A 144,179-nucleotide genomic window follows, 5' to 3' on the forward strand; every position below is an offset into this window, starting at 1 on the left:
TTGGCATTTTCTAAAGAACGAGTTGCCGCGAAGTTACCGCGAATTTTGAATATTTTCTATTTTGCCACCCGCGAATTTTCAACTTTTTTGCCGCGAATTATCACTGTCTCTAATCATTTCCTTAACCCATTCCCGGCGGCTCAAACCGTATTTAATAGTTTAATCGTTCAAAATATCAAGTTTAATTGTTAAGTTGTAATCCAAGTTCAGATGTCAGGTGATGCCATACGGCATCACCCGCCGGAAATGGGTTGATGGGGCTGACATGGATGATTTTATTTCACGTATGCGCTAGAATTCATGTTGTAAATCATCGACAACTATCACTGCAAATATTAATGCAAAATTTTTCATTGATGATATTTTTTACAAGTGTGCATAGCGAATCATATTGTTTAATGTGAATTATTAGTGCATCGAGTATTTCCTATTACCTTTTTTAATTTCACCCGTCTGATACTTCTGAATAATAAATTCTCTAATAAGGACTCGACGATTTCGTTCAGTGTAACGACGTTTGACGTTACGTTCCCAAGCAGATCAACTCTATACATAACCTGTAAAAATCCAGCGATGCCAGCGACATTACTTATCTAGGGACTAAATAATCTTATGGTTAAACACGTCGTAGGACGCAAGTAACGACACAGAGAACAGACATTCATGTTCATATAAAGAAATTTGAAAATCGTGTGTAAAAATTTGAATCAAAATACGTTAATACACTAACGACATCTGTCTTGTGGTGCCCCAGTTGAACTGCATAAATATTGCAGTATCGATATTTTATCGATATTAGTGCTTGATTTGTAAATGACGAGAGCGCCACATAGCGGGAGCATTACTTCTTACTGGTAAAAGACGGTTGCAAATTTTTACACATCTTTTGAAAATAAGATGAACGTCTGTTCTCTGTGGTAACGACGTGAACCAGTGAGCCGCTTCATTTTAATTTCGATTGAGCTGGAATTTTGCACAGGGTTTTTTTTTCGGACGGGTAAACATTTATAGTTTTTTTGAAATTGGAGATGAACACTTTGGTTGGCACTCTAATCTACACGAAGCATAAAGCTCAAGTCCTCAAAAGATTGGTCAACCATGTCATTATTTCAATAAACCTGGAAGGTTTGAGTGAATTGCTCGGGAGTATTACCGACTATTGCTGCTGACTCTTTTGAAGGCATGTTAGTCTCAATTTTCCCGTTGCGTCCGGTTGTTGAATAAAAAACCATTTTTCGCATCTACAGCTGTTTTAATTTTCGAAAACAACGTAAGAAGAATTCGAAAGCGGCGTCGGAATTGGTCATCGGTAGAGTGTTTCCGAAAAAAAACATTGTTAAAACGCTGGATGGCAACTTCCTCTGCATAGCAGTCAATATTTTACCGTTTTCCAGGCTGAGAGCCACCCCGAATCTTTCCAAATATCCTTTTCATACTCGCGTATAAAAACATTTGTTCCACGAAATCATTTTCTTCGTCACTAGAATCAATCAAATACTCGAGAACAATTTCCGCGTTTTTTGGCTGCAAATTTGCAAATATTAATAGCAAATTGTTGGAATCGAGGCAGCACAAAGTACAAAATACAATTAATGACAGTTCGCCAATTTTGAGTATAATAGTTATTGGAGGCAACGTTGCGGAACGTGCCACGGTCTAACGCAATTACTTTAATTAAACTTACAAGGATAAAAAATCTATGCACGCACAAACGAAGAAACCTGCAACAGAATTGTGTTATCGATAATTTGGGAAAACGGAAACAAAGTTAAAACAGAGTTGCGTGAAATAAAGAGGACATTTTATGAAGCAGAAAGAACGCAGATCATTCGAGAAACAATAAACGGACAGATAAATTGGTTAGGCGTGGTACACAAATTACGTAACGCTAAAAATTAGACCCCCTCCCCCCTATGTAACGATAAGTAACGTTCGGTATGACTCCCCCCTAAAATTACGTAACGCTGAACGTTCTGACCCCCCTCCGAAATTTTTAATTTCGAGCCAATATCACAATTACGTAACTGTCTCTACTACCACCCCTCCCCCCTACGTAATAATAAGTAACGCAGTCTCAACCCCCCCCCCCCTTCATGCGTTACGTAATTTGTGTACGACGCCTTATTACTAGATGCGCAGAATTTCTGGGAAATACGACACACAAACATTTTGCTAACGCTAGCTAGTGACGGTCTTTAGGAATTGACAACTGCCGGCGGTAAAAAGAAATAGATGAATCGGTAATTCCCAATAGCAACGACCGGTGCGAACATCGGTTGCTATCCAAAATAGCAACGGCCAGCGTTGTGAAAATAGCAACTCCAATGGCAACTCACCGGTGCGCTTGCTCTTAAAGTGAAGGAACCATGTTGCCCTTAACCGCCACCATTTACCCACCCACAGCCACAGCATCATAACCAAATTACTGTTGAACTATACACGGTAAGAGTCGAAAACCCATTAATGGGTACTTTTTCAACCATTTCGCCAAAAAGTTAGCCAACCCATTTAGTGGGTAAACTCGATTTACCCATAAACGGGTAAACCGATTAAACGTCAAAAACTGGGTACAAAATCACTCATTTTGAGAAATGAATTTTCTCTAGGAAATGGGTGAAATTTTACCCATTATTGAATAAACGGAATTTTTGTGATTATCACTCAAAAAATGAAAAGAAATTAAAGTGAAATCAATTATTTTTAATCATTTGCAAAAATGAATCTTATTGACGAATACAGGAGTATTTTATCTGCTATCATCAATTGTCAGAATCACTATTCTCTGCAACAAAGCCAATACCAGACGGAGAGTGAACATTCTAGACCTAATATGAAAAAAATTTCACATTGTAAAATTCAATACTTGATATAACATACTGTTTACCTTGCAACTTCTTAAACGACGCAGTATCGAATCTTTTATAGTCCTTCCATGGCAATTGTTGACAAATAATAAACAAAACAGATCGTAGAAGTAACGCGTGCGAACAAATCGACAAAGCAAACTAAAACGATGCTTGAAGTATTTTTTCACCCATTAATGGGTAAACAATTTACAATTTACCCATTTCACATTTTTAAATTTACCCATTCTTTTGACAGCCGCATATGACAGAAAAAAATGGGTACAACAATACCCATTAATGGGTTTTCGACTCTTACCGTGTACATGTGTATTTATCATATTTACTTTTACGTTTAATACTCCGTTCACACTACACCGCATATTACCTGATATAAGGCGATTCGTGCTATCGAAACCATATCACCATCCATATTACCTGATATCCCATACAATCGAGCTGTCAACGGATATCACCTCGGCTACATGCTATCGCGGATATCATGTTCGAAAACCAGCTTCATTCTTGACTAAGTGGCAACAATAAATTATAAGTCAGAAAAAGACCACGTGGTCATTTCGTCACGATTAAATATACAAATTATTTTATCAATTACTAAGTCAACTGATTCAACTTAACACAGCTTTGGTAAAAACTGGAATGTTGTATTGCTTCCAGGAAATAAAGTAACATCTATCACTTTGCAACTTCCATCCTACGAGCGAGTTGGTAACCTACAAAATTGATTGGAGAAAGAATTAATATTCTTTGCAGCAAAAAAACCGATATGAGGAAAAATAGGGTATACTCACCCAATATTTTAGTTAATCTGAACTTTGCAGATTTCTCCATAATAATAATCAGCCGCAAAACCTGCTCCTTTAATTTCTACACCGAAACACGAAAAAAACCGTTATTGAAGCACTCGTTATTTTGACAGTACAGTTTTTCGGAATCTCGGTAACAGTTGTTTTTGTTCGACGAAATCTCAGTTAAATTATGTCAGGGTTCCGAGATTCAGTATTTTAGTTTACTGAACTCGGTTTGGTTTTATGAATTTTTTCAGTAAAAAAATTTACGGTATTCCGGTAAACACTTACAGTTTCCGATTTCTCAGTAATTTTCTTACTGAACAACGGTACACTAAAATGTTTTTCAGGTAGTTCGGTATTTTACTTTACTGAGAGAACATTACGCAGTTAAGTGTGTACAATCGCGATATCACCTCGGCTACATGCTATCGCGGATATCATGTTCGAAAACCAATAAAATCCAGATTTGTAGCAGTTGGCAACACGGCCCAAAGATATTTGACGCAACCCTACAAATTTCGAAGTTCGCGTTGCATGCGAAAAACAAGGAAGGAAATATTTTTGCTCTTGTCATTTTCCCAGCAAAATTCTTCGAAAACTACAGCCAATCATTTTCAATTTTCACTTCCAATGATCGCAGCACTCTTTCAGATACACTAGATTTTCGTCCTAGTAACGTGCTGTTATACTCAGATGAAATAGATCGCGCGCATCGTTCACGGTTACGGAATAAAATTTGACGACAAATCCAACCAAATGATCTTCACTTCAAAGCGAAAAAGGAAAACAAACAGTCCACTCAAATAAAATGAACCTCACCGAAACACGTTTTCACTGACTGACCGACGCCTTGACAATCTTCGTTAACTGATAAACTGATTTTGTTGTCTTGCTTCCATCGCATGAAATATAATGAGGTGTTTTGACAGTTCACTTCCATGCAAAAAGCGGGAAGGGAGAACTCTGAAAGGATTGTAAAAAACAACACTTATGAATGCTTTTTTTTTCACTTTCACTCAAGAGTGTCAACAAATATCAACCCTGCATCCCGCACATTTTGACAATTGCATATGAGAGTTCGCGTTTGCGCGAGCCCACTAGCTGACATCTCTACTCTAATTGTGTTGCTCTTGTTGTCTTGTTTTTGCTTGGACCTGTTTTTGTTTTCTTCTCTTTTCAATTACCTAAGCAAATGTCAAATCATATCAGGTCACTGAAGTGTGAACGCTCGAAGTGATATCCGATATCATCTGGCGATATCAGGTGATACCCGGCGTAGTCTGAACAAGGCATTACGTATGTCTTATGTATGTGGTTCACCCATAACCAACTGTCATTGTAGCGATTTCTAGGCGATTTTTATTCTTCATTCAAAAATCGAAAGGCAATAATATAAAATTTTAAAAAATCACGTTTTGCTCTGAAAATTATACTCTTTTGGCTGATATATATTGCGCACTACCCACCAAAATGGACTGCACAGTTTGAATTCGTTTTCGCGACGGTACTACACCGTTCCCGGAGTCACAAGGTAACAAGTGTAACACGAGTGTAGCTAGACCGCAAAAACGAATTAACTATCACCCACCATACTTTTTGACAGCTTGCTTTCATTCGTGTGCGGTAGTGCTGCCAAAATACATTGTTAGAAAAAAAATTATAAAAATATTGGAAATTTAAAAAAATCTTGTTTGTGGTTGTAATAATTTATTCATGTACGGACATCTAATAAGTGTTACGCAATACATTCGATAAATTCCACTCTTGATTGAACATTGAAAAAAAATAGTTAGAGTTTGAATCAATTAGATTCCGAAGGAAGTATATTAGTGTTACTCAATCTTTTCTGGCAACAACAAGCACAGATTCAAACTATGCTTGAAGAAGTGAGCTGAAAATTCAGTCGTCAAAGTAATAAGCAATAAAAATCCGAAATCCGTGAATTGCTAAACAACACAATTACGATTGCTCAAAATTTCTACATTAAAAAACCCTTCTTATTGCGATTATATCGATAAGGGCTGAAAAACTATCGATTTATCAAAATATTTACTGCTTACACAGTGCCCCCACAGTTATGGGTCAGCTACAATTATGGGTCACTTTTACGCAAATATTCTCACGAAACAGAATAATTTTTATTAGTAGTGGTACTTTTGTAACTCATTTGTTACCTCATTTATACGATTAAAATGATTTAAAATTGAAAATGTCACTTAAAACTATAATTCTGCTCGGTGCAATAAGTGAAGTGACCCATAATTGTGGTAATGTTACATTTTACGGTGCACAATAGGGGGTTTCAATTTGAAATAATACCTGCTTTTTCTTATACTAATCGATAACCGACCTTTCAGTAGGCATTACGTAATTTGTCTTAGACCTCTACGAGTTTTCTTTGATTTTAAAATTGAAAAATTATATTTGTTTTAAATTTTCACTAACTGGCAAGTAGTGCACACTAGAGACTGTGTTATAAAGAGATACGCAAAGAGAAAAGCAGTAAATATGGCAACCCTTTGCTAATATTTTATTTTAAACAATTCTGGCAACCACATTTATTTTCGCATGACTTTTCATACGCACTAGAAAGTGTAATGAAATTTCGAAACTTTGTAAGGATATATTACTGAGTTTCAATGCTTGTTCATACATTTTTAATAATTTCCAATGCATCACTCATAACATGAGCATGACGAACACATTTTTCGTTGGAACCATAATTGCACGTGATTCACAGAATTTAAACTGATCGCAACACATATTCTGTACGAAAAGTAACACGCATAAGTTTGTTTACTTTGCACACTTGGAGCCTCGATTTGACGGTTCACTTGGAGTTTTCGACCTCACTCTTTGCGTATCTGTTCATAACACCGTCTGTAGTGCACACATTGCTGTTGCTGGCTTTTGGGGAATATAACCCTGATAGTAAGCAAAGTGACATTCCTGCTGCTGGCTTGTGGAAAATATAACCCTGGTTTACGTGTCATTACAGGGATGCCAGATGTTAAGACATGTCCTAATATTGAAAACATTTGAGCGCGTGTGAATAAGTGGAAGCCTAATAATCGGTTGATTAACCGCACTCGATTTAATGTGTCACTGGAAGTTTGTAAACATTCAAAGGATTTCACAGATTTCCTATGTAAAAAGACATTGTTTTGTGGAGTGTGAAGATATTTGAAAAATGACCTGGCCTCCCTGTCTCATGATTTATTGACGGTAGGGTATGTCTTAAAACCACTGACAGTTGTTAAAATTCGAAATCGATTTTTTCAATAGTTTTGCTGTTTAAATTAAAAAAAAATCAGTAGAATATATATTTCTTTTGACATTCCTTATCAAAAGAAAATATAATATACATACCCCTAAAACACCCTATTAGGGGGTTTCAATTTGAAAAAATACCTGCTTTTTCTAATACTAATCGATAACCGACCTTTCAGTAGGCATTACGTAATTTGTCTTAGACCTCTACGAGTTTTCTTTGATTTTAAAATTGAAAAATTATATTTGTTTTAAATTTTCACTAACTGGCAAGTAGTGCACAGAGTGACATTGCTGTTGCTGGCTTTTGGGGAATATAACCCTGATAGTAAGCAAAGTGACATTTCTGCTGCTGGCTTGTGGAAAATATAACGCTGGTTTACGTGTCATTACAAGGATGCCAGATGTTAAGACATGTCCTAATATTGAAAACATTTGAGCGCGTGTGAATAAGTGGAAGCCACTCGATTTAATGTGTCACTGGAAGTTTGTAAACTTTCAATGGGGACCGTGTTAACAGATTTCCTATGTATAAAGACTTTGTTTTGTGGAGTGTGAAGATATTTGAAAAATGACCTGGCCTCCCTGTATCATGATTTCTTGACGGTAGGGTATGTCTTAAAACCACTTACAGTTGTTAAAATTCGCAATCGATTTTTTCAATGGTTTTGCTGTTTTAATTAAAAAAAGTCAGTAGAATATATATTTTATTTGACATTCCTCATCAAAAGAAAATATAATATACATACCCCTAAAACACCCTATTGTGGGTCAGTCCATATTTTGGCAATTTTTATTACTTTTACATGATAATGCATCAAGACTGAAAAAATAACTTGTTAGCAAGTTTTTACAGCAATTTAGTAACTTGCGTTATGTTTTTTGACGAATTTATAGACTGAATCCGGACTACTTCGTGATTAGGGTGAATCTTACAATGACTACAAAACTCAAAAAAGACAAACAAAAAAGTTTTCAATCACAAATTCAAATCCTCAAAAACGATATTTGTATTTGTATGTGTGAGGTACAGAAGGGGGCCAAGGGCCAGGTCACTGGTGTTAGAAGGCACCATTCATGCTATACCAGTGATAAGAGGATTGACATCACAGCCTCAGTAACCATCTGGTCAATTAATTTCTGTGTAATTAACTAAAATAACCCTGGGCAAGTTGCAAAAATACTGTCTTGTTAGGGTAGCATCTTGGCAAGACCCCTGAGTTATAACTAGTCAATTAACTGCTAAAGGATAAGGAAAGGCAAGGATTTCTGAAGGTTAATAAGTGTTTGTAAGTGTGAGTGCGTGTGCATCAAAATCGTTTAAAATCTGTCCACGTGGTATGTGTATATGTGGATGGCCCCCTATGAAACTCGGAATAAAATCGTGAAAGTTTAAAAAAATAACAAAAAGGGAAAGAGAAAAAGATGTATATATGAACGATGTAGTCGATAAAGAAACCACGTACACGTTTACTAAATAATACTACATACAACAACACAACTTTGCACATGGAATTAACGGTAAAAAGTGAAGAATTTAATTTCACGTTTAACTACAGTCCATCCATGAATGCAAAAGCATTATTTTTTTTAATCTAATAAGTAACGAAGAATCATGTGGGACTGAATGCAATCATGGATATAGACAAGAAAAGAGCTTGCACTAAGTGGTCTGGTTCACGTGTGAGAAAAATTCTTTAGTGTTAATTGATATTGTTAAGAAACTTTCTCACATAGGAGATTGCCGAGATCAGAGTAGGAAAGACTACAACATAGGTATCTGACTCTCATCATCTCCCTTAGCTCCCATCCGCCACCTGGGAGCACGCGCCCTTGGGCTGTCATAACTCTCATACAATAGTTTTGTGGCTCCATCTTAGGATTCCGTAAAGCTATAAGAACCCGAGATAGGAGCTCAACCACCAAGCCCAGGGCAAATTCAAATCCTAAATAACGGTGGAACAATATATTTGTCATCCAAATACTTTAATAAAAGCAAAATTGTTCTAGCTTTGTACATGGTAAACCCAAAACTTTGAATTTCAGTCGCTTTACATTGTATATTCGAGAATTTATAGTTTCGCCCTTTACTAAGCAACTTTTTCGATCTCCTCGAAAGTATCGCCCTTAACTATGCACCTCATTTTGATTTGCTCGACAGTATCGCCCTTTACTATACGCCGTGTTTACGTTATTGTATCGGAATACGCCCTTTGCTTTTAATGTTTATTTTGTTGACATTTTTGATAGACCATTTTACAAGACGTTTCTGAACTCAATTCATGAATAAAATTTTGACAGAAAGCTCGGAACCGCTGACATAACGCACGTAAAAGCAACATTTTAACTGGTGGTTCACAAACCCTTTTTATAGTCTACAGAATAATGATGAAAGCACAGACTAACAGACATAACACCTCGAACAAATCTTCAATAAAATCATCGTTCGGATGATTCCATTACTTTATGTTAGTAACATTAGCACCATCTGCTGCCGTGTTCGCGCTGCGTCGTGTATTTCGACATCAGCGCTAGCGTTACTGCATGTGTCAAATAGGGAACTACAAAATATGTATGGGATTGCATGACAGCGCCCCAGACGGTGTTGTCGCGCGATGACCATTATCAGATTGGAAATTTGAAATGATCGTTTTTTGTGGCGATGGAGCTAGGTTCCAGTGTTACGTCTGTTATTTTGTGATGAAAGTATATAAAATAAACATAAACATAAAATTTAACACCTTCACGGTTTTTGTGATGCACTTTATTATTCCCCAGGACTTCCACCGTCACCATCAGTTATATTAGCCGAATAAAAAAGTTAGTTAACATTGCGCTCTAAGAACAGATCTGGCACCTCTGATAAGTGAAACCAAGAGTGGCTATATATAACTAGAGTGGCGCCGTGTCATCCAAAGTAACGCTGGTAACACTGAACATCCTTTCTCTTTTCCCCACACGTGTTTAATAGGTTGTTTGCTCAATTGGAATGACACTGACAGATAATTTTTATTCCAATTTTGACAGTGTCGCCACTATAGTTATATATAGGCACCAGGGGGCTCTTGTGGCTGTCAAACTCCATACATTTTCCATCTACCACTCATTGATTCTGGTACCAGCGTTTCTGGTACCCACTTTTTGGTTGGTTTGCCCTAAAACAAGTGAAATAGACTAAACGTCACATTTTTTCGGTAGACTTATTCTCGAGTAAATGTCGTTTTAGATGGAAAAAACAAGAGCTCAACATTTGTTTTCAGTACAATGAAACTTTAAATGAATAAGATATGTTTTGTAAGTATTTGAAATTTGAAAATATTACCGCCGTGATGAATATATGATTGGTAGGTGAAATGTTGACGTTTATAGGCCCCTGATAGGCACTCTAGTGAAACCTAGTTGCCAAATCAGCGGTTTTTTCATCGCTTATCTCTCCCTCTGAGGATCTCTAGTCTAGAGTGCCTATACATAACTAGAGTGGCGCCGTGTCATCCAAAGTAACGCTGGTAACACTGGTAACACTGAACATTCTTTCTCTTTTCCCCACACGTGTTTAATAGGTTGTTTGCTCAATTGGAATGACACTGACAGATAATTTTTATTCCAATTTTGACAGTGTCGCCACTATAGTTATATATAGGCACTCTAGTGAAACCTAGTTGCCAAATCAGCGGTTTTTTAATCGCTTATCTCTCCCTCTGAGGATCTCTAGTCTAGAGTGCCTATACATAACTAGAGTGGCGCCGTGTCATCCAAAGTAACGCTGGTAACACTGGTAACACTGAACATCCTTACTCTTTTCCCCACACGTGTTTAATAGGTTGTTTGCTCAATTGGAATGACACTGACAGATAATTTTTATTCCAATTTTGACAGTGTCGCCACTATAGTTATATATAGGCACTCTACTCTAGCTTAGATTATTGAAACATAGATATCCAACTCAACCAACAATACGGGCAACAAAAATGTGGCGCCCCTCCGAGTATGATGGCGGTTGGGTGAACTACATTTAATGAGCACACACAGAAAAATATTAAGGTAATTGCTATCTTTTTAGGCTTGGTCAGATTTGTTGGGTGTTTTTAACAGACTAATCTATATGGTCTAGATAATAACAATGATTTATTACAACAGGACTATAATAAATGTCAATGTATGAGATGACCATGATATGAATTATTTATTCTGAAGATAGTATGACTAATCGTTCATAGTCGTTTCAACAATATGTTTTTAAGCATAACCAAAGATGACTAGTACACAATACGTTACTCTTGCAGTATGCAGCGGACACGAGTTTCGTTGCGCGTGAACGAAAATTGAACTAATTTGTATACTGTTAATTTGGTGATGACAAGGTGGTGAAAGGTGAAGCATGTTTTTCAATATCATTGTATGGTCCTGTCATCTAATTTTCAATATCCTTATACGGTATTGCTACCTTGTTTTCGTTTTCATCTGGCGGATTGAGCATGATAAATTGATTTTGCTAATAATCACAGTTTTAAGGTCATCAGATGGCACCGTTATAAAGGTGTTGCGAGCAAAATGTATGAAGTCAGGTATCTTGCTCTAGTCATCATTAGCATAACTCATTTGTTGTTTGTACCAATTTTAATAGTCGATTGAGAACCACTATACAGCTTTAATCCCTTTGCGGAGCTGATTGGGTTAATAATTCTGCCTCAGCCGTCAAATAATGCTGTAGAATGTTCTCCTATTCGGTTTGTAGCTTCCGTTGCAGATTATTGTTTGTGATCTCATTCATTATCAATTACATTATTCCTTGCTTGAATTTTCAAATCGATTTATTAATATTTGCAAAGAACTGAGAAAATCAAATTTGGAAATTTTCACTCATCCTTTTAAGTTCTATTTAAAAACGATGCAATATATATGTTGGTGAATACCGCTAAACGCTATTTTTAACTAAGGTTTTACATTACTGCGTTGAAAATCGTTGTTATATACGTCTCCTAATATCCTCAAAATTAACCTACAACGAGTAGCAAAGCATAGCATAACTTATTTCGTCAATATTCACGAACGTCAAGTACAACATAAACAATGTTAAAATAATTTAAGTGAAAGGGAAGCTCTTTTTTCTTTTTGTCACCTCCGAAAATTCGATGAGAGTATCTATGATATTTTTACATTTTGTAATAAATACATTTTGTAATAAATTGAAATTACAAATCATCTAGATTATATTGTAAAGTCGAGTGAAAACCGCCGTACAAATCTGATTGAAAGTAACATGATATTTTTCTGGGTGTGAGAATCTGGTCAAGCTCACCACTGAAAGGTGGTAGGAGTACCATAATATTTTTCCGAGTGGATATGATTTAGTTCACCCAACGGCCTACAGATGGCAAGTTTATTGTGTTGCCTTGAGATTATATGCAGCGAAGCCCAACTTGGATATCTATGTCTCTTTAGTCTATGACTCTAGTCTATACTCTTTCTGAACTGTCAATAATGAGAATGAGAAAAGGGTGAGAATTGTGAACAGCGTTGCCAGGTATCCAGATTTAGCTGGATTATCGAGATTTTTGAACATGTATCCAGGTAGACAGATTTGATGTCCAATTATCCAGGTTTTTCATGAACGATCCAGATTTTATTTTCTCCGTTCCGCAAAAAGGTCATCACTTCAAATTTGGCGCGAAATTTTGCAATTTTGTCACCTCAAATTTTACGTTCCCCAATACTTTTATCCGAAGAATTCTCGCCAAACATGTGAAAAGGGCCCATGTGCATATGTAAACGAGCCAAATTTTCTCGTTTTTTGATTAATACAAGTGAAATCTGCCCTTATCAATAAGCTTTATTGATAAAAGAATTTACTCTTAATCAAACTATCTTATTTGTACGGGTAGATTAAGCTTGAATTTATTAAAAAACGTGAAATTGTGGCTTGTTTACATTTGGCACATGGGCCCTTTTCACATGTTTGGCGAGAATTCACCTTTCATCTCACGAAATGACTTCCAGATTTTTTTCTTTGCCTTTTTCAGATTTAAAAAAAATGACCTGGCAACGCTGATTGTAAGGGCACAATCCTTCTCATTTTTCCCACACGAAATTCAAGACAAATAGTAATACCGTCAGCAAGAGTTTAAAATATGTGCTACAATAACTGCATGGCACAGAACAATTTTTAAAATAAAGATTCATAGTTATTACAACAATGTTCCACTGTGTTTTTGTCGTCAAGAACAGCAGTTGAGTTAAAAAGCAGTTTAAAAAATTGGTCCAGTGCATCCCGTAGAAAACGTAACCAAAAACTTTCTGACCATTATTTGTCGTTCTTACTATTGGATAATGGAATCTAGTTTGAGCAGGATTTTGAATATGAATCGACAGCAGCTCAATGGACAGTTGTATAAATATACAAATGTCGTAAAAGGCACATATTTGAAATATAACATTTCGAACAAATTTTAAAAATTACTTGTGTTATAGGATGGCAATATCGCTGGTTTGTGGTGGATGCGCAAGCAGGACTTCTTAGCTACTATTTGTGCGAACAATCAAACGACGATACCAACCCTCACATCATTGGTAACTCGCCCAGAGGTCAAGTACATCTTTCTGGAGCAGTGATCTGTCCCAGCGATGAGGACTCGAAAACGTTTACCGTGAATTGTGCGTCAGGGGATATGCTGAAGTTACGTGCCGGTGATGCTCGCGCCAGACAGGAATGGGTTGACGGTTTGCGAGCTATTGCAGAAAGTCATTCGAACTCGACAACGTCACTTGCGCCAAGAGATCAGCTTGCGGCGCATGATGCATTTGGAGCAGCTAGACAGCAAATGCAGCAAACTGAACTTAGTAACGCGGCACTTGCCAGAGCAATTGAAAGTATTTCTAATCCATTATCTCCAACTGATCCGGATTTACTAATGCTAAAAGCTCTTTCTGCTGCTAGTACGCATTGCTTGCTGCAGTGCTTAGGACTTTTGCAAAGATATAATGAATTCTCCGATACACGAAATGAATAGAACTTCTAACAGGATACAGTTCATCATATCTTCATTGACAATAGGAGATGTTTTGTGATTTATAAATATCATTTGACTATAATTATGTTGATTAGATAATAAAGCCACCTCTAAAGATTATCGAATAAGCCATGGTGATTGATGAGATAACGGGGCGGATTACGAAAGCTTCGACGAGCAACTCGTCTCATTTAAAATGCATGGTCAAGTCAAATCGCCTCGTCTCCTGTATTAAGGCCAACAAATGATACTAATTTTGAGTGGTCTTTATGTCCAAGGTTATCTTATAGCGATTTTCTTTATTTCACTGGGTCAGTGCTAACTCACGCAGGAGTAAAAAAATGATATTGCGATTTACGACGCAACCAAGAAAAAAATGCGAGATAGTTGTTTTACGCAGTGCTTCAGAGGTGCTGTCAGATTAATACCGGATCAAAACCAAGCGAATAATGAAGGGTTTTGATAGCAGTCAGGTTGGCTGCAGGTCAAAACTAGAGCTCTGGGGATAAAGAAATTCGCAAAAGTAAACGATGTGAAGGGGGCAAGAAGGTAAATAACACCGAGATATAAAAAGACTTATTTCCAATAAAAATGTGTAAGTATGCAAATGAATGATGAAAAATAACACAATAAGCGCACTATTTTAAAATTAGCAAAACAGGCAGAAATGAAGCTTATATGCTGTCGGAAGAATTGTAATGTTAACAACGGTTTGAATCTTCTCATTTTCCCCTTTAAATTTTGAACATTTTTGAGGGTGGGAGGAGATGTCTGACATGAAATCAAATAAATTGTAATGGTCTTACTTTAGAAAGGTCATTTAACAGAAATTGAAAATCAGACAATTTATAACACTCTGATTTTCATTTCAAAACATTGATATAAAAATGTCTACCTTTTATTCTTTTTTTCTTTCTTGTGTTTTTTCGTCTTCCGATGAACTTTATGTTTTTTCTTTTTACCTTTGCTGACTGAAGAACTTCTTTTTTCTACCCATTTTTCAACAAAATCACGTTCTCTGGCTGCTGGCTCCAAAAAAGTTGTATTGGTTTCTGAAGTCAACAAAGCTGTTTGTGTGTGCGAAATTGTACTAGGCAGCTTTGGACCGTAATATTCATTTGTAATCTCTGTGTCTTCTAAATGAGACGATTCAGGACATTGTGTTGATTTCCCATCATTAGGTTGTGCTGGTGAAACAATATCAAGTATACTTTTAAAAATACCGCGCGGGGGAGAATTGTTTCGAAGAATATTAATTTCGCTGGCTGGTTTTATGGCTACAAGACTTTCAATCAATTGAAGTTTCTCACTTGCGGTTAGTGATGATGACTCTGATTTTTGCACTGACTGTTTTGAATTGGCTTCTTTAAAGTCATCTTCATCGCTGCTGTAGAAAATTGATTTAAAAAGATCCTTCTTTTCTTCGGGTTTTTTGTTGACACTTTCTAATACCCTTAGCTCCAATTCTGATCGTTGTGCAGGTTTTTTATTGACCGATAAACGTAATTCGGTGAATTTTCGTTCTTGCGGAGAATTAAAGCTACTCGAAGGAGTAACGCTTTCTAAAGTTTTTGATTCCGCTGACACTCGTACCGGTACTGATTTCACTGTTTTCGCAGAACTTGATGGAATAATCACTGGGGTTACAAAATTGGTTTTATTATTTGTGGGTGTCTCAAGATAGTCAAAAACGGAAAACTTGGTTTTCGGTTTTTCGATTTCCATGTCCAACGTACCACCAAACGGTTCCGGAACATTAAAGCGCTTACACAGGTCCTTATGTGGCTTCCACATGGATTTAGATCGCTTCATTTTCACATCACGATTTACTGAATGTTCGATTTCTTTTTCTGCTATTATACTCGACTCGGTTATAAAACGATCGGACATAAGGCCATCCAACGGCCGATACATACGCTGAGCTTGCATAAATTCTTTAAATTCACGTTCTCTATCCCATTCAGACATACCGAGCGGCTGCAGCGAAACCAGGAATTCGTGGTTATTTTTATGTTGCACTGTTGATTTATATGAAATAAATTTCTCATATCGCTCTTGTTTGTCAGGGTCAGCTATGAATGGTTTGAAGCCATCTCTAGTAGATCCAAGATTTGACATTTCTACTTTCAAATCAAATTTTAGGGGGTCTGTGTTAATTTTTTTAACTTGTTCAGATAAACTGACTTCGCTAGACGTTTCTGCAATTGAAGCTGTGTCAGTTTTTCTTTCAATCACGTGAGCTGTTGGCTTTCTATAAGTCATTGATTCCAAACTTTGAGTTTCTCCTAGAACATGACTTCGTTCTAGTGGAGTCAACTCATGCCGACCAAGTCCTTGAAATACATATTGTTTTTTCTCATTTAACTTAGCAAGATTTTCATTCAACGGCTCAAATCTGCTAAGCCTCTGTCCCCAGTTTCGCGGGATAAAATTTTCCGGAAGAACTACCCGATACACTCTTTTGGATTGTTTATAAATTATTCTTTTTGGGCAGAAACCTTCCAAACATTCAAAGTTGGAATCCAATTTTAACGCAGGTACTTTTTTTAATTCGTGTTCTAATGAAAAATCGTATTTAGACATATCATCTTTTGCATAAATATCTTCATCATCATCTTCTAAAGCTCCAACACCAAAGGCTTGACCACGAATGGAAAGCTTCTTGTTATTCCTGCCAACGACCTCCAACGTATCGACTAGGTTGAATTTAATTGCATTTTGGCGTTGTAGTCCAGAATATCCAAGACCGAAACTGTTATCTTTAATCGCGGCTACAAGAGGATCAAAATCGTCCGGAGCAAACGTGATTTCATAGTCAGAAAAATCACTGTCTGAATCTGTTGTGCTATCACAGTTACCACCTGGCTTCGGGAGTGCACATCCGTAGATTTTCATCACGTACTCTTCCTTTTTGTTTCGCTCATTTATTTTCTTTTTTTCTGTCCGTGTTTGACGATCACCAATCCCTTGTCCCTCACGCCATCCCATTTTCTTTAATATACAAATAGCTGTTTTCTCTTTCGCCGGTTTCAGTAGCGATCGTAGAACCGGTTGTCCAGCAATCGGACCATTCCAATTGATTTGAGCCAAAGAGCGTTTCACCCCTTTACTGGAATGTGCAAAGTCCTCTTTTGCCTGAACTCTTTGAGGTGCTATACCAAATTCACCTAAATCTTCCTCATCCATAAAATCCATTGGTTTTTGTATCTTGAAGGAACTTTTGTCCCCACGTGAACTTTTGAATTCTGTTGGTTTCCATCCCTCTTCTGAACCAACAGTATTCCAATATCCGGCAGAGAAACCGCCGGTGAAAGCGCCATGAAAACGTCGTTTACCGTTAACATCCAATACAATTTGGTCTTCAACAGAGACTGGTTTTTTTGCAGGTATTTCATCTATAAATATTTTTTAAGATTCTCATGCAGTTCAATATATACATATATTTATACAAACCTTCTCCATACAACGGCAATGGAGTCCCATACTTGCACAAGTTTTCTTCGTCGTCTTCCATAGCGAAAATAGCAAGTTAGAGCACAGCAAAGTTATCAAAATTACATTTACAAAATAGAACAATACAATCGTTTAAATAAAGTTAAAATATGACTTGGAATTTAATATTGTATTTGGCAAGATATGTAATAGCATTGAGAATAATATTAAGAAAAATAAGAAGAAACGTACGCAGTTAAGCATCAATTGACAAATAACTTCTGCAAAGCTGAAAGCAGAGATGCCAGATGTTTTTGAAAATTGTCTGCGACTGCTCGAAAAACCGGAAAAATCTGCTTGAAATCTGACAAAAACCTATACGAGATACTCACGCCCGTGAAAAAAAAACTTAAAATTAGTGCAGATTTGTCTGCAAAACGCAGATTTTTGAAGTCCTTGTGCAGATATTTGCAGTTTTTCCACGGTTTCTGCAGATTTTTGTCAAAGTCTCCTTAAATTTGCACAGATTTTCTTAAAATGTGTGCAGATTTTTACAGGCCTGCGCGAGCGAAATTTTTTCGGATCACGGATAGATTTTTTTCAGCTTTCGAGCACATTTTTCCGGTTTTTCGAGCAGTTGCAGACATTTTTCAAATATATCTGGCATTTCTGGCCTATACACCAGACAGACGCCTAGACACTCATCACGCTCGTAAATAATAACTCATGAACTGAGCAACTCTGACTCAGTTTAGAATAGTCAGCCTATACACCAGAGAGACGCCGAGACACTCACCGTTAAGGCAACTGTCAACATCAAAACGGATAACGGCAATGCAAAATTATACAACTCGCCCGTTTTGATGTTGACAGTTGCCTTCACGGTGAGTGTCACGGCGTCTCTCTGGTGTATAGGCTGACTAGTTTAGAATAGTTAGCCTATACACCAGAGAGACGCCGAGACACTCACCGTTAAGGCAACTGTCAACATCAAAACGGGCGATCTGTATAATTTTGCATTGTCGTTATCCGTTTTGATGTTGACAGTTGCCTTAACGGTGGGTGTCTTGTCATTTCTCTAATATATAGGTTCCCTATTTTTGATTTTGAGTAACTTTGACTCACTTTTTGGGTTCTCTTCATATAACTTCTTTCTGAGTAACGTCGCATATAACGACGTCCATTTTGAAAGGTGATTATGATGTGCTTCAGTTTGTGACATATGTTTTTCAATTGTGTGCGCCTCAGAAGGCATTATAACTGTTTACATTTATTACAAGGTAATTATTGATGAATATATGGTGTCGTTTGTTGGTCGTGGCGGTTCTCTAGCCAGTAATGAAACTGTACTGTACCTAAAAAATGAGTTATGTCGTACTCAAATTTTGAGTTATAATGACTCATTTTTAAAGACGCCTAGTATTACTCAGTTTTGAGTATTTGTGGAGTTACTCAATTTTAGAGTTGTTCCACTTTTTACGAAAATGCGTCAAATGTTACTCATTTTAGAGTTATTATTTACGAGCGTGATCGTTAAGGCAACTGTCAACATCAAACCGGGTGAGCTGTATAATTTTGCATTGCCGTGGCGTCCCCGAATGACTCTCATGTCGTTTTCGTTTTTGCGGTGTAGCTACACTCGGACCACACTTTTGACACCGTAAATGTTTTAATGACGTTGACTAACGTCTATATCGAAGTTGGGCACCTGAATTTGAAAATTTAGTAACCCAACCAGGAAAAAGTGTCAGGTTTTGAGCGCTTATTTTTCAGTCATTTATAATCAGGTTTCCGAGGTTTTGGCATCAATCGATCAGAAATTCTTTTACGGTTAAATTTATGTAACAAAAACAAACTATTGTTTGAGATACACTATTGAAAAATTGGTAATTAATATCGATTGTCTAAATCATACCGCGCAGCAAAACACTACCTCTCTTCCCAAGCACAGTCGACACTAACGGATACAATCGATCTGATTTTGTTGCTATTGTTGTTGTCACTTTCTGTTTCCGATGCTTATTAACGTTCCTTGTCATTTCATTATCTACTTGGCCTCTCCTTCTTTCTAACTAACTGACGAAGCCTTGGTATAAAAGGTACCGTTCGAACATTTCACCCCATCAGTTCACTTTACTAGCAGCAGGCAGCAGCAGCCAAAATGTTGAACTCAAAAACAAAAGTGACGGGTGCGGAGGGGTTACCAAATCCCTTCGCACGAGGTGGCATCCAGCGGTCTCATGGCGGAGACGGATGCGGCGAAGTCTGGAGGTGGAAAAACGGCGAATCCGTCGGTGTCCACACCAGACATCTCGGTAGACGGTCCCTTGCCAGTCAAGGCCGTCGAAAGGTGTCGCCAGCATACCGCTTTTCGCCAGCATACCGTGCTGCCAGTATTGTGATAGATATTTACAATTAACAAAGAAGTATACTTAGAGGTGTATACTTTTACTGGGTCATTACAACTCTTACCCCTTAAATGTACAAATGATTTTTAAAAGTGATCTTAAATTTTTACAATAAGAAAATATTTTAAATAATATTTATGATTAAACATTTCATTGTTTTCTTTGATAGTAAACAAAATTCCTATTTTCGCCTTCCTCAATCGATTCGATCTCCTTAAGGTAGGAGTTTTTATTTCTGCTGCTTCATCTCGATCGCCATCCAATGATCCAGAAAATCTCCGGCATTTGATGACTGGTTCCTCAAATCCTCGACAATTTTCTTCTTGCTTAGCTTGGCTTAGCTTGACTGACTGCACATATCAATGGTTGCACTCCGTGATTGATCCGAATCAGTAAAATTGCACAGTGAATCAACTGAATGGGGTTGGGAGTGACCGACCATTCTCATTGTACATGTTTGAGTGATTCAATACTTTAAAGGATCAATAACGACGCCGGCCACGTCCTTGCAATCAGGTGGGAAGAGAGAAGGGATGTTATTGTGACCCTTGCTATTTGGAGACCGTGTTTACCTCTGCATCTCCACAAAGGTCACAGGAAGGAGGTTTTTGTTAGTAGGGGAGGGCTCGTTGGATCAGGATTCACTTTGATAAGTGATGCGATCATATATGTTACTCCTACCCGTCTCTATTTAGCTATTTTCAGTTTATTCTAAATTTAGCCGACTGACTAGAAGAGCACAATTAGCTTATTTATATTTTGTACCGGTTTAGACCAAGAGACAATGCTGCGCGCGAAGTTAGCTTATTACGAAGGCGAACGAAGTATCTTTAATGCCAAACATCGGGAATATTCAGGAGCGGAGCGCGCGTAAACCATCCATCGTGTTTAAACATTTGTTTATGTTCAATCCCGTATACTCTTGAGAACGCACTTCGGAAGACACGATTCTTTGATAGGTATACATTGCGTAGTTGTTAGATCAATCACGATAATTATCAATCGAACTCGATTAGCGACACGCTTATATAAAAACAACGAGCAGGCAATCTTCGGTTGGCCGGTCATACCAAGACTGAGCTTATCCCGCATAACTATTCTGCGATGGAGAGAATGGTTTGTGTAATTATGTCTCCGTGGCAAGTAATGGAATCGAATGATGATTCGCGCGAGGCTCGCGTATTACGAACACCAACGGTGTGTATCTTCCTTATCAACCCCTTATCCTATGCGAATGAGGCGCGCGAAAATAATTAACTATACGAAGTATCAACGTATTAAATTAAAGGTTTATTACCAATCTCAAATACCTGCAAGAAGGAAGCGCACTTCAGTAGAGGTAAACATCGCGTATATATTATAGCGAATATTTTAAATGTGTTTTTGATGAACGATGCTATAGTTACTGAACGAACGAAACTTACTCTGAGTCGCAACGTGCTGAAATAGAACCAACAGGCAGGAAGTCACAAACACACCGAAAATCTCGGGCCGTAGACATGTTTACTTCGGAGCATTATAAACGACATCTCTATTCCCTTTTACCGACGCAGACGCGCACGGAGTTTCGCGGTGATTATTCTCGAATGATTAAGCTAAAATACCTACTGAGTATAAAACCTGGCAAAGTTTCATGCATTCATAGCTCAAAAATTCAAAAAAATGCAAATATGCATATCGAACAAGACAGACTTAGAACAAGTTGATTTATAAAATGCCAAAACAATCGCAATCAAGAGTTAGTTGTCTTGCCGACCGACAAGATATCAACGAGATTGAATAAAATTGTTTCAACATTTATTCAACAGCTCGAAAAATCATAAAACAAGTACATTAAACTAAGCAAATTGTACGTAACCGTCTGGTCATAACGCGAATGATAAATTTTTAAATTGTAATGTTTCCAATTCCATCAAAGTCAGCGTGTTTAAAAATTGAAAAACATCCCACGTATTAAGGCAATCGGGGCAAGCTGCAGAAAAAAAAAAACAAAACTCAATTCTTGAAAACTCGCTTGGAAGCAACAAAATTTATTTAAAAACTAAAGAAGTCATTAAAAAGTTAAAAGCATAATATTACCGTGCATAGTGAGTCCGACCCATTCGCACCCCCACCAAAACTATAATATTAGGCGGAAATGGTAGCTAAAGATGTATAGTTTCATAACAATTAATGAATTCAACAACTTTGTTCTGAAAAACTTCGGGAGAGCATCCAAACATATTCTGTAAGTTCGAAGAGATCAAACTAATGTTGTATGACTCCAAGATATCCGTGGCTTGCTTCTCGGAAACATGGCTCAATGGTTCCATTCCTGATGGTGCCATTAGTGTTCCTGGCTACCGTCTCGTACGTAACGATCGGGCGTACAAAAGGGGTGGTGGAATTGCTATCTATATTCGTGAAGGAATCTTTTTCAAAACTGTCTACTCAACGACCGTGACCGCCTCGACAACATGCAAAACAGAATGTCTGGCTGTGGAGCTCAACATCAGTGGCACTATTGTGTTGGTAACCGCGATCTATAATCCTCCGGACAACGATGCATCAACCTTCGTGCAAAGTGAATTGGCTACCTTTCTATCGACTTATGAACATTGTGTGCTTATCGGAGATCTCAACACAGACTGGTTACGTAGAAGCACTAAAAAAGAACGCTTAGAGCAAGTCTTTACAACGTACAGCATGACCAGGGACTGAGCCTACTTATTTTTATGACGATGGCTGCTCTCGACTGGACTTGCTTGTCACAAACAAACCGGACATGGCTATCGCCTTTTACAGGTATCTGTTCCTGGCATGTCTAAACACGACCTCATTTTCTGCTCGTTAAGCATTGATACTTGTGCTGATGTACAATTTCATGCTGATACTTACCGCGACTACGTCAATTTTGATCCAATTTCACTGCGAGATAGTATCAATAGTGTTCCTTGGAATGTTTTCCGCGATATAGATGACGTTAATGAACTCACTGAATTTTTCAATGATAAAAGATAAAATACAATGATAAAATTATGGCAGTTCACGACTCATGTATTCCTTTACGAACTGTAAAACGTCGCCAGCATTACAGCACCTGGTTCAATAGCGATATACGCAAAGCTATCATAGAGAGAGACATGGCGTTCAGGGACTGGAGGAACGCTACCATAGAAAACAAGGATCAGAAGAAACAAGTTTATACGCAACTGAGAAACAGGACAAATACTCTTGTTCGACGTCTCAAGTCGGAACACATCGAGAGAAATTTTACGGTTATTGGCTCAACTACGAATTTATGGAAGATGGTGAGAGGTCTGGGAGTTGGTAAACCTAAGGATCTAGAAGAATGTCCCTTCGATCTAAATTTAATAAATCAACATTTTGCTAGTCACTTCACTATCGACAACAACGTCAATAGTTATGAACACCATGGGAGACAGCATGTTGGTAGTTTCTTTTTTCGGCAAATTGAAGCGTATGAGGTGATTAATGCGTTCGCTGAAATCAAGTCAAATGCAATTGATCCTGACAAGATCCCCACTAAATTTCTTAAGATAATTTTCCCACTCATCATCGATTATATTGTGCAACTCTTCAACAAGATTATTGTGGCATCGACTTTTCCGGAGGTCTGGAAGTGCGCTAAAATAATTCCTTTGCGAAAGAAGAAATGTTTGAACTCTATAGAGAACCTTCGACCTATCAGTTTGCTCAGTGTCTTGTCTAAGGTTTTGGAAAAAGTGTTGAAGAAACAAATCAGTAGCTTTCTCTCATCGATGAGTCTACTAAACGAGAACCAAGCAGGTTTTCGACACGGTCACAGTGTAAAAACTGCGTTGATTCGTGTCTATGACGATATTGCTGTACTGGTTGACAAAAAAGATAAGGTGGCTCTACTGTTGATTGATTTCAGCAAGGCGTTTGACACGATATCTCATCGACGTCTCTTGCATAAGCTTCGTGTACGCTTCTGCTTCTCGTCATCTGCTGTCAGTCTCATTGAGTCGTATTTGACTGGTAGAACTCAAGTGGTATATTGTAAAGATGTATCGTCAGCAGCAGTCTACGTCACCTCTGGTGTCCCGCAAGGCTCAGTACTTGGCTGGGCCCTAGGTTCGTGGTTTCTACATATATCGATGACCTACCCGGAATACTAAGACATTGTAGCGTTCAAATGTTCGCAGATGACGTGCAACTCTACTGCTCCCACCCTGACGCTTCAACTGCAGTGGCTCGTCTAAATGAAGATCTTCAAAGAGTAGTAGATTGGGCCTCAAGAAATGCGCTACGGATAAACCACACAAAAACCAAAGCTATTCTCTTCGGAACCAATCAGTATCTAAATCCAGCTCTCCCACCTCTTGCCATTGAAGGAAATCACATCCAGTTCGTAGATCACGTGAACAACTTGGGCATTATCTTCCAAAATAACCTCAGCTGGGATAAAGCTATATCCACTCAATGCGGTAAAGTATATGCTGGCCTTCGCACTTTACGCGCAACTACGTCAGATCTACCTCAGCACATTAAACTCCAGTTGTTCAAATCCTTGATATTGCCGCACTTCATCTTTGGTGACGTCATCCACCTTGGAATAAGCATGGCTATGATGTCGAAATTGGAAGTTGCCATAAATGATTGTTGCCGCTACGTGTATAATCTTAATCGCTTCACATCGGTCCGGTATCTTCAAAGAAATCTTCTCGGATGTCCCTTCCGTCGTTTTTATGAGATGAGAGCATGTCTGCAGTTGTGGAGAATTTTCCATCGAAATGAACCCTTAAGTCTTATCCAGAAGATAAGGCTGCTCCAAGGACGTCGTTCTTTCAACTTTGTGGTTCCATCACATCGTTCCTCTTTGTATGGCAAATCATTTTTTGTGAGAGGAGTGGTTTATTGGAACGCGCAACCCATGGAGCTTAAACGAATACAGTCGGAAACATTGTACAAAAAAGCTGCACTAGATTACTTCAATAGAGAATAGAATATTAACGTTTAGAATGAGCATTGTTTGCCAGAATTTATGTACCTGCATTGTAAATATCTATAATGGCACAAAAAAGACATTGTCTTACGTCATGTGAAATAAATGAATAATAATAATAATAATAATAATAATATAGTCCCGTATCGTAATGAGCAATGATATGAAATTATACATTGAATGAAATTTTTCTCGGCTTGCTCAAAATACTAACGGGACCGACTCGCCATGCGCTCAGAACATATATAACAAACACTCAGTGGTGGGCACCATTCCGCTAATTCGCTAATTAGCGACGCTAAAATTCAGTTAGCGATTTAGCAATTTCGCTAATTTTTGAGCTGGTTAGCGAAACTGTTAACGTCGTTAAAATTTTGGCCTTCGAAACGCTAATCGCTAATTCGCTAAATTTTGTAGAGAAACGACAATAGAAATATTTAGAAAAACTGAATTGCTGATGGCGTACGTAAATTGATTCGAAAGGTGAACATACCCAAGTAACCATAAGCATTAGAAGAAAAGCATTTTATTAGCACTAATTCAGCCTTGTTAATGCTAAATAGCTTTTTATCATGTTTTTCAATGTTTAGGGCATCATGCTAAACTAGCATTACTGAGAGCAAAATATGCACTTAAAGGGCTACCGTAACTGCTACGATGTAGTGTTTTGAATGCATATAGAAGACACATTACATTTTTTCGTAAGTGCCAATAACGAGCGATATCGAGTGGTCAATTAAAAATAGACGGAACATGGATACTCCACGTAAATGAAAAAAAAACTAAAGGAGTGGGAATTTTCGACGCAAAGTTCGGGTATATGAAAGCATGAAATTTTCCGAAATACCCAATACAAAACAATTACAAACTAGTAGGTTGGATCCAGGATCTACATCTCCTAGGTTCGTGGTTTCTGAACCATCGATATCAGAATATTATGAAAAGTCCCTGTTGAATTGTTTTCTTAACTCACATGTCAGAAAAGAGAAATCTCATGGGTGTTCCAAATCAGCTTTAGTGATGCATATCAAGGGTTGCCACCTGCAGCACTTTATCAGCTCGCTATTTCGCCTTTTTAACATTATATCAGATATATACAAGCATTTAGGTCAGAGTAAGCTCTTACCCAGAATTCTGTAATCAAATAAAGTATTGTTGTAGGGCAATGATTTAGTGCTTACTGGTTACTTGGGTACTTTACTGCGAAAGTCACTTTTGTCAGTTTTTTTACCCTAGAATGGAGTTCCAGTTATCGTACAAGCCACAGGAGCATTTTGAAGAACAAGCACAAGGTCTAGATTAAATTTTCGGCACACCAAGAACTTTGGTAAATTGCAATGCGCTTGAAATTATGACAACTATGGTTCTACTTTTGCGATTCAGATAATAATTGAATTTTTATGAAAACATTCCTGAGAGTATCTATTTTCAATGCAAGCTAAATAACTTTTGTTATACTTGTTTTTACAAAATCAAATATGAATATTGTTTCGTGAACCTACTACTGTAAATACTTAGCTTCAAAAAGTAATTGTTATCGTTTGTTTAACCAAAAAAGATCAAAGTGGTCAAAATCTTACAAAACACGAGCAATAAATATAGCGATAAGACTATTTACATATTAAAAAGTTAGCGATTAGCGTTTAGCGATTATCGAGCTAAATTTTCCGGTTAGCGGCTTAGCGATTAGCGTCGCTAAATTTTCGATTAGCGGTGCCCACCACTGCAAACACTCAAATAGCAATCTAAAGTAAATGGCGTTATTTGATATTATATAACAAAATAAACTATTCAATTTGCGTACTACACTTAAGCGATGTAAGTTAAATTCTGACGTAGTTCAAAACCGCAAACGAACAATTCCAGTGGAAGAGTATTCCACCAAAGTAGCGAATTTAACAAAAAATGTCGCACAAACCTACCGCTATAGGAATCGCGCATAACCGGTATTACACCCAGGGTTGCCACATTTATATCTGTATTTTTCATTGGAAAAATCTGACAATCTGTATTGCTAGGAAAAAAATCTGTAAATAAAATCTGTATCAGAAGCTTGTTGAGACATGATATTTTCATTCATTTTTGTTCCTATTTGATGTTAATATATTTTACTACTGAAAAACTCTTGCTTAAAATTAGTTACTTTTTTATTCAAAGTTCAAAATCTGGATATCAAAAAAAAAAATTGTTATTTTTAATTATTTAATTCGACACTTTTATTTTAAAACCTTGCTTCAATCAAAAATTTCCACTGATTGAACATTCATTGCTTGTGATGTTTATACATGTTTTTGTTGATCTTATCTTTTAATCTGCTTGTTACGGTTATTTTTGAAGCTCCTCCCTGTAAATTTACATAACTCTTCGCTTTCAAAACGGCATCCATTGATTTCGGAGATAATCGATTCCTGAATTTTGTCTTATTCGCGTTATACAGAGAAAAAATTCGCTCCACGCATGCTGACGAATGAGGAATGATTAAAAAGTTCGAAATAAAACTTCGTAACATTGGATATGCAAAATTTCCGTTTCGTTTTCGAACATTGAGACACAACGACCAAGTAAGTTTTTTCTCATCTGATTCACACAGTAGCTTGGTTTTCAGTTCTCGAAACTCATTTTCCAATAGTTGCCTATTCTCTTGACCGAGGAAATTAGGAAACTGACGTACTACGTCATTTAAGTCGGGTAATTGCAAGAACGTCTCTGGATTAAGTGAAGCAGCTGTTTTTAAAACTGGATCATTGAAATCGAATCCTTTGAGTATTTGTTTGGCTAGCTCTCCGTAGAACTCACGACAAATCAGTTTAAATTTTCCTTGTAATTCATCTGTAAGTTCACTGTGCGCATGTTCAGCGTCCACGCCCACATAAACCTGTTTGGGCTGCATTAGAAACTTTTCGAAATCATTCGGAATAGCTTCACCTTTTGCAACAAAATTTGTAAATTCTTTCGTACAGAAATTTGTCAAAATAATCAGTAGCAACGTTTTCATTTCTGTGTAGATTTCGCAGAAATGTGAGCTTTCCGATTGAAAATTTCTGTTCACTTTATTAATAAGTGGAAGCACGTAACTAAGAAATAGAAGTATCGGTTTTGTCATTGCGTCACTTAGATGATTGTAAATACGACAAGCTGTCGGGTTCCGGTCGTGGTTTGATTGAAAAGCGAAAAATAATTTTAACTCGGAGTACAACTCTAGGTTTCGGAGAACAACGCTCTCCAGTGATAACCACCGCGTGGCAGATGGATGTAAAATCTTCTTTGGTTTCAAATCGACTATTTCTTGAATACGTTTAAATTCCATATCACGTTTAGGACTACCGGAAATATAGTTATAGACATCTCGCATTAGATATTCGATATATGCTGGCAACTTTTCACATGCATTACTAGCGCATAGTGCTAGTGAATGGCATGTACATTTTATGCAGATCAAACCAGGACAGTCTTTTTCGAACAATCGCATTACAGAGTTGTGCTTTCCTACCATAACCGATGCTCCATCGGATCCTATTCCTTTTAGTCGCTTCTTATAATCGATATCATTGGTTTCGAATTCAGCCACAATCGCCTCGAAGATTGTTTTATGATCTGCTGATTCAACCTCTATCGCCTTGAAGAACAAGTCCTGCACTTGAAACTCTGTCTCGTCCATCATTCTTACCACAATAGCAAGCGTTTTGGTGTTAGTTTTATCAGTGGATTCATCGATTATAAGGGAAAAATTTTGTGTACGCATTCTTTCAATAAGCTCCTCAGAATGTGCAGCTGCCAATACACCTTCTATCATTGCTGATGTTTTGGTTCTACCCAATCGCAATTGGGGTAATACTTTTGGATCTTCAGTTGCTAAATCACGGATAACACTAGCTAAAGAATCAACCGCTGAAAACCCAATGTTATGCTCAAGGGCCCAGGCACAAATTTTAAGATCAGCTAAATATACTTTATCCATTAAAGTGCTATCGGTAATTTTTATTAGTTTGTCCGGAGTACCAGCAACTTGGGATGCAGACGAGAGATGGCGTTTCGATAACAGATGTGTTGTAAGGTTGGATTTTCCGCCTCTTGCAACATTAAGTTTTGACAAATAAATCCGGCAAAAGGTGAAATACGGATCATTGTGGTATTTTTCAAAGCATGATAATTCAGGAGTGTCCAACCATTTGATCGAAAATTTCTGACGAGTTTTATTCTGTTCTTTATGGGTTCCGGAAGTTTTATTTTCCCTCGAGGTGTCAACACACAGTGCACCTGACCCAGCAGAGTTGTCCATGTTTCCGTGTTCTACAGCAAAGTTTTCGCAACCATGTGCATCTGTAAAAAAAATATAACCAAGTTATAAAACACATACCACAAACTAAATTATAAAAAAAAAACATACCATAAGCTGCATTATTATTATTGGCATCATTTGAAACCACTGATTTCTGGTTCGCAAACGTTGAATTCTGGTGTTTCTTTCCTTTTAGTAAGACAAAAGAATAGATTGTTTCAGTATGACTGCAGTTTTAAAATAGTAGAAGTTATTTACTTACCTCTATGGAAATACTCCACAAGCGTTTTCTCAGACATTTCTTAGGCTTTACCAATTAAACTGTATCGTATAAGCAGCAGAAATTCGAGGCCTGAAAACGCGCAACGATTTATTAAAACTTTACCGGCTTTGCTTGATAGTTGTTTTGTTTTGTTTCTGATCAGCGATGCCAGATATATAGACGAATCTATGCTAATTCGTAGTCGCGAATACAGGTTGTCATACAGGCATATAGATTCTATACAGATTGTCAACATGATACATACATTATATAAGTACATGGTTTGTCATTTCATACCACTGTTTAAGTTTAATTTAAGTTAAGCACAGGAATCTGAATACCTACAGAGTTTTTTTTATTAATGCATAATATACAAAAAAAGGTTGGCATCTTTGCCAAAAACCCCAAATTAATCAGCAATCCACGTTAACGGTGTTGCTGATATTTGTTTTGTTTTTGCATGCGAAAAAGAAGGAAAAAAATATTTTTGCTTTTTTCATCACGCACATTTTAACAATTACATATGAGAGTTCACGTAGGTGCGAACAGCCTTCAAAATCTCTTTCAACGCGAATAACCCGAATATCATCAGCGAGCAGTAATGTGTAGGAGTGAGGAGTGTGTTTTGCTTCGACACTTTTTCACAGGTAGCTGATATCGCGCCATGTTTCAAAGGCTAGTGTCTCAGCGTGTGTGCAAACGGGATAGCATATCACCGCTACTTTTCATGCCCATAACATGATTTTAAAATTACAAACTGTCAGCAGATTGCAGATCCGTGACAATGTAAGCCCCTAATGGAGCATAGCAAGTGAGATAAAGTTGCCAGATAACTGGACACAAAGAATACAGAACACTGTAGAAAACTGTCAAGCAGAAAAGCATAGAAATATAAATAACTACTTGAATACAAACTCGTAGCATAAATATCGAAAAATCTGTAAATCTGTATTTTTTTCCAAATATCTGTAAATCTGTACATACAGATCGGCAACACTGTTAAGCCCGTACAAGTTGAAAAATAACCGTCTCCCGAATAAAATGAAAAATTACATAGTTTTCGGGAAGTAAGGCCACCGGAGTGAAGTGCGATTAAATCAGATTAGTGCACCATGTCGGTGGAAGTGAAAGTGTGGCTATTAGTGAAAATCGGAGTCCGCATAATCAAAAATAAAAGTTGAAATTTTACGATTCATGTGCGTCTTCATAGTGTAGTGGTGTTAGTGTGTGTTATGTACGGTAATACGAATCACCTATAGCGGTGGCAAAACCTCTTGCTGCTGCTCGAAAGCGCAACGCCGCTCGCAACATTACCATGCCTCGTTGGAGAGATGGAGATCAAAGGATAAGTATTTGTGTTGGTGATGTTTTGCATGTACCAAGAATAACTGTGGTACTGGAAAGAGTTTTTGATTTAGGACTCCAAAAAGTACTAAAATTACCAACAATACATTGTTATTATTATTTGGTTGAGTATGAAGAAAAAAGATTTGTTAGCTTGTGTTGTTCCCGAATAGAGGACCTGTATGTTGGAGAGTCGGCGGGGCGCTCGCCGTTGGGGCGGCTGTCAACATCAGAACGGGCGAACTGTATAATTTTGCATTGCCGTTGATCATTTTGGTGTGACAGTTTCCTTAGCGGTGGGTGCCTTGTCGGTTCTCTGACGTACAGGCTCACTATTTCCGAACTATATTTGTGTGCCTGTGAAGATGTGATGAAGTCGATGCGAAGTTTTCCTTTTTTGCTCGGTGGTCGGTGTATAGGCGCTGGTGCGGCTGTGTGCGTATGAAGTTGGAGAGAGAATTTGATAACCGTTTCTTTTCGTGCCTTTTCGCTATAGGTACTAATGGCGAGGAGCATGTGTTCTCTTACGTTTATATTCCGGTTAACCGGGATCTTTTGCTCTATTTTTTCGATATTTCTAGCTTTTGAACAAATGTGTTATATGATATGTCCTATTTTTGAGCGCTTTGACAACATATTTGATTACTTGGTGCGTTGCCAGTTTTTCTATTAATTAGGCAACTCTTGCGTCGTATAACAAGAACCATTTAGATATCTATTCCCAGTGAGCCTGGCTGAAACTGAAGAAAAAATTCTTGTGCCTGTGTTTGCTATCGTTGTCGCCTGTTTACGTACGAACTATATAATGTTATATTTTCCTCCAAATACTGACTATTTATTTAAATTAATTTCGTCAGCCACAGAAAGCAGCACAACAACCACCGGTGACATTTTTTGATTTTCTTATAATAGTTCACTTACTTTTTTTTTTCGTAACATATTTTATCATACCCTTGCACATTATAATTTCAGCTGTGGAAGAATGCTAATAAAGCTCTTCCCTATATCTCTTTGGGCCGTTTTCAACAAATTTCATTGGAACGTGAGGATTTTTGTTAGGGAATTAAAATTACGTTAGAATTAATGTGAAAATTTGTAATATAACGTGTTTTATCTGTTCAGATGACTCTATGCTGTGAATGGTTGGGGAAGTGACACATCTGAGCTAGCACTGCAATGTCATTGTAATATTTTTATTTCAATATATGTTTTTAGCCGCAGAAAGTAGCAGAGCAACCACTATTGAGTGAATCAATTTTTTTTTATTAGTTCATCTATTCCAGCGGTTTTCAACCTGGGGTACGCGTACCCCTAGGGGTATCAGTAACGGCGGACATTTTTTTATAATACTTTATTTGTTGTTCAAACTTGCTCTTTAAAACATGACTGTAGCAATCAAACAAACCATAGTTCAATTTGAAACCTCAGTTAGACTACGACAACACAACATGATCTACCTCTACTCTCTCCTACTCTGCGAGAATATTCCAAGTACAATTGATTTGGAAAATATCGCCAGGGGGTACGCGAACAATAAAAGGTTGAGAAACGCTGTTCTATTTCATCTACTGTAATAACTGATTTCAATTCATGTTTCAGCCGCAGAGAACAGCAGAGCAACCACTATTGACATGAATTAGTTTCATATAAGCTCATCTAATTAATTTCAGCAAACCATAATGCACCCTCCAGATATTTTTCGGATATTTTCCTATTACTTTTTTGCATGTTGTTCGTAAAAAATTTGAAAGTTTCAGATTTGAATTGGAAGTCAACCGAAATGTGTTTTACCTATTCTGATTCTTCATATTGTATTTAAACACATTTTTATTCATCCCACATTATAGGTAAATGATCGTTATTATATTGTTACAATTGATCAAATGGATTGAAATGGTCATATCACTTATCAAAATGAATCCTGATCGGAAACCCACCCTACTAACAAAACTCCCATCCGTGGTCTTTGCAGGGATGCAGAGGTATACTCGGTCTCTAACAAAGCAAAGACTGCATTCTAACATTCCTTCCGTATTGTAAGTTTCGTGCGACACTGACACAGCCCGAAATTATAGTTTCACGAGAAACGGGTTCAAAAATTTGCGTTTAAAATCATTTCTTCGCTTTTACGAAAACAGTCAATTTTTAAACTTTCCATACTCATCCAACCTATTTGAGTCTGTTATGTACATATTATGAGCAAGTTGTATGAGTTTAAATCTCTTTTTTACCATCTTCTTAAGCATCTTTTTAATCGCAAAAACAAATCTACTTATAACTCTAGGTATTTTGTCAATTTTGAAACGAATTTTTGTGAGATAAAACTGAACTGCGTTTGGCATCGTTTGAAATCAAAATCTCAACATGAAAATTTTGAGGTGTGCCGTTGTTGCGCGAAACTGACAATATCCTCTACTGACTGTAAGGACGTGGCCGGCGCCGTTATTGGTCTATAAAAAATCGGGTCATTGAATGATGCACAGTGAGGAGGAATGACCACTCCCAGTTGTTTCTTCGGTTGATTCATTGTGCATCTTGAATGGCTCGGACCCATCACGGAGTAGCAACCATTGATATGTACAGTCAGAACTAAGCTAAGCTAAGCTAATATCTGTAAATCTGTACATACAGATTCTGTATCAACTTTCGAGTTGAAAATCTGTAAAATACAGATAAATCTGTATATGTGGCATCCCTGATTACACCTCAAACGATAAATTTGCGAGCGGCGAAAAGAAAACAGTATCACCTAAAACCGAGAACGGATACAATCAAATCGCCTGTCATCTTCCCCTATACAACAGCAGGCGACACAATCACGTCAAGTACACAGTAATATACAGCCATCTCCACTTTCACACGTTCATCAAGTGTGTGAGAGAGGTGAAAAAAAATTTAGTCTAAGAATATAGCAGTGTGACAGTTAACCGTTTCCAATTGGAAAACGGTAGTACTTGTTATTCATACTACACTCGTGTACCAATAAGCAGAAATGTAATGAAATGAGATCAGATGAAAAATAAGTACTCAAGACACGTCAATAAAATCTTTTACCTATAAAATACAAAATTACTACACATGCAACCTGTTACAATATTACTTCTACTTATCTTTTGGTGTTATGCTTTGACGATGAGATGAGCAATATGCCATCAAGTTGACACACACAAATTTCTCCCATCTCCTTCACCACGAAAACGAAACACATACACGCAACAAAACGGTTTCCCTTGTTTCAGCCATTTTTTTCACAAATCACGAATCACGAATCTTCTGAGTGAATTTTCACCCTATTTCTAACTTTTATTGAATATATTTCACTACTGGCACACACGATAGTCCAAAAAGGAAAAATTTGGCTAACTTTCTTCGATAGATCTTGCTAAATGACACAACAAAACAGTAAAATGATCGGAGCCTGTGTTGCCAGCTTATAAAATCCTCGACAATTTTCTTCTTCGTAAAAACTCGATGAGCGAAAATCTCGCTTGCGACTGTAGCTTCCTTCAGTGCGCGCCTCATCATGACTGCTAGCGTAAGGGAATAGGATTCCGCTCGCCTTAGCAGTTGTGTTCTTTGGTAGCTTAAGCTGGTTACGATGCGCCGTGACGACCACGTTTCCAACAGATACCTGAATCACTATCACTGTCCGTGTCATTTATGCCCGCTTTTAGCCGCTCAAACAAATCAGCTATTTTGTCGTCACCGAAACTCAGGTCCTTTTTGTCGTCTATAAATTCCACAGAATTCTTCTGCATTCTTTTACGCTTAAAACAAGACCTCTTGATGTGGCCCTTAATGCCACAAAAGTCACAGACTAAATCCGCATAACGCCCAGTCCGCTTCCGTTCCGTACTCCTGCTTTGCCACCTCCGTTTATGAACATTACTACGACTTCTGCTTCTACTATGACTCATATTCCTATCATGTAAATCTCTCCGACCTAAACGGCTTTTAACGGATGCAGTTTGGCCACCCTGACGATCATTGATCATTCTAGCCCGAGAACCAGCCAACTCCCAGTTGACAATCATCTTCTCTGCCATTGCCAAACTGAGATTGTCCTCGTTCAAGAGCTTTTCTTGGAGTTTTCCATCGGCAACTCCCATGACCAATTTATCGCGGATAGCCGTTTCCCGAAAATCACCAAAGGCACAGAACTCGGCTTGCAGTTTCACCGCAAGCACAAAGTCCTCTGCCCTTTCGTTAGGTCCTTGCACTCTATTATAGAATTTGTATCTTTGAATAAGGTCTGACTCAACCCTATCAAAGCGCCCTCTAAGTTTTTTAGAAATATCAGCATAAGAAACTAACTTAAGATCTTCCGATGAAGGATACAGAAGCTTAAGTTCTTCATATACAGCAGGCCCACTCAAAGTTACGAAAGGAGCCTTCTGTCTGGCAGCGTCAGTAATGCCATTAACTTGGAACAAATAGTCAAGTCTTTCAGCATAATTTAAAAAAGATGAACCAACTACATAAGGCTCTATTGTTCCGATTAAAACGGTGCCATTATGGCTTGAGTTTTCGTCACTATAAGCCATTATCTAACAAAACCAGAATGCAATTTAGAGTATAATAAAAAGAATGAAAACGCTTACCAGACAAATCCGTTCCTCACCGACACCGCCTAACGGTGTAAAACAAAATAGCTTCGTCGCACAATCCGTCAGATTCGACCGGACACGCTGACTCGATGCTCAATCCTGCTGGTTTTAATTCAATTTTAATTAAATCGTCTCAAGGAGCTCTTCCGCTCGACTTGCAAAACTTGGCAAATAAAATGCCCGATATTTCCGACAATCTAGATATTTCACGTCAACGCCAACTAGTACACCTTTTTTTCAACCGTGCAAATTGATGCTAGAGGAAAAATGTATATAAAAGAAAAATCAGCAAAATATAAAAAATGCCAGAATAATTTGTTTGAAATAAAACAAATGAATTTCTTTTATTTTAATCAAAATGACAATAGCTTTTATTCTTTTTACTCATACAATATTTCCACGATGGCGTCCTCAGACCCAAGCCACAAGCAAATGTAAGAAAAATGGCTTCACACAAAGCATCCAAAATGCACAATTCAATGGACGCAACAGCAGCTTTAAAACTACTTACGCAGACCCCAGCTTGAAATTTATGAAAACTCGTCAACCATCCGGTCGCAAAACGCGAAAAAAAAACCACCGGAGTACTGCCACCAAATTCACCGCACGAACATCTTTTTACTGAAGACGCTGTTTAATTTTACAACAGCAATCAGCAACCACCTTTTTTAGCACTTATCACCGGCACTTAATTTACCTCGTCGCCACTAAAACGAATTATCCGAGATATCTTTAACAGGACGTTTCTTTTTCGTTCGCGGACACCACACTAAGCGCTTATAAGTTTGATCTAAAAGTGAGCTTGCTGAACCGATCGTCAGCAATCTTTATATACTTTTCGCCAGCATACCGTGCTGCCAGTATTGTGATAGATTACAATTAACAAAGAAGGATACTTAGAGGTGTATACTTTTACTGGGTCATTACACATTGATGAAGCCAGAAAGGAGCACGAAGAACTCGTAGCTCGGGTGAAGGCGGCCGAGAAAGCGGCCAGAACCGGGAGGGGGACTGCATCTAAAGAGGTGCAGATAGACGCCCCCTCGTTCGCATCGGTCTGCTCCACGGGGCAGGTCGCTAAGCGAACGAGGCAGTCCCCGGGGGAAACGGCCCCCGGAACACCAAGAAACGACCGTGCTATTCCCACGGAAGAACACGCCAACCGGTTCAAGGTCCACCGCGGAAAAGGCACAGGTGGAGGCTACGGGCAACCCTTGGACTACCGTAGAGGGTAGGAAGCGTCGGGAAGGTGCGACGCGCTAAGATGGCGGAGCGGTCAGAGGACCAAAAAAGGTCAAAAAGGCGCGGAGTAGGCGTGATGCCCTCATACTCAAGACGGATGGGTCGAAGTACTCAGAAGTCTTGAAGAAGATGAGGGGGGAAACCCAGTTCAAGGATCTGGGGGCGGATGTGCGGAGTATCCGCCGATCTCGCACTGGCGAGATGATACTTGAGCTCCGGAAGGACGCCAAAAACAAAGGGGCTACCTACAAAACGGTAGCTGAAAAGGTCCTAGGGAAGGAGGTGCAAGAGCGGGCACTCACCTCAGAAGTGACTCTCCAGCTTAAAAACCTGGACGAAATCACTGAGGGTGCGACATTGCACAAGCCCTCAAAGCGAAGTGCGGGGTGGAGGTGGCTAAGGAGTCAATCCGTCTCCGCAGAGGTCCGGCGGGGACCCAGATAGCTACCTTCCGACTACCGTCGGCGGACGCTAACCTGGCCCTTAAAGAGGCCAAGTTGAAGGTCGGCTGGTCTGTATGTCCTCTGGGCATACTACAGCAACCAGACATTTGCTTCCGGTGCTTCGAGGGCGGCCATAAGTCCTGGACCTGCAAGGGGCTCGATAGGAGCCAGCTGTGCAGGCGATGTGGAGATGCAGGCCATAAAGCAAAGGACTGTGGGGAGTCTCCCAAGTGCATGGTATGTTCCGGGAAACGGGACGCCAAACACTTCATGGGAGGCCCCAGGTGCCCAGCTGGTAAGCCGGCTGCGAAACCACGGGCGTAAGGGTGACGCAACTGAACCTGAACCATTGCTCCGCGGCTCAGCAGCTGCTACACCAAGCAGCCACTGAGTCGTCGTCGGACATCGCCACCATATCGGACCCCTACCGCATCCCTCCCGGAAACGGTAACTGGGTTGCGGATAAGGCCAGTATGGCGGCCATATGTACGACGAGCCTATCTGCCTGGTCATTCTCGATGCTCCGCTGGCAGCGGGAATGGTCCAACTCCACAAAGGGCAGATGGACGCACCGACTCATACCGGAGATATCCGGCTGGGTCGGGAGACGACATGGTGAAGTGAACTTCCACCTGACACAAATCCTGTCAGGCCACGGTTGTTTCAGGCAATATCTGCACAGGTTTGGACACGCGGGGTCCCCCATGTGTCCCGAGTGCGTGGAGGATGAGGAGACTGCTGAGCATGTCTTTTTCGTATGCTCCTGTTTCGTAAGAGCGATGAGCGACATGATGGCTGTGAGCGGACCTGGCACTACTCCGGACAATCTAGTCCGGAGTTTGTGCGACGACCCGGACATCTGGAACGCGGTCTGTGCGGCCGCCTCTCAGATTGTCCTGGAGCTGCAACGTGTGTGGCGGGTCAACCACCAACACGCCAGTGGTACCTAATTACCAGTCTCCATGTAGTTAGCTAGGAGGTTATAAGAGTAAAGAGGGTGCATGACGCACAAAAGCCACTCCTCGACGTAATACTTAACCGTCGTTCCGGGAAGACCAGGGCTGGAGACTGGAGGGGTTTTAGTGGGTCGGGACAGGGATCAGTAGGTGCCTGGGGGAGTGTAACTACCCCAGCATATCTCCCCTAGTCTCATCCCCACACCCTGAGTTCTCTTCTCAGGTGTCTGTTTGCAGATTTCCCCGCCACCTTTGAAAAAATAATAAAAAAAAGGCAGCAGCAGCGGACATCAACACCGATGGCAGTAGGCGAAGTGGATCAGCAGCGGGCAACAGCGGTGGTGGTAGTGGTTAGCTGCAGTTCTTACCTCTTTCATTTCGGCTTCCCTTCGATCTGAGTTGGACCCCACCAGCGGTAATCCAACCCGAAACTGAAAGAGACTCGCACCGCCAGGTGGTTGGAGATGCCACCATCATCCAGCGTATGTATATATAGGGTGTGTGCACATAACGTGTGTGAATATCTGTAGCGGGTGTCCCTATTATATAGGGTGTGTGGCTAGCGTGTGTGGCTTGCTATATAGCGTGTGTGTATGTTTATGGCGTGTATGTATGTCTGTAGCGCGTGTGTGCATGTTTATAGCGCGTGTGGCACCGCCACCGGCACCGCCAGGTTTGAGAAGCCACCATCATCCAGCGTATGTCTTTGGGCTATATAAGAGGCTGTTTTTCCTCAAGCGAAGCAGAGGGACGAATGACCGTTTGGGGTTAAAGTCCCTTCAAAAGAAATCAATCAATCAAACCCCATCAGTTTCATTACTAAACCGCCAAGTATAGATGACAGTTCTAAAAGGTATGCTATTCACGTCGATGCATTAGTATTAGAGATCGTTATGAACTTTTTACAATTTTGTATGAAATTTGAAATGATTATGCATTTTAAACTTAACTTATAAAACATACTTACCTGAAAAGTTATAAAAATGATGTTGAAACATGTTTTATTTGTGAGAAATACATAAGGTAAAATATGCTGTTTTTCTTCATTTTTCCAGTAACCTTTTTGCACTTTTCGTTTTTTTCTTGTGCTCTAATAGCGCTTCTTAATGGAGTCGCTTATGTTTCATACAGTAACAAAAGTCATGAGCTATGACAATGACTAAACCAGGTATCACACGAAGCAAATATTAGCTATTTTTGGTAGGGATTTTGTGCAAATAAAAATCGTATCAAAAATAGCAAATATTCGCTTCGTCTAATACCTGCTTAAGATTATGTTCCAACTATTAGAAATATAGCATTTTTATGTATTTTATTTCTACATATTGTCGCAACTTTTCACACTAAATCTAAATAATCATCAATTTCTATTGTGTTTCAACTGGAGATTCACTCTCAAACCAAAAAAATCAAATATAAAACAACATTAACCGAGAAATTTCCAGAAATGTTCCGAATTCCATACAAAACGCGAAAATTTTCATAACGAGACTTGTTTGTGTGCGTGGATAGACAGAAATGTAGCATACCTTGTAGAACTGTCATCTATACTTGGACTAAACCAAAAACATCATATCAAGAAGACTAGCATCTCTGGATCGATCCCATACAAATGACAAGCGTCAAATCAAACAGCGCACCCCATCTATTAAAGGTGGAAGTTTGCATCGCTGCGAAGACAGTCCAACCTGTGCGTTCGGCTTACATTCGCATCGCCAGCACACACACTAGCATGCGTCAGTTTCACTTTTACTGGAAAGGTTGCGCTGCCAAAACTGTCGCTCAATCTCAGGCAGAGTTCCCAGTCTTCTTGATATGATGTTTTTGCTATTACACTAAATCCACCCCGTCTCCCATAAGCTCGATAATCCTGCTTCTGTTTACGTCGCAGAATTAGCTGCAATTCAGTACACCCTAGGGATTATCGAAAAAATGCCCACGGACCATTATTTCATCTTTACGGACAGTCTCAGTTCCATTGAGGCTCTCCGATCGATGAAAGATGTTAAGCACTCTCCGTATTTCCTGGGGAAAATACGGGAACATCTGAGTGCTTTATCCGAAAAATTGTATCAGATTACCTTAGCGTGGGTCCCTTCTCACTGCTCGATACCGGGTAATGAGAAAGCGGACTCTTTGGCTAAGGTGGGCGCAACAAACGGTGAAATTTATGAAAGACCAATTGCTTTTAATGAGTTTTTCGCACTTGTACGTCAGAATACGATCATCAGTTGGCAAAATTCTTGGACTAGAAGGGAACTGGGAAGGTGGTTACATTCCATTATCCCCAAGGTATCGACGAGCCCGTGGTTCAAGGGGTTGGATGTAGGTCGAGATTTCATTTGCGTGATGTCGCGGCTTATGTCCAATCACTATAGATTTGATACGCATCTCCGTCATATTGGGCTCGGGGAAAGTGGTATCTGTGCCTGTGGTGAAGGTTATCACGACATAGAGCACGTTGTTTGGTCATGCCCTGTACACCGTGACGCCAGGTCTAAATTAATAACTTCCCTCTGGGCCGAGGGTAGAGGACCAGCTGTTCCTGTTCGTGATGTCTTGGCGAGTCGTGACCTACCCTACATGTCCCTTATATACATTTTCCTGAAATCCATCCACGCTCCAGTCTAGTCCCATTCCTTTCCATCCACATTCAACAAAACGGCAAGAACACGTCATAGACCTCGATTTTGGAATCATCAACTGAACCCCACACGAATCCGCCAGGACCTGAGAACCCGAGGCCTTTCGTGATATCTTGGCTTGAACAACAGCGAACAACAACAACGAACCATAACCAGCAACTGAACCCCGCACAATACTTCCAGGACCCGAGGATTACAAGCCCCTGTCCCAGCTCATAACATCGTGGCTTAGCAGAACAAATCCATACATGCTGCATATTCATGGCCATTCGACGATCATCAGACGACCATTCAACTACAAAACAATAATTGAAAAATATATGCTAGTTTTAAGATAGACTTAATTTCAGCTCGTAGTCGGCAGCGAGTATAAAAAATTTGCTTAAAGATTTTAAGTCATCAGATATAATTGGCGCCGTTAAACATTAAATTGTATTTGTGCCGTGTCAAATAAACGATAGGTGAAGAAAAAAATACTAAATCCACCCATTTTTGAAAAACCCCTAGACGGTGACGACCAGGGTGAACACCCCCCTCCCTTCACGCTACGCCAGTGCCGGGCCCCCACTGTCATAAATCCTACTCTGCATACCCCTTATCTACTGTTTCTGGCAGCATGGCAAGCGTCAACTATCAACCGAGGGCATCCTTAACAATACGCTTCTATACCTCGTTTGGAAGCGGTCCATCAGCACTTTATGCCGTATCGGTCGCTACTGAACGTGCTACAGAAATAGCCCAAAAATATAGATACAAAAGGGTTTTGCTCGATGAAACATAAAATCAAGCCACAGTCATAGAAACATCTAAACATATAATAATGCAGCTCTGTCTGTCTTCCTGTCTGATCCATATAGGCTTGGAAACTACTGAACCGATCGGCTGAAATTTTGTATATGGGGGTTTAGGGGCCTAGAAAGGTGAATAAGACGAAAGGTGACCTCTTCTGGAAGGGAGGGGTCTCAAACAAATTAAACACAAATTTATGCACATCTTGAAAACTAACCAAGCAAATGGAACCAAATTTGGCATGTGGATGTTTTAGTAGTAACAAATATGCCCACATTGGTTCGACACCCTCTCTACCAGAAAAATCACAAGAAGGTTGTATGCAAAGCCACGACCGCAAGGTTGAAGTAGAATACTTTTACAAGAAAGATAACCTGGCTGCTTGCGTGTCAGTCATTTTTTCTAGTAAATAAACGTTGACCGTTCATTGGCAGTATTGTAATATCTATTTGTCTGATATTTTGAATGAAGTTCATTGGATATTTTTAAATTTTGTGCAAATGAGAAGTTGAAGTGCTGCCGAATTGCAATATGCACATTTAATACGACATCATTAAACGGGAACGGAACAAAGGCTACGGTTATGCAGAACGCGAATGCCGGCGCGATGCGATTCGCCTTACCGTGGTGAAATGTACAGCTCTTTTCAAGGCGAAGTAGAGCTATACATTTCAACAGATTTCGTCTTGCCGAATCGCATCGCGCCGTTATTTGTGTTCTGCATGACCGTAGCCAAACACTAAGCGACGCAAACACGTAATAATAGTCAGAGTATGCATGTAGATAAAGATAATTAACTTTGGATTATAGCGCAAAACGAGAAAATATTAACTCTTCAAATAATCATTTGTGTTCTTCAAATTTCAGTTGTTCAGTTCAGTTGTTCGATGAAATGTTTGTTTATTATCTGATGAAGCTCTTATATAGGCCAAATGATGCATTCCCAATTTACTAGGTCCATAACTCTGCCGACCGTGCTTGGGAAAGCGCGGTATAACGACTAATTTTGTGTTTTGACAAGGCTTAAGAATTTTCAATAGTGCAATAGTTCGAATGATAAAATTGCAATTTCATGCATTTGGTAGGAATCTTAGAAGATTTTCTAATCGATTGCTGCAAAAACGAAGGAAATCCATCGAAAACTAACCGATTTATTAGCATTTGAAATTTTTCTCACTTTTTTCAGTTTTAGATTTTCATTTTACATCCCTATGTAGCCGAACTTCCTGAGAGAAGTATTCTAATTCAAAATTAAATCTTCATTAATTCATTTGTTTTCCTTATAAGGACAATTGTTCAATTTATCATTGATAGTGAGGACTAAGGCGCACGGTCAACACAATGAGAAAGGTGTTTTCACATTGAAAACTAGACACGGCTTTACCGGAGGAAGTGTTGGCAAATGCATTTACCGCTAATACCACCGCTATCATACGAAAGCGCGTCGTTTCATGTGGGGAATATCAACAACGAAAAATGACGCGCGTCTAAGCATAACCCGAACTGTTTCGCCGTGCTGCTCCCATTTACCTTTACATCGGCCTCAGGGAAGTACCGGCTGCATCTGCATCTACCGCTGAGGCTGTCACTATACTGCTATTGGTACCAAAAGCTATTAACTCTTCAAATAAGTGTGTTATTTGTTCTCAAAAGAACAATTGTTCAATTCAAAATCGGATTTACGCAATCGCATCTCTGTAATATTACCGACAATAATATTCTTCTGAACAAACTGATACAACTTTCCCATTAGGCCTCTTCCATAATAGATGTGAAAAGTGACGCGAACCGATTCGCTCAGCTGTAGGTTAATGTACAGCCATCAGTAGAGCTGTACATCAACCTACGGCCGAGCGAATCGGTTCGCGCCGCTTTTCGCGTCTACTATGGCAGAGGCTTTAGAGAAAGTTGCTGGCTGATGTATTCACTTCATGCAAGCCTGCTGCTGATGCTTCCCGCTACCACACTGAAACAGCATTTTAGTGAAGGGAGTGTCGTTGCATCAGCTGACCCTGCTACTATCGATGCTGATATACCCGCTGCAACCGCTACGCTATGCATAGCCATGCCACAGTTGTGGCCGTTATACGCTGGCCCAACTGCTGAGCAACTGCAACGCTATCCGTAGCCATGCCACAGTTGTGGCCGCCATTGGTATCCGCTGTACCTGCTGCTATCGATGGTGAGATCCGCTGAAACTGCTACGCTTATTCGCAGCCATGCCACAGTTGTGGCCGCTATCCGCTATCGATGGTACCCACAGCTCGCTCCCGCTGCTGCTAAAGGAGGACGGCTGTCGTCGCTGTTCAGAACTACTATGAGCGGCTTCGACTAAAACAGGCTCTTATATAGGGATGAAAATAGGAATGAATTATTTTGCGTACGTGGTGGAATGATATAACTTGAAAAATATGTGTGACTTCATTCTGGTTCAGAGCGATCATTTGATAAGCTCCACCTCTTTTTTCAGTTTCTAAAGTTTTTCCTCAGTTTCGTAGCACGGATGCACAAAAATGATTTCTTGTCGAACCGGACCGATAGCACTCTCATTGAAGCAACAAAATAACATGTTTTGTGTCGTATTGCGCAGCGTTGAAGAAAATGTTCCCGTCCCCGTGTCGCATGTAAGCAGATTATTGCGTTCAGTAGACAGTAGATAGTGTATCCAGCGAATAAACACCGATGGTGCTCTCACACACGCAACGGTTTTAACCCGTATCTTATTGCGGTTTGTAACATCAAGCGATTTCGTTTGCTCGCTGTTGCGTGTTGCATCATGTTGCAACTTGGCAGCTGGGAGACGACGAAATTCTGTTTATGCTGATTGATTGAATCGACTTCATATTAGCTCTGCATAGTCGAACTAACTGCTTTTGTGAATGCGTACTAACAGGGCAGTTCATTATTCAATGTCGGTTATGCTGATCGCAGCCTTTGCGCTGCCCCTGCAGTGGGGGGTTTACTAAATAAAGTGAACATTAGAACGACTACAACAGAATTTGATTGCATCCCGTACAGAATGTCTGGTTGTGTTGATGCCAGAAAATTATTAACCTTCAATTATTTCTTTATTTGCCTTGAAAAAGGCATGTTGCGGTTCAAAATCGGTTGCTAATTACAACCTTTGAGCTGCCCTAACATTGGGGGAACTAAGATACACGGACAACATGCACTGTGGAAGCTATTTAACATTCAGTAAATTAGACGAGTGCGACAAATTTAAATTGTTAGGATGCAACACAGAATGCTTGCTTGCGTTGACAAAAAATATTAACTTTCAATGACTTGTTTATTTGCCTTCAAAAAGGCATTTTGATTTCCAAAATTGGATTTCCTGATGGCAATCTTCATGCTGCCCCAACACGGGGGGAATAATGGCTGTCTGGCGACACACGCTGAAAAAAACCGCGCTGCTCTTGAGACGTGGTGACCAACCACAGAGCTAGTGCTGCTGCTAAGGAAGGACGACTGCTGTTGTCGCTGTCTAGAACTATTATGACCGGCTCCGACTGAAACAGGCTCTTATATAGGCCAAATAGCATGTTTTCAATTGCAAGGTATATGATCCTGTCGACCGTGCTTGGGAAGCAAGCATATAACGACCAATCAGAGGTCGAATTTTTCGTTTTGACAAGGCTTGACTATTTTCAATAGTACAATAGTGTGAATAATAAAATTACAATTATCTTATTTTGGAAAGAATCTTAGAAGATTTTCCAATCTATTGCTGCAAGAACGAAGGAAATCCACCGAATACTAACCGATTTATTAGCATTTGAAATTGGACATGTTTTTCACTTTTTTCGGTTTTAGATTTTCATTTCACATCCCTATGTAGCCGAACTTCCTGAGAGAAGTATTCTACTTCAAAAAAGCGCAAAGTCCAAAATGTAAACTAAGTTACCACTAATTGTCAGAAAAGTGAGGTTAAGGAGATTCGGTGAGATGGTCCATACAGCAGACACCCAGGCATGTCTAACAATAGATCAACGATTCTGGTCGCAGTGAGGAAGTTTACACAGGAAAACAAGGAGGCTCTGACTTCGGAACAGTGTTGCAAATTTTCAGTCAGTGATATGCGAATATCAGTTTCAACACGAACGGATCGGAACGAGCTGAAAGTGATAATTACTTTCAGCTCCAATTAGTTGACAATGATAATGCAGCATTACTGTGACTTCGCACACGCTATGTTACTTTAACGATGTTTATGCGGTGGAGAATAAAGATGCCTACTCACTTCCTAGTCTTCAGGTAATGGATTGGCTCATTAGATTATTTAGTCACTAGATAAGTAATGTTGCTGGCGTCGCTGGATTTTTACAGGTCATGAAATATTGAATAATATGATTCGCTATGCACACTTGTAAAAAAATATCATCAATGAAAAATTTTGCATTTATATTTTCAGTGATAGTTGTCGATGATTCACAACATGAATTTAAGCGCATATGTGAAAGAAAATCATCCATGTCAGCCCCATCAACCCATTCTTGGCGGGTGATGTCGTATGGCATCACCTGACATCTGAACTTGGATTACAACTTAACAATTAAACTTGATATTTTGAACGATTAAACTATTAAATAGGGTTTAAGAACAGATCAATCTACAATACGCAACTCAGTTTGTGTTAATTGTACGCGTAGTTGCTGAGTAATAAGAGTTTGAAGGTCATTTTTCGAGGTAAAATCTGATTACTCTCCGCCGGGAATGGGTTAGGGAAATCATATACAAACATGAACTGTTTTACGATTCAGTTTCACACCGTTTCACTTTCGATGTGCTCATCCATAATCTTTCCCATAGTTAATAGCAATCATTATTACTGTTTAGTGTCACCCTTATTTGTTTGAACTGCGCAAGCAAAGGGTGATAATCAGTTCTAAAATGATATACAATCGTTAAAAGCTAAAGTCAAGCAATGATAACACATTTATGTGCGAGCAATTTGGTTCAGTGTAGTCTGCTTTTTCTTTTGGCAGTTTTTGATAACAAGGCTCAAAATAGAGGTAGGTCTACTAGATCATGATTCTCAAAGCAGTTTTCAAGTCGAATCGCGACAAATCGACTCTAGTGCTTGGATCTTTTGTGCAACATGATTTGCCTCGAAAACAATGGACTAGTGATGGGAAACTTATCGATACTTATCGATAATATCGATAGATGCAGGACATCGATATTATCGTTAATTTCTCGACGTTAACGATAATTATCGATATTTTAAGGGTGAGCAGGGTGAGCACAAGTCAGTGCGGCTGGTTACTGGAGGAGACCCAAAAGAATGAGACCTCACCTACCCTTCCCCAGAAGTTGCTTTTGTCGCTAGCTATTTGTTGGGTGCTGCTATTCGACAAGATTTAGCATTGTTGGGGGTGGTGTGAAGGTTCGCCCCAGGTGTCACTGAGTTTCTGGAAAATAATGGTAACTAAAAAGGTACTTATAGTTTTTAGCTTCCTGAGAACAGATGAACTCGACAACTTAGTACTGGAGAAGTTTAAAAAAGTATCCAAACTTTTTGCAGCATCTCATAAAAAGCAATGATACGAAATTGTAATAAAATTCATTTTCTTTGGCTTGCTAACTCTTATAATATGATGGACATGCATAGTGGCAGTCTATTGGTATTTCTCTGGTAATTGTTTAGTTTAACTTGGAACTGTTTCAGTTTAAAGTATCTGTTACTCAACAAACAATTTTTAGTTCCACTAAAAATCCAAATCAACGAAATTGTTGCGCCAAAAAAATATCTTGATTTATACAGGGGGTAGACAAAATAATTGAGATAAAAAAATTCTCTCGAATTTTAAATGGCCAGAACTTTACGAAAAATGAATCAATTTTGATAACCGGTTTCATTTTACTGGAGAACAGTATTATACTAGTATTACTTGGGAACTTGGTGTGACCAACCTACACCGAAAATGTTTCGGATTTCAAGAATGTGTGTCAAAGTGTACATTTTTGCAACGCATGGAACGTTTTAGGCAACTAAATTGTCTATCTAAAATACTTCATTCAAAAAAATCTGAGATCACCGATATTTTCTAAAAACATTTTTTGTTTTTACAATTATATTTTTGTCGGAGTAGGATCCTAAACTCATTTTTTATATTTTTGAAGGAAAGTTCAGATAATTTTTACTAAGATATATTGATTCATAAGAAAAAGGTTCAAATACAGTTAGGCCTCGTGAAAAAACCTTGTTAATTCAGAAATCCGCTTGATAAACCGCTTTAATTCAAAAATTCGCGCAAAATACCACGATAATTTGAAAATCTGCATAAATAACCATTTAGAGAAAATCCGCGTGAAAATAATCTGACCTTTTCAAATGTTAATCCAGATAAATTTTCAAACGCAAGTTTGCAAAGTTGCTTGGTTTAATAAGACCTACCCACCCACAATGTTCGATTGAATTCTGCTAGAGTACTGCAAGCTCAAAGAAATATAGTACCCAACAGGGAAAAACCGCCAAACCCTTACTTAATAAATTCATACCTCGATGATTCCTTGGCGAATTTTCAATCTTTGGCTACCAATAAACCCGAAATAAATTCTGATTTATTGACAACATATAAACCTAAGTGAAACAGAATGTCAGAAAAAGTTCTACGCGTTGCAAAAATGTACACTTTGACACACACTCCGGAAATCCGAAACATTTCCAGTGACCCTTGGTCACGTCCAGTTCTCAAGTAATACTAGGAAACTAGGACAGTTTTCCAGTAAAATGAAACCTGTTTTGTCAGAATTGATTCATTTTTCGTGAAGTATTGGCCATTTAAAAATTGACAGAATTTTGCCTGCTTCAATTATTTCCCTTATTATACAACCTTCAAAATGAACTTCGGCTTGAAGTGGTAAAACTATAGACAAAAATTACCGATTTTTCATGGGTTTACCTTTAATCGTACTGACAAAATTACTCATGCATCATCAATCATAGTTACCCATGAGTTAGCCTAAAAAAAATTGACAGCTTTATCAGTCAAACTTTAACTGTGATGGCGAAAAAAGTGAAGCTACTCCGTTCAGAAGTGTGCGCGTTCAAAGAACGGTACCCCGCCGCGTCAAAAACGAACATCGTGCGGCACTTTGTGGACGCCGGGTATGCCGGTTCTGGCATCTACAACATTTTGACACTATTGGACAACGATCAGAGCATCGAAAGAAAGCCCGGTTTCGGACGGCCAACGACCCTGAGCGACAAGAAACTTCAAAGGATGCTGAAGAGGAATACCGAGGGAAAAGTGGCTAAATCGCTGCGTGCCCTTGGCCGACAGATTGGTGCATGCTCTAAAACAGTGAAAAAGTATCTGGAGAACATGGACATACATGCAGGAAGCGGCAGTCCCATCCACTGGGCTCGGAGCTGCAGGCAATGACGCAGCGACAGCGGTTGAATAAGATGGTCAAGTCGATTTTCCCGGCGAATCGCGACGTGGCAGTGGTGATGGACGACTAGACCAATCTCACCCTGGATGGCAACGACTAGCAGGGCAGGGAAGTAAAGTTTATTTCACAGACCAAGTTCCCCAAGAAGGTGCGGCTGTGGTTGACAATCAGCGAGAAAGGGATGTCAAAGCTGCTCTTCTTTCGCTCCGGGCTGGCTGTGAAATTTATAGTACGAAGTGCCTGACAGAAGTTGCGTCGTTCATCAAGAAATACCATAAGCGCAAAGACATGGTGTTCTGGCCAGATTTGACGTCGGCCAACTACTCGAAGCGATCGTTGGAGGAAATGGAGCGGCTGAATATCGATGTGGTACCGAAGTCGGCGAATCCGCCCAATGTCCCCCACCTGCTTCCCATCGAGAATTTCTGGGCAAACTTGAAGCGCAAGATCTATTCCAACAATTTTGTCGCGAAAACGGAGGAGGAATTAATAAAGAGTTTAAAAACATGGCTACACGCATGTTTTCGTCCGCCATGGCGAATGTTCCGGTTAACTGCCGGAAGGCCGCACGCAGGGACGTAATATTTTTTTTTGCGAGGAAGCTAACATGATAACCTTCCATGGGAAGTTTATCCAACTCAATTATCTGTCCTAGTTTTTTTTTCATCATCATCTGAAATAGTTTTTTTCGTCACCATCTGAAATAGTTTTTTTCATCATCTGAAAAAAATTTTTTACCGCAAACGTGAGCTGTCAAATTATCGATACTTATCGATAATATCGATAAAAGCCCCGAAATTATCGATTGTTATCGAAGTCCGTTTTGGGCGATATTTCCCATCACTACAATGGACACATTAGCGACATTACTTTTTTAGGGACTAAATAATCTTATATTGGTTCAGATAAAATAATTTCGATAATTATTGGGATATGTCATTCATTTCACCGACATGATTTTCACTGAAAATTGACTCGGGGGACACTCAATAAGCCGTATGAATAAAAGCGTTTGCTTTACTCATCCCGTGCAAATCTTACGGGAGAAGCAGAGTAACTTCTTTTATTCATACGGCCTAATATCAGCTTGGAGAGAGTGAGAGTGAAGCTGTTGTTGTATCATTTCCATTCTGCAGTGTTGAAATTTCGCAACCCTGGTTATTTTGATCAACGAATAGAAATGTTGTGGTATGTCTGTTTGTCTGTGCTAATGCTACTGTTTTATAAGTATTTTTTTTTAACTCATATTCATTTAGGCCCAACCGCGATGTTTTATAAGTTGTTTATATTCCAAATTAATGGAAAAGAATGTTTTGTTGTCTCTGTACTTTTGATTCTCTGCACAACATCGCCTGCATCGCCACAGGAAGCAAACGTATAAGCGACGTGAACATTTTACTAAATATAGCTTGTCGAACAATTTGATACAGATATTACCTCATCTGATCAGAGCAACGCAGCATCACGTGTTGACTGAATCAAAAGTGAAAGCATCGTTTCTAGACGGTTGACCTACTGTTGCTTACTTAAAAATCTAATAATAGACTTACTTGAGAATCTAATAATAGACTCAGCCTGTACGCAATATTTGACGTAGTTAGACATTCATGTACAACTGTAAAACTCTCACAGTTTGGCCGTCACAGTACACGCATCGTCACCATCAGACATTGACAATGAACTTCGCAAGATTTTTTCTTCGCTCACATACATACTGTGCTTGTTATTTGAGTTTTTTTTTTCATGTTTATCGACGTTATCGACCGAAGTAACATTACAGTATCTGTATATACAAAAGCACAGATTTTCACAAAAAAGTATAAATTTACAGATCTTACAAAATTGACATTTAGTTTTATGAACATATTTTAAGTTTATTGCATTTAATTTCGGCCAAATTTAATCATTTGTTCAGTTTTTTCGCACTTTGCAGCTCCAATGTGGTAATTGAATACCATACGAACCACGAAAAATACCAAATTCTTGGACCTTCTATCAGTTTTTATTATTTCAGCTATAATAATCAATACATATTATTAAACTCAACAGTTGGCTTTTCGAAGTTTAAATATACGAATTAAAAATAATTTCTATAATCCCTCGACATGAAATTTGACATTAATGTTAACACTGATCTTTAAGTGCCGGAATTTATTTTGATTAACATTTTGATTATTGACATAAAGTAATGCAAATTCCGGATTTTTGGAATTCAAACTGAAATAAATTTAAATTTATGCACAGCGGCGTAGCTTGACTCGGTGACACTCGAGGTGGAAAATTTGAGGGTTCCCCCGGTTGCAGTGAAAATATTTTGCAATCAACGATTGTGACTAATTACATTTTTAAATAAAAAAACAGCATTTATTCAATTCCCGTGGGTTTCACATCGTTAAGGATAACACGCTTGACAATAATATTGATAATTATTCTCTGAAGGCGACATGCGTGAAAATCATTCTCATGAGTGTCACCACCTTATTACATAAGGGTTGCTATAAGCGGTTTTCTGATTTTATATATCAGCTAAAAGAGTTATTTTCTGAGCAATATGTGATTAATAAAATCTCGCGTAATTTTTCAAAGCGACCTATCTAACATTGAGAGACTCTCTTTGTTTACTTTCTCTTTGATCAATAATTATGTTATTTGGGCTCATTCAAATAATACATAACGCGCTCAGGGGTGGGGGGGTATGCAGCGAAGCGTTACATTGCGTGTGGCAAACATGTAAAATTGCGTTACGTGGGGGTGGGTGGGTATTGAAAATTGCCAAATTCCGCGTTATGTAATATTTGAATGGTTCCTTTGTTCCATATTTCATAACACTCAATGCATAGAAAGCAAGACAGTATTACTATCTCTCGATTAAGGGGAAGAAAGCTTAGAATATATATATATAATGACGACGTAATTAACGAAACAAAGTGAGAGAGGAGAGAATCTGTCATTGTTACTTAGGTCCCTTTGAAAAATTACGCGAGAAATATGGATGTCTTTTAATTTGTAAATAAAAATATGTTGTTTGAAATCTATGGAATCAGAGTCTATGTGTATATAGAGTCGCGCGAAGAGAAAATCTATCGTTTCGGCAACACAGTTTTTGTGCCGTTTGTTGCCAAGAACTATACAGTTCTGTTTTTCACCATGCATAAACGAATATCATTTTTCGAAATTCTGCACAAGGTACACAGTTTTGAAAGATTACACCAGTGATGTTTTATTAAATTTAAGTGAACCAGTGTACAGGTTTAATGTTGGATTAAAATGTGTAAGTAAAACTTCGGAAAAACACATATTTTTTATTACGCTCAATTACAACACTTTTCATCCACTCCCAACATTATCACCTTGTTTATTTACATTGCTCGATTGGTACCCTCGTTTGACACTGATTTGGTTCCTTTGGTTTCATCTTTGCGGGACTCTTATTATAAACATAGACTCTGTATGGAATGACAGTTGGTACATGGACGAACTGTCATTCAATGGGTTTCGAGCAGTTTTAATCATACACGCAGAGAGAATAACTATTGAGTTCCATAGGAACCCCTTATGATTTTGCGCCACAAGGATTCCTTTTAAAGGCATAAGTTTGGCTTATGAATTGGAGGGAAAATTTTGTTCTCGACTGCTAACGATTTTCATAAGTCATACTTTTAAAATTTATTGGTCGTAGGTATGCATGTTAAAAGAACAGACATATCAAAATCATAGCTTTTCAATATGAAATTCATAAACAGATTAATATGAATATCATCAGTTTACTGTTATAAAGCTTATAATTGATGCCATGAAATTCATATTACTAGGGTATGTTAACATGTTTTGATAAAAAAAAACTTTTTTACACTAGTTCTTACTTATTCTTTACTCGCAAATATTACAAATATATAGTTAACAGTACAAGTAAATGGAGATTAAAATTCTGGAAACAAGTTCGCCTTTGATTCCTCTTGCCGAATGTCGTCAGCGTTGTCCTTTTTAACGATCACAACATTTAATAGTTGCTAGAATAAACATAGATGACTTTATGTATACCATATACCTATAGGATTTGAAAAGAGGTACTTACAGTTTTTTGCTCCAATTTTCACCAGCTGTGCAAATTTCAGCTTAGCTTTATCTAAAAACTTCTAACACTTGTCTGACGGTGCACAAACAGACCGATGTCATGGCAACAGTTTCCTGAAGCCGCCGCCGATGATGATGGCGCTACCGTTGGAAATATGATCATAAGCTCCGTTCATTGTGCCGCATGTGTTACTGTACGGATTTTTTGCGTGCTTCTAACTATATTGAATGTAGGGCTATCCGGAACGTGTTGAAACATGTTTGAACGTGACCATTTATGTCCTGCACAAAATCCATATAACGTTCAAAACAAAACAATCGTTTTTCGCTTTTTGCATTACTTCACACCACTTGCAGCAACAGTTGATCTTGCATGGACGGAGCTTAATCGGCTGTTTCGCAAGCACTGACAGCCTTTTGACGTATAATAGAGCCAGAGAAAAACGGCTTCAAGCGAAATGTATGGGGATGACGTTCGTGACAGGGATGTGTGCACAAATCAACAATTCTGGTCTGCCATTTTGCAGATTTTATAAGATATGACTATGGAATTTTCACAATTTTGCCGTTTATGAAAATCATAAGTTACGCGTATGGGATGCACATAACGTTTATATGAAAATTCTTATGTATGCTTATGAAATTTATAAGCTTGATATGCAATGCATAAGTGTCTAATGAAGTCAAAATTATGCATGTTCATAAGTTATAACTTATGAAATTCTTAAGTGCTTTTCTCTCAGTGTAGTGATCCAAAAACCGAAGAACACCGATGTAAATGATGCCCTTTTTAAATTGATATATGTATAAAAACTGGCATAGCTAAACCTAGCTAAACAACCTAATCAAGTTATCTCTATTTATAATCTGAGATTTATAATGTTTGTTGCGAGAATGTGTGATGCATTATTACAAGCTACGTGGTGTATCGAGCGATAACCTACGAGAGACCAACAGGTGCTGCTCTGCTACGACTAGAGCGTATGGATTATTTATAAACAAAGTTTTGCTCTTTTGTTTCCCACTCAGACGGACGCTCGGGGTACAGTGCCTAGCGCACTAATTGATACTGTTCATACCGTTCATACAACTCTAGCGGCGTGCCAGAAGATTGTTGAATGGTCTTGGTTTTCCGGTTACGAATACGTTAGGTACTGAAGAAAGCTACTGTGAGTGTACAAATGTTATCCCTTCATTAGAAATCAAACTAATAACTTTACGGATGGCAACATTTGAAGTTACCTCGGAACTTTATTCCGAGACAAATTTCACAACAACGGATACGGCCAATGGAAGTAAGCTCAATTGTTTGGATATTTTGCAATATTGCTAATAGTTTTAATTAATTCCGCTATTTTTCAGATAGCATTTCTAAATTTATGTTCACGTATCCATGTAGAGACAAACAGTTAGATGATCATGAAAAGAATGGTAAAAAGGATGTTTTAAAAAAAGATTCAAGTATGGTGTGCAACGATGATCTTTATAAGCAAAGCAAATATTTGTGTTCGCAAAAAAACTCGAAAAGCGTGAAAAGTGGTGATCGAGAGGACGAAAACCTTGAAATGCCAAGTAAGAATTGTTTCATGATCGATAAAGATGGTGATTTACTTTTAGCAAGAAAACAACAAGGCGTGATTGAAATAGGTAATTATTTCTTTTTTTTTTATAAAATCATGCTTTTAATCTCTAAATATGTTGTGCGGTAGAGCATCAAAAGTCAACGAATCTCAGTCTAGTTGGACTACAAATTTGGCGCGGGGCGCTGCTTCTTGCGGATTACATTCTGCATAACGAGAAAAAATTTAAAAATAGAAAAATTCTGGAGTTGGGATCTGGCGTTGGATTAACTAGCATAGTATCAAGTTTTTTTGCTCGTGAAGTTATTTGTACCGGTAGGCAAGTTATATATATAAAAACCTTCAGATGTTAATTTCAGTGTTCGATTAGATATAAATGTTGGAGGCCTATTAGATCTTATTCAAGCAAACATTGCACGGAATGCTTATTTATCAGATCCAGAATGCAAAGTGTCTGTTACAGAATTAGATTTTACAACTAAATATGAAGATTATTCTGATGATTTAAAAAACCAGCTGCAAGATGTAGAATACGTAATAACTGCTGATGGTACTTAATAACGCTGAAGTTTATATTAACATCTTTTTATTTGCTAATCTGATTTACTTTTTCAGTCATATACGATGACACTATTACGGAAGCATTTGTCCTTACATTGGAAAGTTTGTTACTTGAATTGCCAAAACTTAAAAGCGTTTACATAGCTTTGGAGAAACGCTATGTGTTTACTCTAGAAGACATGGATTCAGTGGCGCCTAGTTACGAACATTTTTTGAGAGTTTTTTATAAAAGAAATAAAAGATTTGGTATTACACGGTGGAAGCTCTCTCAAGTGTCTCTGAATTTTCCGCGTTATTTTGAATACGAGAAAGTAAAAGAGCTTGTATTGATAAAAATTTCTAACTGATAGTTTGATGTTATGTGTTTTTAGAATGTTAGTATAGTTCTATTAAAGACAAAAAAAAAGGTTCAATTATTCCAATTATTTTGTGGCTACACCACAGAGAATGCTTGATTCAAGGTTCGCTATACCTATATGTTTTCAAACGAGAACCCAAAGCAGCGTGTCATCTTTCAGAATCGGCTAGTTCAGCTGTTCGCAGATCAATATAGGAAAAGGTGTGCAAAGAGTATGTACAGTTCTAGACAGAGCTGTACATTTAATCACGGCAAGGTGGATTTGCTTCACGCCTTTACTATGGCTGTACCACGGCATGGTAAATGTTTTACTCCCCCAGGCCCTTATTCCCTGAGATTGTTGGCTATCCTATAGGGCGCGTACTCCCATGTGGCAGCTGGGAGCAGAAGTTGAAGACTGTTGGTCATCTTTATTATAATTATTATTATGATTATTATTTTTTGATTCTATTATGACTGTTCTTGGTTATCTCCTCCCTGGCCTTTGGTTCAGAGAGGAGTACGGGCGCGTTCTGCCAACTTGGTCGAGGCAGATTTGCTGTGTGAGCAATCTCAACATGGACGTTCTAAAGTGCCTGAATGAAATGTCTAGCTTGCAAGGATAACTGAAAGATGGGACGAGGGATCATTGTTTAACATACCTAACTAATTTGTTTACTGATTTCGTAGTCGATGTTTTTCTGTTTTGTTACCATTTGTAACTATCAAGTTAAGTGCTGTGCGCACCTGATAAGGAAATTATAATTAGCTTTTTTTTTTGTAAGATTTGGACCACTGCGACCATTATTTGATCTTTTGTGGTAATAATTAGCTTTAGTCTTAATTGAAATTACATCATTTTCATGCTCCCTTGTCCGCATTCATCAATCCATTCTGAACGGCCAACCAAAACAAACACTCTTGTTTTGAATTCCGATTGTATTCTGAGGAGTGCAGCGACCCGAACAGCTGTTGTGGGCTAGCCGTATATTATAAACGGTAGTTAGTAAGACAGGTAGAAATAAGCTAAATAAGCAGTTAACACCGCACAGTGGCAGGTCTCTATACAAAAGTCGGAAAAAATCTAAAGACTTTTATATGATTGGAAATTGCATAGTATTACAGTGGTGAACTCATTTCTGATGTCAGAAAATGTTGAAAATAGCAATTTATGCACCTAAAGTGCCGTTAGACCTTTCTCATGATCAGATTTTTGTTTTTGATTCAATCTTGCTTAAAATTTTGAAAGGAGAAACGGTCTTATATTCATTTCAACACCTTTATTCATCTCATTGCTCTTATTTGTTCAATTTACTGTAAAATTTTACTTTTTTTTAAAGAAAAGTAGTTTTATTTTACCTCTTGATTAAGTCGAGTAGTCGGAAGTTAAGAGCGTTGAGAAGAGCGAAATATAAGCGACGGGAAGAATATAGGTGCTAAGATGAATATTGGGGTGGCTCCCACACTTGTTCATCATCGAAAAATTTTAAAATCGCATTTTCTTGTTTGGTTGTTAGGGTACTCCTTTTTGAATTAGGGTGGTGTAAGAATAGTCATAATTCAATTTATTTTATTTTGAAATCTACTTAGCTTTTAAGCCATTTGACCAATTCAAGATCTTTCTGCGACAAGTTAGAGGTCTTTTAAGGAAAATTATGAGATCGTATGGTAGTTTATTTCAACGTCATTGAAAATATAAAAGACGATATATTTTTTTCTCATCAATTCAATTCATTCTCTCTTCATGCATCTTGCAGTAATGAAAGTGGTTTACAAGTTTATATAAAAATACTTGAAACTACTGGAAAAAACTTCATGTATATTTCCCAGCCAATCATGTTGTTTAAATATACGAAATTGAATATTTTACAACTGACCACCATACGTCTCCATGGTTTCATTTTTAAAATATCTCCCTATGAGCAACGATGTGCAAAACGGGACCCAAAAATCTGAAATGTACAAGTTACCCGCACCCGATTTAATGTTTTTACTGGGATTTTCGCTAACTTTTAATGGAAACCATGTTTACAGATTTCTTATGTGTGAAGACATTTTTATGGAGTGTGAAGACATTTGTAAAATGACCTGGTCCCCCCTTGTATCGTGATTTATTAACGGCAGGGTTTGTCTTAAAATCACTTACAGTTGTTAAAATTCGAAATCGAATTTTTTCAATAGTTCTACTGTTTAAACTAAAAAAAAGTCAGTGGAATATGTTTTTTTGACATCTCTTATCATAAGAAAAAATAATATACAAGTTATCACCCACATCCCCGCACACTCCTGAAAAGATCCATCTAGATCCTACCGACTGCGCCAGTTAACGTATGATGGTCTTCGAACGTGTTTTTAAAAAGAAAATTAAACCACACTGTTTGATTGTACGAATAAGACTGATTTTTGTATTCAATAATTGGCCCTATGCTTAGTCCCTAACGTGGCGTCCGGTTAATAAACTGCTTATGTCTGGATGAATGCTGGGGCACCCAAAATGCTGATGCGATGATATGCTGTTGGTTCGATCGATCGATCGATGTTGCTCTTGCTGATGGTGCAGCCGTTAATCGGTGCACCATAGGTGATGATGTGGTGTTCTACTTGGTGGATTTTGTCGATGTCGATGTCACCGTGGCTGGTTGACCGGATGGCACTTCTGATGAGCTGGCTTAAGCAAAAGTGGAAGTCGTTGTTCGATGACGATGACTAGATGGATCTTTTCAGGAGTGTGCGGGGATGTGGGTGATAACTTACAAACCCCTTTTTGCATGAGAAAAAGAAGGAGGGAAATATTTTTGCTTTTGTCATCACACACATTTTGACAAATGCATATGAGAATTCGCCTAGGTGCGAAAAGCCTTTAAAATCTCTTTCAACTTCGTAGTCGCGAATTGCACTCTTTGGCCAAGCGTCAAATACTTGGCACATTTGACAGATAAAAATTTGGTCAAAGATAATCGTTTGTCACTCTCCAATTTTAATATGGGGCAAACACGGGCAAACAACAACCATGATGTCAAATAAATTTGACCATTATGTCAGAAGGCCAAATATTTGACCATTAGACAAAGAGCGACTACAGGCTTTATAGGCTGATAGTGACGGTGGGAATCATGGTGAATAATAAAGTGCATCACGAAAACCGCGAAGATGTTAAATTTTATGGTCATGTTTAATTTTATATACTTTCAGCATAATTGATCATTATTTTGTTGATCATACAAAAAGTTTGTGAACCACCGGACAAAAATCTCTGTGATTAACCAATTTCGGAGCATTCTAAATTCATTATTTAGCAATAAAACATGGAAAACGTGTGACATGTTCGTTTGGCTCACAACATTCTCTTCGCATATCTCTCCCTCTGAGTATTGCTAGTTGAAACTAGAGACTGTGTTATAAAAAGATACGCAAAGAGAAAAGCAGTAAATATGGCAACACTTTGCTAATATTTTATTTTAAACAATTCTGGCAACCACATTTATTTTCGCATGACTTTTCATACGCACTAGAAAGTGTAATGAAATTTCGAAACTTTGTAAGAATATATTACTGAGTTTCAGTGCTTGTTCATACAATTATAATAATTTCCAATGCATCACTCATAACATGAGCATGACGAACACATTTTTCGTTGAAACCATAATTGCACGTGATTCACAGAATTTAAACTGATCGCAACACACATTTTGTACGAAAAGTAACACGCATGAGTTTGTTTACTTTGCACACTTGGAGCCTCGATTTGACGGTTCGACCTGGAGTTTGGAGTTTTCGACCTCACTCTTTGCGTATCTGTTCATAACAGCGCCTGTAGTTGAAACCTAGGACAGGATCAGGGTTGCCACATTTGAATCTGTGTTTTCCTTTGAAAAAATCTGAGCATCTGTATCTGGAACAAAAATATCTGTAAAAAAAATCTGTATTGTTTAAACATAAAGAACTTTGTATTTTTCAAGTTTTTATGGTACATAAAAACTTGTTTTTAGCTTAAAACGTGTGAGGAGTTGAAAATTTGTTCAATTTGCTTAAAATTTGATTGAATAAAATTTGGATTATCCTTAAAAATTAATGTCAATTTCGAAAAATCTGTAAATCTGTACTTTTCGACGAAAATCTGTATATCTGTATACACAGATTCTGTACCGTTACTGCGGCCAAAAATCTGTAAAATACAGAATAATCTGTACATGTGGCATCCCTGGACAGGATGTGACAAGAGAAACCAAAAATCACTCAAGGTTCTGTCAAAGTGAAAGCCCTCTCTGATTGGTCGATTTTATTCAGCGCACTGTTGAGTTTTATTATTAGTCGGTATCGTTGGCCGTGCTGCAAAAACTTTTTTGGTTTACACTGTTTCTGCATACCAAGTGGATGAACTGTGTTTCGTTCAACAACTTTTCGAAACATTTTCATACGCCGGATCTGTGAAAATTAACATTCGAAATATTTATCATGTTTTTTTTAAACTACTTGTGATGAACGATTGCTGATTTAGTTCCAGAAAAGCAAGAGGAATAAGTTGGAATAAGACTAGTTCAAATAAATCCAAAATATATCTTTAAATCAATTCAAGATTCATTGAGTAACCATTACCAAGTAACTAATTATAATAGTGACCAAGAACTTGAAAAATCCTAGGTATTGAAATTTCCTTTATGAAATATTTTTGGCGACACTGGCAAGCGTCGTGCCGAAAAATTAAGATGTTTTATGAGGGCTATTTTGAACAAATAGAAGAATAACTAGAAGCATAGACTAAAGAAACATAGATATCCAAGTTGGGCTTCATTGCATATAATCTTAAGGCAACACTATGATGTTCGCCCTCTGTAGGCCGTTGGGTGAACTAAAACATGTCCACACGGAAAAATATCATGATACTTTCTACCATTTTGGGGTTTATTTTATTTATTTTGGCCAGATTTGTTCACACAGAAAAATAGCACGGAACTTTCTACTTTTCAAGAGCGTTAGTTTGACTAGATTTGTCCGGTGTTTTTCAACCGAGTTTTCTATATGGTCATATTCGCACTGAAACAGTATTTCCAATATATAATCCAATCATTTTTACAGATCTGCAGTTACCGAATCGCTAGTAGCTCAGTTTAAGGTCGAATTATGAGGAAAAAAACGAATCGGGCGCGTCCGTGAAAGTCGGAGACAAAAGTGATGGACTAATCGATTAATTTCAGGGGCACCTTCGCATTCCAGAAACCTTGGAATCGCACCGAAATAGTATTTTACTTTTTTTTTTTTGCATGTATCTAGTTTAGGAGAATTAGGAGGCCTTACTTAATGACTAGCGGGTTCGCCACAGAAGGCAGAATCACGAAAGGCAGAAGCACGAAAGGCAGAATCATGAAAAGCAGAATTCTATGACCGTACACACAAGGCAGAATATTTCAAAAGGCAGAATTTCGAAGGGCACGAAAGGCAGAATCACTGGTAGCAGAACCTGACTTACGATAGCCAAGTGCGTGATGGTAAATTGGTGCGAATGCTGGTCACGGTATCAAAGCTGCTACTCTACATTTATTATTTAATATTATTTGGTAACCAGACATAATAACTGGTCACACAGCGATGACCAGTTTTTATAAGAGGTGCAGATAAAGCCTAATTATTAGATCCGAGACGCGCAAACTGGTTTGGCTCAGATCCTGAAGAGTTTCACGGCATCGCGGGGAGTAATTTTTCGATGGTAGGTATAACTTACACTAGTCTCAACGGCTTGTTGATTATAATTAACATAAAACAATTCATGCGGCGAAGACGCATAATCGAGGGCAAGGAACCGAGGCGGCACAAAGCCGCCATGGTTTCCGCGGTCCGAGCCGGCCGCCGACCCGCCGTCGGAAGCGGCGGCCTCTCGCATACAAACAAGTGATCTACTGGTTTTCTAGGATTATTCAAACAGGTTTTCTTTCCCTTAGTTAAGTCCGAACGAGCGGTAGCGAGTAAGGACAGCATACATTTGGACAATAGAGCGGCCAAAGGCCGCGAGTGTGTGTTGTTAAAAAGAAAAAAGACCAATTTTTGATTCTGCCATTCGTGCTCTTTGTGATTCTGCCATTCGTTATTCTGCCTTATGAAATATTCTGCCTTTCGTAATTCTGCTTTTCGTGATTCTGCCTTTCGATTTTCTGCCTTTCGTAGGAGACCCTTACTAGCTACGCCTAGATGAAATGGACCACCTGGTACATGAAACTCCACCTAGTTGACGACACTGAGTGCTGAATGTAATTTTTAAGAGCAATTCAAAAATAGTACATAGAAATATATTTCTATCCTAGGACAAACGGCTTTTAATAAGGCAAACGGCTAGCTGAAGAACACTTCATGGAAAGTTACCTAACCTGACTGGAGGTACCATCAGAAGGGAATTTACCCGGAACAAACATAGATCTACTCGTCTAATTACAGCGTCTGATTTGGTCACGACTAGAAAGCGTATATATGTATAAAAACCAGAAACAATAATTTGCAACTGAAATGTAAAACTTGACTAAGGCAAAATTATTAGCACGACCACTCGAAAAAAAATTTACGATGTGTTTTGCGGTGAGAACAGTAAACGGACAATGTTATTTATTGTAACCATAAAAAATACGGTATTTTTACCACAGACAAACAGGCGTACCACGAGATTTATTTTCGTAGATCAAAATAACGGTCAATTCAAATTAGTTTCAGTTATGCGGAATATTCCCGCCGCAGCGGTGGTGGCGCTGATGTACCTTTTTCTTTGAACTCAGTTGATAGTATTCGAGCACCGTGCTTCCAAAACCAGCAGAAACGCTGAAATTTTGTCTGAACCACAATTTTCTTAGAACTTTGTATGTAGGGGTACGTCTGTTTGTCTGTGTTTTTACTGTAAGCTTGGAAACGATTGTTGTCATTACCATGTTTTAACAAGGTTTTTTGTTGTTGAATCTACCACCGACAATAATTTTACCATGAAAAACATTGTTAGTGACTTATAAATGTATGAGAAATTTGCCTGAAAATGCTGTTAAGATACATAACGACCCCCCTTTTTCATGGTAAATATGGCGAAAACGATGTTTTTTGTTGTTCTGGACAATGATATTGAATGTAAAATTGACATATTTACAAAGAAAAACATAGTTGAATTATGGTATAACCACAGACTAACAGACGTAACACTGGAACCTAGCTCCATCGCCACAAAAAACGTTCATTTTAACTTTCAATCAAATAACAGTCGTCGCGCGAAAACGTCGTCTGGGGCGCTGTCATGCAATCTCATACATATTTTGTAGTTCCCCATTTGAAACATGCAGTTACGCTGGCGTTGATGTCGAAATACATGACGCAGCGCGAACACGACAGCAGATGGTGTTAGTGTTACTAACGTAAAGTACTGGTATCATCCAAACGATGATTTTATTGAAAATTTGTTCGACGTGTTATGTCTGTTAGTCTGTGGTATAACTATGTACAAATACAGTACATTATACCGCAGACAGACGTCCAAGCTGAGTTCCAAACTTGTGTAAAGATTTTTGTAGTAGCAATTCGTAACCAGATAGCGCTACCAGTGACGCCAGCCTCATACACCAGCGAAAAAAAATGTATTGTAGCGATTAGGTCACCAGGAGGCGCTAGTATACAAGTGATTTATAACGCAATTCTCTTTGAAAATTTACACGGAATTTTCGATCCATTTTGTTCTTGCTTGGACGTCTGTCTGTGATTATACTTAACGTCGGAAGTAATGCGCTGTATATAAAATCAGATGCGCCATACAGCGCACTACTTCCGACGTTAAGTATTGTAGTGTATTCCAAAATTACTCGTAGTGAAAACTTGAGAGTTTATTGAGTTGCTTTATTCTAGTTTGACGGTTACAATTGGAATAAATTATTTTTCTCTCAACCACAGTTAGTGAATGCTGCGATTGATTGGAATGGAACATCTCCCCCCTTAAGCCATCCAGTACGGCCGGAACCTTGCTGGCAACTGAATGTTTCGCTTGGGTATTACAGGCGTTGAAACCGGAATTGAAACTGGATCTGGCTGCGGTGGATCATCTTCTTCATTGCTGTCATCTGAGAAGTAATGTGCCCCATCAGTTTCCATTTCCTCTTCAGGTGCTAAATTTGGTTCCACAGCTTGAACAGCTGTTATGTCTAATCCAAATCCATCGACGAATATGGACAATGGATCATAACTTGTAGTTGCATTTGGAACCACCTCCACGGAACGTGGTTTCAATTGATCAATGTGCGAACGTATTAGTCATTGTCGATCTTGCAGAAATACGTTGTAATTAACTCTTCCGATTCGTTCAATGATTGTGGCGGCTTCCCAATGCCAAGAGTTGCCTTGATGGACTTGAACATACACTAAGTTACCGGGAACGAACTGTTGTGCTGCTTTCGCTTGTGCTGTTGAAATGGTTTGATCAGGTGGTAGCAACATCGATGAAACAGTCCGGATTGGACGTCCGAACATTATTTCTGCAAGAGACTTGTTACCAAGGTCAACTGGTGGTGTTGTTCGGTAGACTTGTAGAAATGTTTGTTATGCTTCCTCTAAAACCGGCTCCCAGGAAGGAACGGAGCTCGGAAACGTTGGTTGGTGCCGGGATAGAAGCGATGACTTGGAGCTTTTCTGGATCAGGACGGATGCTTTTGCTGTCGATAATATGCCCCAAGTACTTGATTTCGGTGGTTCGAAAAAAAATGGCATTTCTCCAGTTTGACGTGAAACCCATACTCCTCCAAACGTCGAAGAAGCATGTCTAATTAGGCCTTGTGTACCTCCCAGGTTGGTCCAAAGATGATAGTATCGTCGAGAAACGAACGTACCCCGGGAATGTCAGCAATCATAGTGTCAACAAGCCGTTGGAAAGCCCCAGGCGCTGATTTTACCCCTTGAAATTGAAGAGACCCCGGTGCGTATTTATGGTGAGAAGCTTATTTGCTTCATCATCTACTTCCAGCTGAAGATATGCATCGGAGAGGTCTATAATGCTGAAGACGGCACTTCCGTTGAGCTGCGCGAAAATTTCTTCTGGAGTTGGAAGAGGATAGTGATTGGCTTCCAGTGCATCGTTGAGGCCAGTGGAATAGTCCGCACAAATGTGAACTTTACCGTTCGGCTTGCGCACTGCGACTATCGGAATAGCCACTCGGAAAAATCGATCGGTGGGATGATTCCCAGCGACTGAAGACGTGTCAATTCTTCATCGATCAGCGAAATGGTGTTGAACGGAACTGGGCGCTTCGAACAAAAAACGGGTTTGGCGTTAGGCTTGAGAAAAAGCTTAACCATTGTCTTTGTGCAGTGTCCCAGTGAATTATCGAAGACCGCCGGATGGTTAGCTTGAAGTTGCGATATGATTTCCTTAAAACACGACCCAGGAACTGTTGCGACTTTACTGCAAAGAGTATCGAATGGAACTGACCATAAGTTGAACATATCGATCCAATCAATTCCGAGCACGTTGAGGTCCGGTGATGACGTCACGAAACAATGGCCTCGCTTGACCATGCCGTTGAGGGTAACTTCGCAATGAAATTCGCCGATGAGGGCGAGGAGTCCACCGGATACGTTGGATGCTTCAATCGATGATGGTGTCAGCTTCGGCCGTCCCAATTGTTGCCACATTGATTCGGAAATGACTGTGATATCGCTTGCAGAGTCCAGTTGTAGCAAGACAGCGACATTGTTGATGGTGATTGTCACATATTTTCGTTTTCTGGAGCTGTTAGCGATATGGTTCACGAAAATTCCTTTGGTGTCGGGTCTGAAACTGGCTTTTTTTTTAATTGCTTCTTCGCTCGGGATTGAGTGGGAGGGTTGTTTAAACATTTTTTTGCACAGCCGCAGTAGTTTTCCTTATGACCAGTGCGGTTGCATACTTTGCAAAGGTGATCAGAAAATGGACAGTCGCGAACATAGTGCATTTGTCCACACTGCCAACAGGGAGTACGAGGGATGGACTTACTTTCCGTTTCCGGTGGACGTTGTTTATTACCGGGTTTTTTCTCTGAGATGCTGTGGACCGAATGCTTTTAGCTAGAGGGTTGCTCGATCATTGTGGTGTCCGACTTGAGATTGGCGAGCCGCTGAAACTCGTCGATCAGAGTTTGAATGGTCACTGGTGATTCTGCTGTCTCACCTTTGATGCGGGAAAAAAGTCTCGCTCTGATGTCCGCGTAGCGTATTGCCTTAAGACCGCAAACAAACATCAAGCACTTGAATTGCTCGATTTTCAAATATTTGAATTCGAATTCTTCACACGCCCTGTTGACCTTGCCACCGTAGGTGATGATGTCATTCGCCTCCGATTTCACGAGTTGTAGGCATTGATAGCGCTTGCGGAAAACGGAGGTTTGCCTGGCGAAAATTTTGACCAACGTTTTGACAGTTTCGGCGAACGTGACTTCCTTCGGCAGCTTCGGAAGGATGTAATTTACGTACCGACTGTGAGAAGACGTGTCCAACTTCCGGAGCAGGAGTCGAACCTTGGCTGCATCATCCAGACTATGTGCGTCGCTTTCAAAAAGATCCGTATACCGAGCGAACCACTTTTCAAATGTGGTGCCGTTCTCCGGATCAAAGCAGAACTCGCTGATGTTGGTCGACAATGCCTCCAACACTTGCTCTGGGTTGATTGTCTGCGGAATGGCCAATCGCTGTAGAAGCTGAGTCATCTGCAAGATTGCTGCTTGAAGTTCTTGATTTGTCGCTGTTGCCATTTTACTTCGGTTTATTTCTGGAGCTTTTGAATCTTCCAGAACAATCCTCGTCGCCAAATGTAGTGTATTCCAAAAATACTCGTAGTGAAAACTTGAGAGTTTATTGGGTTACTTTATTCTAGTTTGACGGTTACAATTGGAATGAAATAATTTTTCTCTCAACCACAGTTAGTGATTGTTGCGATTGATTGGAATGGAACAAGTATAATGTACGGTATGAGAGTAAAATCGAATGTCGCTAGTCGACAACTCCAATTTTCAACTTAATGCATAATACCATGATATTTTTCTTGGTGTGCTCATGAAATGTAGTTCACCCAACCACCATTAATTTAGGAGGGGCGCCACTTTTTTGTTGCTCGTATTGTTGTTTAAGTTGGATATCTAGGTTTCAATCATCTAAGCTATGAGCAAAACCGATTTATCATGCATAGTCCGTCATCCACTGAAAATAAATCGCCCGCTAATCCCTAATGCTCTTCACATATGGATGTCAATAAACGAACCTAATCATTCTATTTTGTCGACCCTTATCGATTTTTATTAGAACCCATGGTATTTTAACGTGTTTTGGCATTTGACGTAAGTAAGCTTTGACATCTGAGTGTAAAATGATTGATTTTTGTATGCATGACATGGCAAACCGAAGTGTACACACCAAAATTTCTCTTTATGGTTCAGCAAAGTACATTGCTGAAAGTGTATCAGCAAATCACTTGTTTACTGAATCACAGCATTTTTTTCAAAAGTTTACTGTAATTCAGTTCTACAATTTACTGAATTTCGTTCAGTAATTTTATTTTTGCTGTAAACCAGTATTTCATTGATAAATTTACTGAAAACCAGTAATCGATTCAGTGATTCGCGAAAATACAGCAAATCTATTTGCTGAACAGAAAACAGTAAATGAATGTTTGCTGGAATCCAGCGAAAGAATTGATATGTCAAAATATTTTACGTCAAGCTGTCATTAGTAAAACGCGCCAAATCGCTATGCAGCTGGTACGGGATCATCGCTAAGCTCCTGATAGCGGATATGGGACCATTGTTAAGTCACTGTTGGGCTAGATGAACTTAAAGGTTGAAATGATAATCATACATCTCTAGTTCAACAGTAATTTGGCTATGATCCGATGGGCGGATGGAAGCTGGTGGCTGAGGAAAACATGGTTCCCTTGAACTAACTGGTTAACCAGTAAATTGATTTATGCTTTGCTGAATGTACAGCAAATTGTCATAGCTGACAACCAGCAAGTTGTATTTTGTTTTACTGAACATGCAGCAAACGATCTGTCACTTTTATGCAATTGAGCATTACTTAATAATCGGCAAATTTCATTTTGCTGAACAGATTGCTGAAAACACAGCACACCAAAAATCAGCAAAATTTTTCTGGTTTCCAGCAATAAAAATTTGGTGTGTAAGACAATTGATTTTGTGCTGTGAACTGAAATGTTTCATCTATTAGCACAGAAGTAAGTGGAATCCACTTGGCAGTAACGTGTCGATTTTTTACAGTGTCGTTGAGCTGATCAAGATTGTACATGAAAAAGGTATAGCAGTTTGGTCAGCTCGACGCTTAAGATAACATGCAGAATGATATTGTCATTTTTTGCACCAAATGCTATTGCCATATTTTTTGCACTTCAAAGTACGAAAGAAAAGTGTGAAATTGACTGTCTAAGTGGTGGTTTATATTGAGGGGTTATATTTATTTTTGGGTCCAATTCTACCAAAACTTAAAGATTAATATGTCGCAAGCCAGGTTTCAGAACCATTGTGCTTTAGCAATACTCAGAGGGAAAGATATGCGAAGAGAGTGTTGTGAGTCAAACGAACATGTCAAAATTCGAGCCAAACGAACAAGAAAGGTAACACATTGAAAGGTTTTGCAATAAGGTTCAATAAAGTGTATATTTATTTTTACACGTTTTTCGTGTTTTATTGCTAAAACATGAATTCAGAATGCTCCAAATTAGCTTCATCACAGTGATTTTTACCTGGTGGTTCACAAACCCGTTGTATGGTCTACAGAATAATGATGAAAGTATATAAAATTAAACATAAACATAAAATTTAACACCTTCACGGTTTTTGTGATGCACTTTATTATTCCCCAGGACTTCCACCGTCACCATCAGTTATACGAGCCGAATAAAAAGTTAGTGAACATTGCGCTTTGAGAAGATATCTGGCACCTCTGATATGTGAAACCTAGTTGCCAAATCAGCGGTTTTTTTCATCGCTTATCTCTCCCTCTGAGGATCTCTATTGTGCATATGGTCAGGTTCACCGGGGCACCCGATTTTTGCTTTATTAACCTCGGCAAGAGTATAAAACTTGGCTGTAGAGCGTGCTCATAGCGGTTATCAGGAAGTTCTGAATGATGCGCCGATAATTCTTGATTCTTTCTGAAAGTTTCATGTTTGAGAACTAAACATTCGTACACATTATTAAATATCATTTTTCGGATGGCAGCACGGTACAGTCGTCTACATGGATACTGAAAAAAATGTTTCTCCTTTCAGCAGTCATGTCTTGGCGTTGTCGTCAGTTGATTTTGACGTTAAATATACATCATATTAACAGTGTGTAAATTAGTTCGACTTTTGCTCACGCGCAGCGACAATCATGTCCGATGAATTCTGCAAGAGTCAGGTATCTTGTTCTAGTCATCTCTGGATGAGCGGAAAGCAGCAAGCAAACAAAACTTCGGCGATGGAGCCGAACACTGGAGGAAGGCGCAGGATGGAACAAAATCCCTCTCGGACGCTGTTGATTACTACCAATCAGCAGTAATAGCGGAAAAAGGCGATGGCGATAAAGGGACTGACGAAGGTTCACGACACCTAGGACAGAATGTGACAAGTGGCTTCTAGTTATTCTTCTTTTCGTTTATCTGCTTTGATCGATTTTTCGATCGATCGGTTTCTTTCAACCGCCACGGCTTATTAAACACGTTTCATGATATGTCCTTTACACCATTTGATAGCGGAGAATCTAATCTAGCTTTTTAAATAAAACCACGATTGGAATAGTTACTTTAGCTGAACTATTAAACAAATGAAAAGTCAATCAAGAAATTCAATGAAAGTAGATAGACCCTTTTGACATGTTGCTACATTTTAATTTTTCGGCACGACGCTTGCCAGTGTCGCCAAAAATATTTAATACAGGAAATTTCAATACCTAGGATATTTCATGTTCTGGGTTACAATTATAATTAGTTACTTAATAATGGTTACTCAATGAATCTTGAATTGATTTGAAGATATTTTTGGATTTATTTGAACTAGTCATAATTTCAACTTATTCCTCTTGCTTTTCTTGAATTAAATCTGCAATCGTTTATCAAAAGTAGTTTAAAAAACATGATTAATATTTCGAAAGTTAATTTTCACAGATCCGGTGTATGAAAATGTTTCGAAAAGTTGTTGAACGAAAAACACGTTCATCCACTTGTTATGCAGAAACAGTGTAAACCAAAAATATCGAATGTTTTTGCAGCACGGCCAACCATACCGACTAATAATAAAACTTAACTTAACAAAATCGACCAATCAGTGAGGGCTTCCACTTTGACTTTGATTTTGGGTTTCTCTTGTCACATCCTTTGCTAGGCAATTATATTGAAAAATTACAATGATATTGAAAAACATGTTTCACCTTTCTGCATCTTGTCGTCATCACCAGATTAACAGTATACAAATTAGTTCGATTTTCGTTCACGCGCGGCCAAACCCGTGTCCGCTGCATACTGCAAAAGTAAGGTATTTTGTACTAGTCATCTTTGGTTATGCTTAAAAACATATTGTTGAACACCTTTAAACGACTATAAACGACTAGTCGTACTATTATTAAAATAATTAATTCATATCATGGTCATCTCATACATAGAAAATTTCATCATTTGCTTGTTAGTCCTGTTGTAATAAATGATTATGATTATATAGACTATATAGATTAGTCTGTTAAAAACACCGCACAAATCTGACCAAGTCTAAAGAGATAGCAATTACCTTAATATTTTTCTGTGTGTGCGCATGAAATGTAGTTCACCCAACCGCCATCGTACTCGGAGGGGCGCCACATTTTCGTTGCCCGTATTGTTGGTTGAGTTCGATATCTATGTTTCAATAATCTAAGATTGTACTCACCGCACAATAATAGAGGCGCAGATAGAGGTTTTCCGTCAAAAATTTTTATTCGCTCAAACGGGTTTTTTGATTTTTTTAAAACCGATCCTTATTTAATTTTTTTGGGGCTTAAAACTATTAAAAAAAATAAAATAAAAAAACGAAAAATGCATATTCTACCCCATCCCGCCCAACACATTTTTTTTTGCGTTTTACCTTTTTTTCTCATATTTAAATAAGAAATATCCAACACGAAACACCGTGTCTCTGTGCGTATGGGTCGGTAAGAGGAAATAGAGCGGTCGTGTCTAATGCTCTTCGGCTCGAGTGAGCTATACTCATCTAAAAATTTTCGGTGTGTAGCAACTTCCATAGTGTACCAAATCATTTATTCTAAGACTACCGTAAAACGGGGTGAATAGAAACAGTTTCCGCTATGTCTTGCAGTGTACAAAAAATACTTTCATGTCTAGAACGAATATAAAAGCTTTGAAACATGGGTCTAGCATTCCTCTATCATGGCTGTAAATAATATTTTGTTAAATACATAATTCACCGACTTAAGATGTATCGTGCCGTGTCAAATAAACTATTTAAACAACATAATTCACTTTTTCATTGAAAGAAATGTTGCATGTTTCTATTCACCCCGCAATGGGGCGAATAGAAACACTCATCAGTCGACTGCGTTTTTCTTGTTCTGTTGAAATATTCGCATTTTATTTTGGAGACAAAAGAACAATTACATTAACTTTATTAATATGGGATGCGAAAAAAAAAACGTTAAAAAGTATTTAAATAGCGGAAATGTAGAACTGGAATCTTGGTCCGTTTCTTTCGGGTTGCTGATGTCGTTGTCAATTCATGTCAAGCATCACGCAGCAAATAAATCAGACTTTCGTCAAGCTTCATACCCGCATAATCAATAACCATAAAACGTGCCTAACAACTAGTTCGGGGTATAGTCACAACCATGTGGGTTATCGTAAAACCATCTGGACTATAATCCGTTTATGGTTTTTGTTTATGCAGGTACCCCGTTCACACTACACCGCATATCACCTGATATCAGGCGATTCGTGCTATCGAGGCCATATCACCATCCATATAACCTGATATCCCATACACGCTCCTTTAATTTTACTCTAAATTGAGCAACTTTGACTCAGTTTTACATTGTCTATTAAAACGTCAAAACTGAGTAACAGTTACTCAGATTGTCATAATTTTCTGCTTTACTCTTTTTTTTGAGTGGTATTGAAAACATTTAAAAGCGTTTCGCTAGATATAAGTTGTTGTTTGGAAAAACGTGTTGTATTGTTGTTTGAAAAAAGTATTTTTTATTTGTGTATTAGAGTTCCTCCAGATATGAGAATGGTTATTGATTTTTTTGGCATGTGTACTATTTAAAACCTCAAGTCACAGTTCCCGGGTAACAGTTAGGGATACCATCCGTCCTGATTTAGCGGGACATGTCCTGATTTTGGAGTCCTATTTGGGCGTCCTGATTTATTTTTTATATTATAGCATTTGTTCCGATTTTCATAAGATATCTAATTTTGTTGTAAGCTAATAAGCAGAATTTTTGAAAATTGCTTAATAAGTGTTTTCGATCCATGTCGCAACGCTCACTGCAATCGCTTTTTTTTCCATTGGTTAAAACTCAGTATAGTAATAAGAAGATCCGTTAACGCGTTGACTGTTACCATTAAGTATCTGGCATTTGTTAAGTTTAAGTTGAAACAGTTTACGTGTGTTGAATTTTTAAAGCATCTACTAATGCGTAACAATTCGAAGTGGCTTGATAAAAGTGGAGATACACTCATTTTTTTAATAGGTATTTTTCCACACGGATTTTCGAATTATCGGTTTTTTCACGCAGATTTTTAAATGGAAGGATTTTTGAATTACGCGTTTTTCCACGAGGTACATATCTCCGTAAATAAAAACTGAGTGTATTTTAAGTAAATAAAAAGAGTGTTATATTGTATTTCAAAGGGTAAATCACATATTATGTGTTATATTTGCTCATACTTTGAAGAATAGAATGGCTTAGTCAAATTGGTGCCGAGAAAAGGTGTCCTGATTTCTAACTTCGACCAGATGGTATCCCTAGTAACAGTGAACCGTATTGCTGCGGTTTTTAATAAAGCTGCAAAGGCAGAAGATACACTAATGATTTAATAAGGTTTGTTTTTTTATTTCATATATGTATATGCAAAATACAAAGATTTAAAAAAAAACTTGTGATTTTGTTATAATTGTATGCAACAATCCTCTGGCAGTTTCATTCATCAAAGGGATCAAAAGTCAAAACGAGCAAACTGAGTAGCTTTTACTCAGTTTCATTTCAAAGCGGTTTTCTAAGAAGAGGGTAATTCCTACTCAATTTCTGACACATGGTGACTCTACCCATAAATGAGTAATATCACAGACAGACGTCCAAGAAAGAACAACATTGATCAAAATTTCCGTGTAAATTTTCGATATAAATCACTAAAATTACGTAAATTGTAAAATTACGCCGCCTGGTGACCTTATCGCTACAATACATTTTTTCATTTTTTTTCGCTCGTGTACGAGGCTGGCGGTACTGGTAGCGCTATCTGGTTACGGATTGCTACTGCAAAAAACTTTACACAAGTTTGGAACTCAGCTTGGACGTCTGTCTGCGGTAATATCATTAAAACTCTGTTCAGAGTAAGTTCACTTTTAACGAAAGTGAGTGACATCTCACTCAGTTTAGAGTTAAATTTGACGAGCGTGTACAATCGAGCTGTCAACGGATATCACCTCGGCTACATGCTATCGCGAATATCAATACAAGTTTTATTTTTGGTTGCAAATAATCAACACGCTGGTGGTAACAATCTTTTATTCAAGTTGTAAGCCGATTTTTAGTTTTATTTCATCTATTTTTTCACTAAAACAAAGTTTGTTAAAACAGGTAACACTAATAAACTAGGATTCATAAGTGAAATATGTTTCGAAATTGAATATCAGCTGATTTTTTGGTTGAAAACAAATCGATTTTATAAGGATACTCGACTAAGCCTGTATCGGTAAGATCTGGCTTAGAAAGCTCTATAATAACCACATTTCCAGCAGTTGGCAACACGGTCAACAGACATTTGACGCAACCAAAAACATCATATCAATGATATGATATGATGTTTTTGACGCAACCCTACAAATTTCGCAATTCGCGTTGCATGCGAGAAAAAAGAAAAAAAATATTTTTGCTGGTTTCATCCCGCACATGTTGACAATTGCATATGAGAGTTCGCGTTGGTGCGAGCCAACTAAAATCCCGAATACACACACGGCGTGGCAACGCCTTCCTGACGAAAATTGTCAGTACCTTCTTGAAACCTTTAAATGTGCCTTCTAGCATCTACCACCTTCCGCTCGTCTACACGGAAGACGCAATAACGCCGTCTTGAGCCCCACCGTGTGCTAACCTTCTTGTCGTCATGCAACCCAATTCATGTTTGTTTATGTTTGTTGGAAGAAAAAATAAAACAACACACTTCTATGATCACCAGCATGCGGAAAATGATACAACACGGCGTTGCCAGCGCCTTCGCCAAAAGAAGGCGACACAGGACCGTGTGGAAGGCACGATGCGTCTACACGGAAGGCAGTCAAGTACGCAGCCGGAAGCGGCGAACAACTACCTTCTTCACTAGAAGGCACAGCTAGATGGTTCTGGTTGAAAGGCGTCCCGAAGGAAGGCACGATTACGCCTTCTAATTCGTATGGAGAAGGCATCATTACGCCGTGTGTGTATTCGGGCCTTAACTGACATCTCTATCCTAATCCCATTGCCAAATGTCAAATCATATAAGCTCACTGAAGTGTGAACGCTCGAGGTGATATTCGATATCATCTGGCGATATCAGGTGATATCCGGCGTAGTCTGAACAAGGCATTAGTTTTGTTTTGATTTTCAACATAATTTTCAACTAAAGCTTACTCAAAATTATATACTAAATGTCGCTTATGAAAAACAAAACAAACAATGATCCAGACAAAACGACCACTGCGCTACTGAGGTGTCAGTTTGAGAGAGCGAAATAAGAAATTGGGCAATGAATGATAATCACAGAAGTCTAAATAGTCATGCAAGCGGCAATACCTTCTATTGAATTATTCTACAACTTCTCAAAATTGGCTTCCTGCACGGAACGAGTCCGTTGAGTTAAATCAACATAAATATGGGTACTTTTCGTTTTTCGTGAAGATGGTCAAAACTCAATGAGCATAAAAGAAAGGTGAGGAGGAGAGTGTATTTTTCCAGTATTAGTAAATGCTTCAAATGTAAACAACTAGACGAACTCAATGGTAAATCCAAATAGCTACGATACTATTTGGCATCGACTTTGGGCAGAGGGGGGCGAGCAGAGGGGCGCGTGCAAGTGTTAGTAAGTTTTCTCCTCACCTCTCTGTTATACTCATTGGTCAAAACTGGGGCTGATATGGTATGTAAATGGTTATGTGATTTTTTTTATAAATGGTTAAGATACTATACGGGAAACAATTCGTGTATGGTATTTGTTTATGCGGGTGAGGCTTCGCCTGTATAATGAGGGTTAGAAATGAACACATTCGTGCTTGACCTCGTTTCCTGTTGTCGTTACCTAGGACAGGACGTGACAAGTGGCTTCTAGTTATTCTTCTTTTCGTTCAAAATTGCCCTTATGAAACATTGTGATTTTTCTGCACGACGCTTACCAGTGTTTCCAAAAATGTTTAATAAAGAAAAAATCAATATCAAGGATTTTCTAAGTTCTGGTTTTCAATTTTAATTAATTCATTTGATAATGCTAGTTCATTCAATCTTCAATTGATTAAAAGATATATGTTAAATTTGTTTGAACTAGCCATAATTTCAACTCATTTCGGATTCCTCTTAAGGGGGAACCCTACTCTAGAAGGTCGAAAAATCATGAATTTTCATATTTTTTTTTTTTGCTGTCTAGAGTAAAGTGAAGTGTTTGGCTATTTTGGCTATTGATTAAGGTATATTTGAAGATGTATTTTCCATGTCGTGAATGTAAATATAGTGAATATTACACTGTTGGCAGCTGGGAACGTGGATGCTCTCTCTAAATCAGTACCTAACTGGTGGTAGGTTTTTCTCAGCTTCTAGTAGACCGATCGGGCTGAAATTTTTTTTTCAGTATATAGAAACATATTATCTATCTTGTTACGTAGCCGTTTTTGAAAATTCCAAAAATTGCCAAATTGGCGGCCATTTTAGTAAAAAAATTGTTTTTTTTTCATGAAAAATCACTATTTAAAAAATCATAAAAAATTGAAAAACTCAGATATCAAAAAACGGCTACGTAACAAGTTAGATAATCTATTTTTACATGTTAAAAAAAAATTCAGCAAAATCGGTTCAGTAGATGCTGAGAAAATTTTACCACCAGTTGAAAAAACATGGTTTCGAGAAAAACACTGCCAATAACGTTATACTCACTATATTTGCACCTACGGTACACAAAATACATCTCCAAATATACCTTAATCCATAGCCGAAATGCCCGAACACCTCACCTTTCTCTAAACATCCGAAAAAAATATCACGAAAATTCATTATTTTTCAACTTTCCAGAGTAGGTTCCCCCCTTAAGCCTAGTACACTCTTTGACCGAGCGTCAAATATTTGTCTCTTTTTGACAGATGAAAATTTGGTCAAAGATAATTATTTGCCACTCTCCGATTTTAACATGGGGCAAACACGGGCAAACAACAACCATGCTGTCAAATAAATTTGACCATTATGTCAGAAGGTCAAATATTTGACCATTAGACAAAGAGTGTACTACAGGCTTTACTTTTCATGAAATGAATCTACTATTGTTCATCATACGTAGTTTCAAAAACATGAACAACATTTCGAATGTTGATTTTTATAGACATTACACAGTCTAGTGTATGAAAAAGTTTCAAAAAATTGTTAAGGTGAAACGGGATTGTGGCCTTTTTCTATACAATTTTGAGGTTAGAGTTCTTTTCACTTCTGTATTTTGATCGTAAAAAATTCGGCTTCCACTAAATAAACAGCACTCAAATTGCTACTTCAGGCAGGCAACAGTTGTGAAAACAATTGATCAAAGTTTCATGTACGTAGTCTTCATAAATCAAGAAAAAATTGAATTGCAAAATTCGAGTTGATCGCGACCACGTCCCGATTCACCTTAAACCAAAAGCTGTTCATTCACTTGGTAAGCAAAAACAGTGTAAACAAAAAATATCGATAGCTTTCCCAGCACGGCCAACCGTACCGACTAATAATAAAATTTAACAGTGCGCTTAATAAAATCGACCAATCAAAGAGGGCTTTCGCTTTGACAGCACTTTGGGTGATTTTTGGTCTCTTTTGTCACGTCCTGTCCTAGGTCGTTACTGGACACAGCAGCTACACGCTCGTGAATAATAACTCTAAAATGAGTAACATTTGACGCATTTTCGTAAAAAGTGGAACAACTCTTAAATTGAGTAACTGCACAAATACTCAAAACTGAGTAACACTAGACGTCTTTAAAATGAGTCATTATTACTCAAAATTTGAGTACGACATTACTCATTTTTTGGGTACAGTTAAGTTTCATTACTGGCTAGAAATCCGCCACGGCCAATAAACGACACCACATGTTCATCAATAATTACCTTGTAATAAAAGTAAACAGTTATAACACAGGTTATAATGCCTTCTGAGGCGCACACAATTAAAAAACATATGTCACAAACTGAAGCACATCGTAACCATCTTTCAAAATGGACGTCGTTATATGCGACGTTACTCAGAATGAAGTTATATGAGGGGAACTCAAAAGTGAGTCAAAGTTACTCAAAATGAAAAAGGACTTCTACTCATTTTTTGACGTCTACGAAAATCGTTCTAAACTGAGTCAGAGTTGCTCAGTTCATGAGTTATTATTTACGAGCGTGTAGCATGGCAGGTTCGTTACACTCTGCATGGGTGTGATGCACGATAAGGAAGCGAGATCAAATGAAAATGCTGATCGTTTCGAAGACTGCCTTTACTTTTATAACAAAAATTAGTGCTATCCTACTCAGTTTAGAGTAACGAAAAATGAGCGTGTAGGTTCAAATAAGGCAATCCACGAGACAGTTGCGAACAGCTGATTAGTGATGGGAAATATCGCCCAAAACGGACATCGATAACAATCGATAATTCCGGGGCTTTTATCGATATTATCGATAAGTATCGATAATTTGACAGCTTACGTTTGCGGTAAAAAAAATTTTTCAGATGATGATGAAAATAACTATTTCAGATGGTGATGAAAAAAAAACTAGAACAGATAATTGAGTTGGATAAATTTCCCATGGAAGGTTATCATGTTAGCTTCCTCGCAAAAAAAATATGACGTCCTTACGTGCGGCCTTCCGGCAGTTAACCGGAACATTCGCCATGGCGGACGAAAACATGCGTGTAGCCATGTTTTTAAACTCTTTATTAATTCCTCCTCCGTTTTCGCGACAAAATTGTTGGAATAGATCTTGCGCTTCAAGTTTGCCCAGAAATTCTCGATGGGAAGCAGGTGGGGGACATTGGGCGGATTCGCCGACTTCGGTACCACATCGATATTCAGCCGCTCCATTTCCTCCAACGATCGCTTCGAGTAGTTGGCCGACGTCAAATCTGACCAGAACACCGTGTCTTTGCGCTTATGGTATTTCTTGATGAACGACGCAACTTCTGTCAGGCACTTCGTACTATAAATTTCACAGCCAGCCCGGAGCGAAAGAAGAGCAACTTTGACATCCCTTTCTCGCTGATTGTCAACCACAGCCGCACCTTCTTGGGGAACTTGGTCTGTGAAATAAACTTTACCTCCCTGCCCTGCTAGTCGTTGCCATCCAGGGTGAGATAGGTCTAGTCGTCCATCACCACTGCCACGTCGCGATTCGCCGGGGAAATCGACTTGACCATCCTATTCAACCACTGTCGCTGCGTCATTGCCTGCAGCTCCGAGACCAGTGGATGGGACTGCCGCTTCCTGCATGTATGTCCATGTTCTCCAGATACTTTTTCACTGTTTTAGAGCATGCACCAATCTCTCGGCCAAGGGCACGCAGCGATATAGCCACTTTTCCCTCGGTATTCGATGCTCTGATCGTTGTCCAATAGTGTCAAAATGTTGTAGATGCCAGAACCGGCATACCCGGCGTCCACAAAGTGCCGCACGATGTTCGTTTTTGACGCGGCGGGGTACCGTTCTTTGAACGCGCACACTTCTGAACGGAGTAGCTTCACTTTTTTCGCCATTACAGTTAGAGTTTGACTGATAAAGCTGTCAATTTTTTTTAGGCCAACTCATGGGTAACTATGGTTGATGATGCATGAGTAATTTCGTCAGTACGATTAAAGGTAAACCCATGAAAAATCGGCAATTTTTGTCCATTGTTTTTACCACAAACGTTATTCGACAAATGCAATTTTGCTATATAAATTTGTTAAAAACAGAGACAGTGATGGCCCAAACAGAATGGATATGTTTGCGTTACGTTGACGTCAATTTGACAGTATATGTATGGGCTAACTGTCAAATTGCCGCAAACGCAACCGCAACGTATCCATTGTGTTAAGGCCTTGAATGACAAATCTTACGATACTGCGAATGAAAATTCAAATAACCGGACGAGTTAAACAGTTTGTTTTGGAATGTCTTCGGGTTTTACGCCGGGAGTGCTTTCTACGGAGTAGTTTCAAGCAGAAGTTCATTTTGAAGGTTGTATAATAAGGGAAATAATTGAAGCAGGCAAAATTCTGTCAATTTTTAAATGGCCAATACTTCACGAAAAATGAATCAATTCTGACAAAACAGGTTTCATTTTACTGGAAAACTGTCCTAGTTTCCTAGTATTACTTGAGAACTGGACGTGACCAAGGGTCACTAGAAATGTTTCGGATTTCCGGAGTGTGTGTCGAAGTGTACATTTTTGCAACGCGTAGAACTTTTTCTGACATTCTGTTTCACTTAGGTTTATATGTTGTCAATAAATCAGAATTTATTTCGGGTTTATTGGTAGCCAAAGATTGAAAATTCGCCAAGGAATCATCGAGGTATGAATTTATTAAGTATGGGTTTGGCGGTTTTTCCCTGTTGGGTACTATATTTCTTTGAGCTTGCAGTACTCTAGCAGAATTCAATCGAACATTGTGGGTGGGTAGGTCTTATTAAACCAAGCAACTTTGCAAACTTGCGTTTGAAAATTCATCTGGAATAACATTTGAAAAGGTCAGATTATTTTCACGCGGATTTTCTCTAAATGGTTATTTAAGCAGATTTTCAAATTATCGTGATATTTTGCACGAATTTTTGAATTATTGGTTTTTTCACGAGGCCTAACTGTATTTGAACCTTTTTCTTATGAATCAATATATCTTAGTAAAAATTATCTGAACTTTCCTTCAAAAATATAAAAAATGAGTTTAGGATCCTACTCCGACAAAAATATAATTGTAAAAACAAAAAATGTTTTTAGAAAATATCGGTGATCTCAGATTTTTTTGAATGAAGTATTTTAGATAGACAATTTAGTTGCCTAAAACGTTCCATGCGTTGCAAAAATGTACACTTTGACACACACTCTTGAAATCCGAAACATTTTCGGTGTAGGTTGGTCACACCAAGTTCCCAAGTAATACTAGTATAATACTGTTCTCCAGTAAAATGAAACCGGTTATCAAAATTGATTCATTTTTCGTAAAGTTCTGGCCATTTAAAATTCGAGAGAATTTTTTTATCTCAATTATTTTGTCTATCCCCTGTATAAATCAAGATATTTTTTTGGCGCAACAATTTCGTTGATGAGGATTTTTGGTGGAACTAAAAATTGTTTGTTGGGTAACAGATACTTTAAACTTAAACAGTTCCAAGTTTAACTAAACAATTACCATAGAAATACCAATAGACTGCCACTATGCATGTCCATCATATTATAAGAGTTAGCAAGCCAAAGAAAATGAATTTTATTACAGTTTCGTATCATTGCTTTTTATAAGATGGTGCAAAAAGTTTGGATATTTTTTTAAACTTCTCCAGTACTAAGTTGTCGAGTTCATCTGTTCTCAGGAAGCTAAAAACTATAAATACCTTTTTAGTTACCATTATTTTTCAGAAACTCAGTGACACCCGGGGCGAACCTTCACACCACCCCCAACAATGCTAAATCTTGTCGAATAGCAGCACCCAACAAATACCTAGCGACAAATGCAACTCCTGGGTAAGGGTAGGTGAGGTCTCATTCTTTTGGGTCTCCTCCAGTAACCAGCCGCACTGACTTGTGCTCACCCAGAGGGGATTCACTGATGTCAAATTCCACATATGTGTGCGTTATCGCAGATCAACTCTGGTCCATGACGTTTGTTGGTCCATGATGTTTGTAACTATGAACAATAATGGGGGAAAAATCACTACACAACGCATTTATGAAAGTTTCTCGCGGTTTTACGAGTTCTGATTTAAGAAGGTTCCGATTCTGTAATATTTCACATTGATCAATTTCATCACCAAAAAGAACAAAAACCAAAACAAACGCCATGTTGCCGAATATGTTGGTTACACGATGTTTGACAGATAGATCCCCCCTGTGCTCACCTTTAAAATATCGATAATTATCGTTAACGTCAGGAAATTAACGATAATATCGATTTCCTGCATCTATCGATATTATCGATAAGTATCGATAAGTTTCCCATCACTACAGCTGATTTCAGTCTGTTTTCAACTTATGACAGCTTTATGTATGTTCGATCGGGCGCAACTGGATGCAATCCGGATCTAGAAGCGTGAAAAACAAATGTTATCCGATCGGTAGCTCTAGTATCGCGAGTGCCAATCCTAAATACAATGAAAAATCACTTTTGATATTATTGCCGACATTAAAAGATTTCGGTTCTGGTCGTGTTTTGGTTTTGCAGCTTGAAAAACAGAAACAATAACAAACGTACAAGCGAAGAAACGTCACCCGTGGATTGCCTTATACGCAGAGTCTATGTTTATAATAAGAGTCCCGCAAAGATGAAACCAAAGGAACCAAATCAGTGTCAAACGAGGGTACCAATCGAGCAATGTAAATAAACAAGGTGATAATGTTGGGAGTGGATGAAAAGTGTTGTAATTGAGCGTAATAAAAAATATGTGTTTTTCCGAAGTTTTACTTACACATTTTAATCCAACATTAAACCTGTACACTGGTTCACTTAAATTTAACAAAACATCACTGGTGTAATCTTTCAAAACTGTGTACCTTGTGCAGAATTTCGAAAAATGATATTCGCTTATGCATGGTGAAAAACAGAACTGTATAGTTCTTGGCAACAAACGGCACAAAAACTGTGTTGCCGAAACGATAGATTTTCTCTTCGCGCGACTCTATATACACATAGACTCTGCTTATACGGTGCCAGGGAACTGGATAATATCGATGTTTGCATTAGTTGATATTATCGATAAGTTTTCCATCATTACATTATACTCATTATTGGCTCTGACGACTCTGTTGATATTGGTTTGGTTTTTACTTGCGAAAGTGAAGGAAGGAAATATTTTTGCTTTTGTTTTCACACATAAACTGACAGTTGCATATGAGAATTCGCGTAGGTGCGAACAGCCTTAAAAATCTCTTTTACTTGTGTCAGGGCCAGCGTTGCCAGGTATCCAGATTTAGCTGGATTACCCAGATTTTTGGACATGTATCCAGGTAAACAGCTTTGATGTCAAATTATCCAGATTTTCTATGGATGATCCTGATTTTATCCAGATTTTATTTTCTCTGTTCCGCAAAAAGGTCATCACTTCAATTTTGGCGCGAAATTTTGCAATTTTGTCACCTCAAATTTTGCGTACACCAAGACCTTTATCCGAAAAATTAACCTTTCACCCCACGAAATGACTGCCAGATTTTTTCCAGATTTTTATTTTGCCTTTTCCAGATTTTTTAAAAAATGACCTGGCAACGCTGGTCAGGGCCAATACTTTGAACTTTTTGAATATAAACATCAACCACACTATACGTTAACAAAATTAACTGTAATTAGTAAATCTATCAAAATATAACAATGAGTATCAGTTCAGTGCCAACATTAGATGTGTCATTGAACATCGAAGTTAATACGGAGGAAAGCTGCGCGCGAATGGTTCAAACCGTGCTTGAAATCTTGCTGTTCCAGCGTAATCAAATTCCGTTTTGCTATGATGTGTTAAAAACATTGGTTCGCAGAATTTCCAGTACCACAAATAAAAATGACCAGCTTTCAGAATGGAGCACTTACCAATTTTCAAAACAGCTGGCAACTGTTCAGAAAGCTGCCGAAGCAATAGAGATTCTATTTCAAGTATGCATAAAAAAATAATCGCGTAGTGCTGATATATTATGATTACGTGCCTCTCATTTTAGCAACTAACCCTAGCGGTGCAAAAAAGCAAACCAGATTCACAGTTTATGATTTTATTTGGACCCACAATTTACACGGCAAAAGAAGCATTTGTAATCAATATCCCAGAAATTAACACGAATCATTATCCTCAGTATCATCGGCATTCTATGGAAACAATGTTAAAACAACTTGCCATGAAAGTAACTGTTGCTGAAGAATTGCACGATAAACCAAAAGTAACCAGCCCAACTAACACATTTTTACTTTTAAATTTGAGTCCGATTTTTACGGAGCTTTCTGAGGAAGATGTTGAAAACTGGCAAATGATAGATGATTATAGTTTGCCAAACAGTTGTCAAAAATATATAATAAACCTTTTCAATCAATCGACTAATAGTAAACAGCTGCACTGTTGCAAAGAAATGGAAGTATTCAATGATCAAGTAAAAGACCTGGGCATCGCCAAACAGAGAAGTCAAGTTTTCAACCAAGAAACATTAGGTAGCACATCCGGTAAAACATGGTTTCAGATTGGAAATGGTCTAAAAGGCCTAAAAAATAACCTGATAAAGGGAAAATCAATATGGCATCCAGTACGATGATTTTCGTTTATCGATTTGTTAGTCTTACAGTGATTTTAAAAATGTACAAACAGTTTTATTAGATTAATAAAAAATCACTTCGGAAACATAAATCAAGTTGAAGAATTGAGTATTTCACATAGTTTGGCATTTTTTATCATCCTTATTATGCTTTTGATGTAACTGTTGGTGCCTAATCAAATTACGGTTTCTCTTAAATCCAACTCCACATTGTTTGCAAACAAAAGGCCGTTCTGGCATATGAACACGTTTATGGTCATTCAAAATAGTTCTGGATGGAAATTTTCGTTGGCATATATCACACGCATGACGCCTTTCTAGATGCTGCATTGTTAAATGTTGTCGAAGCTCGTTTTTACTAAAGTAAGACTTATCACATGAGGAACAAACGAAAGATTTACCTAAATGACGCCCTTCGTGTATTCGCAGAGAACTGCGATCAGTAAAGCTACGAGAACAATGTTCACAATGATAATCTTTTATGTTTAAATGAATGCGGAGGTGTTTTTTGAGAGTATTTTTCCCCCGATAAACGTTTTTGCAGTAAATGCATTCGACAAGAGGTATTTTTCTGCTGCCTCTAAACACGAATCCGCTAGGCTGTATTTCTATAGCAGCCGTTATCAATTGCTTCTGTTCGGAATCCGTACTTTCACTTAACTCTCCATCCTCCGCGACGAAATCCAACTCTGATCCATTAATGTTTTTCGATGTTTCATCGTTTATTGTTGTTTGTTCTTCTTCATCTAAACATTCGATGTCTGTTTCCACGATGGCAGTTTCTGGTTCATGACCTTAAATTAAAAATATTTTTTATAGTAATGATCACGAAAAAAAAAATCAGTTTACCCATTCGACAGAAGTTTAGATACAAAGTTTTCAATAATATTAATTTTGAATTTATTTTAGTAACTTACTATTGAATGTGAACTCCGCGCATCGTTGTTTTGTTGCCAGAATCAACAACCGGTAGGAACGCGTGCATATTGCTTCAAAATCTACAAAATTCTCGATGCAGCTTATACAATTTCTGCAAATGTTGTTCGGAAATCCGTCGTTTTCATCCACTTTGGCTAGCAGTACGTCCACCGATTTGTTGAGCTGCTGGTTAAGATTACCTTCCTTGCAAAATATTTGTACGCAGTCGATTTCTGACAAACAAAAGCGACATAATTGGCTAAATTTTTCCAGAATTCGTTGATAATCCATTTTCAAACAATCCTAATATTAATCTTAATATTGGTAGTGTACATAGGATAATAAATTTGACTGGAGATTAAAATTTTGTTTATTAAAACTTTTTTACAATCCTATACAAAAGATTAGCCACAACTTGACACTTACACCCAGAGATGCCAGATTTTTTTGTAAATATTTTTCAACTGCTCGAAAAACCGGAAAAATACAGGACTACACGCTTATTCTGGGATACTCAAAAGTGGGTCAAAACATACTCAGTTTCGTTAAGCCCGTATGTAAACAAAAATCAGTAGAAACAGGTTTACGCATTTTTGAGTACCACCGGATGTCACGGAAACTGACTATAATTTACTCAGTTTTTTTTAAAGCACCGATGAGTAACAGTTATTCACTATTATGAAAAAATGAGAAGAAATTCCGGAAAATCTATTTCTTACATATTCAACAAAAGCAAACTTATTTATTTTTTCAAACACGTTAGAAATAACATACACGCTGCTTCATTTTAACTCTAATCTGATTAGGATCTACTCACTTGGGTATTCTTATGCAAAACACCAAAAAGTGAGTTATCGGGTACTGGATAATGGGGCCCCAATGTTTTGAACGGTTTTCTGATTTTTATATATCAGCTGGAAGAGTGCAATTTTCTGAGCAAAACGTAATTTAAAAAAAATGTTTATCCGCAGACAGACGTCCAATCAAGAACAACATTGATAAAAATTTCCGTGTAAATTTTCAAAGTAAATTGCGTTATAAATTACTTGTACACTAGCGCCGCCGGGTGACCTTATCGCTACAATACATTTTTTTTCGCTGGTGCACGAGGCTGGCGGTACTGGTAGCGCTATCTGGTTACGGATTGCTACTACAAAAAACTTTACACAAGCTTGGAACTCAGCTTGGACGTCTGTCTGCGGTTTATCAATTTCCTTTGATTTTTAAATGAAGGATAAAAATCTGCTCGAAATGCCTTAAATTCTTTCCAGTTCCAGTTCTTTCAGATACCGCACATGGGCGAAACGTCATCTAAGACCTTTCGAGCAGTTTTTTTATTCTTCATTTAAAAATCGAAGGAAAACGATAAACGTTTTTTAAAAATCACGTTTTACTCAGAAAACGCGGCTTTTTCAAATGATATATAAAAACCGGCATAGCTTTAGAACCCAATAGGGTTGTTTTACTATATCAGGTTTTTATATCATCAGAAAGAGCTACATTTTCTAAGCACAACGTGATTTTAAAAAAAATTCTATCGCTGTTATTCAATTTTTAAATCACGAATTAAAACTGCTCGATATCTGCTCGAAATCGCTACAATGACAGTTCGCTCCACGCTCACTCTGGATAACCCAAAACTGAGTCAAAACCTAATCAGTTTCGCTAAAACCGTAAATATTACCCATATTGTACCTGATGCGCGATGCGTAAAAGTTACTCATTTTTGACTCAAAAATGAGTACTTTAAGCTTCAAAAAGGGGATTTCGGAAAAATTATCATTATTGACTCGATATTATTTTACTTTGCCTTTTTAATGAATTTTATTTTAAAAAAACCTTATTTCAAGAAATTTACCTTTGTTCGCCAGGACACGGGAGATCTTTGAATTCATTCGCCGCATATCCAACCAACGAGTCCTGGTGAAAAACAAAAATTGGCATTAGTTGCAGTCAATACGTTCAAATTATGAATTACCTACCGATAACAACTAATTTCATTCATTTCTATTTCTTCCTTTTTTCAGACGGTTTGCTTGATTTGCTGTTTGCTTTTAATTGCGAAAAAAAAAATAAAAAAACAACACGTAAACAGCAGTTACCCAATTTTGAGAAAATTTGCCGCCATGATCAAATTAATTCTTCTCATTTTTCAACGTCTTCGAACAACTGAAAAAAATGATTAAAATTCAACTCAGCCGCTGAGTAGCCCAGAGTGAGCGTGTACACCAACTGTCGTTTTGCTCAGATAATTACACTCTTTTAGCTGATATATAGAACCCCGAAATCCGTGAATCGCTAAACAACCCAATTAAATAACATTTACCCAAAATTTTATAATTACCATGTTTACTCAGTTTTGAGTTATAACCCATGATGTTTACTCACCCCTGAGTATATGTGTATGTCAAAAGTTTTCAACAGCGATGTTATCGGTTTCCAGAGAACAATTGGTGTCGCTGTCCATTCGTTTGCTGGCAGTGAGCAATAATTTCCTAATCAGTTACATTACAAACAACATATAACAACATTCCATAGTAATTTCAGTTCAACATCAGAATTGCAGAGGATTTGAAAACATAAAAAACATCTTTTCAAAATGAACAACCGCATATAGTATGTTCTGCGATGCCGTTTAAAGCCGGGCTTTTATTCGTGATAATAAACGAAAACATTTGTATTGATGTTCAGCGCTCAATACATGTAATCGATGCAATTTAAATCCTTCGCAGTGTTTAGTGACGGATGATGACGGATTTACTGGTGTGCGTACTGTACAGAAATGTGAGCCACAGATCACGGGCAACTGTGAACCGGTTAGTTGCCGCGTTCAATGAAGATACGGAAATGGTTTAAAACATTTATAACCCAAGTAACCAGTAAGCACTAAATCATTGCCCTACAACAATACTATATTTGATTATAGAATTCTTGGTAAGAACTTATTCTGACCTAAATGCTCGTATATATTTGATATAATGTTGAAAAGGCGAAGTAGCGAGCTGATAAAGTGCTGCAGGTGGCAACAATGCATCACTAATACTGATTTTGAGCACCCATAAGATTTCTCTTTTCTGACATGTGAGTTAAGGAAACAAACGAAAAAAAAAAATTAGAACCTTAATTATTTGGTGTATGGAACAAACGCAAAAAAATATTCAGAAGTAATATGGTTTATTTTGTGCATGTGTTCTTCCTCAACATCGTTTGAAATTCAACAGGGACTTTTTTCATCTTCTGATATTGACGGTTCAGAAACCACGAGCCCAGAACATGTAGATCCTGGATCCAACTCACTAGTTTGCAATTGTTTTGTATTGGCTATTACGGAAAGTTTCATACTTTTATATACCCAAACTTTACATCGAAAATCCCCAGTCCTTAAAGTTTTTTTTCAATTTAGGGGCCATCCACATACCACGAGGACAGCTTGGGGAAGGGGGACTGTGTAATGTCCACGGTCCATACAAAATTTTGAGATATAATATGGGCAGTTGTCCACGGGGGGGTGGTGGGTGGGTTAAAATCGTTTAAAAACTGTCCACGTAGTTTGTGGATGGCCCCTTACGTGGAGTATTCATGTTCCGTCTATTTTTGATTGACCACTCGATATCGCTCGTTATTGTCACGAAAAAATGTAATGCGTCTTCTATATGCATTTGAAACACTACATCGTAGCACTTACGGTAGCCCTTTAAGTGCACATTTTGCTCTCAGTAATGCTAGTTTAGCATAATGCCCTAAACATTGAAAAAACATTATAAAAAGCTATTTGGCATTACCAAGGCTTAATTAGTGCTAATGAAATGCTATTTCCTAATGCTTATGGTTACTTAGTTACTTGGGAATTTTTCGATAAAAAATAAATCTATGTTTTAGATTCTTTTGAATTTATTTTATTTATTTAATCAGTTTTAGAAAACCCTGATATCATCAAATTTCTGAAGTTGAGCAAACTGGGTAACTTGTACTCATTTTCGTTAATTTCTGGTTTGCATAAACAGCGTAGATTCTACTCAGTTTTTGAAGTATGACGCCCTTACTCAGAAGTGAGTAACCGTAAAAGTACTCTAATTAGGGTACTTCTTCTGTTTTCAAAAATGAGTGATATCTAACTCACTTTAGAGTAACAAAAAATGAGCGAGTATATTAATTTCCGCCATCATCATCTCACTTAGAGTGCGACAAAGGGTATTTACGGTTTTACGGGAGCTCTGGGTTTTCCTTTTGTAAACAAGAATTTCCATTACGTTATCCATCATTTGGATTGCGGTTGGAAATTTGAGACCAAATTCTGTTCGAACCTACGTGAACTCTCATATGTGCTTATAAAAATGTGCGTGATGACAAAAGCAAAAATATTTATTTCCTTCTTTTGCGCATGCATGCAATTCAAAATTCAAATTGAAAATTTGAGTTACCTGTTTCAACAAACTTTGTTTTAGTGGAAAAACAGATAAAATAAAACTACACACTAATTTTCGCCTTGATTGTTCGGTAATTTTTATTACGGTCGCGTTCAGTAAACTTAAAATTTTACTGATCATTCTGTAATTTCCTGAAAAATTACTGATGTCGGTTAACTGTTTTGCCGAAATACTGTTCAATAAAACTCACTTGACGAGTTCAGCAAAAAACATTGCTGACCTCTTTAGTAAACTAGAATATTTTTGCACTTTTTTATCAGCACATCCAGATGTTGCTGAGTAATCTCTAATTGTTTTACTGAACTTTTGTTTATTTTACTATACTGTTCGGTAATTTTTCTGCATCTGTCATAACAGAATTGCATATCAGAAGTCTGCCATTTCGAGGTTTTCAGAAAAGTTTCGTGGCTGTGTTATTTAAAGTGTTCTACGAGCCATTTGGACAAAAAAAACTCTAGAAGCGGTATCGTGCTTACAAATTTACCACCACAGTAGATTAATTTACATGAAATCTTTATTAAAAAGTTTATATTCGCCATGATATAAAACGTATCTAGTTTTAGTAGAATGTGCATGAAACATCAGTATAATGGTCCGAACAATCCGAAATACCTGTATAAAATTAGTCATCGGTTGCAATAGCAGCTATAGGAATCGGCTGTTTCGCAAGCGCTGACAGCCTTAGTGATGGGAAACTTATCGATACTTATCGATAATATCGATAAGTGCTTGACATCGATATTATCGTTAATTTTTTGACGTTAACGATAATTATCGATATTATAAGGGTGAGCACAAGTCAGTGCGGCTGGTTACTGGAGGAGACCCAAAAGAAGGAGACCTCACCTACCCTTCCCCAGGAGTTGCTTCTGCCGCTGGGTATTTGTTGCTATTCGACAAGATTTAGCATTGTTGGGGGTGGTGTAAAGGTTCGCCCCGGATGTCACTGAGTTTCTGAGAAATAATGGTTACTAAAAAGGTATTTATAGTTTTTAGTTTCCTATGAACAGATGAATTCGACAACTCAGTACTGGAGAACTTTAAAAAAATATCCAAACTTTTCGCACCATCTCATAAAAAACAATGACACGAAATTGTAATAAAATGCATTTTCTTTGGCTTGCCAACTCTTATAATATGATGGACATGCATAGCGGCAGTCTATTGGTAATTCTCTGGTAATTGTTTAGTTTAACTTGGAACTGTTTAAGTTTAAAGTATCTGTTACCCAACAAACAATTTTTAGTTCCACTAAAAATCCAAATCAACGAAATTGTTGCGCCAAAAAAAGTCCTGATTTATACAGGGGGTGGAAAAAATACAGCACTCGTTCGCTAATTGCACGCGATTTAGTTGCACTGCGTTTTAATTGCACATCCGCTAGTTGCACGAAAGTGCAATAAAAAAGCAGTTTTGCGTCAAACTACACGTGGTTTTTGAAGCTAACGTCTCTCTGTCAAGTTTTGCGAGGGGATACTGAACGCACGAAATATTTAATTAACTGAAAATAAATTTAATACTTTTTAATTTTGTTATTTAAGATTCCGATTGTATGTACTAAATAGCATTTATACATAATCACATTGCACGTTTGCCCCGTTTGTTCTCAATTATAGTCGATCTTATTGATTTAAATTTGATCACTTGTGTCACACACTCGCTGAAATGTCGCGTTAAGCTGTCCACACACTTTACAGCTTCTGAAAACGTGGGATTCTCTGAAACACAGGTATGTTCATTACACTTTAATTAAGTTGCAATTCATGGAAAAATCTGACTGGTTCAAAATTGATTCGTGAACGGATACACGAAAACGAACCTTTAGCGCACCCCCTAAAATTTTTTGACAGTTTTGAGCTCATGCAATTAAAAAGCCCATCCGCTAGTCACACTGCAACTTCCGTGCAATTAGCGCACGAGTGCTGTAATTGAGATAAAAAAAATTCTCGAATTTTAAATGGCCAGAACTTTACGAAAAATGAATCAATTTTGATAACCAGTTTCATTCCACTGGCAAACAGTATTATATTAGTATTACTTGGGAACTTGGTGTGACCATCCTACACCGAAAATGTTTCGGATTTTAAGAGTGTGTGTCAAAGTGTACATTTTTGCAACGCATAGAACGTTTTAGGCAACTAAATTGTCTATCTAAAATACTTCATTTAAAAAAATCTGAGATCACCGATAATTTCTAAAATCATTTTTTGTTTTTTAAATTATATTTTTTTCAGAGTAGGATCTTAAACTCATTTTTTTATATTTTTGAAGTAGGCTGACCAGATTTTCTCGGGATAAAAATGGGACAAACGGGTTCAAAAAACGGTACACATGTTAACATTTATTTTTGAAATTTTTTTCCAACCAAAGCATGCAAACAATTGGGACTGCTTCGATGAACTTACCCCATCTTGAAGAGTGCAATTTTCAGCAATGAGCTCCTGAAATTTGTCACATGATGATCGAAATTTTGACTAACAATTATCATGGTCTCAACTTTCAATCTGACCTTTTTAAATGTTAATCCAGATAAATTTTCAAACGCAAGTTTGCAAAGTTGCTTGGTTTAATAAGACCTACACACCCACAATGTTCGATTGAATTCTGCTAGAGTGCTGCAAGCTCAAAGAAAATTAGTACCCAACAGGGAAAAAACCGCCAAAATCAACACCCATACTTAATAAATTCATACCTCGATGATACCTTGGCGAATCTTCAATCTTTGGCTACCAGTGAACCTGAAATAAATTCTTATTTATTGACAACATATAAACCTATGTGAAACAGAATGTCAGAAAAAGTTCTACGCGTTGCAAAAATGTACACTTTGGCACACACTCCGGAAATCTGAAACATTTCCAGTGACCCTTGGTCACGTCCAGTTCTCAAGTTATACTAGGAATCTAGGACAGTTTTCCAGTAAAATGAAACCTGTTTTGTCTGAATTGATTCATTTTTCGTGAAGTTTTGGCCATTTAAAAATTGACAGAATTTTGCCTGCTTCAATTATTTCCCTTATTACGCAACCTTCAAAATGAACTTCGGCTTGAAACTACTCCGTAGAAAGCACTCCCGGCGTAAAACTCAAAGACTTTCCAAAACAAACTGTTTAACTCGTCCGGTAGTTTGAATTATCATTCGCAGTATCGTAAGATTTGTCATTCAACACAATGGATACGTTGCGGCTGCGTTTGCGGCAATTTGACAGTTAGCCCATACATTTACTGTCAAATTGACGCCAAAGCAACGCAAACGTATCCATTCTGTTTGGGCCGTTACTATAACCGCAATAACGTTTGCGGTAAAAAAATGGACAAAAATTGCCGATTTCATGGGTTTCAAAATGGCGTCAAAAACAGACATCGTGCGGCACTTTGTGGACGCCGGGTATGCCGGTTCTGGCATCTACAACATTTTGACACTATTGGACAATGATCAGAGCATCGAAAGAAAACCCGGTTCTGGACGGCCAACGACCCTGAGTGACAAGAAGCTTCAAAGGATGCTGAAGAGGAAGACCGAGGGAAAAGTGGCTAAATCGCTGCGTGCACTTGGCCGAGAGATTGGTGCATGCTCTAAAACAGTGAAAAAGTATCTTGAGAACATGGACATGCATACAAGAAGCTGCAGTCCCGACCACTGGTCTCGGAGCTGCAGGCAATGACGCAGCGACAGCGGTTGAATAAGATGGTCAAGTCGATTTTCCCGGCGAATCGCGACGTGGCATTGGTGATGGACGACTAGACCTATCTCACCCTGGATGGCAACGACTAGCAGGGTTCTTCGTATTTTACCTCCCCCACGAAGGAAGTGAGCACCGAGGTAAAGTTTATTTCACAGACCAAGTTCCCCAAGAAGGTGCGGCTGTGGCTGACAATCAGCGAGAAAGGGATGTCAAAGTTACTCTTCTTTCGCTCCAGACTGGCTGTGAACGGGGAAATTTATAGTACGAAGTTCATCAAGAAATACCATAAGCGCGAAGACACGGTGCTCTGGCCAGATTTGACGTCGGCCAACTACTCGAAGCGATCGTAGGAGGAGATGGAGCGGCTGAATATCGATGTGGTACCGAAGTCGGCGAATCCGCCCAATGTCCCCCACCTGCTTCCCATCGAGAATTTCTGGGCAAACTTGAAGCGCAAGATATATTCCAACAATTTTGTCGCGAAAACGGAGGAGGAATTAATAAAAAAAAACGAAGAAAGAGCTTAAAAACATGGCTACGCGCATGTTTTCGTCCGCCATGGCAAATGTTACGGTTAACTGCCGGAAGGCCGCACGCAAGGACGTAATATTTTTTTGCGAGGAAGCTAACATGATAACCTTGCATGGGAAATTCATCCAGCTCAATTATCTGTCAAAGTTTCTTTTTCATCACCATCTGAAATAGTTTTTTTTTCATCTGAAAATTTTTTTTTTTTACCGCAAACGTTAGCTGTCAAATTATCGATACTTATCGATAATATCGATAAAACCCTCCGGAATTATCGATTGTTATCGATGTACGTTTTGGGCGATATTTCCCATCACTAGACAGCCTTTTGACGTATAATCGAGCCAGAGAGCCAGAGAAAAACGGCTTCAAGCGAAATGTATGGGGATGACGTTTGTGACAGGGATATGGATTGAGCACCGTCCATGCGAGATCAACTGTTGCTGCAAGTGGTGTGAAGAAATGCAGAAAGCGAAAAACGATTGTTTGGTTTTGAACGTTTATATGGATTTTGTGCAGGACATCAATGGTCACGTTCAAACATGTTTCAACACGTTCCGGATAGCCCTACATTCAATATAGTTAGAAGCACGCAAAAAATCCGTACAGTAACACATGCGGCACAATGAACGGAGCTTATGACCATATTTCCAACAGTATCGCCATCATCATCGGCGGTGGCTTCAGGAAACTGTTACCATGACATCGGTCTGGCTTAATCGGCTGTTTCGCAAGCGCTGACAGCCTTTTGACGTATAATCGAGCCAGAGAACCAGAGGAAAACGGCTTCAAGCGAAATGTATGGGGATGACGTTCGTGACAGGGACTAGCGCTAGACTAGTGTTCACCTTTTACCTTGTAACTCGGTTACACGCTATCAAAAAACGACGCATGTGCGTGTTCTCTGTTTCAAGTGTAGTATTTGTTTCTCCCTCCTAGGGTGGTACCATTCGAGTAGAGTGCCTGTAAATATATAGAGTGGCGACACTGTCAAAATTGGAATAAAAATTATCTGTCATTCCAATTGAGCAAACAACCTATTAAACACGTGTGGGGAAAAGAGAAAGGATGTTCAGTGTTACCAGCGTTACTTTGGATGACACGGCGCCACCACATACATAAGACATACGTATAGGGATACCATCCGTCCTGATTTAGCAGGACATGTCCTGATTTTGAGATCATAATTGGGTGTCGTGATTTATTTTTCATATTCTAGCATTTATTATTATTATTATTATTATTATTATTATTATTCATTTATTTCACATGACGTAAGACAATGTCTTTTTTGTGCCATTATAGATTTTTACAATGCAGGTACATAAATTCTGGCAAACAATGCCCATTCTAAACGTTAATATCCTATTCTCTTTTGAAGTAATCTAGTGCAGCCTTTTTGTACAATGTTTCCGACTGTATTCGTTTAAGCTCCATGGGTTGCGCGTTCCAATAAACCACTCCTCTCACAAAAAATGATTCGCCATACAAAGAGGAACGATGTGATGGAACCACAAAGTTGAGTGAACGACGTCCTTGGAGCAGCCTTATCTTCTGGACAAGACTTAAGGGTTCATTTCGATGGAAAATTCTCCACAACTGCAGACATGCTCTCATCTCATAAAAACGACGGAAGGGACATCCGAGAAGATTTCTTTGAAGATACCGGACCGATGTGAAGCGATTAAGATTATACACGTAGCGGCAACAATCATTTATGGCAACTTCCAATTTCGACATCATAGCCATGCTTATTCCAAGGTGGATGACGTCACCAAAGATGAAGTGCGGCAATATCAAGGATTTGAACAACTGGAGTTTAATGTGCTGAGGTAGATCTGACGTAGTTGCGCGTAAAGTGCGAAGGCCAGCATATACTTTACCGCATTGAGTGGATATAGCTTTATCCCAGCTGAGGTTATTTTGGAAGATAATGCCCAAGTTGTTCACGTGATCTACGAACTGGATGTGATTTCCTTCAATGGCAAGAGGTGGGAGAGCTGGATTTAGATACTGATTGGTTCCGAAGAGAATAGCTTTGGTTTTTGTGTGGTTTATCCGTAGCGCATTTCTTGAGGCCCAATCTACTACTCTTTGAAGATCTTCATTTAGACGAGCCACTGCAGTTGAAGCGTCAGGGTGGGAGCAGTAGAGTTGCACGTCATCTGCGAACATTTGAACGCTACAATGTCTTAGTATTCCGGGTAGGTCATCGATATATGTAGAGAATAGCAAGGGCCCAAGTACTGAGCCTTGCGGGACACCAGAGGTGACGTAGACTGCTGCTGACGATACATCTTTACAATATACCACTTGAGTTCTACCAGTCAAATACGACTTAATGAGACTGACAGCAGATGACGAGAAGCAGAAGCGTACACGAAGCTTATGCAAGAGACGTCGATGAGATATCGTGTCAAACGCCTTGCTGAAATCAATCAACAGTAGAGCCACCTTATCTTTTTTGTCAACCAGTACAGCAATATCGTCATAGACACGAATCAACGCAGTTTTTACACTGTGACCGCGTCGAAAACCTGCTTGGTTCTCGTTTAGTAGACTCATCGATGAGAGAAAGCTACTGATTTGTTTCTTCAACACTTTTTCCAAAACCTTAGACAAGACACTGAGCAAACTGATAGGTCGAAGGTTCTCTATAGAGTTTAAACATTTCTTCTTTCGCAAAGGAATTATTTTAGCGCACTTCCAGACCTCCGGAAAAGTCGATGCCACAATAATCTTGTTGAAGAGTTGCACAATATAATCGATGATGAGCGGGAAAATTATCTTAAGAAATTTAGTGGGGATCTTGTCAGGACCAATTGCATTTGACTTGATTTCAGCGAACGCATTAATCACCTCATACGCTTCAATTTGCCGAAAAAAGAAACTACCAACATGCTGTCTCCCATGGTTTTCGTAACTATTGACGTTGTTGTCGATAGTGAAGTGACTAGCAAAATGTTGATTTATTAAATTTAGATCGAAGGGGCATTCTTCTAGATCCTTAGGTTTACCAACTCCCAGACCTCTCACCATCTTCCATAAATTCGTAGTTGAGCCAATAACCGTAAAATTTCTCTCGATGTGTTCCGACTTGAGACGTCGAACAAGAGTATTTGTCCTGTTTCTCAGTTGCGTATAAACTTGTTTCTTCTGATCCTTGTTTTCTATGGTAGCGTTCCTCCAGTCCCTGAACGCCATGTCTCTCTCTCTATGATAGCTTTGCGTATATCGCTATTGAACCAGGTGCTGTAATGCTGGCTACGTTTTACAGTTCGTAAAGGAATACATGAGTCGTGAACTGCCATAATTTTATCATTGAAAAATTCAGTGAGTTCATTAACGTCATCTATATCGCGGAAAACATTCCAAGGAACACTATTGATACTATCTCGCAGTGAAATTGGATCAAAATTGACGTAGTCGCGGTAAGTATCAGCATGAAATTGTACATCAGCACAAGTATCAATGCTTAACGAGCAGAAAATGAGGTCGTGTTTAGACATGCCAGGAACAGATACCTGATGAAAGGCGATAGCCATGTCCGGTTTGTTTGTGACAAGCAAGTCCAGTCGAGAGCAGCCATCGTCATAAAAATAAGTAGGCTCAGTCCCTAATACGGTCATGCTGTACGTTGTAAAGACTTGCTCTAAGCATTCTTTTCTAGTGCTTCTACGTAACCAGTCTGTGTTGAGATCTCCGATAAGCACACAATGTTAATAAGTCGATAGAAAGGTAGCCAATTCATTTTGCACGAAGGTTGATGCATCGTTGTCCGGAGGATTATAGATCGCGGTTACCAACACAATAGTGCCACTGATGTTGAGCTCCACAGCCAGACATTCTGTTTTGCATGTTGTCGAGGCGGTCACGGTCGTTGAGTAGACAGTTTTGAAAAAGATTCCTTCACGAATATAGATAGCAATTCCACCACCCCTTTTGTACGCCCGATCGTTACGTACGAGACGGTAGCCAGGAACACTAATGGCACCATCAGGAATGGAACCATTGAGCCATGTTTCCGAGAAGCAAGCCACGGATATCTTGGAGTCATACAACATTAGTTTGATCTCTTTGAACTTACAGAACCGTCTAGCACAGAGACTTTGAACGTTGGCATGGCAGATGTTGAACTTGTTGGCTCTGAGTATAGTGTTCATAACAACTCTGGGAATAGTGTGTTGTGAGAGTGTGTGATTACTGGAGGATGACATCAGGTAACGTGAGGGAAACAGTGTACACGAATTGGCTGCATACTAATAATAGTCTCCATTTTTTACATAGATATTCAAATACAAATAAATTTCTTTAGTACAATCAAAATACATTCTTCACTCAAACAAACAATAACAAGTATACATGGAAAATTAGTTCATTCAAATTTGCATTAGTTGGTCGGTTGATGTAATTGACATGTATGAACTACCAGCATTCTTTTTCACTTGAACAATTCCTAATTTGGTCGAAACAGCAAATAGCTTATTTTCCCGGCGCAACTTCAAAGCGGCTCGCTTTATGGTCCTAGCATTCACAGTCAAGTTTTCATTTATATAGATGCGACGATCCGATGTAATTCCGATATGCCGCAGCTTCAAGTTGCGCTTAGCCAAGTACTTTGAAAAAAATTCGTCTCAGGCATGCCACCGAGAATTGCAAAAGGATGAAACATTCAATGCCATCGGAGAGGTTGCCTGTACGTAAACGTTTACAGTGGATATGGAACACTTTATCGTTTTCAAAGCCAATTTCTTCCGCAATACGATGAAGGTAATTACGCAGATCTTCGTTGGTGATGTACGGTATACCTGCTACAATCAGTTCAGCTCTGTTCTCCAAACGTTGGACGCTTTCGGTAGCATGATCAACCCGATTGTTGAGTAACTTGTGCTCATTATCACAGGACGTTTGCAACACGTTGAGGTTATGCTCCACCGCCACAATTTGCTTCTGAAGATCCACTTTGATATCATCTACACTGTAATTAAATGATACGATTACTTCAAGTGTTTTTGCACTTGACTCGATTCGTCACGTCACACTGCAAATTGAAGTGATTTAGTGTTGATTTCACAATGATTAACACTTTCTAATGAAATGATCTTGCGTTGAAAACTGTTCAATGGAAATCATCATCATGTTATAATGAATATCTCTTGAATTTGCACCACTGTTCAAATCAATTGAATTACAGCTGCGATTCCAATTGAAAAACGTCAAAAACATAAAACATAAACAAAAATAGTCGCGATGGCGAAAGGCGCAAGCAGCACATTATCCCCGGAGATTAAAAATTTGTTTGGAAGTAAGTTCTATTGAATCTTTGATATTAATAAAATAATAATAAAACAACTCTTTTACAGATCATGAATTCGAATACACCGACACAGCGACAGTGGTCATTTTGTAATCAAATTGAAAACCTAGAATAAAATAAAATTGAAAAATCTAAAATAAACAGAAACCTTTTAAATTTATTGTGATTAGCAGATAATATCCAAATGACCAACATTTTGTATCTCAAACATAAGAATATCTAAAAAGGTGAACAAAACAACAGAAAATCAAGTGATTTGCTGTTGATTTCACCGTTCTTTGCATTAACATGTTTCGAAGGATTTTCTTTTCACTTTGAAATGTTCGGCAAGTAGTGCGAATTCAACAGCAAATCACTTCACTTCGACGTGATTTTTTTTTACAGTGTAGTTTTGAGTTCAATTCTGCTTTTGTGTCAGCTATAAGCTGATTCGTTTCATCGAATCGTTTGGAAAGCATTACAACTGCGCTTTCCAAAGTGTAACCAGTAGTAGCTGCCGGACTGGCAGAGCGCTTCTGCTGACTTCTAGTTGTCATTGTTGTTTACGAACGGAGATCAGCTGAAGATAGAAAGATAAACCCACAGTATACCCCGATATAACAATAGAACAGTCGATTTGTATTGAAAGCTGCTTTGGCGTTCTTAAAAACTCGCACTCGGCCCGAATATTTCAATTAACAGAGCACTGTCTCAAAGCTGATATTTGAAGGGATAACACTATTTCAATGTTCACATGCCATCGGAATATATGATCAACGCAAATTGAACACTCGGGAGAGACGTAGTATACTTATAATACTGTTTGTTATCAGCAAACTATTCGCGCACGCAATATTCTACAGGCATGGTTGCCAGAATTTGTCCTGATTTTTATAAGACATGCAATTACCTTAATTACCTTCAATCACCAAGCTTATATTGCAAAGCACAAATCTGTAACTTTTTAACAGAAACGTGAATGTTGCCTGATATTAGAAATAGTTGGAGATTGCCCAGTATTTATTTTTTTTTCATTTCTGGTTGCCAGTTTGAATTCGTCGTTGGTAATAATAAAAACAAAAGGACATTTTTCTCCGATAAAAATCTTAAAATAACATTTTATGAGGTAAAATTGTAAAATTTGAAGTGATGACCGTTTTGCGGGCTAAGGGAAATAAAGGCGTCTATTACAGTCAACAAGGTGAGCAGCGAGTTACTCGCCTGACCAATTTAGATATAACAGCTGATGAGTCAGCTGGATCTCGAACGAGTAGCTCGTCTGCGAAACTGCTCCACTCAGCTGTCACCAGCCAAGTTTCACTCGCGTTTCCTAATACAACATTTTGCTCGTCAGTGACGCTAGGCGAGGCAAATTGCTCGCCTCGTTACCTGTAATCGCTCCCAAAATCAGGAAAAATCTGCATTATTTTTGAAATATCTGGGAGATTAGATATTAGACCTGTCTATCTTGATACATGTTCAATAATGTGGATAATTCAGATAAATCTCGATACCTGACCACACAACGCTCACTGCGTAAATTATTTCTTTGGTTAAGCTTGAGTAAAGTGAATATTGTTAAACATTTGACAATTTTTATACCTAATTTTTAACAGTTTACGTGTGCTGAATTTTTTGGGGACATACAAATTCCTAAAACTTCAAAGTTGCTTGATAAAATTGGATCGTTCGAGATACATGTTGAATAAGTTAACAACAGAATAGCATTTTGAAGTGCAAATCACAAACCACCAGTTTTAACCAGAATAAAAATAATTTGGATCAAATTTGTGCCGAAAAAATAGATGTCCTGATTTGTACCTCTGTCCAGATGGTATCCCGACATACGTAACACTCAGGAAGAAATCTTCCTAAAAAGTTGGTACAAAATGAACTACTCGAAAGTACCAACCTCTGTAAAAAAACCTCTGTTTGAGTAGTTTATGGAGGTTGTGTACCTGCGCAGCCCTGCATTTGTCTCGTTCCCACTCGAAAAATGCAGCATTGATTTTGTAAAAAACTTTTTAACAGTTTCGTAAGGGATTTTGTTGAGGGCTCGAGTAGAGCCGCGCTGAAGAAAATTCATTCCGTTCATTTTCGTCGAGCAGTTAATACTGGTGTTGGTACCGGGTGATGTGGGGCAAAGAGAACCAAAAAAATCGCCAGTGTTACGAACGTCTAAGTATGTGGCGCCACTTTAGTTATATATAGGCACTCTACATTCGAGTAGTTCATTTTGTACCAACTTTTTTGGAAGATTTCTTCCTGAGTAATACCATAGACTAAAGAGATATAGATATCCAAGTTGGGCTACGCTGCATATAATCTCAAGGCAACACCACATACATAAGACATACGTAACACTCAGGAAGAAATCATACGAAAAGTTGGTACAAAATGAACTACTCTAATGGTACCACACTCTGAATAAAATCACTGTTTGAGTTGTTTTCAAGGGCAGTGTACCTGCGCAGCCCTGCATTTGTCTCGTTCCTACTCGAAAAATGCTGCATTGATTTTGTAAATAAGTTTTTGACAGTTCCTTATGGGATTTTCTTTGGGGCTCGATGAAGCCGAGAAAACGAAAATTTATTTTGTTCATTATTTGTCGAGCAGTTTGACAGGACGAGGTAAGGAGTACTATTAAAGCCCTATAGTTAAAGTTTGGACGACTGTCACTGAAAAATTCCAGTCGAACTGTCAAAACTTGTTCCAATCGAACATAAGAATGTTTGACATGTCAAGTTTGTCTCAGTAGATGGGAAGTATTGTGATTTAGCAATGACAAAATGCGAAAACTCTAGAGATGGAACTTGATTGCAAAAAGAAAAAAAAAACAATAAATTCCAAAAATCTTTACGATATTCTATTTTTTAAATGGGTACAAATTCATAACGTCATAGATCTCCTTTCTATATATCTGGTCTTCTGCTTCTGATGAATTTTAAATTCTGTTTTTCTTCACTGTTGACAACTAGATGAGATTCTGAGTTACTACGGCTGTTGGTGACACATGGAATTTTGCACGGACATTGAGTAGCTTGTTCGGAGTGACCGTAATCAATCGACATATTATACGGTGTCTCACTTGCCACTTAAGCCACAAACTAATACAGAGGTCCCGGTAACTTTTAGTGCTTTTCAATTCTTCGTCGTGAAGTATAAATCATCGCCAAATTTAGGCTACAAATACGTGTCGTTTCTGTTATTAAAAAATCCTCTTGTAATTCACAAAATTCAAGCCATTTTCGGCTGTACCTATCTCGAATTCGCCCGGATGTCTCTGTCGATGCTGTTACATCTATGGTTAAGGCCAATCTGGAAATCACAACCGAACCTACAGTTGTTAAGCTGGTCCCCAGGGGAATGGACACAAGTACTATGAATTTTGTCTCCTTCAAAATTGGTATCGATTCCGCAGTAAAATCTAAAGCACTTGAATCGTCAACATGGCCAGAAGGATTATTGTTTCGTGAATTTGAAGACTACGGTTCAATAAAATTTCGCAATCGTTCGGATTCGGAACATGGCACACCGCGTCAACAGCTCCCTGTGAGGACATAATCCACGCCCGACCGCCACCGAGACGCAATGTTTTGAGCCTTACGGAAGCCCCTTACCCCCCCGATGCAGTCGCGTCTATCGCAGCCAGCCCTCATCTTAGTCGTCTCGGTCCTGTTATCGGTTGGGGGAACGGGGTTTTCCGACCCGCCTCACCAGGCAAGTATTGTAATTCGTGTGAACAGATTTTGTTTCCTGATTTGACGATGAATTTTAGCAACCATGAACGAGTCAGCAGCGATCTTACTACCACCTTTAACGTGATGTCATCTACAACATCGGGACGCAATGTGCAAAGCTTTACGGAAGTCCCCCATTCGTCCGACCCAGTCGAGCCTCTTGCAGCCAGCGATCAACATAGCCGTCCCGATCCTGCGGTCGGAATGAGTGGTGGGATCTTCCAGGATGCCAGCTCCGGCAAGTATTCTACCGTTGACATTGATTTACTCTCTGAGGAGGCTTCATCTTCCAGTTGCGTTACTCTTCCACCATCTGCGCCATCTGCACGTTGTACAATGAAGGATGGTATATCGATTTATTACCAAAACGTTCGTGGACTACGCACTAAAATCGACGAAGTGTTCATCGGTGTGGCTGAATCCGAATTCGACATCATCGTACTGACTGAAACATGGCTAGATGAGAAAATCTACTCAGCGCAATTGTTTGGCGGGAATTTTTCAGTATTTCGTTGTGACCGGAGTTCACAAAACAGCAACAAATCACGTGGCGGCGGCGTACTTATTGCTGTGTCAGCAGGATTGAGTGCATATATCGACCCTATTCCTATCTGTAACACGCTCGAGCAGATTTGGATCAGAGTGAAGCTACCGCATCAATCACTGAGTGTTGGCGTCATTTATCTGCCTCCCAACCGCAGAGGTGACCAAATTTGCATCAGGGACCACATACGTTCAGTAGAAGCAATTACCTCCAACCTTAGTCTATGTGATCTGGTATTGTTATTTGGTGATTATAATCAATCAGGTTTAGTTTGGAGCTTCCCGATGAATGCGCCACCAACAGTTGACAGCTTGAAGTCTCGTATATCTGTTGCTTGTGCATCTCTCCTGGATGGTTTTAGTGAGCAGGGCTTCGTGCAGATCAATCATGTTACAAACAGAAATTCTCGCCTACTTGACTTAGTTTTGGTCAATGAATGTACGTTCCCGGTTTGCTGCGTTCGGGAAGCTGCTGAGCCATTGACTTCACTTGACGCTGACCACCCCGCAATCGAAAATACTGTTCAGCCCTCCGCACCCATTGAATTCGTTGAAACACTGGACGAAAATAACCTGGATTTTGGTAGAGCTGATTTCGCGTCCCTCAGTGCGGCACTTATGCGTGTCGATTGGCGTCGCTTAGAGTTGTTCGAAAATGTTGACGATGCGGTCAATCACTTCACACATATTTTGAAACAACTGATATCAGACTCGGTACCTGTCCGCCAACCTCCTCGAAAGCCACCTTGGGGCAATGCACATTTGCGACGCTTGAAACGTCTGAGATCTTCTGCTTTACGTGCTTACAGTAGACTACGCTGCCCACTCTCTAAACAGCAGTTCAGTTTGGCTAGTAGCAATTACCGCTCCTACAATCGTTTCTTGTTCCGACGATATACCTTGCACAAGCAAGCAAGCCTTCGTAAAAACCCGAAACTGTTCTGGTCATTTGTGACTTCTAAGAAAAAAGAGGAAGGTTTACCAGTATGCATGTTCTTAAAAGACGAAGAGGCCAACACATCGCGCGAAAAATGCGAACTTTTTGCTGCGCATTTCAAGGATACGTTTAATTCGGTCATTGCTTCAGACGCACAGATAAACGCTGCTATCGAAAACACTCCACGTGATCTCCTTCAGTTGAATATCTTCCACGTGACCGATCATCTAGTTGAAAAAGCTATAAAAAAACTGAAATATTCGTGTTCTGCTGGACCTGACGGGATTCCCTCTTGCGTTCTCAAAAATGCATGGCTGCGCTTATTCGACCTCTAGTTATTATACTGAATCTTTCCCTTCAGCAGAAAACATTTCCAACGATGTGGAAGAAATCGATAATGTTTCCAGTACACAAAAAAGGAGACAAACGAAATATCGAAAACTATCGCGGAATCACGTCACTTTGTGCTTGTTCGAAGGTGTTTGGAATCATCGTCCATGAAGCGTTGTTTGTTTGTAGCTCTCAATACATTTCCGTGGATCAGCACGGCTTCTTTCCCAAAAGATCTGTAGCAACGAATTTGACTCAATTTGTCTCTTTTTGTTTGAGCCGTCTGGGTGACGGGGAACAAGTAGACGCTGTTTACACAGACCTGAAAGCTGCTTTCGATCGAGTCGACCACGGAATTCTACTGAGTAGGATAGAGAAACTTGGGGTTTCTGGTGATCTCGTAAAATGGATTAAATCATACCTGACGGACTGAGATCTCTGCGTGAAAATTGGTTCGGAAGAGTCAGAATATTTCACGAATCTTTCTGGCGTCCCACAAGGAAGCAATTTAGGTCCCCTGCTTTTCACTCTGTTCATTAACGAAGTTTCCTCTTTACTGCCACCTGGGTGTCGCCTATTTTACGCAGATGATGTAAAAATATTCGCGGTAATCGAAGCCTTATCCGACTGTCTGGAACTACAACGTTTGATCAACGAATTTGAGGCATGGTGCACGAAGAATCTGTTGACACTAAGTGTTCAGAAGTGCAACGTAATAACATTTCACCGCAAGCTGAATCCAGTCTTATTCGATTACACCATACTTAATCATACATTGCAACGGGTAGCTCACATTCGTGATCTTGGTGTAAAACTTGATTGTGCGCTAACATTTCGTCCACACTTTGATGAAATGATCTCAAAGGCTAATCGTCAGCTAGGATTTATTTTCAAGATAGCTAATGAGTTTCTGGATCCTTACTGCCTTCGATCGCTCTACTGTTCGCTAGTGCGCTCTATCCTCGAGTCTTGCTCGGTAGCCTGGTGCCCATCACAAGCAAACTGGATCGCTAGAATCGAGTCTGTCCAGAAAAAATTTCTTCGATACGCACTTCGCATGCTACCCTGGAACAACCCGTTAGACTTACCCTCGTATGAAGCTCGATGTAAGCTACTAGGACTTGAAACACTCGAGCAGCGACGAACTACTGCTCAAGCCGTTTTTGTTGCTAAAATCCTTTCCGGACAAATTGACTGCCCTGCAATACTACAACAGATAAACCTTTACGCACCCGAGAGACCACTCCGCACAAGAGACTTCCTGTACCTCGAGCCAATCAGAGTGAACTAGGGGCTGTTTAATCCAATTCGATTTATGGCCGCACAATTCAATGCTGTTTACGAACTTTTCGACTTTGGGATTTCGATTGATGCCTTCAAACGACGACTCTCTTGTAGACGACAACTATTTCAAGATGTTTAGTGTAATTATGTTTGTAACTTAGATTTGTTTTATCATTAAGACCATACATGTGTCAGATGACTTTACAAATAAATAAATATAAAAATAATAAAATAATAATAATAAAACACTATGAACTTGCCATCTGTAGGCCGTTGGGTGAACTAAAGCATATCCATACGGAAAAATATCATGATACTTCTCATCATTTCAGTGGTGAGCTTGACCAGATTCGCACACCCAGAATATCATGTTACTTTCAATCAAATTTGTACCACATACATAAGACATACGTAACACTGGCGTTTTTTTCTGGTACACGTTGCCCCATAGTACTCCGTACCTCGTCCTGTCAAACTGCTCGACAAATAATGAACAAAATGAATTTTCGTTTTCTCGGCTTCATCGAGCCCCAAAGAAAATCCCATAAGGAACTGTCAAACAGTTATTTACAAAATCAATGCACCATTTTTCGAATAGGAACGAGACAAATGCAGGGCTGCGCAGGTACACTGCTTTCGAAACAACTCAAACAGTGATTTTATTCAGAGTGTGGTACCATTCGAGTAGTTCATTTTGTACCAACTTTTTTGGAAGATTTCTTCCTGAGTGTTACGTATGTTTGTACGGTGGTTTGCAATCGACTATCCTATATGGTCTAGATGATTTGCAATTTCAGTTTATTACAACAATACTAAAAATCAAATCCCGCGTAATTTTACATAATAGCTTGAGTCACAAAATGTAAACATCTCATAGATACTCTCATCATTGTGGCGAAGAAGACGAAGAGAAAAAAAATACAATATTGATTTTGAGATCATTGTTAAGTGAATAAAGCGCGATTTTAGACCGTGTTTAGGAAATTCATTTTTAATTTGGTGAAAATCCAATGAATTGCTAAGTTTTTCACCAGGAACTTTCTATTCAGGACCTACTGTGTTAGACTATGAAGTTTTTTCGTTAAAATACATGGTGTATTGGATGACAAATTTCAAATTTCTTCCCAAAATTTTTTTTTGGTTACCATTGTAAAATCCTTTACTTCGATCTTTTCCATGCAAAATAAATGAAGTCCTACTGTTACATTCTAATTACTATGATTTTCCATTTCTTATAATTTCAAAAAATCAAGCTTACAATGCAGCTGCAGAAATATTGCTTACATTGTTTTTGGGGTTAACGGGCAGTGGCAACTATATTGCCACCAACGTTTGTGCCGTTAACGGGCAGTGGCAACTATATTGCCACCAACATCGTGGCGTTACCGGGCAGTGGCAACTATATTGCCACCAGTGTTTTTGGGGTTAACGGGCAGTGGCAACTATATTGCCACCAATTTTTTCAATTGATTCAATAGTGAATTTTTTAACAAAAGTATATTTATGTTGTTGCTTCTGCAAGGAATACGTTTTATTAAAGTTTATGTCGATTCCTTGCGTAGTTTTCACGGCCTTATAAAGGGTTAACATTGTTTATGTTGTACTTGTCGTTTGTGAATTTTGGCGAAATATGTTATGCTATGCTTTGCTACTCGTTCTAAGTGAATTTTGAAAATATCAAGAGACGTATAAAACAACAATTTCCAGTCTAACACAAAATCTTGATCAATACTTTACTTTTGCTAAAAACTCATTTAATTACATACATAACTAGAATATTCAACGCAGTTATGTAAAACCTTAGTTAAAAATAGTGTTTAGCAGTATTCATCAGAATAAGTATTGTTTCGTTTTTGAGTAGAACTTAAAAGGATGAGTGAATATTTCCAAATTTGATTTTCTCAGTTTTTAGCACATGTTGATAAATCGATTTGAAAATTTAAGCAAGGAATAGTGAAATTGATAATGTATAAGATCACAAACAATAATCTGCAACGAAAGCTACAAACAGAGCATTCTACAGCATTCTATGACGGCTGAGGCAGAATTATTAACCCAAGCAGTGCCGCAAAGGGATTAAAACTGTATGTTGTTTTTCAATCGACTATTAAAATTGGTACAAATAACAAATGCATGAGTTATGTTAATGATGACTAGAGCAAGATACCTGACTTCATACATTCACAAGATACTTCATCATACTCGGAGGGGCGCCACATTTTTGTTGCCCGTATTGTTGGTTGAGTTGGATATCTATGTTTCAATAATCTAAGGTATTACCAGAGATGCCAGATGTTTTCGAAAAATGTCTGCAACTGCTCGAAAAACCGGAAAAATGTGCTCGAAATCTGAAAAAAATCTATCCGTGATCCGAAAAAATTTCGCTCGTGCAAGCAAAAGTCTGTAAAAATCTGCACACATTTTAAGAAAATCTGCGCAAATATAAGGAGACTTTGACAAAAATCTGCAGAAACCGTGGAAAAACTGCAAATATCTGCAAATCAATAAATATCTGCACACGGACTCCAAAAATCTGCGTTTTGCAGACAAATCTGTACATTTGGTATCACTGTATGTATGTCACTGTATCACTGTATGCCAATGCTATAATTACAGACAAACAGACGTACCACGAGATTAACTTTCGCGGTTCAAAATAACGTCAATTCAAATGAGTTTCAGTTATGCGGAATATTTCCGCCACAGCGGTGGTGGCGCTGATGTGCCTCTTCCTTCGAACGCAGTTGACAGTATTCGAGCACCGTGCTGCCAAAAACAGCAGACAAACTAAAAGTGTATCTTTTGCGGAATATGTCCAGTAGATGTCACACAAGTTAGTCGAAATCACAATTTTCTTAGATTTTTGTATTCAGTGGTACGTCTGTTTGTCTGTGGTCGGATTCAAATCCCGCAGTTACCCCAAACCCAAGCACTTGTAGACACACGAACAAAATACAGAAAAATACAGATATTTTTACGGGTGCATACAGGTTTTTCAAAATAAAATCTGACAGCTCTGCATCTCAACAAAGGGTCACACAGGGCTGCCAAGTAAACAGATTTTTCTGTATTATACAGTTTTTTTGACCACGATGATGAAAAATTCGTAATATGCTACCTACCCTTTTGACAACTCTGCTTACGTCAGTTTGACTTTTCATGTATTTCGCAAGGAAAACAATGAATCTGGCAACATTAATGTTGCCAAAACTGCAGAAATCATGAATCTGACGTAAGCAGAGAGGTTCACAAATTACGAACGCGCATTATAGCACCCGCCATTATGGTGTTGAAAAGCTGGATACAGAATTCATACAGAATTTTGATTTTTAATACAGATTTGTAAAGATTTTCAGCAGTCGAATTTTTTGGGTTCCGATTCGAAATTGTGATGTTTCATAAAGTGTTCGAACTGAAGAACTGATAGGTCGGCCTCACGAACATTTCATCGGAACAGATCCGGATCAGTTTTTTGAATGCGTTTCCCAAATAGCCGCCAAACTGGCCGATTCGCATAAGGCAATCCACGGGTTGCGTTGCACTGCTTGTCACCATCAGAGATGCCAGATATACAGACAAATCTGTATTATACAGACTTTCTGTGTTGCGATACAGACACGCATAAGCCTACAGATTTTATACAGACATTTAGTATAATACAGATATTACACAGATATCTGATATTCTACATAATGGTTTTACCAGTATACACAAAAAAACGAACACAAAAACCGAAAGTCACTGTAGCCGTTGCTGGAAAAAGTGAACTAGGAACTGAACACTTTGCTGAACATATTAATCTTGTGTTTTTGAGAGTGAAATCATGACAACGGGAATCCAGTCAGGCTATCGGGGTTTTTATCGGCCCCGTGGGCACTAATCTGCCTGTTTCGCCCCCAGTAACAAACAGCTGATTGTCTCGATCGATTGCCATGCAGGTTATATTGGTGAAAAGACCGTTTGTTCTATTCGGAGCAATATCCAACGTTGAAGAATTGCTTAAAATGTCCCAAACCTTGAAGGTACTATTTTTATAACCGCGAGACTTCTGCCATCATGTATCAGTTTAGCTACATTACGACGAACGACGATTTTTATCTCGGGAAAGACTCTTACTTCTATGTGTTACTTAGATTTAAAAGATAAATTAGTTATCGATTAATCGACCAACTATGATAGACTCGAAAAAGAACAATCAAAACAAGCAATGAAACAAAACAATCTGACAGGTCGACAAATAATTAGGTATCAATGTATCGGTAACTTTTTTTCGCAGCGGTATACAGACTTATACAGACATTTTTATGGATTATACAGACTTGCCAAAAAAAAGTCTGGCATCTCTGGACTCACCATAATGTATAAAGACATGGTGTAACGATATGTCAAAAGCAGAATCGGCCATATTGGAAAAAAAATTGCCAGCGAGTAGGTTTGTTTATAAACAACTAGGGCATAAAAATTATCGCATCTCATAATATATCATTTGGATGCGTTTAAATTATAAATATGGAAATGCTACATACCTTGCTACCAATATTCATCAATTATAGAAACAATTTCCAACTTAAAACACCTGAATTTGCGGTCTCTAATTGCCTAGTTAGTGAGGATATATCAACAAACACGAAAAAGTTATTCGCTGTTGCATAGTGATGCTTTTCAAAATAATTTCTGGCAGCTCTGGGGTCACATCTGCACTTTAATTCGTCTCTGAATTCCGTGAACACAAATATTGCTGTTTTATACATTAAAAATAGTTTCCGGTAAATGTTTTAGTTTGAAATATTAACGATATTATTTGCTGCACCAAAATGAGTGTAAATCACAAGATCAAAGCGTCGACCAGTACAAATAACATTTTGTCAGCGAATTTAACAACGGTGTGCCGAACATGCTTAGTAGATGAAGCGGACTCCGACACGGAACTGTATCGAATCAAGGAAATTTATATAGAAGAAGAATCAACCAACACACAAGTACAATCTTTTGAAGAAATGCTATGTCTGTTTGTGGATGATGAGGTATAAAAATTACTTTATTTTATCGTGCATTTTTCAATCGAGTTCCATAATTTTAGATTGGAAGAGACAGTTCAAATATTCCGAATAGTATTTGTATGGCTTGTATCGAAAAAACTCGTACTGCTTTTCATTTTTTTGAAATGTGCCGGCGAACAGATGTTACTTTAAGAGAATGCTTGTTGCGAAATGACGAATCTATTAAAGTAGAAGAAAATAAGCAGGGAACGGACTCTACAGATGATACAGAAAAGTATACTTTGGAAGTAGTTGTTGTCGATGAAACAGTTACGGAGTCACACAAAAAAATATCTGAAAAAACTATCAAACGAAATGTATGTGAAATTTGCTGTAAATCATTCAGTCAGCCACAAACGTTGAATCGTCATAAAAAAATTCACACTAAGGATAGTCAACCAGGAAAGCCTTGTGAATATTGTAAACGTTTATTCCTTCGTTCTGATGATTTACGTAGGCATATAAGAACACATACTAATGAGCGACCATATGCTTGTGATACGTGTCCTAAAGCATTCAAACAGTCTAACGAACTGAAAGATCATAAAACTTCAGCCCATTCAGAATCCGGACAGCGGAGACAATTTTCTTGCACGATCTGCGGAAAGCAACTTGGTACTAGAAATGGTTGGTATGTACATATGAAGGTTCATCGCGGTGAAAAAAATCATAACTGTTTATTTTGCAAAAAACGGTTTGTTACTTCTGGTGAACTTACATCGCATCTGAAGCATATACATACCTTTGAAGTTAACGCCGAAGTTCTGCAATGTCGCATTGATGGATGCATTAAAAATTTTGTTACAAAATCAGCATTACGTTTTCATCAGAGCAAAAAACATAATGTTTAAATATGAAAGAATTAGCTATAGGTATCAAAAAAAAAAAAATTATAAAACTGGCCAGGTGTCCTTTCGAAAAATAACATTTTTCATTGTTTGATTTTGGAAAACGCGTAAGATGACTCATGCTCGTATACATACAAACATTTTGTAACCATCATTATGTCAAAACATAGAAAAGCTATCGTTTATTAGCATATTCAGGACTTAAGGCGCTTATGTGTCAGCATATGCTCATTCAAGTTTTTCACTCGTTTAAAGGACTTTTCGCAAAGGGCACATACGTGAGGTCTCGCATCAGAATGAGTATTTTCGTGTTCTTTGAGATGATACCTACAAAAAAAGTTGAACCGTAATTCTAATATTAAACAAATAATAGAAAGTTTTACTTCATGGCAAACATCTTTCCACACTGCGCACATTTAAACCTTCGTTGTTCATGATTCAGACTATTATGTTGGGCGAGACCTGTTGAAGTGTAGTAGGATTTGCAGCAGATGGTACATATAAAATTTTTGGCATCTTTATGCTTCACTACATCATGATAACGTAACGAACTGCGATCAGTGAAACTTTGTGAGCAAATCTCACAATGATACCGTTTGATTTTCAAATGAACCGACCGAATATGTTTTCTCAGCGTGGTATCATGAGTAAATGATTTGGAACAATATTCGCAGGTGTAGCGTTTAACAGCAGAATGCGTCGGCATATGTTTGCTCAATTGTGATACTAATTTACCGCAAATTGGACAAACTTTTCCCTTGTTATTTTTTTGATTAATCTTAATATATCCAACAGATAACTTTTTATCCTCCAGACCTTCTTTAGTTGATGTTATTTCTATATCATCAGCTACTTCGAAGTTTTCTAAATTCACATTTTCACATTCTATTATTTCACTTTCATTAGTATAAATTTCATCCTGATCTCGAAATGTATTTTGTCTGGAAATCCTTGCTGTAAAATTTTTATCTGTTGTATACTCTGTTCGCTGTTCTATAATTTGCTGCAGCACTTCATAGGTTTCTTTGCAACGAGCCTCTAGTTCAGCAAAGTCCAACGCACATTTAAAACATCGTTGACAAATTTTATTAGGAAGACCATCGTTTTCATCAACCTGCATTGTGTTTGCATTTGTTGTTAACATAAACAGTAATAGATATTAAAACAGCGTACACCAACCTTTGAGATAATAAAATCCGATGCTCCAATCAAACTTTGATTGATACCATTGTTTAGTATTTCGATACAATGATCTTGCGACAGGCAAAATCGACAAACATTTTCGAAATGTTCCAGAAGATGATTATTGTCGTACTCTATCAAAGTCATTCTATATATGTGCGGCTCCAGAAGAAAGCAAGATATACTGGTAGATCGACAAAAAATATATGTTTGTACACTGAAAAAACTACGCACCAGAGATGCCAGATGTTTTTGAAAAATTCTACAACTGCTCGAAAAACCGAAAAAATCTGCTTGAAATCTGAAAAAAAATCTATCCGATTCGAAAAAATTTCGCTCGCGCAAGGAAAAATCTGCACAGATTTTGAGGAAGTCTGCGCAAATTTAAGGTAACTATGACAAAGATCTGCAGAAACTATGGAACATCTGCATTTTATTCAATTGCACACGGACGCTAAAAATCTGCGTTTTGCAGACAAATCTCAACTACTTTGTGATAAGGTCGTATGTCTAAACGTCAACAAAACGAGTGAGAGTTATATTCCTTGTACTTCACAAGCACAAATCATCTCTCACTCGTTTTGTTTACGTTTAGTCATACGACCTTATCACAAAGAGAAATCTGCACATCATCATCCCTGTTGCGCACGCTCCATCCAAGTGTTTCATCAATTGGGTTGTTTAGCTATTCACGGATTTCCGATTTTTATATATCATCTAAAAGCATGGGCGCAACTAAGGCAAATTTCTAGGGGGGGTTAGTTTTCATAAACTTCATTTTAAAAAAATAGGAAAAAGAGTTACAATGCGCCTATTTAAAAACGCATAAAGTAGTGTCGTAACAGAAGACAAAATCACTTCAATCGGGAATAAATCTCCGAAGATGTATTGAATATTTTGACCATCTCTTTCAGCTGACACTGATTCGATATTGAGGCGAACTAGGTTTGGTAAACGGCTGGGCAGTGCGTACCAGCAGTACACCCGTGCTAGTCGGCATAAAATAGATCCCAGTGTGGTCCAAGGCATAATGCCATATTCCTAACTCCACGTGGAACCGACTGGAATACGAGCAACCATGAGAAGATTGGGGAACCGGTGGGAACTTGGTCGTATGCTGACAGGGAAGCAGTAGTTGTTCTCTTTGTAGAGCAGCTTGTCTGAGCGTCTGTTTTCCAGGATGGGGCGGCTCGAACAGCGACTGATCCGAAGTGGACGGTGAACTATGAAATGCGGTGTCTCGCCTCTACACCCAAGACGGCGGCCCCGTCGCGAGACTAGGTATCGCAGCCCTAGAAAAAGCAGCATGCTAAAATAAACATACTACGAACAATCAAGAATTGAAAATAAACCGGAATTACCCGCAGTGATTTAGTGACGAAATAAGGCAGACGATTAGAAGCACGGTACATGTAACAGTAGATCGCTTAACGCCTCGGATGCCGACCGGATCCTGCTGAATCAGCTAGAACTTCACCAGTTCGGCATCGTTGCGCTCCAGAAGCTTTACCGAAAAGGAGAGAAGGTACGGCGAATTTGTGGCCGCAGGGCACAATTTTACCAGAGCGGCGGCACAAACAATGAGCTGGGTACCGGTTTTATAGTGCTGGGCAGGATGCAGAGTCGTGCGATCAAGTGGCAGGCGCTCAGTGACACGTTGTGTTTGTTGAGAATAAAAGGCCGGTTCTACAACTACATCATCCTCAATGCCTACTGCCCTCTCGAAGAACGTCCCGATATAGAGAAAGAAACGTTCTACGCTTAGCTGGGGAAACTCTACGATAGCTGCTCGCGTAGAGACATCAAGATCGTCATTGGGGACATGAACGCTCAGGTCGGTAGGGAAAACATATATAAGCCGGTGATTAGCCCGCACAGCCTGCACACCGTCACGAACGACAACGGCCAGGGATGCGTCAACTTCGCAGCTTACCGCAGACTGGCAGTCCGAAGAACCTGCTTTCCCCAAAAAGACATCCACGAAACCACCTGGGGATTACCTGAACAACGTACAACAAACCAAATTGACCATGTTCTCATCGACGGCTCTTTTTTCTCAGACATACAAACGTACGCACGAATTGTGGTGGAGGTGTTGGCATGACCACTTCGATCGAGTCTAGTACGACGAAGTAAAAAGTTGACGATGTAGCTGATACGACCGGTAGTTCTCTACGGAATCGATACATCAACGCTTCTGGCCTCAACGCTCTTGGAGTTTTCGAACAGAAGGTGCTGCGGCCTATCTATTGTGGAGTACAGACAGACGACGGATAATGGCGATAGTGCATTACCCATGAGCTCACGTGCTGCTTGGAGAGAACCCCGTTGCACACCTAGCGAAAGTCAATAGGTTGCGGTGGGCCGGTCGCGTCGTAAGGATGCCGGACGATGATCCTGTGAAATCACTTCTCTTCAGCAATCCTGTGGACTAGGGGGCGCAGCGTGCGTGATGGCTCGACCAGATCGAAAGAGACTTGCGGGTGATGAGACGTCTGAGGAACTGGCGAAACACAGCCCAAAACCGAGCAGCATGGCAACAACTCCTTGATACAGCACGAGCCACCACGGCACTCGTCTTATTAGTAAGGTAAGTAAGAGAGCTAGGTTTGAGAATCGATCCTGGGTACAGTACTAGTTCTCAGCCAATGAATGATGACTTCTCAATTTGTGTTGATTTTGATGCTCTGATAGGAAGTATTGGATGTATTTATATTGACTACAATTATTCTCTGGGAAATTCTAGGGGGGGCTTAAAACTTGCTAGGGGGAGCTGTAGCCCCCCCCCCGTAGTGGCGCCCATGTCTAAAAGAGTGTAATTTTCTGAGCTAAACGTGATTTTTTAAAACTTTATATCGCTATCTTACGATTTTTAAATGAAGAATAAAAATTCACTCTAAATCGCTACAATGACAGTTGGTATATGGGCGAACTGTCATTGTAGCGATTTCGAGCAGTTTTAAATCGTGATTTAAAAAGCGAAGGACAACGATAGAAAGTTTTTTTTTAAATCACGTTTTACTTAGAAAATGCAGATCTTTTAGATGACATAAAAAACTGATATAGCCAGGGGCCTATAAACGTCAACATTTTGCCTACCAATCATATATTTATCACGGCGGTAATATTTCATTTCAAATGCTTACAAAACTTATCTTATTCATTGAAAGTGCACATTGTACTGAAAACAAATGTTGAGCTCTTGTTTTTTCCATCTAAAACGACATTTACTCGAGAATAAGTCTACCGAAAAAATGGGACGTTTACTCTATTTCACTTGTTTTAGGGCAAACCAACCAAAAAGTGGGTACCAGAAACGCTGGTACCAGAATCAATGAATGATAGATGGAAAATGTATGGAGTTTGACAGCCACAAGATTTTCCTGGATATAGCTAAACAACCAAATTTCTGAAAAATTGGGTTTTTTAGCCACAGACAAACAGACGTACCACTGCATACAAAATTCTAAGAAAATTGTGGTTCCGACTAACATGTGCGACATCTACTGGACATATTCCGCAAAATATACTCTTTCAGTTTTGCTGGTGTTTGTTGCAGCACGGTGCTCGAATACTGTTAACTGAGTTCGAAGGAAAAGACACATCAGCACCACCACCGCTATGGCGGAAATATTCCGCATAACTGAAACTCATTTGAATTGACCGTTATTTTAATCCACCAAAAAAAAACTCGTACGTCTGTTTGTCTGTGGTTTAGCTATATCATTTTTTTATATCATCTGAAAGAGCTGCATTTTCTAAGTAAAACGTGATTTAAAATTTCTATCGTTGTCCTTTGCTTTTTAAATCACGATTTAAAACTGCTCGAAATCGCTACAATGACAGTTCGCCCATATACCAACTGTCATTGTAGCGATTTAGAGTGAATTTTTTATTCTTCATTTAAAAATCGGCTTCAAATGGTGAGTTGACAACTTGGAAGGAGCGTCAAACTTAGTTCCGGTCCTCACAAGTTCTTATCTCACGCCGAGGGGCAAGACAGCTATATGAGTTACTCTTATGCTTGGGAGTAACTCTAATTTACTCAATATTACTCCGAAATATCCAGATGATTCACATCTTCGATTACCTTGAGAACAAGAAAAATATATGAGCGGTGAGACCAAGTAACATCCATATTTAAATTCGCGGTGGGAAAAAGGTTTGAGAACATACATAAGACATACGTAACACTCAGAAAGAAATCATACAAAAAGTTGGTACAAAATGAACTACTCGAATGGTACCACACTCTGAATAAAATCACTGTTTGAGTTGTTTTTGAAGGCAGTGAACCTGCGCTGCCCTGCATTTGTCTCGTTCCTATTCGAAAAATGCTGCATTGATTTTGTAAATAAGTTTTTGACAGTTCCTTATGAGATTTTCTTTGGGGCTCGATGAAGCCGAGAAAAAGAAAATTCATTTTGTTCATTATTTATCGAGCAGTTGGACAGAACGAGGTACGGAGTACTATGGGGCAACGTTTACCAGAAAAAAAACGCCAGTGTTACGTAAGTCTTATGTATGTGGTTTAAGGATGGATATTCAGAGACACGAGAGTTACTCAGATTTGCTCTTTATTTTTCACGTTTTCTCAGCAAAATCAGATTTACTCACTTTTATCTGAGTTATTCATATGCTTAAGAGTTACTCTAATTTACTCATGTAGAGGAAATGCTTCGCCAATCTGAGCGTCTGTTTACCAAGATGGTGCGGCTCAAAACAGCGTCTGATTTCCACTCTAAACAGAGCTGACACGATGATCCTCCGGCGAGACAGGGGGTTGGGGAAGGCCCAACAAGCCGCCCCGCAAAACACCAAACGTTGCAAATATCGAAGAAGCTAATACGGATCGGAACAATCGGCACAAACCTAAGTGACGAAATAAGGACTACGATTGGAAACTCAGCACATGGAACTGCAGATCGTTGGGCTTTCACGGCTGCGACAGGATCATATAAGATGAACTCAATCCACGCAACTTCGATATCGTAGCACTGCAGGAACTTTGCTGGTCGGGACAGAAGGTATGGAAGATGCGGACATCGAGAGGCTACCTTTTATCAGAGCGGTGGCACTACCAACGAGCTAGGGACGGGCTTTATAGTACTGGGTAGGATGCGCCAACGCGTGATCGGGTGGCAGTCGATCAGTGCGAGGATGTGTAAGTTGAGAATCAATGGCCGGTTCTTCAACTACAGCATCATCAACGTGTACTGCCCACATGAAAATCAATGGCCGGTTCTTCAACTACAGCATCAGCAACGTGTACTGCCCACATGAAGCAAGAGCCGACGATGAGAAAGAAGTGTTCTATGCGCAGCTGGAGCAGGTGTATGATAGCTGTCCGCAACGGGACGTTAAGATCGTCATCGGTGATATGAACGCTCAGATAGGACGGGAGGCAATGTACAGACAGGAGATTGGGCCGAATGGCCCACACGCTGCATCAAATGATAACGGCCAACGATGTGTGAACTTTGCAGCCTCTCGCGGTATGGTAGTCAGAAGTACCTTCTTCCCCCGCAAGACATCCACAAAGCCACCTGGAGATCACCTGACTTACAAATGGAGAACCAAATCGACCACGTTCTAATCGATGGTAAATTCTTCTCAGACGTCATCAACGTTCGCACCTACCGCAGTGCGAATATTGATTCGGACCATTAACTTGTTGCAGTATGCATGCGCTCAAAACTTTCGACGGTGCGAAACACGCGTCAAAGTCGCCCACCGCGGCCAAACATCGGGCAACTACGGGACGCCGAGGTTGCACGGGAGTACGCGCTGCAGCTGGAAACAGCATTACCAACGGAAGAGCAGATGGCGCAGCTACTCTTGAAGATGGTTGGAGGGACATTCGATCAGCTATAGGTAGTACTGCTGTAGCGGCGCTTGGTACTATGGCTCCGAACAGGAGAAACGACTGGTTTGATGACGAGTGCAAACAGTTAGTGGAAGAGATGAATGCAGCACGAGCGAGAATGCTGCAACACCAAACGAGGGCGAACGTGGTGCACTACCGACGCCCTCGGAACAGGCAAAACTCGGTCTTACGGAAGGAGAAGCGCCAGGAGGAAGATTGAGATCGCGAGGCGATGGAGGAACTGTACCGAGCGAAAGACACACGAAAGTTCTACGAGAAGCTGAACAGTTCCCACAAAGGCAGTTTCTAATAAAAAGCGTTGCTTCAATTTGAGGAGGCTGTCATTGAAATGCAATTATAGCACTGCTAAGTTTGCTCTCACGCTATAAATTAATAAAATATCTCACAACGTAGGGTACACAGCGGCTAGAAATAAAGATACGGTCTCTTTCCCATCGAGACGCGGTTCGGATCTCAAATAAATGCTGTTCTTAGTGATCGTTGATTTAATTTAAGTTCTGTGTGGTGCTTGACTAGAATACAGCCGAAAACCCGATTCTGCTCCGACCAGGCTATGTACCACTAGTACTGGGACTTTTAACCGGATATATTCGTGATCCGGTTACCCGAAGCTCGGATCACGGATGTGTAAACGAATATTATTCGAATGCGGATAATCGAATAGTCGGATATCCGGATATACTATCCGGATATCCGGATTTTTTTCTCTATCTTTTAGGCCCACTCGAATGAAATGTAACGCGAAAAATGGCTTTTTCCACAATCCCCCATCCCCACGTAAGTAATTATTTACATAATTCTCATTAAACTATGTTCGGATACACTATCCGGATATCCGACTATCCGAAAATCCGGATATCCTGTCGGATAATATCCGGATATCCGGTTGATCCGGATTATGGATATTTGTCGGATATCCAAGGTCGGATACCCGGATATTTTAATCCGGATAGTCCCAGCACTATGTGCCACCCTCCGACATGTGCAGGGACCTGGACGGCAATCTTCTCACGAACAAGTGTGAGGTGATTGACAGGTGGAAGCAGTACTACGATGAGCACCTTAATGGCGATGTAACAGAGGACGACGACGGAGTGGTAGTATACTATAGATTTCGGTGTATGCGCATATGACGACAGAATTCCAGCCCTAACCTCCAAGAGGTTAGAGAGAAGATCGGCCGGATGAAAAACAATAAAGCCGCTGGAGCTGATCAACTCCCCAACGAGCTGTTAAAACACGGTGGTGAATCACTGGCTAAGGCACTACACTGGGTTATTGCCAAGATTTGGGAGGAGGAGGTAGTACCGGAGGAGTGAATGGAGGGTACAGTGTGCCCCATCTACAAAAAATACAACAAGTTGGATTGTTGCAACTACCGCCCAATCACGTGGCTGAACACCGCCTACAAGGTACTCTTTCAAATTCTGTGTCATCGACTATCACCGTTTGCGAGGGAATTCATGGGGCAATACCAAGCGGGATTTATGGGTGCCCGCGCCACCACTTACCAAATATTCGCGATACGACAGGTCCTACAGAAGTGTCGTGAGTATAACGTGCCCACACATCAATTGTTTATCGTCTTCAAATCGGCATACGACACAATCGTTCGAGATCAGCTATGGTAGACTATGCACGATTACGGTTTTCCGGATAAACTGACACGGTTGGTCAAGTCGACGATGGATCGGGTGATGTGCGTAGTTCGAATTTCGGGGACACTCTCGAGTCCCTTCGAATCTCGAAGAGGGTACTACAAGGTGATGGATTATCGTGCTTGCTATTCAACATCGCTTTGGAAGGTGTGATACGTATGGCTGGTATCGACACAAAGGGCACAATTTTTAGGTCTGTTCAGCTCTTTGGCTTCGCCGATGACAATGATATTGAAGCACGAACCCTTGAGAAGATGACGGAGACGTACATCAGACTGAAGACTGAAGCCGGACGAATTGGACTGGTCTTAAACGCATCGAAGACCAAGCACATGAGAGATATTAGGGGTGATGAAATCGAGGTGGTAGACAAGTTCGTGTACCTAGGCTCACTGGTGACTGCTGACAACGATACCAGCAGAGAAATTTGTCGATGCCTTATGGCAGGAAATCGTGGCTACTTTGGACTTCGGAGGACGCTCCGCTCGAATAAAATCCGCCGCCGCACGAAGTTAACCATCTACAAAACACTGATCAGACCGGTAGTCCTCAACGGCCACGAAACCTGGGCAATGCTCGTGGAGGACCAACGCGCCCTTGGGGTTTCCGAACGGAAGGTGTTGCGTACCATCTGTGGTGGAATGCAGATGGAAGATGGATCATGGCGGAGGCGCATGAACCACGTGTTGCATCAGCTGCTGGGAGAACCACTCATCGTTCAAACGACGAAAATCGGGAGACTGCGGTGGGCTGGGCATGTCGTCAGGATGTCGGACAATCCGGTGAAAATGGTTCTTGATAAAAACCCGACTGAACAAGGCAACGGGGCGCGCAGCGAGCAAGGTGGCTCGATCAAGTCGAAGACGACATGGCTGGCGAGCTGCATCCATGGACCGAATTGAATGGAGACGAGCCAGGAGCTGACTGGTAAGGTAAGAAAAAATCGAAGGACGATGATATAAAGTTTTAAAAAATCACGTTTTGCTCAGAAAATTACACTCCAATTGGATTGTTTAAAATTACAATCTAATTGGATTGTTTAGCTATTCACGGAATTAGGATTTTTATATATCATCTAAAAGAGTGTAATTTCTTGAGAAAAACGTGATATTTTAATACTTTATATCATTATCCTTCGATTATTTAATGAAGAATAAAAATTCGCTCTAAATCGCTAGAATGACAGTTGGCATACATAAGCACATAGCATAAGACATACGTAACACTCAAGAAAAAAATTTCCAATAAAGTTGGTACAAAATAAACTAATCGAATAGTACCACACTCTGAATAAAATCACTGTTTGAGTTGTTTTTAAAGGCAGTGTACCTGAGCAGCCCTGCATTTGTCTCGTTCCTACTCGAAAAATGCTGCATTGGTTTTGTAAATAACTTTTTGACAAGAGGTCATTCTACACCTTCTACACTATTCGGGTTATTCGCATTGAAAGAGATTTTGAAGGCTGTTCGCACTTACGTGAACACTCATATGTAATTGTCAAAATGTGCGTGATGACAAAAGCAAAAATATTTCTCTCCTTCTTTGTTACATGCAAAAACCAAACAAATATCAGCAACGCCGTCAACGCGAATCAGTTCTTCATGTAGACTCACGACTGCTGTTTCAGAAGGGCCTATCCAAAAATGTGACTGATGAATAAAATATTTTGTATCAGAAAAACGAGTTGTTTGATGGTGGTTTGAATGGTGTCTTCAGTAAAGTTGTAGGTAATAAATTGCGATTCTAAAAAAAATATATACACCGTAAAAATATTTTTTTTCTGGGCCAAACATTCCAAATTGTCACAAAATCTAAAATATCTTAAAAAGTACCTTTTTAAAAAATCTACTTTTTTACGCATTGAAGACGACAATATGTACTACTTATTCTTGAGGATTTTTTTCTGTTGTTATAAATTATCGCTAAGAGCATGATACAAATCCAACGCGCTGTTTTTGTGGTAAAATTAACTATTTAATCGATTATACCTGCCATGCTATCATACCTACCTATATTATTTCCCAGCCAAATAGTTGCTATAACTACACGCAAAAGTTTAACTTATTATTCTAAATAAATAACTATTTCTAGCAACAGTTTTTATCGTTAACATTTAAGTTCATTTAGCAGACAATGTGTGCAGTAGGGAAAGCGAAAAATAAGCGAACTGGAAATATGATACAGAATTGGAAAAATATACCGCATCCCGACGGAACTTGAACCCGCAAATCCGCAATCCCGGAGATACATCAGCAAATTGATGTCAAATGCTTAACAGGCAGCAATTCTATTCAAACAACTGATTTTCAGCAAAATGGTGTCAAAAATTTGACGTTTCGAATTGCTGATCGTTTCAGCGAGAAAGTTTGCTGATTTCATAGCTGATTTTTCAGCATGTAGAATATCAGCAAAATTTTGCTGGTTTCCAGCAATGAAAATTTAGTGCGTAGATCTATTAGTAGACAGAACAGCCACTCAACTTAAAGAATTAGAAACTTCAAATGATTTAGAATTATCCAAGTTCAGTTACCAGGAGAAAATTACTTGAAAAACAAAAATATATTCGATGGCATTATACCATACATTAAATTTCACTAAGTAACAGTAGAAATTTACCCCTTTAAGCATTGAACACGGCAAAAAAAGAAAACAACCCCTTCAAACTGAAACAGCTGGTTCTTTTCACAATGAATAACCAATTCCGCAATCGTAAAAGCATATTTACTGACGCCTCCAAAGAAGGAACAAGATGTGTCTTAGGAATTTAGCTGGAATGTTGTAGAAAAATATACTATTACAGATTAGAGCAAGAAACGAGCATCACATCAATGTAACTAACGGCAATCCGGAAAGCTCTAGATTTCGTTCAACAGTTGGAGATACACGATTGCGTTGTGTACACAGATTCAAAATCGGCGTGTATGATGTTGGAAGACACAAAAAATGATAAAACGGGGCCAACAATGCTGGTCGAAATTCTTCAGCTAGCTCATCGCTACAAAGTCGCCTTTCAGTGGGTTCCAAGCCACATGGAAACGAAGTAGCGGACGAATTGGCCAAACTAGGTCTTTCCGATGAAGCACCAATTTACGAAAACGGATTATTTTTGAAAAATGCACTATACCGATTTAAAATGCGAACCGATCTGGATTCAAACAAATGGTACCAAGATTACTCCATGGAAAAAGGTCTTTTCACAACTGTCTGCTGCAGGATAGCTGAAACTTCGAATCACTTTATTCGACTGATTAATTTTGGCAAAAAAGTATTCGAGTCGTGTTAATTTGAGTCGAGTAACTCGACTGCCTGTCGGTTCGTGACTTAGTCTAATATCAGGCGACTTCCCTAATTGACGATGGCGCAAGATTTTAGAGACTGATCGCACCTATGCGAGCTCCAGTATGTAATTTTCAAAAAATGGGTGATGACAAAAGCAAAAATATTTCCTTCCTTTTTTCACATGCAAAAACCAAACAAATATTAGTAGAGTCATTAACGTCACTACAATTTTTCTTGACTCGACAATAACTGCATGGTCGAGTCAAGTTATCACCATCATCGGTGGCGGCTTCAGGAAACAGTAATCTTGACAAAGGTCTGTTGGATACCCGTTGCGACGACGTACACTCATGCACAGGAATATAAACTCAACGTTTTAAGATACCGCAGCTTAAAAAAAACAATTAGTATGATATATCGGATGTCTTATCTTTTTCTAAATACATTTATTTTCTAAATTAAATATTTTGCTTCAAACTTCTTCGCTTATGCGCTTCTCGCTAATAGAAATACAAAGGAATTAGTGAGCGTTGTTTGTTTGTGTTACATGTAATAATCGTCCGAAAATTTAATGCCGTTATTTATTGTTGCAAAGCCGCTCTTTATGTTTACGTCCTTACACAGTCGATCTTCACCTTGAAGCGGTGTTCGGCATGGGTCAACGGTCTTTTTTTTTGCTGAATGTATTAATAGGTAAACTAATTCTAACAAGTTCAATCTTCCCGGTTCGTTGGCGTTCTATGCGGATCAAATGTATGTGTTGATTGAGTGTGTTGTTTTGTATATGTACTGTTTTTTTTTGCTTTGCTAAGTTCTGTATATATAGGAGCTTAAAGAGACGAACGCGTAATATTATGAAAGTTATATTTAACTAATTGTCTAATTCCTTTCCATTAACTTTTTTTCACGTGCTTGATCCTATATATACCATTCGTATTCTCCAGTAACAGAGTAGGTTTAAGCTTATAGTCACCTTATAATTATCATTCGCGATGTGTCACTGTTTGTCCTCCTTTAATGTATACAAAAGAGTTTCTCCAATAGGCTAATCAGATGAAAGTTTCAATGTGCTTCGTTAAATTGAATCAAAGTTTGATTAATGATTCGTTTTATTTCACTGTAAGTGTAGTTTAAATTACATTGGAGAATTGAGTAATCATTTAGATGAATTTAGGAGAATGCTAAACTGAGTGGAAGAATTTTGGGGAATGATAAGAATGATATGGGACTCCAGAAAACAATTAGGTAGTAAGGAACAGAGATCCAACAAAGTTTTGTTTAAAAATGTTATAATGTACAAATAAAAGCAATAATCACAACTAAAATCAGTTTACAGTTTAAAACTCACTGTATTTGAACAAGTAGGTAGAACCATATGCAGTTAAAAATACAAAACAAAATGAAAAGACTAGATAATGATGTTAAAATCTACAACGCGTATGATTGCTAAAATCTGGCGTAAAGGAAATGTATTTTACAAAACGGAAAAGTAAAAATGAATACTGGAATCAATTGTTGACTGAACTTAATAAACCATAAATTTGTGCAAGAGAATCAAATGTTTAATTGCTATAGCATACTAACGTTGCTATATTGTGGAGACTATTTTACTGCTAATATGCTAAGTAGGTCCAATATCGACCTCGAAAACAGCCATTAAATTGTAAAAAATTATCAATAATTCCGAGGATTCCCACGAATTCGGCGGCATTCACATGTTTATGCTTTCCAATAAATCAAACATTTCCTCTGTCTCGAAGTCCTACAAAATATTTACAGCAAGAAGTTGGGATGTGTACGTTGAACTTCGTGGAAACGATGACACCTCGCATTTAATCTGCACTTTTTGCTTGTAGCGACAAATATTGCCACGTGCGACTGGATGTGTGCATGTGATGTGCGTTAGGTTTTCTTACAACCGCTAGTATTTTGTTCGTAACTTTTCAGTAATATCACTGGCGCTTTCAGAACCCAATGAAAGCGCCATCTAAAAATTGTAACAAATTAGAGGCACAGATCATGCCAACCCTTCAACCGTCGGTTGTCGCACTTTACATATTGTAGGCAACATAGATGGGGTCAAGCTGATCGGCGAGGAAACCGTCTCTTAGGTGCATTCTCTGCTTCTCACCCCGGCTGTTGATGGGTACAACACCTGTGATAGAAACAATGAGTGATGAAATGAATCACTTATTTGAATGTAAAACACTTACCAGGATCAACTACTACAACAACTCCAACAATCAGTTGGTGTTCTTCCAATACAGTGTTGGTTACCAGTGGCACTAAATCAAGTGCTTCAGATTCATTTCCATCCAATTCCACAACAACAACAAGCAAATTCGTCCATGTAAAAACCGCGCATTCTGCAATCTTTTTATGACAGCGCAGTACTGAGTTTTCAATGTCAATTGGATGATAGTACATGCCCCGGAGCGTGATGACTTCATCTAGCGCACCAACTATATATACTGCGTCATGTAACTCCTGCTCGTTACCGCTTACCCCAATAGTCGTTGTTCCCGCATTGGAACTTGTCGTCGAATTTAATGTGTTATGACCCTGCAGTTTAAATAGATACAATAATATTACCCGAAGTAAGTAAAAACTTTTTAAGCTTACTAACCTGTGAATGAATTGATTCGTTATCAGAATCTCGACTTGCAATGCTAGGAGTCGTTTCGTCTAATATTGAACCAGCCTGTGAGCACTCGGTACGCCGGAGGAATCCCAAGTAACCTGTTCGTGCCCAACTTTCGCTGATACTGCAGCCTGTTACCAATTTTGCATTGAAATGGTCATTGTAGTCGGTCTCGTCTCCGTAGATTGTAAAGTAGCCGTTCGAATTATGCGGTGATTGGACCTGTGCGAAAGATTTAATTTTGTATTTGATAGAAAATTTGATATCACGAAAATCGTTACCCAGATTTCTCCCAAATGCGAATCACCACATTGACCCTTACTGTCCGGGTTAGCAATTATAACTCTTACTCCGGGCAACAATTTACCTGATTCAACCAGGCACAACGAGTTTGGAGCACCCCGTTCTACGAGAGCTACCCGATTGTTACGTAGAGCACGCAGATCTACATACACCTGCGCACTTTCTGCAGAGCTGGCACCTTGTACACAGATAGCAGGATTTACCCGACATCCAAAGGACGTTGAAACACAGCGTGTGTTAAGTCCCAAAGCTTGGAACAATTTGCAGAATTGCTGCGTCAACTGTACGCGCGGCCGTTCCTCCGCAACTACCACGCAAGTCCGTACACAACCAAGGTTAACGTTCCGTTGTTTAAGCATCTGAATGGAATTACTTAAAGCTTTTGTGCACAACTCAATAACACCATACGAGCAGAATGTGTCGCGGACACGATATTGAGATAGTGTACTCAACCACAAGCTAGGGTTAGCTTCGACCTATAAAACCAATGCAATATTTCATCAGCATTGCACATGCATATGTGCTATGTAACTAAACTCATTACTCACTTCATACGGCGCTATTAGTATCGAATGATGGCCACTGTAAACGCTAATCAATGTCCACATGGAGAAACCTAAACCACAGTATGGATCTAGGCAAAGAGCCACATGGCGACTAGGATACAATTCACAGGCTAATTTCAAGCTGGCACACAAACTTGAAAGAGATCTGAAAAGAGCGGTGTTCTGTAAGGCGTCTAGTAAATGTTATTGGATCAAAATTTACCGGTGTGTAATAATAACTCCACTTAATCGTCCACAGGTGGAAACACTGAAGTCTAGATATGCTGTAGAATCCAGTGTACTATTGGCAATGGCTGGAAGAAGAATATTCATGGAAATTGGGAATCTTATAGAATGCAACTAATTCACTTACCAGCTAATTTCCTCTTCGGATTGTCTTCGATGTCTAAAATTACCGGCCAACTTTTCGGGTCGATTGAAGTGGCCGCTTCGCGGGATTTGAGCAATTTGATAATACTCTGAATAGATAGGATGATTCCACTTTTTGACACATCAACTATCATTCGTACGGTGGGCAGGGTTGTGATGAGGTTTTGAGGATGGGGAGGCCGTATTGTAACTGGAACGGCACCAAGATACAGACAGCCGTAGAATGCACAAATCAAATCCAGTCCCGGAGGGAAAATTAGAGCCACATGATCTCCGGGATTTACTTTGCCACGCTCCTGAAGCAAGGCAGCAATTTTTTCCGCTCGTTTGTGAAGTTCAGAGCAGGTCAGCGTTTTGGCAACAGTACCCTTCGAATTAAGCAGAGTGTATAGCACATGGTCCGGGGACGAATTAGCACGCCATCGGAGCACTCCGGTTATCAGCTGATGCTGTAAAGGAAAACAAATGTTTAAGAAATGGCTCCCGCTGGTCTCACTTCATTCATGCCCTGATGTAGCCCTGCAAGAACGATATTTTTATTACTACATGATGTTTTAGATGCTCACAGATATAACCTCACATCTATTATAAATATTCAATCAGAAAGATACTAATCAAAGGTCATAAAATCCTTGTATTAATATGAATGATCGATTTAAAAACACCTTTTGCATGTCGTTCCAGGACTATTTTCTAACTTTACTTTTTTTTTCTTTCTTTTCTAATTTTCTATCGACAAATGAAATATCGTTCTGTGGAAAGTCGTTTTCATCGAACCTTCTTTTCCTTGTGGTTCTTGAAATGTTGACAATTATTGACAAAATATAGACAAGATGAAATAGAAAAGAACATCCTTTGAAGAAATAAATAAATCCAAAAGAACTAACAAAATTTTGAAACAAAAGCAAAGCAACAACCGTGCCTGAAGTCGAGCATTTGTTTATGACAAAGAGGGAAGTGATGTTTTTCATAAATCATTAAATAATATGGTGATGGGGTACTGAACAAGATAATCAGTAAATATATGGTTGCGTGTCAAGTCGATTGAAACTAACCTTTCGCTCGTTGTCGTCTGCCAGGCCGATATCGCGTCCTTGGGCTGAAGCCAACCGGTTGCCTTGTACCAGATTGCCGACCATCACAGAAGCTGGGCCGACAGAGGCATCTGTTCCGGTAGTATTGATCGAAGTCGATGACGATGGTGTGGTTCCGGAAATTTGAAGTTGTTGGATAGAACCTGAATTTAGTTTTTCGGTTCGGTATGCGGATTGACGACGTTGGTGATGATGGTGGTTAGAAGGTGGTTATATTTTAAATTGGAGGCGGATTTTGAATGTGTACGGATGAGTGAAGCATAAATTTTGAAATGATGGGTTTGTGTTGCATTCAATTTAATGACGTGTTTAGAAGTTCATTTAAGTGTACGGTGTAAATGAAGGTGATTTTAATATTCATCAAGCGATGAACATTTAGAGATTATTAGGTATGGAAAAACAAGGGATAACCACAACCAAATAATATTGTTAGTCGTAGGCATCGATGGTTTGGGGATGATGATGATTTGAATCAGCCAATTCGATGGTAAAGATGACATTCATGACGACGGTGAAACCATTTTATAACGACATATTTTACGTTATTGCATCAAAACACACGAGTCGATTTTGCAGATTTTGATTTTTAGTATTTGTGAGGAGCAGAGCAGCATTTAAAAGAAAATCAAGAGAGAAAAATAATGATATTAATTTTGAGGAAACGAAAGTTTACGAAAATCATGAAAACAAATCGATTTGTTATTAGTACAGCCAATAATTCAGTACAGTTAGTAAAGTGCATATTAAACTTAATATAATGAAATTCAGCCAAAATACACTGAGTAATTGCATTTTTACAGAAGGACCCTTTTTGAAAGATGTAGTGGATGATGGGGTTTAATAAAATAACTCCGAAATTATCTTTAATTAGATTAAAAATTAGATTTTGCACTGAGATTTTGACAAAGTCGACAAATGTCTATGTGTTTTTGTTCCACTATTTGATTTCACGCATAAACTCAGTAAAAAGGTTAAATGTGGGAAAAGACGACACAAACCAATATATTTGATTTGTTATGAAATTTAAAAAAAAATCACAGGAAGGTTGTATGCAAAGCCACGACCGCAAGGTTGAAGTAGAATACTTTTACAAGAAAGATAACTCGGCTGCTTGCGTGTCAGTCATTTTTTTTCAGTAAATAAACGTTGACCGTTCATTGGCAGTATTGTAATTTCGTTTTGTTTGATATTTTGAATGAAGTTCATTGAATATTTTTAAATTTTGTGCAAATGAGAAGTTGAAGTGCTGCCGAATTGTAATATGCACATTTAATACGACATCATCAAACGGGAACGGAACAAAGGCTACGGTTATGCAGAACGCGAATGACGGCGCGATGCGATTCGCTTTACCGTGGTGAAATGTACAGCTCTTTTTAAGGCGAAGTAGACCTATACATTTCAACACATTTCGTCTTGCCGAATCGCATCGCGCCGTTATTTGCGTTCTGCATAACCGTAGACAAACACTAAGCGACGCACGTAACACGTAATAATGGTCAGAGCATGCATGTAGATGAAGATAATTAACTTTGGATTATAGCGCAAAACGAGAAAATATTAACTCTTCAAATATTCATTCAAATTTCTGTTGTTCAATTTAATATCCGATGAAATGTCTGTTTATTATCTGACGAAGTTCTTATATAGGCCAAATGATGCATTCCCAATTTACTAGGTCCATAACTCTGCCGACCGTGCTTGGGAAAGCAATCGTATAACGACCAATCAGAGGTCGAATTTTGTGTTTTGACAAGGCTTAAGGATTTTCAATAGTACAATAGTTCGAATGATAAAATTGCAATTAAATGTATCTGGAAGGAATCTTAGGAGATTTTCTAATCGATTGCTGCAAAAACGATGGAAATCCATCGAATACTAACCGATTTATTAGCATTTGAAATTGGACATATTTCTCACTTTTTTCAGTTTTAGATTTTCATTTCACATCCCTATGTAGCCGAACTTCCTGAGAGAAGTATTCTGCTTCAAAAGACAATTTCCACGTGTTGTAACGTGCTGGAGCACGAAATCTATGTCTGTGATAGGGAACCTTCACGTTCACGAGGCATGACTGGAGAAACGCGTCTGATAATGCGGTAAAATTTTTAATGTCTTTTTGTGCAAATTATTGTACTTAGACAAATATCCTGTTTTGAATTGGATGAATTTTTAGTGAATAAACGTGAACCGTTTGTTATTCAAAGTTGGTCATGATGATCGCAGCCTTTGCGCTGCCCCTACAGTGGAGGGTTTACTAAAGAAAGTAAAAGTAAAAATTGGACAACTACAACAGAATTTGATTGCATTCCGCACAGAATGTCTGCTTGTGTTGATGCCAGAAAATTACTAACCTTCAATTATTTGTTTATTTGCCTAGAAAACAGCATTCTGCGGTTCAAAATCGGTTGCTGATTACAACTTTTGAGCTGCCGTAACATTGGGGGAATTAAGATACACGGACAACATGCACTGTGGAAGCTATTTTACATTTAGTAAATTCGACGGGTGCGACAGATTTAAATTGCTAGGATGCAACATAGAATGCTTGCTTGCGTTGACAAAAATTATTAACTTTCAATGACTTGTTTATTCGCCTTGAAAAAGGCATTTTGATTTCCAAAATTGGATTTCCTGATGGCAATCTTCATGCTGCCCCAACACGGGAAGAATAATGGCTGTCTGGCGATACACGCAGAGAAAAACCGCGCTGCTCCTGAGACGTGGTGACCAACCACAGGGCTAGTGCTGCTGCTAAGGAAGGACGACTGCTGTTGTCGCTGTCTAGAACTATTATGAGCGGCTCCGGCTGAAACAGGCTCTTATATAGGCCAAATAGTATGTTTGATCCTGTCGACCGTGCTTGGGAAGCAAGCATATAACGACCAATCAGAGGTCGAATTTTTCGTTTTGACAAGGCTTGACTATTTTCAATAGTATAATAGTGTGAATGGAAAAAATTACAATTATCTTCTTTTGAAAAGAATCTTAGAAGATTTTCCAATCTATTGCTGCAAGAACGAAGGAAATCCATCGAATACTAACCGATTTATTAGCATTTGAAATTGGACATAATTTTTACTTTTTTCAGTTTTAGATTTCCATTTCACATCCCTATATAGCCGAACTTCCTGAGAGAAGTATTCTACTTCAAAACCAAAATTGTTGAAAGAATGATATCTTTGAGATAACTATATTCTACACACTTTAACGGAGTAAATCATAAACTGGAATCTGGACTTTAAAAGAGTATCATGGGCAAAAAATAACACAACATGCAGACAAAGAAAAAATAATTTAAAATAATAATTTTTGTTATTTGAAAGAAAGACTGTTACATCTTGAAAAGGATCCTTTTCCCAGCACCTAGATGTTTGTTTTTGTATAAGACAGCAACATAAATCAACATGTGCTCTACTCTAACAACAGACAAAAGGCAATAAAAACTGTTGGTTCGGCGAACAAAAACACGATAAAATATACGATAAACACACATGGTGCGAAAGGATAGTGAGCGGCAGTGCCTACATACCGTGGTGGAGTTCTCTCGGCTTAGGCAGATTTGTAACGCACGTATGAGGACACATAAGTACATTGGCCGGATGCAATGAGCCCTCAAGGAACCGCCGTCGAGCTTCAGTTAAATGAATTCCTCCCAACGGCGTTTTTGGTAGGTGATTTGGAGGAACTAGCGCTAAACAGTAAATGCCGACTTGATGTATAGAGTCTACTGCTTGTAATACGCGGGACATCCACTGGAAGGATTCCTCTTCGGAACAGTCCGGACGTTGTTCGGCAATTACACAAACTCGTTCATCTCGTAGTACTTTTATGCTAAACACAGCAATACGACCTCGATAGATGAATCGCACAGGTTCGACGGCTAATACAGTTGCAATTATGTCATCTGCATTGTGTTTGCGACCAGTTACAGTCATCAACCCATCCCTGGAACCGCACACAAATACCAAACCTCCCGGACCTAGGAATCCTAACAAACCACTTCGAACGTACGATTCGTCACTTATTGGTTTGCCTATCGTTTGAATTTCTCCTTCTTTGACCGGCGATGGCTCGGTCAGCGGTTGCACCTATGAGCGTAAATTCGATTGACAATAGTAACTCATAATGAATTAGTTTTTTAACTAACCTTGAAGGTAGAATTTGTCATACCATCCAGTCCAAAGTAGCTAGTGCCTGTCGATCCAGATGTAACACAAATTTCACCAACTTGATCCGTTTTGCATAGCACCGGTGATCCTTCCGCATTAACTACAACCATTGTAGCTGAAATTGTGTAATATTTGTTAGTATTTGCAGTAAAAAATAGGTAGAATAAAATTTACCACTGGGCATAACCTGACCGCAGTCCTGTAGGGTAAGTGAAGTAAGTGAATCCTCACTATCGACCCGTACAACACCATGTGAAAGAGCAGCCATTGATAGCACACCACGTCCGCTAGCTGATTGATTGTAACCTCCAGCGGATCGCCCTGGTCGTCGGAGTGATACAGTAAATACCTCCGAACTGCTTGCACATGGACAAATAGCATCCGGACGTAAGCCCTTCGATTGGAATACACTAAGAAATTGATCACAGCTCGAAAGGGACCATGGGTTGGCACCATCTGCTACTAATAGCATACGCAGTGATGAAAGTGAAATTTCTTTGTGATCCTTGGTTGCAAGCAGACCCCAGTGAAGATCACGGCTCTTTACCAAACAACAAGAAGCACGATATTTTGTGATTAATTGCATCCAAGATGAAGGCTTTAGTTTCATCAACGCATATGGGATAAACAGGACGTGCATTCCGTTGAGCACCGAGGTTAGAATGCTGTGCCACAGGCCAACCTCTCTTTTGAAGTCCAAAACACAAACATTCGTTTCCCCTTCAGTATAGTGACAAGCCATAGTTAGCGCTCGACAGTGATTGATCATAGATTGTCGAGTGACAGTTACACCCATGACACTACCTTCCTTATCAGTAGTGTATTCGATATAAGCTATGGAGTCCTCGCTTATGCGATTGTTATTGGTATTGAAATCCTTCGGAACCTTCGGAAGGTGTTCGGTGACAAACCAATGCAACCGTGGCCACCCTTTAAGTTTGGCCACTTCGCCAGTGGATGATTTTGGCAGACCCTTCAGACAAGCTTCCGAGGTTAGGGCAACCTGCACTCCACATGAGCTCAGTAGAAAGCCTACCTGTTGCGGCGGAGAGTCCGAGCTGGACAGTGGCAACTCAATTGGCAATGGGACCAGTCCACGAAACATGCAACCGTACCAAGCAGTTAGGAAGCTACGAATAAGAAAACATTTATGGATTATTGGGAAATACCTTTCTTAAAATTAGCTCAAAATTATTTTAATGTTATACACTTGTTTCTATGAGTAAATCGTTTACATTTTAGATAGCACTCTAGATTTAGAAGTAATATTTGCAGTGCTTTATAACTTTCATTGGTTTTGGCAAATTTTGTAGAAGAAATAATAGCCATACAATACCTAATAATATGAGAACGAAAAATGCAGTTTTGGATAACAGCCAGCACATGTTCAAAATTTTTAAGGAATTGAAAGTTTTGGAGCTACTACTAACCGATTCTACACGGGCTTATTTGTTATTCGAAAGGCACTAGAAAACACATTGCATGTTTTAACAACGTAGAATGTCAGCTACATACCCCGTTGGATAGAAAAGTAAAGTAGACGCCAAGTTACATAAAAAACAAACGTGGCTGACGTTTTAAAACACTTTATAATTCTAAAGCAACGTGGTAATAATAGACGTTTGTCATGAATTATTCTACAAAATGTTTAAGAGTCGGTTTTCTAAGAAAAATGAATTTAGGCAGCTGCGTGATACAGGATAAAAAAAGAATCTGCTTTTATGCAAACTAAAGTGAAAACTTTAATTAACTGCTTGTAGCGGAAGCGGAACGATGGAGTATGATTGACCGCCTTGACCGGTTGATACGTAATGCTAGTAATTTTGTAGCGATTAAAATGTTCACTGTTTAAGATTATCAGTTGAGTGAGGATTTTATAATTCACGACTGTTAACATGCTAAATAATTTTTACTAACCTCAGTGGATCACTGTTAGGATAGACAAGCGCTACACGATCACCCGGTTTGAGAGATATCTGCTCGGGCCCTTTGCTAAATACTTTCGTCGAAAGGGCGTAGGCGATTTTTTGCGCTCGTGATAGTAGTTTTCCGTAGGTTAAAGTGGTTGTCATTTTTCCGTTAGGATCCAACACAGTAGCCATCGGAGCTTTGAACGAACTGGTTCCGTACCGTTGAAGAGCAGCCTCCAGTGTTCGAGGCAGACCCGATGGGACGATCAATTGTTCTCCCTGTACAGCGGTCATGACACTACCTTCTGGTTTTGGAGCATTAGGATCCTTCGGGTTAGCTGCAATTTCAAGCTCGATGTCATTGTCTTCGTAAAATTCTGGTAGCGGTCGCCGTTTCGGCCGTTTCAAGGTATTCAGCAACTGCTGAATCTTGGCGGACACTTTCCATCTTCCGGCAGTGCTGGTGTCGCCGGGTTCTTGATTGGACAAGTTGACGTACCGTGTAACCCGGTCTGCACCTCGCCGTGTATTGGCACTGAATTGTGTGATGTCTGGGGCAGCATACGGTCGTGGCTGATACTCTGAGATATCCGTTATGTCGTAGCTATTTTTTTGGTTGTAGTAGGTACGATGCACTGCTGGAGGTGATCCTGCACTTGAGGTATCGGATAGGGTGGCATGTTGGGTGTTTGATGTCGGTATACTCTGGGGTGGTCGTCGCTCTATAGGTGCTGGTTGACTGGATTGTTTCTGTTGGTTAATGTGATGATGATCCCGCGTAGACGGCAATTTCATAGGTTCTCGACCAAGAATGTGGTCGCGTGGCAGGTTGTAATTATCGCGATCTGGTGTAGAGATTCTGCCACCAATTATGCCTTCCTCGGGAATTGACTCGTCGTCGGTGCTGGAATCTGGGAACGATAGTTCGTATAAGTGGTTGGATATTACAAAGTTGTAGGATTTATTCGGACAGGACATGATTATGATCACCGTGAACGAAAATTTTTCAAAAAGCTTTTGTTTATGTATGATTATTTGGAACTTTTTATTTGTGAGAAGAACCAAACTTTGCTTTTTATTTGGAAGTGTAAGCGGATGTAAAATTTACCTGTGTCGTCATGATCACGCTCGGGGCTACGATTGAGCACTGAGCTTCGTTTGGATGGCATTGGTAAGCTAGGTTTGGGGCGATTTTTTAATGCAGCTAATGCTTGCTGTACAGCTTCCTGGCGTACTTCTGTGGTAGGTAGGTTAGGTGAATCGTTTTGATATCGGTAGATCGAGTTTGATTTGAAGGCATAGCGTAGTGTGCAGTGTGAGATGTGCCAGTCGATTGGTGATGATGGATCATGATCGATGGTTGATGTGACACGCACACACGATTCACACGACAGGTACAATATAGGACAAGTGTGGGTGTGAAATAGAAAGCAAAAGAAGAGAAACAAGAAAACAAAACAAATCAGAAGTCGTGATTATCGGAATGATCAATGATGCTATTATTTCAAAATAGGTTTTAAAATGGGGAACGAATTAGGACGTATATTTTTTATTTTTTTTATGTTTTTTCGACCGTTGGTACATATAGAAGTTAATGAGAGGTTGACAGTTTTAATTTTCTATCGTTACAATGATCTCAAGTGATTAAAAAAAGTTACTGTTAACAAACGGCAACTTCTAATATTGAGTACTATGGAATGTTGACGTTATCATGCACCAAAATACCAAAGCATATACTATTTTGTTTTTGTTGGTGCGTTTGAAATATGTACAGAAAAAAATATAATGCAATTTCCCAACATTTCTTGATTGAAAGTAACAGCTGCAGTCAGTAGAATCAATGTGATTGTTTTGTCTGTATTTTTACCTATGATATGACCGATAAAAAAGTCAAATTTATAACGATTAAACGCAACGTTTTTTAAGTAATCCAATTGCGCAAGGTCTTACAAATTTGATATCAAAATGCTTAATTGATTAGGGATATCAAAAAATGATGTTACATTTTTCGATCAAAATACTACAGTTATAAACAAAGACATAAAGTGTGAGATTATCTGAAACAAAAAAAAATCTGCATGCAGACTCTAAAAGCCTGCAAATCGCAGACAAAGCAAAGTCTGCGAAACATGGACAAATACGCACATCTGGTATCCCTGTAAGTATGTAATGGAACAAGCTTCGAAATCGAGCAATATATATTCCGACGAAGTACCGTTGCACTTCCCAGTGCGTACGGAAAGGGCGGAATTGGTTGCCAGAATTGTATAAATTAAAATATTAGTAATAGAATTACTGTATTCACTGTTTCTTATTATTTTTCTTCTTGGTGGTGCTATGTTGCGGTATTTCTTCTGTTTATACCGGGTGGCGAAATAGTTTTTGGATTCCCAAATTTTCTGATATTTTTCATCATTTGGCACAAAAAAATGCCTGGAAGAACGCAGCTCTGAAATCCCAGCAAAAAAAGTATTCGATCGAATATGAAAGTAAAAGTAGTGGCCCCACATTAGCATTAGTTCGAGCCAGAGCAATTACAGTCAGGTTTTTGTTCACGCGGGAGATACAAAACTAGGTAATTTAAAAATCCGCGTCAATTCGAAAATTCGTGTAAAAAAACGCGGTAATTCAAAAATCCGCGTAAAGCAAACTACCAAGAAAGGGGTGGAGGATTTTTTTTTTGACTAAGTCTTTTACTCAGAAAACATCTCAACGTTTTTGGTTCCCAACCAGCGTTAATTCGAACATCCGCATAAGGACGTAAAAAACTGCGTTAATTAAAAATTCTGCGGCTTTTTTTGACCGCGGTAATCCGAAAATCCTCGTCATAAATGCGCGTAATAAAAACCTGACTATACTGACCTGCGTTCTTCCAATTTGCACTAATTTTGATATGATTTCGCCAAACATTGTAAACCGTTAAGTTGCAGAGATATTCGACTAAAAATATTGAATGCTTAAAAATCAACGCTTCAAAATATTTTCATCCCTTGGCGACTGAGCGTTTATCAGTTGTAGCAAGAGTTGTATTATCATTTTCAATCATTAGTTTCAAATGTAAAATAAATTCTTGGTGGCACTAGATTCTGCTATCGTAGCGCAATCCGAGCCGAAGTTCGAACATACGATGACTGGCTTAATAGACCAACATTGAGCAATTCTCGCTGAAACCGTCGCACTCACTGGTGACACGAGGTCTTAAACAAAAATATTTTTGTGTCTAAATGATTGAAAGTAGTGAAAAAATAAGAAAACCACTCTGGTTAGTTCATGTTGATGCCCCTCTCGGCAACCAAGGGGTCAAAAAGTTTTTAGAAAACTTGCATTTTGAGCAATTTTTGATCTTTTTATGGATCTATTTCTCTTGTATTTGTCATTGAACCCCTTACAACCAGCACGTCGTTCTAAAGAAGAATAATAGAGCTTACATTAGAAGTAGAAAAAATTGGGTCTTGATTTCGACGTGATCTTGAATTATATAAAAAAGAGTTTTTGAGCAAGTTTGCAACCACTGCTTTAAAAAACCATTGGAAAGCTGGTTTTTGGGGGCTCAATGACAAATTCAAGAGAAATAGATCAATGAAAAGATCAAGAATTGCTCAAAATGCAACTTTTCTAAAAACTGTTTGAACCCTTGGCGCCCGTGGGGTCAATCAATATCATTTTTTCATTACTTTCAATTATATAGGAACAAAAATATCCTTTTTTGAAACCTCGTGTCATCATCATCAGTGGGACGGTTTCAGCGAGAATTGTCCCATTGTACCCCGAGACTAGCTGCGGGACTGGAAATCTCCGACATAAATTTGAATATAAATTCGTAGTATCCGATGGCGATTCATCAACTGCCGTTGAATTAAATGACGGTCGACATGTTATGTTTTATGTAGCTAACTTCCTTGTAAGAAATCATATATGTTTAATTAAGTCAAAATAAGGCTTATAAATAATTATGAATCGATCGTACATTCCATGCCAAACGAAACAATAGAAAAACGTATTGTTGCAAAATAATCGTAAAGTACACTCATACCATGCAACAATATATAAATGTAATCTATGTGGAACGCAAACTCTGGTATATTTTTACAAGAAAATAAAACTGTCGCAGCAGAAAATAATGTTGGATAAATCAGATGGAATTAGTAGAGGAATAGTAGAAGAAGAGGAGTTCAAAACATAATATGGAAGAACAAACGATGGCCAAAAGTAAAGTATTTTTGTACAACATCAAAAAGGAAAAGACCAAAATAAAAGTGTTCATTTTACCACTGGTGTAGCGACTCTCGTGTCGTCCAATTCTTCTATTATTTCTACTATTGTTCGAAGGCGCTTGGTTATTATTACTTGCTCGGTCAAAGCTAGTTTCTAGCGGAGGTGGCAATGTTTGTCCAGGATTGCTCTCAGACATGACTGACGTCTGTGTTGGAGCCGGCGGCCGTAAATACTGTTGATGTTTCTGTCGCATTATCACATGGGTTTCCGCGGGCTCCACATGTTCGCTGCTCGCTACTGTTGAGGTTGAAACAATTGCCGTTTTGGACGGGGATTTCGATAGCGCGGCTGCGGCGGCTACTATTGCAGGTGAGTGTAGTGCTAGGTTACTGAAGTTAGTATTTAGCGATGGCACGTCTTTTTTCTGCAGTTCGGAAGAGGACGATCCGGATGAGGTAGACGACGGAGAAATGTGGTGCTGAACCGGCCGCACTCGTTGTGAGCTTGGATCGTCGGTGTGCACATCTGGCCGTCCAGCAGCTGATATTATGCGCCAGAGCGACAACCGAAGTATGTTTTTGTTTGTTTAATGTGCACGTATTTGCAAAATATGTCCATTGTGCAGTAGAGTGCATCGTTAAGTTGATTGTAATTGGTGATGGAACGGTGTACAAAACAAAACACAACAGATCGCACAGCGCATGCAAATAAAGAGAGAAATGAAATAAAGTAAGCAAAAGTAAAACGAAACCGAATCGTGTAGTTCACTAAAGAAACAGTAATTAACGCAATGTCTAATAATAAACTTGAAAAATTAGCCTCTACAATGAAGGGTTAGCAGAACGTATTATTGTTCCATTAAAGTAGGTACAATTCAGCTAAGTTTACTCGTACTACAAATTAAAAGTTATTTTTTATTCCCTACACCAGGCATTACACTTCTTGCATCATCTAACCGAACATATCATCACTCAAACAACTTTTAACTGTAGTCATCCAAAGAATTTGTTGCACTAGGATTAATGGTAGGACGCTACAATTGAATCAATCACATCCTAAAGCTTTGATTATTATTTTAATCTTCTATAATTCATTGTCAATTCCACCCAATTATCTGAACCAGTCCTGGTATAGTACAGTGGACTAAAACCTAAAATGAAATTCAACATAAGGAGCGAATTGTTAAACATTTAGAAAGAACTTTAACATTATCAATACATAACCCATTCCCACAATTCTCTGGTATATACATGGACAATTAATACCAATAAAAGAGGTAATATTATGTATCAATTGGAGGATTTTAAACCCTTGCTTGGAGAACGTATCGACAAGCTGATATTGGTTTTAATACATCACAATACACAGAAAAAAATCTTTTCAACGGACACCCGAAAAAAATGTCCAATGCTAAGAGATGGCGTAAAAGTAAGTACTAGAAAGTTAGAATAATTTGAAAACAGGGTAACTAATAGCAGTTTTTCCGGTCATTGAGCAAAATGCTCGGAGAAATTTTGATTCTACTACCACTACCACTACCACTACCACTACCACTACAGCATTGAACATTTTTTCAGGTGTCCCATTAATTTGGTACGCTATTAAAATTAGTTTACGGGTATCTAGCTCAAGGAATGTTAACATTATATGAGTGCAAAATGAATAGCGGTCTCTAGTCATAAGAAAATATCTCGACGTATTGAAATTTGTATAAAGTAATCATTTACGAAACAATCACAAACTAAGGCTGCTAATTGTTTCAATATGTGTCTTGTATTCTTATAATTATAAAGATACAGGTATCTTGTTATCAAATATCTCTAAAATCAGAATTACTTCGAATAATTATATCTCTAATTACAAAGCAAAATTTGTTTTTTTCGAATCATACTTATGATTGTCGTCAATGTATTATTTTCTCAAATGTTTATTTTGATTAAGGACTCGCTTGAAAAATTTGATGCTTTCTATCTGAATATTTTGTTTTTTTTTTATGCTTTTATTAGAAACAAAATATACCTGGATTTTACATTTTGGTCAAAGTAGGTATATAGAATTCTTATTCTTAATTCTAACCAAACTCACGGTGCTTCCACAGACCGTTATTATGAAAAACAAGCACCAAAGGATCTGAGTATACCATTCGATTCGTTATGACGTCCTGAATCTTTGGTTAAAATTTCGAAATCATCGTACGGTATATTTTTAAGTAATGCTCTTTTGAAGGTCGTAATGTACAAAAAAGGTGATATAAAAACGACGAAATACCTATTGTAGAGTACTTTTCCAACCACCATTTCATTAAATAAATACTTTCTGCACATTCCAAGTATTTCATGACATTTATAATTGGTAGAAAGATTTATTTGAAAATCGCACAGTGCACAGTAATCTAAACTCGGAAAATCGTGATCGTTTTAGATTTGACTGTGAAAAATTGATTTTATGTACTCAATAGCTCCAGTAATATTGTTTCATAATAGCACAAGGCCTTGCTAGTGACTAGTGAGTTTGGTTTTTCGATCAATCCACCTAATAGTTAGATGAAAAAATATTTTTTCTAATTTTCAATATACCAGATTGCTTTCTCCAGCAAAGTTGTAAAAAAATTTAAACGAAAAGTTTTTTGTGGAACACCCCTCCTTAGAATCAGTTTTTGACCATAATTATGTCTGTAATGGTCAAAACATTTCAAAATGTTCTAAGATTTTTTTCATTCAACTGAGCTTCGCTCATGACTTTGTAAAATTTATTGTTTGAACAATCACAGAAAAAGTTTTAGACAAAAAAACCTATTTTGAGGAGGGGTGTACCATAATTAACTCTATTTCGTCGTGTCCAACGTACAGATAGGACATCGCAGTAATAAGCAATTTTTTACACAATTTTGTTGAAGAAAGCAATCTGATATAGGTATTGAAAATTAGAAATTTTTTTTTTATCAAGCTATTAGGCGGATTGATCGAAAAACCAAAAACGTCAAAAGTAAGGCCTCGTTCTATAAAACAATTTTTCTGAAGAAATTGGGTACATAAAATCAATTTTTACAGTCAAATCTTAAACGATCACGATTTTCGAGTTTGGACTACTGTGCGCTGTGCGATTTTCCACCAATTGTAAATGTCATGAATTATAAAACTTGGAATGTGTAGAAAATATTTTGGAAGTTATTTAATGAAATGGTGGTTGAAAAACGTGCTTCACAATAAGTATTTTATCGTTTTTATATTTGTACATTACGAGCTTCAGAAGGGCATTACTCAAAAATATACTGTACGACGATTTTGAAATTTTGACCAAAGATTCAGGACGCCATAACGAATCGAATGGTATACTCAGATCCTTTGGAGGATTTTTTATAATAACGGTCTGTGGAACACCGTGAACTGGCTATAAAGTAAGAAAAAAGAAACAAAATTTGATTGACTCGATCATAATGTCAAACCGAGGTGAATATGTTTAAAAAAAGTAGGCGTTCGTATGGCATACCAGCAACGGAGTAACAATATAAACGCATGCAAAATATGAATTATTTTAACAACACTAAAGCTAAATATTCGAAAATTACGAAGAGGCTGATGAAAAGGAATGTAAAAACAATGCAAAAACGTCAAAATCATGAAAATGTCTCAACTAAGTTTATGATCATAGACGTGTGGTATTAGGATTCGAATGGATCAAAAGATTGAAAATGATGATCGTGCTACGAATAAATCCGTTTTCTGAAGAATTTTTATTTGGGACAGACGCTAACCTGAATGATATCGTTTTTCATTGTGAGTAACCCTCCGCTGGGTACTGCGTCGGGTACGGTTTTGTTGTAGTTGCTGCTGTTGTTGATGGTGATGACTACTGTTAGCGCGATCGTTACGTTCCCTACTACCACCACCACCACCACCACCACCGCCACTTCCGGATGAGGTAAAAATATTCTGCTTTTGCTGGGATGAAGGATGATGCAGGTGCGATTGAATATCATTTACGTAGCCTGGGTTATTACTGCCACCGCCACCGCCACCGCCACCATTGTTTCCACCTGACGGTACAAAGTGGTACCAACAAGCAAAATGTTAACTATTTACATTTAGTTTATATAACATATATAATTTTTGGAGCTATTACTACGAATAAAGCAACGATGAAAAAATGATGATTTCTGAGGTAATTGTCATTCAGCCTCCGCCAACTAACAGATTCGAATCAATTGATTGCAAACCACATTAAATATTTATAAGTGGTGCATTGAAAAGGAATTTTTCCTTCGCGCAACTGCTTCAAACTCACGTCACATGCAGAAATATTCCCCTAGCTTATTGGATTTTTTCAAAAGTTGCTTAAAAAATATAAGAAAGATGAATCAAAAGCTTTTGAGCATCAACTAGTGTTGTTTTGGGGAGAATGAATTTATTCGGATCAGAGGACTAACCGAATCGGGTCGAGTATCGCTTGATGTTATGTTATGTAATAACCTCAAAGTCTCATCAAATAGTCGTGCACATTTCAGTTTTCCTGCGACAAATTAGACCAGGAAGTAAGAATATGTATTTTCCTCTATAAGCATCCGCTCGAATCCCTCGATGTGACTTTATGTGTGCCACAATGGGAGCGCCTCTTCAGGTGAAAGGAAACTAATTGGTAGGTAAATGATAAGGGTGGATACAATTTTCCACTTTCTTGCTAATTACCGCCTCCCAGCCATGTAAAGAGATCAACAACGACGTTGATAAGAAGTCGAGAGCAATAAATTGTAGCCATATGGACAAGCAAAAAAAAAAATAAATGACGACGAAGGTGAAACACAACCACAAAAAAAAACATAAAAACAAATTAAGATGACATGAATAGAAAATGAAAACTTCTGTGAATCTATCAATATGTATAACAAACATAAATTGATTAAATATAAAAATGTATATCGCCAAAAAAAAAAAGATATATGTCAGTGCTTGGTTTTAGTGGCAATTATTGCTTATTTAGTGTGCATATAACATTGATCAACCCAGGTGTGTCCACAAAGCTCAAATTGGAAAAAAATTAGAGATTCTAGTTTTTCAACACTTTCTGTGAATTTTGGTGTTTCTAGATACCAACATTTTTTCAGAGACTTAAATGAGTTTTCTCCTAAACATCGTTGAAGCAACGAACCCAGCGAGCAATTACAATGCGACACTTTGACGTAAGTTGTCATCCTTTGCCAATGGGTAGAGGCACCAAATTTCACAGGAATGGTTGAAAAGCTATGATTCTTCTAGGGCAACTATTTTGAGCTATAGCATTTTTTTAGTAATTTTTTTCGCTTTTGTCGACCAGCGTAGTTGTTCACCATTAGTTTTGACATTGCGATACTTAGAATGCTTTTGTTGTAAAAAAATTTCTGCAAAAAAATTTCTGATTCTAGTTTTTCAACACTTTCTGTGAATTTTGGTGTTTCTAGATACCAACATTTTTCCAGAGACTTAAATGAGTTTTCTCCTAAACATCGTTGAAGCAACGAACCCGGCGAGCAATTACAATGCGACACTTTGACGTAAGTTGTCATCCTTTGCCAATGGGTAGAGGCACCAAATTTCACAGGAATGGTTGAAAAGCTATGATTCTTCTAGGGCAACTATTTTAAGCTATAGCATTTTTTTAGTAATTTTTTTCGCTTTTGTCGACCAGCGTAGTTGTTCACCATTAGTTTTGACATTGCGATACTTAGAATGCTTTTGTTGTAAAAAAATTTCTGCAAAAAAATTTCTGATTCTAGTTTTTCAACACTTTCTGTGAATTTTGGTGTTTCTAGATACCAACATTTTTTCAGAGACTTAAATGAGTTTTCTCCTAAACATCGTTGAAGCAACGAACCCGGCGAGCTATTACAATGCGACACTTTGACGTAAGTTGTCATCCTTTGCCAATGGGTAGAGGCACCAAATTTTACAGGAATGGTTGAAAAGCTATGATTCTTCTAGGGCAACTATTTTGAGCTATAGCATTTTTTTAGTAATTTTTTTCGCTTTTGTCGACCAGCGTAGTTGTTCACCATTAGTTTTGACATTGCGATACTTAGAATGCTTTTGTTGTAAAAAAAATTCTGCAACACCTCTGTATAAAACTTGTTCTGATTCCGCGCTTTTGAGATAATACATCTCTATGAGTTGAAATAAATGACAGACCCAACAAATTCAGCTTACGT

General features: G+C 38.6%; 11 protein-coding genes across 32 annotated transcripts in view; 5 read left to right on the forward strand and 6 right to left on the reverse strand.

The window, feature by feature from the left end:
• Positions 1 to 12,990: 12,990 nt before the first annotated feature.
• LOC129721406 (oxysterol-binding protein-related protein 11) lies at positions 12,991 to 14,052 on the forward strand. The gene is made up of 2 exons (XM_055673923.1): positions 12,991 to 13,337; positions 13,394 to 14,052. Exons 1-2 carry the CDS (start codon positions 13,253 to 13,255, stop codon positions 13,930 to 13,932), a joined length of 624 nt encoding a protein of 207 aa, XP_055529898.1. The 5' UTR covers positions 12,991 to 13,252; the 3' UTR covers positions 13,933 to 14,052.
• On the reverse strand, positions 14,006 to 17,636 carry LOC129721400 (G patch domain-containing protein 1 homolog). The gene is made up of 2 exons (XM_055673916.1): positions 17,386 to 17,636; positions 14,006 to 17,327 (listed from the first exon to the last, which is right to left on the reverse strand). The coding sequence occupies exons 1-2, from the start codon at positions 17,444 to 17,446 to the stop codon at positions 14,824 to 14,826; spliced, it is 2,565 nt and encodes an 854-aa protein (XP_055529891.1). The 5' UTR covers positions 17,447 to 17,636; the 3' UTR covers positions 14,006 to 14,823.
• A 9,265-nt stretch (positions 17,637 to 26,901) lies between these two features.
• Positions 26,902 to 80,757, reverse strand: LOC129721402 (protein FAM200B-like). 2 transcript variants are annotated; one of them, XM_055673917.1, is made up of 5 exons: positions 80,622 to 80,757; positions 80,462 to 80,556; positions 29,283 to 29,372; positions 29,129 to 29,209; positions 26,902 to 29,061 (listed from the first exon to the last, which is right to left on the reverse strand). In XM_055673917.1, the coding sequence occupies exons 3-5, from the start codon at positions 29,317 to 29,319 to the stop codon at positions 27,005 to 27,007; spliced, it is 2,175 nt and encodes a 724-aa protein (XP_055529892.1). In that variant the 5' UTR covers positions 29,320 to 29,372; positions 80,462 to 80,556; positions 80,622 to 80,757; the 3' UTR covers positions 26,902 to 27,004. The 2 variants fall into 2 exon arrangements, with proteins under 2 accessions (XP_055529892.1, XP_055529893.1); XM_055673918.1 differs by lacking the exons at positions 80,462 to 80,556; positions 80,622 to 80,757 and adding an exon at positions 35,228 to 35,428.
• LOC129720221 (uncharacterized) lies at positions 34,220 to 35,170 on the reverse strand. Its single transcript, XM_055671670.1, has one exon. It carries the CDS (start codon positions 35,168 to 35,170, stop codon positions 34,220 to 34,222), a length of 951 nt encoding a protein of 316 aa, XP_055527645.1.
• On the forward strand, positions 53,518 to 55,646 carry LOC129721403 (methyltransferase-like protein 22). The gene is made up of 6 exons (XM_055673919.1): positions 53,518 to 53,737; positions 53,810 to 54,075; positions 54,143 to 54,427; positions 54,490 to 54,675; positions 54,731 to 54,910; positions 54,976 to 55,646. The coding sequence occupies exons 2-6, from the start codon at positions 54,003 to 54,005 to the stop codon at positions 55,266 to 55,268; spliced, it is 1,017 nt and encodes a 338-aa protein (XP_055529894.1). The 5' UTR covers positions 53,518 to 53,737; positions 53,810 to 54,002; the 3' UTR covers positions 55,269 to 55,646.
• Positions 80,758 to 81,691: 934 nt separating the features above from the next.
• LOC129721405 (uncharacterized) lies at positions 81,692 to 83,255 on the forward strand. Its single transcript, XM_055673922.1, has 3 exons — positions 81,692 to 81,872; positions 82,105 to 82,506; positions 82,569 to 83,255. Exons 2-3 carry the CDS (start codon positions 82,231 to 82,233, stop codon positions 83,148 to 83,150), a joined length of 858 nt encoding a protein of 285 aa, XP_055529897.1. The 5' UTR covers positions 81,692 to 81,872; positions 82,105 to 82,230; the 3' UTR covers positions 83,151 to 83,255.
• Positions 83,198 to 84,494, reverse strand: LOC129721404 (zinc finger protein 813-like). The gene is made up of 2 exons (XM_055673921.1): positions 84,068 to 84,494; positions 83,198 to 83,944 (listed from the first exon to the last, which is right to left on the reverse strand). Exons 1-2 carry the CDS (start codon positions 84,357 to 84,359, stop codon positions 83,265 to 83,267), a joined length of 972 nt encoding a protein of 323 aa, XP_055529896.1. The 5' UTR covers positions 84,360 to 84,494; the 3' UTR covers positions 83,198 to 83,264.
• A 17,277-nt stretch (positions 84,495 to 101,771) lies between these two features.
• Positions 101,772 to 103,559, forward strand: LOC129720222 (uncharacterized). The gene has a single exon (XM_055671671.1). It carries the CDS (start codon positions 101,772 to 101,774, stop codon positions 103,557 to 103,559), a length of 1,788 nt encoding a protein of 595 aa, XP_055527646.1.
• A 5,698-nt stretch (positions 103,560 to 109,257) lies between these two features.
• Positions 109,258 to 111,389, forward strand: LOC129721408 (zinc finger protein 22-like). Its single transcript, XM_055673924.1, has 2 exons — positions 109,258 to 109,862; positions 109,919 to 111,389. The coding sequence occupies exons 1-2, from the start codon at positions 109,653 to 109,655 to the stop codon at positions 110,726 to 110,728; spliced, it is 1,020 nt and encodes a 339-aa protein (XP_055529899.1). The 5' UTR covers positions 109,258 to 109,652; the 3' UTR covers positions 110,729 to 111,389.
• Positions 110,895 to 112,121, reverse strand: LOC129721409 (zinc finger protein 595-like). The gene is made up of 3 exons (XM_055673925.1): positions 111,905 to 112,121; positions 111,109 to 111,839; positions 110,895 to 111,052 (listed from the first exon to the last, which is right to left on the reverse strand). Exons 1-3 carry the CDS (start codon positions 112,052 to 112,054, stop codon positions 110,920 to 110,922), a joined length of 1,014 nt encoding a protein of 337 aa, XP_055529900.1. The 5' UTR covers positions 112,055 to 112,121; the 3' UTR covers positions 110,895 to 110,919.
• An 11,018-nt stretch (positions 112,122 to 123,139) lies between these two features.
• The window catches only part of LOC129721410 (disco-interacting protein 2), a 178,543-nt gene continuing 157,503 nt past the window's right edge, over positions 123,140 to 144,179 (reverse strand). For 6 of the 21 annotated variants that reach the window (XM_055673940.1, XM_055673942.1, XM_055673939.1 and 3 more), the window contains 15 exons: positions 141,756 to 142,037; positions 138,056 to 138,541; positions 134,895 to 135,023; positions 133,794 to 134,697; positions 132,051 to 133,006; positions 131,855 to 131,991; positions 131,237 to 131,795; positions 127,666 to 127,847; positions 126,594 to 127,059; positions 126,444 to 126,534; positions 126,224 to 126,386; positions 125,654 to 126,151; positions 125,358 to 125,594; positions 124,945 to 125,293; positions 123,140 to 124,886 (listed from right to left, as the gene is read on the reverse strand). In XM_055673940.1, coding sequence (XP_055529915.1) covers positions 124,783 to 124,886; positions 124,945 to 125,293; positions 125,358 to 125,594; positions 125,654 to 126,151; positions 126,224 to 126,386; positions 126,444 to 126,534; positions 126,594 to 127,059; positions 127,666 to 127,847; positions 131,237 to 131,795; positions 131,855 to 131,991; positions 132,051 to 133,006; positions 133,794 to 134,697; positions 134,895 to 135,023; positions 138,056 to 138,541; positions 141,756 to 142,037 — 5,543 coding nt within the window. In that variant the 3' untranslated portion in view covers positions 123,140 to 124,782. The remainder of the gene's footprint in view (positions 124,887 to 124,944; positions 125,294 to 125,357; positions 125,595 to 125,653; positions 126,152 to 126,223; positions 126,387 to 126,443; positions 126,535 to 126,593; positions 127,060 to 127,665; positions 127,848 to 131,236; positions 131,796 to 131,854; positions 131,992 to 132,050; positions 133,007 to 133,793; positions 134,698 to 134,894; positions 135,024 to 138,055; positions 138,542 to 141,755; positions 142,038 to 144,179) is intronic. The other 15 variants (XM_055673943.1, XM_055673944.1, XM_055673945.1 and 12 more) reach the window with 10 other exon arrangements.

The sequence above is a fragment of the Wyeomyia smithii genome, chromosome 2 (genome assembly GCF_029784165.1).
Source record: "Wyeomyia smithii strain HCP4-BCI-WySm-NY-G18 chromosome 2, ASM2978416v1, whole genome shotgun sequence".
NCBI lineage: Eukaryota > Metazoa > Arthropoda > Insecta > Diptera > Culicidae > Wyeomyia > Wyeomyia smithii.

Excerpts from the sequence above, each read along its gene's own strand:
- LOC129721406 (XM_055673923.1), top strand. The coding sequence starts at position 13,253 with ATGGAATCTAGTTTGAGCAGGATTTTGAATATGAATCGACAGCAGCTC. Across the intron at positions 13,338-13,393 it reads ATATACAAATGTCGTAAAAG|GATGGCAATATCGCTGGTTT; the intron begins GCACATATTTGA and ends CTTGTGTTATAG.
- LOC129721400 (XM_055673916.1), bottom strand. The coding sequence starts at position 17,446 with ATGGAAGACGACGAAGAAAACTTGTGCAAGTATGGGACTCCATTGCCG. Across the intron at positions 17,328-17,385 it reads ATTGCCGTTGTATGGAGAAG|ATGAAATACCTGCAAAAAAA; the intron begins GTTTGTATAAAT and ends AAATATTTATAG.
- LOC129721402 (XM_055673917.1), bottom strand. The coding sequence starts at position 29,319 with ATGTCTGAGAAAACGCTTGTGGAGTATTTCCATAGAG. Across the intron at positions 29,210-29,282 it reads TGTGGAGTATTTCCATAGAG|GAAAGAAACACCAGAATTCA; the intron begins GTAAGTAAATAA and ends TCTTACTAAAAG. Across the intron at positions 29,062-29,128 it reads TAATAATAATGCAGCTTATG|ATGCACATGGTTGCGAAAAC; the intron begins GTATGTTTTTTT and ends TTTTTTTTACAG.
- LOC129720221 (XM_055671670.1), bottom strand. The coding sequence starts at position 35,170 with ATGGCTTATAGTGACGAAAACTCAAGCCATAATGGCACCGTTTTAATC.
- LOC129721403 (XM_055673919.1), top strand. The coding sequence starts at position 54,003 with ATGGCAACATTTGAAGTTACCTCGGAACTTTATTCCGAGACAAATTTC. Across the intron at positions 54,076-54,142 it reads AACGGATACGGCCAATGGAA|ATAGCATTTCTAAATTTATG; the intron begins GTAAGCTCAATT and ends GCTATTTTTCAG. Across the intron at positions 54,911-54,975 it reads ATACGTAATAACTGCTGATG|TCATATACGATGACACTATT; the intron begins GTACTTAATAAC and ends TTACTTTTTCAG.
- LOC129721405 (XM_055673922.1), top strand. The coding sequence starts at position 82,231 with ATGAGTATCAGTTCAGTGCCAACATTAGATGTGTCATTGAACATCGAA. Across the intron at positions 82,507-82,568 it reads CAATAGAGATTCTATTTCAA|CAACTAACCCTAGCGGTGCA; the intron begins GTATGCATAAAA and ends CTCTCATTTTAG.
- LOC129721404 (XM_055673921.1), bottom strand. The coding sequence starts at position 84,359 with ATGGATTATCAACGAATTCTGGAAAAATTTAGCCAATTATGTCGCTTT. Across the intron at positions 83,945-84,067 it reads CGCGGAGTTCACATTCAATA|GTCATGAACCAGAAACTGCC; the intron begins GTAAGTTACTAA and ends TTTTAATTTAAG.
- LOC129720222 (XM_055671671.1), top strand. The coding sequence starts at position 101,772 with ATGAATTTTAGCAACCATGAACGAGTCAGCAGCGATCTTACTACCACC.
- LOC129721408 (XM_055673924.1), top strand. The coding sequence starts at position 109,653 with ATGAGTGTAAATCACAAGATCAAAGCGTCGACCAGTACAAATAACATT. Across the intron at positions 109,863-109,918 it reads GTCTGTTTGTGGATGATGAG|ATTGGAAGAGACAGTTCAAA; the intron begins GTATAAAAATTA and ends CCATAATTTTAG.
- LOC129721409 (XM_055673925.1), bottom strand. The coding sequence starts at position 112,054 with ATGACTTTGATAGAGTACGACAATAATCATCTTCTGGAACATTTCGAA. Across the intron at positions 111,840-111,904 it reads CGGATTTTATTATCTCAAAG|GTTGATGAAAACGATGGTCT; the intron begins GTTGGTGTACGC and ends AACACAATGCAG. Across the intron at positions 111,053-111,108 it reads GGAAAGATGTTTGCCATGAA|GTATCATCTCAAAGAACACG; the intron begins GTAAAACTTTCT and ends CTTTTTTTGTAG.